Here is a 144179-nt window from a genome sequence, read left to right as displayed (position 1 = left end):
GTTCAGTTTAGGGTTTAAAACCCTAATGCTGACTAAAGGAAAATTTAGTCTAGGGTTTAAAACCCTAATGCTGACTAAATGGAAAAAGTTCAGTTTAGGGTTTAAAACCCTAATGCTGACTGGCTGGGGACAAAATTCGAGAACAACCACTGACTTCTTTTTTTTTGAATTTTCTTACTTTAGTACAAGAAATAAAAGGGAGTTTCGTGGAAACTTACCTTTCGATTGAATTCCTTATTGCCAAAATGTTTCTTGCACCCATGTACCTTCTTCTTTGGGCGACACCTGCTTCTTGCACGGTTGTCTTGGATTAAACCTGTTTGAACTTTTCAGACAAAGAACAATTGTTAGTTCGGAAATGACGGTCGGTTTGGTGACCTTGATCGTTCCCAGTTGCTTTCGTGCGTCTTTATTTCTGTTGTGAAATTCCGCCATTGATTTGATTCGAATGGCGAAACCCTTTAGACTGCTCAGGCTTGTATTTCCAGATTCTGCGATGATTTGCCTCGTAAGGCCTCCTTTTCTTTTCTCTCTTTTTGTCCCGTTTTGATTGAAGGTTATCAACGGGGATTTTATTGGAGGTATTCTTGTGGGAATTTGTACAAAAGGAAGCTTTGTGGGGGGATATTTACAAAGTGGATTCTTTGTGTGGAGTTTGTAGAATGGGGCATGCTGGGTATTTATTTCAAAACGAGTTTCCCAGGGTTTGTTGGGGTAAGTTTGTTGGGGAATATTTACAAAGGGACTCGCTGGGGATGTGCTGAGGAATTTTTTTTTTCTTTTTTTTAAATTGGGGGGACTCTGTGGGAGATTGTACAAAGAGAGACTCTGTGGGGATTTGTACAGAGGGAGACTCTGTGGGGATTTGTCCGAAGGCGGACTTGCTGGGGAAGATTTCTCTCTTTCCTCTTTACTTTAAACAACATCAGACGTGATGATTCATCAGGCTTGGGCAATCGTACTAACGAAATGAGGCGCTTTCCTTCATGAGACGGGATTCCGTGCAAACAAACCTGCCACCTGCCCTTCCCGGTGTATCCTGAACTTGGGGTTAAGACATAAAAGAGATTCGAAAAGAAACAAAGAAAGGAGAAAACAAACTTCAGGAAAGGAGTGTCCTTTTCGGGACGAGAAAGACTTATCTGAGGAAGATAACGCTGGCTTTAAATGACATGACATGCTCTTTGGACTGGGCGCCTGACCATTCCATGAACTTGTGTTTCTCTGAACCAGAACGGATCTGTGATTCCAAACCGGTGGAACGTTGTCGAGACCTTCTTGGGGTGGAGTCATTCTTTTCCGGCGAACAACGCCCTTTGCAGGTTTTCGCTGGCTGACCTCTCTCATTTCTCTTCCTGTCATCGCTTGATAGCACTCTTTGTGAGTTTTTACTAAACAAGCTCTCTCATTTTGGTTTTCCTGCTCCCGTCGCCTCGTGGTGCCCGAAGGTTTTTACCGCCGAGACTCTCTCATTTTATCTCTCTCAATTCAGAGTGTGCTGGTCTCCATTTGTGACGCTTATTGGTTCCCCACCATATTTGGTAATTGATTTGAAGGCTTGTGCTTGGTAAAGAGAGGTAGATGATACTAACTTCTCAACTGCTCGACGTGCCCCGGTTTCAATTTCAGGATGAATGGGATTTTATTGTTGGCGTGACTGAACCTCAGGGAGAGGCTGCGTACGTATCCTTTCGGAATCAAGTCAAACGTAGTTCAGGCCTCAATCAATGTTTTGTTTTGTTTTCTTTTTCTTTTTTTTTGTAGAGAGGATTGGGTAGTGTTTGGGAGTAGTGGGGGATAAAACCTTCGCCATTTTCAAATGTGTCAGGACTACTTGGAGTATGATCTAGATGTAGTATCTCTTGATTGCATCTGCATTTACTGCTGTGTCAGGGTCATTTCCTTCGATATCACCTAAATACAATGCTGCTCTCGGCAATATCTTCCTTACGATGTATGGGCCTTTCCAATTTGGGGCAAACTTTCCTTTTGCTTCTTCATGATGCGGCAGAATACGCCTTAGTACCAGCTGACCTACTTCGAAATTCCAGGGTCGGACTTTCTTGTTGTAAGCACGGGCCATCCTTCGTTGGTATAACTGTCCGTGACAAACTGCGGCCATTCGCTTTTCATCAATCAACGTCAATTGCTCCAGTCGAGCCTTAACCCACTCGCTGTCTTCAATTTCTGCTTCGACAATGATTCGAAGCGAAGGAATTTCTACCTCTTCCGGTATTACAGCCTCGGTCCCATAAACCAAAAGATAAGGAGTCGCTCCCACCAATGTGCGTACCGTAGTGCGGTACCCCAATAATGCAAAAGGTAACTGCTCATGCCACTGTCGGGAACTTTGGATCGTTTTCCTCAAAATCTTCTTGATGTTTTTGTTTGCCACTTCCACGGCACCATTGGCTTTTGGCCGATAAGGAGTGGAATTCCTATGCGTTATCTTGAATTGCTCGCATACATCTCCCATCAAGTGACTGTTCAAGTTTGCTGCGTTATCTGTAATGATAGTCGCAGGAATACCGAAGTGACAGATAAGATTTGAGTGTACAAAATCCACCACAGCTTTCTTAGTGACCGACTTGAGAGTGACAGCTTCTACCCATTTCGTGAAGTAATCGATGGCAACCAGTATAAACCTGTGTCCATTCGAAGCCTTCGGTTCGATTGGTCCAATGACGTCCATGCCCCATGCGACAAATGGTCAAGGCGCGGACATGGGATGCAACTCCATGGGAGGTGCATGAATCAAATCACCGTGCACCTGACACTGATGACACTTCCGAACGAAACTAAAGCAATCCTTTTCCATGGTCATCCAGTAATAACCTGCTCGGAGGATTTTCTTCGCTAAGACATACCCGTTCATGTGAGGTCCGCACACACCTGCGTGTACTTCGTGCATGATCTTTCTCGATTCCTCGATATCGACACATCTTAGGAGATTGAGGTCTGGGGTCCTCTTATATAACAATTCACCGCTTAGAAAGAAACCACTTGCATGTCGCCTAATGGTCCTCTTCTGATCTCCAGTAGCGTGCTCGGGGTACTCTTGTGTCTTCAGGAATTTCTTGATGTCATGGTACCAAGGCTGCGTATTTGATCCCGCCTCGATTACACTACAGTAACCGTGTCTTTCCTTGATTTGGATTTCCAAAGGATCGACGCGGGCGTTGCCCGGGTAGGGTAGCATTGAAGCCAAAGTAGCAAGTGCATCTGCCAGTTCATTGTGGCACCTCGGAATATACCTGAACTCTATTGACGTAAAGCGCTTACTGAGGTCCTCCACATGCTGTCGGTAAGGGATAAGTTTGACATCCCGAGTTTCCCATTCACCTTGGACTTGTCGGATGATCAGGTCAGAATCTCCCATAATCAGTAAGTCTTCGACATCCTGATCGATTTCCATATGCATGCCCATGATGCAAGCTTCATACTCAGCTGTATTATTTGTGCAAAAGAAACGAAGTCTAGCTGTGGCGAGATAATGCTGACCAGAAGGCGAGATCAAAATTGCCCCAATCCCTACGCCCTTGGCGTTCACGGCTCCGTCAAAGAACATCTTCCAAACGTGAGCTTCCTCCGAGATCACTTCTACGGTGTTTACTTCTTCATCTGGAAAGTAGGTATCCAATGGCTGGTATTCCTCATCGACCGGATTTTCGGCCAAATGATCTGCTAACGCCTGGGCTTTCATTGCCGTGCGAGTGACATAAACTATGTCGAATTCCGTAAGCAAGATTTGCCATTTAGACAGTCTCCCAGTAGGCATTGGTTTCTGAAATATATACTTCAAAGGATCCAACCTGCTTATGAGGAATGTAGTGTGGGCTTGGAGATAATGTCTCAGCTTTTGAGCAACCCATGTGAGAGCGCAACATGTCCTTTCCAACAGTGTGTATTTGGCCTCGTAGCCGGTGAATTTCTTGCTCAAGTAGTAGATTTCTTGCTCTTTCTTTCCGGTTACGTCGTGTTGCCCGAGGATGCAGCCGAAAGAGTTCTCCAAGACTGTTAGATACAAGAAAAGTGGCCTTCCCGGTTCTGGAGGGACCAAGACCGGGGGATTCGAAAGGTATTCTTTGACTTTATCAAAGGCTTCTTGACACTCAGTTGTCCACTTAATCGCCGCATCTTTCCTTAACAGCTTGAATATGGGCTCACACGTGCTTGTCAGCTGGGCAATAAACCGACTGATGTAGTTAAACCTGCCCAACAAACTCATCACGTCTTTCTTTGTTTTCGGGGGAGGTAGATCTCTGATAGATTTTATCTTAGTTGGATCTAGCTCGATTCCTCTCCTGCTTACGATGAAGCCCAAAAGTTTGCCCGACGAAACTCCGAAAGCGCATTTGGCTGGGTTTAGCTTCAAGTCATACTTCCTTAATCTCTCGTAGAATTTCCTCAAGTCTCGGATGTGATTATCCTGCGTCCTGGATTTGACTATCACATCGTCCACGTACACCTCTATTTCCTGATGCATCATTTCATGGAAAATGGCAGTCATGGCCCTCATGTAAGTAGCCCCCGCGTTCTTCAAACCAAACGGCATGACCCGATAGCAGTAGGTGCCCCAAGGCGTGGTGAAGGCGGTTTTCTCGGCGTCCTCTTCATCCATCAGTACCTGATGATACCCAGCATAACAATCTACAAAAGACTGTATCTCGTGCTTGGCGCAATTATCAACGAGGATGTGGATGCTGGGCAGCGGGAAATTATCTTTAGGACTTGCTCTGTTCAAATCTCGGTAATCTACACATACTCGAGTTTTCCCGTCCTTTTTTGGTACTGGGACCACATTCGCCAACCATGTTGTATATTGGACTACCCGGATCACTCCTATTTTTAGTTGCTTGGTGATCTCCTCCTTAATCTTGTCACTGACCTCAATTTTGAACTTTCGTTGCTTTTGTTGAACTGGAGGACAATCAGGATGAATCGGCAATTTATGAACCACTAGATCAACACTTAGCCCCGGCATGTCATCATACGACCAAGCAAACACGTCTTTAAATTCAAAAAGCAGTTGAATTATCGCCTCTCGCGTTTCTTTGTCCGTGTGAATGCTTATCTTGGTCTCCCGGATTTCTTCCGGGGTTCCTAAATTTACCGGTTCAGTGTCATTAAGATTTGGCTTAGGTTTATTCTCGAAATATTCCAACTCTCGATTTATCTTCCTAAAAGCCTCTTCCGCATCATTTTCTTGTTCTGGGTTCATTAATTCGCAGGTAAATAACTCATTGTGATCTGGGCGTGAAGTCCGCAAGCATGTCATATTTAAAGCCGCATTATTATGACTGAAAATAAAGATAAAAAGGAAAAATAACAAAAAATTAGAACAAAAGAAAGAATGGGAAAGCAATGATGATTTTTTTATTTTTTCTTTGGAAAGTTGGAAGACAACAATGTTTAGAACTTAGGAATTCAAGATAACAATTGAAAGGAAGAAAACGCTCAAGTTATGTCCTGGAGATAACTTGTGACACAGGAAAGGTGGCAGGACAGGTCTACCCGGACTTCCGTCTAGTCGGGAATGGCGTAGCCTCCCAGTTTTGAAGTCGGGCATTCGGCCCCATGTATAGCATCTCCGCAGTGCTTGTGCCTTCACCTGGTTGAACCATGTGGACCTCGTAGAGCATCTCTCTCATCGCCCCACATATCTCCTCGATTTCCTCAGCTGTGAAGACCTCATTATCTTCTTCTTCAACGTACCTTGGCCTGATGAAAGTTGCATATAAATCCGGCAGTGGTTGAGGTAACTTCCAACCCTCATTTTTCCTTTTCTTTGCCCACTCTTCGTCTGCCGGAGTAGGTTTGAAACCTAGTCCAAAAGGTTTCTTGATGACTGGCAAAGTAATGGGTTCTGTTATTCCCTGAAGGGTTCGTCCAAGTCCCTTCCCTGGCCTAAATCCATGCCGGATCATCTCTTTGGCCACCATGACCGAGGCGTTAGACAAGAAAGGCTGGGGGCAGGGTATTCCCTCTTCGTGCTGCTCTGTCAATACAATCTCGAAAGCCTGATAGACTGTATGTTCGCTCCCTTCTCTCGGTTCAAGATACGGGATGGATGGGTCCCGATAAATGGCATGCTCATCTTCCCCATGGACCACGATATCTCGGTCTTCGTACTCGAACTTCACCATCTGGTGAAGAGTGGAAGGCACGGCTCCTGCTGCATGGATCCAAGGTCTGCCAAGGAGAAAATTGTAGGATGTATCCATGTCGAGTACCTGGAAGGTTACTTGAAATTCGACTGGCCCTATGACCAACAACAGGTCTATTTCTCCCATGGTATCTCTTTTGATGCCGTCGAAAGCTCTTACGCAGACATTGTTGGGTCGGATTCTTCCGGTCCCAATTTCCATCCTTTGTAGCGTGGAAAGCGGGCAAATGTCAACACCTGATCCCCCATCCAACATTACCCGCTTGACATAGTAGTCCTCGCATTTAACTGTTAAATGCAAAGCCTTGTTGTGTGCTGCTCCTTCCGGGGGTAAATCATTCTTGCTGAAAGAGATTTAGTTAACGGCGAAGAATCTTTCTGTCATCCGCTCTAGTTGTTCCACCGAGGTTTCAACCGGTACATATGCTTCATTCAGGGTTTTCAGTAGGATCTTTTGATGCTCGGTCAACCTCATCAATAATGACAGCATGGATACTTGCTCAGGGTACTTGCGCAGCTGATCTATCACTTCGGTAATCCGGCATTTTCATTTGTTGGAAGAACACTTCCGCTTCTTCAACACTCACGGGCTTCTTTGGCGGGAAGCGCCTTTGTGTGGCGTTGTTCAGTTCTTGGGTATTTGAATACCTTCCAATGAAAGTATTTTCTGGAAGTTCTCCCATGACCTCTTTACCTTTGTACATCACCAAAGTCTTTTGATAATTCCACGGCACTGTGGACGGGTTGGTCATTGGCTTTTGTGGCACGCGTCCGATAACCACTGGCTCATTCAGCCGAGGTGGTTGAATCGTCCCCCGGACCACATAGGCCCCTTTCGGCACGTACATAGGTTTTGTCCTTTTGATTCCGAAGCTCTGCGTCTTCTCAGCTTGACCTCGTGGTATGTAAAGAACTCCACCCTTTGCTGGTACAACTTTCTTCTCCACCTTCTTCTCAAGCACTTTATTTATAGCTTTGGCCTCTTCCCCCTTTTCTGGTTTTTGGTTCATTTCAGGCCTCTTTCCCGTGTCGACAATGGCAATTATGGCTTTCAGAGCAGGGTCGAACTCTTTGTCTTCACAAATCATTCCGATCAGCGGCCCATTATTGTGAGCGGGCAATGGATTGTTAGTCACATTTGGGATCTCTTCGTCCCTTAGCACTATTTTCCCCTGCTCTATCAAATTTTCGACCACTCTTTTCAATGACCAGCAGTCATTTGTATCATGTCCCTCGGCCCCTGAATGATAGGCGCATCTGACTCCGGCTTTGTAAGAAGGCGATGTTGGGTTTTGCCTCGTTTGGGGGATTGGTTGCAAGAAACCCAACTGGACTAGCTTAGGGAACAAAGTAGAGTATTGTTCACCGATGGGCGTGAAAGTCCGCCGTCGAGGTGGCTCCTGGGGGCGGAAGTTATTCTGCGGGGGTTGTGGGTTATAGTGGTTGCGGTAAGGAGGCTGATTTCTGGGAGGTGTAGCTGGGCCTCGGTTGGCTTGTTGTGGTGGATGGTTATAAGGTTGGGCATTCATGACCATATAAGGTTGATGAGCATATGCCAAATTTGAGTGGGGGTAGTAGTGTTGTGGGGCTCTTTCCGGAAAATGGGGCCTGGGATGACGATACTCCCTTGCTTCCGAGGCTGCCATAGTCGTTTCTTCCTTCTTCTTCCCCCGTGTCGTTCCTCCAGACCCGCTTTGGACGGCCTGGGAGGTTGCCCTTATGGCTGCTTGACTCAGAATCCTACTCGTTTTCAACCCATTTTCCACCATCTTTCCAATCTTGATCGCTTCCGCGAATGGCTTACCCATGGCCGACATCATGTTTTGGAAATAGTCAGACTCTTGAGCCTGGAGAAAGGTAGTGACCATTTCCACTTCATCCATGGGAGGCTTCACTCTCGACGCCTGTTCAAGACACTTAATAGCATACTCTCTAATGCTTTCCGAAGGTTTCTTCTTCAAATTCGACAGAGAGTTTCGGTCTGGCGCAATGTCGATGTTATACTGGAATTGTTTTACAAAATCTCTGGCGAGATCATCCCATATATGCCATCGGGACATTTCCTGATCCATATACCATTCCGAAGCTATCCCTACTAGACTTTCCCCAAAATATGTCATTAGCAGTTCTTCTTTTCCACCGGCTCCCCGCAATTGGTTGCAGTATTTCTTAAGATGTGCAATGGGGTCACCGTGCCCATCGTATTTCTCGAACTTTGGGGTCTTGAAACCCGTTGGCAGGTGCACGTGAGGGAACATGCACAGGTCGGCGTAAAAGACGCTCTTTTGTCCGCTCAATCCTTGCATATTCTTCAGACTTTGTTCAAGGCTTCTCATTCTTTTGGCAATCTCATTTTGTTCTGCAATTCTGGGGTTCTGATCCTGCCCTGGTGCAAGCTCGCACTGAGGCGGTAGAGGATTAGTACTGGTAGCGAACCTAGTTGGTTCCATTGAGAACGATGGTGCTTGGAATGTAAAAGAGGATGAGTCAAAGCTTGGCTTGTACGTGGTAGGCTGTGCCGTAACCGGGCAAGGTGATGCAGTAAAGATGTTCATGCTTGCATCAGTGGCCGACATTCAGGGATGAGGCTCAGAAGGCGATCCAGCAGAGAAGGCTGAGGTGGCTGGGTACCCGAATGGGGTAGCAGGATAATTTATGGGGACATTAGAAGTCCCGCTTGACCTGGAGAATAATTCAGGGAATCCGGGGACGACACTTGGCGGCTCTTTTCCATTATTCCAATCGTCCAGCATTTCCAGCATGCGGAGCCGTAGAATTCTATTTTCCTCCGCAGTTGCGGATTCAGGTGTGAGGACGGCTGAAATCGAGCTTTCCTCGGAAACAGGGATTGTTTGTAATGGAATTTCTGAAGACATTTCCACACTTCCTTTTGACCTGGTGAAGTAAGTGTGAGTACTGCTTCTGGCCCTAACAACAGGTAATTGAACACTTCTCCTTGACCTCGTGAAATATGAGTGCGAGGCCAGACTTTCACCAAACCAACCGTCTTTTCAAAAACCCCTGGATATACTCAACGACAAACGCACGGTTAATTTGTAGCAAATAACAGATAGTTAATCTCACGTTGGACATGATGCACCTATACAGTTAAGTGGATTACTATATGTTTTCTACGAGAGCATGCGTCGTTCCGGCATTTTCCTTTTATTAGTTTTTTTTTATCTTTTCCTTTTCTTTCTTTCTTTTTTTTTGTTTTTCTTTTATTTATTTTTTATTTTTTTTATTTTTGCAGTAAAAGAAATGCGACCGGATCCGATGAGGATTGCCTACGTATCACGATGCCTACGTGAATCAGATCATTACGTAGTTCGAAAAACACAAATGATCGTAAAAGAAACAACCTCTTCATTGTTGAAAATGTTCTATTACAAACTACATTTTGCAAAAGAAAAAGCGAACTTTGAAAATAAACCTAGATTCAAAATAGACTAAAAATCACCCTGATGGGAAAAACGAGCAGAAGATGATAAGATACAGATTTGACCTATGAATGCATTATGGTTTTGAAAATTGGTGTCCGCGGGGCATCGTTCGGCCTCACCGCGGTCCTAGGCGTGAGATCCCTCTCAAGTTGCTCCAGCTCATGCATAGTCTGCTTGACATAACCCATTACTGCCGAGAGGACGGTAATGCTGGACATGTTCTCACATCGTAGACATCGTCTGGTGATGGCATGGGCAATGGCCTTGATCCTATCTCTGGTTTGCTTCTTCTCTACGAGTAGGCGTTTTATCTGATCGCTGCATATCTTGAAAACTTGAGCATCTTGTACATGCTGGTGCTTTAGTCGCCGTACTTCCAACTTCATCTGGGCTATTGAGTCGTACCAGTATCTGCTCTCAATTTGGAAACCCTTGGCCTGATTAGCTGCTTTGATCTCAAGTGCAGCCATCTCTCTCTTTATTTTAGCAACAGTCTTCTCGTGGTTGCCTTCCAATTGATTCAGGTATCGGCGATGCTCATCTGCTCTTGCATCCCACTGTGCCCTGAGCTCCGCTATGACGTTTTCAGATTTTTCCAAACCATCTTGCCATTCTCTGATTTCGCTTTTTAGCCCTTTTATCAGGTGCTCGTCTGATCGACGCCTTGGCTGTTTGTCCGCATCCACCCTTATCTGTTTGATCTGGGCCCTGAGCATTTCATTCTCCTGAACTAACCTGTTCCGTTCTCCCGAATTGGTAGCAGCTTGCACATTGTGCTCATATTTCAAGCCTTCTATTTGTTGCTTTAACCTGCTGATTTCGGCGCAATAGCCTCTTTCCTTTGCTAACCAATCCCACTGTCTTTGCGATGATTCGGTGAAATTCCGGATGTGGGGCCTCTTAGCTGGCCTTTTATGCTCAAGTTCCCTTCTGTACCATGCAAGGTAACCTGGCGCCGTTTCTCCTTTGGCTCGATCCCGCACGCAAGTATCTGATTTCAAATATTGACACTCACTCCAGTTTTGACGAATCTTTGCTTCTGGGAATTGTCCGTTAGGACTTATCTCAATTGCTTGAGTGCTAAGATCTTCCTCATGAGGTACTGTTTGGCATCTTCCGAACTGTCTCAAAACTCGGCAGGGTGCGTAAGGTTGAATGCTCTTAAGCCCTATTAGTAAGAAATGAGTTTTAGCTGCAGACATATATAGGATCTCATCAACAGGCAACCATCCCAACGTCCATTGTATTTGGCTGGCAGTAAGAGCTTGAAAGAACGAGGTCCATGCCAGGACTCCTTTGGGCAAACTGATCTCTTTGGTTCTCGTGTAAGATTCTTCTATGCAGGTCTTTTCCGGGGAACCATGGCTCAAAATCTCGGAATGATGGCAGAGGTGCTCGGTCATCCATAGCTGTAGGAGCAAGTTACAACCTTCGAAGAAATTTCCCCCAGCTTTACAAGCTGTAAGAGCTCAAAAGATGTCGGATACCACCATAGGCGCGAGAGTACTGTCACTTTGCGTGAGTAAAGTGCTGACGACCCCGGATATCTTCAGATCAATGTTTCCGTCTTTCCTTGGAAATACCAGAAGGCCTAGGAACATCACCATGAAAGCTACCCGTCTGTGCTTGTCCCACTTCTGACGAGCTCCTTTGCTGTACAGTTTGTTGATTGGATTATTGAATCCCCCCTCATGACCGTACCTATCATATATGAAGCATGGAGTACAAAATCCGGCTTCCAGATCCGGGTTGTGGACTGTTCTAGGTATCTTCAATGAATCTAGGAACCGATGTACCGTGACGACTCTTGGGGCGACCAAGTATTTTTCCCTCAAGGGAAGTTCAGTATTCCCGATGTATCCGGCCATTTCTTCCAAAGTTGGGGTGAGTTCAAAATCAGAGAAATGGAAAACATTGTGCGCCGGGTCCCAATAGGTAACCAAAGCTCTTATGATATCCCCCCGAGGCTGGATTTCCAATAAACCCACAAGACCTTTCAGGTATTTCTTAACCTCATTTTGTCCTTCAACACCTAGATCATTCCACCATAGCCGTAACTTGACAGGGATTTTGGTCATTATTGAAAAATGTTCATTTCGCATCGTGCTCATCCTGCACATTTATTAAGGTGATTTTAACAAAACGAACTGACTCAAAATTTTTTTTTTCTACAGAGGGGATCGAGTTTTAAACACGGCCTTTAAACACTTCGGGGGCGAAGATTTTAAGGCTGTGTGGGTCTACTGGATAAAAATGCTAAACAAGACCCAAAGGTGGCTATTTATGCAAAGTCAGCCTTCTGGCGTCCCTTTCGGGAACATTCGGCTATTTATGACAAAACAGCGTCACCCGATTTATTTACGACTTTTTTTTTTTAAAAAGTTTGAAACGCATTTTTTATTTATTTAATGATTTTGGCTATTTTAGCAAAAATGGGGTTGAACCCGACGAGGGTTGCCTACGTATCTCACATCCGGTGAGAATCAAACCGGCGTAGTTCGGGCATATCATGAATAGAGAAAATCAAATAAACCTAGAAATCAAGAATAAGTATTTTTTTTATTATTTTTGAAAAAAAGATAAAGACTAAAGAAAATATTTTTTTTAGGCAATATTTGGACTATTAGTCTGAATTTATAAAAGGGGTACTACAAAAGAAACAACACATTTTTTGAATTATGAATTTTCCATTTTTTTTACTTTTAAATAAATACCTTCTTTTTTTTTCGATTTTGGACATGAAAGAAAAAAAAAATTTGTATTTTTTTTAATAATTCAAACTAAGCAGACAAATTTTGTTTTTATTCTTTTTTTTAGGAAAAAATTCCGGCGAGGTTTTGACAATACTTGAACATTGGTTTTATTTTTCCAAAATAAGTAATTATCTCCCTACGCTGCTATTTTCCCTTTTTTAGAAACCGGTCAGCATGCGGAACCGAAGCAAATAAATGCACAAAACAAATAGGATGCAGCAGGGTGGTCTTTTTCATTTCAGGTTGCCTGTCCTAGACGGGCCCAACCCCTGTGTTGATCCCCCTAAGTCGAATGCAACATGACGCAGATAAACGTTCCTACTAGGGATCCGGCATGAAGTTTCGTTATACTAGGTTTATAACCTGGGCATTTGTTCTAGACTGTGTACCCGAGCGGACAACTCGAGTCGAGGAGGGGGCTACGTACCGGGGACCCGCGAGATCGTCCGGCTTTGTAACTTGTCCGACCTCTTTGTTATTTCAGGTATAGACACTAACAAAATAGGGAGTCTCGACCAACGAGCTTCTCCCCGGAGGTAAGGAAAGAAAGGTTTCGGCACAGTTTATATACAGTTCAGATAATATCAAAGCGGTAAAAGACAACATTTAGCACGTTATGCAAAAAACATGTAATAAATATTAGATAATAAAGCCAAATATAACAATTATTCTAAGCTCGAATTCTTGAACCCTGAACCAGTGGTTCTGGGTTTAGGTCCCCAGTAGAGTCGCCAGAGCTGTCACACCTCCTTTTTGCGCGCCCGTCCTCGAAGGGTTAAATGCGCGAGGGGAGTTTTTCCAATTTAAGTAACAATATTCGAAATGAGATTATTTATTTAATTCAGAGTCGCCACTTGGGAAAGGTTTGGCTTTTGGTGTCCCAAGTCATCGGTTTATCTTGAATCCCAAATCGAGGAAATTTTCGACTTTTCCAAATGAAGTCTGCGAACCAGAAATTCTAAGTAAGGAATTCTGTTGACCCGAGGGAAGGTGTTAGGCACCCTCGAATCCCGTGGTTCTAGCACGGTTGCTTAAATTGTTATAATGGCTAAATATCTGATTTAAATACATGTTATGACTTACGTGCTTTTATTAAGTTTAAACCGCTTTTATCATTATCACTTATTTTATAGAATTGCAACGTCGTGAAAATGCATCTCGAACCACGTCACAATCAATGCGCCCGTGATCGTCAACACATTTTGACTTCGTTGAGATTTGGATTTGGGTCACATCAATGTGCACCCGAATTTAAGAATATAATTTACTTAAACCGTGCCTAAAGAGTCTAACGCGTTATTATATGGTGGAAAGCCATGAGATTCACTAAACGGCCTAGCCTGAATTCTAAATATTATGATTATTTATTGAGGGCCCCGCAATTTGCATTTTTATTTGGCGAGGCTCGTCTCTATTTTAGAAAGGATATCCTAAAGTGGCTACATTTCTAATGCATTTGTCCTTAAAACTAAAAGAAAAGGGACATGCTAATTTAACTATATGCTTTTTCCTAATCCAGATTCTTATTAATTTCTGATTAATTATTTACAAAGTGGAGGGATGTCATAACTTGTGAAACATACTTTAATTGGACAAAGAAAATACATTCGAGATTGACCCAATGTTATACTTGCGTCCACACGTTTCTTGAATTGAATTTAACTAGACTTATTGAGGCTAAATTTAAGGGAATTAACTACTATGTCTCATTACTTGCGGGGATTCGAACGCGCTCCTATATGCTGCCTAGCGGGTTATGATAAAGGAAAACTAAAAATAAACAAGGAACATTTGTGTAAGGTGGAAATATTCTATTCTATGCATGTCATTAGTTAAACGGGAATCCAGTCAAAAAATCTATACCAATTCTCCATGCCTTCTATATACTGTACCATTACATCTTGTACTGGCAAACAACTATAAACTAAGATGCAAGAGGCTAAAACTTGATTAAGTATTATCTAACTAATCTTTCATTACTGAATCACACTAATCAATTTATACAACAGAAGTCAATATACCACAAGTATTACAAAACAGACATCTAAATTTTCTTCAAGAACTCCTTTCATTTCATGCTTTTGAACTGTTACAGTTAACACCAAAGTGGGATTTGAAATGTGTACCTGGAAACACTGAAAATGCAAAGGAGAAGAGGAAGAAGATGGGGAAATCAGCAGCAGCAGGAAACAGAATTAACAGTAGCAGCAGGACATAAAATAGCAGCAGCAACAAGGACAGAATAGCAGCAGCAACAAACACACGAAATAATTGAAGTGGGATCAAGACCACAACTGGGAATACTTAACTAGACCAAGTCTTCGAGTAAAACAACAACAATCAAGCAGACTCAGCTGGGACTTGGAAGAAATCAATGTTGCACAAACAGGTCAAGACTAGTGAAATCAAAACAGCAATCAAAAGATGTAATTTCTGATCCTGCCTGTCTGTGTCATCAAAGAGAATTCTTTTCCTGTTTTCTGTTTTCCTCACTTTAATTCTCAAAATGTTCTCTCCTCAAATCACTCTGTTCTTGTCAATGTCTGTTTCTATGTGTGTGTGTGTATATCTCTCAATGTGTATCACCCTCTCTTTCTTTCAAATTATTCCTCACCGTGTGCCTCTCTCTCTGTCTGTATGTATATATCTGTATGTATTTTCTATCAGATGTCCTCCCCCCCTTTATAAGCCTTAACACTACCCCTTTTAACAGCCTGTTTAGAATATCACCATACCCCTCCCATGTGCCTTCCATTTTCAGTTCCACTTTAGCTAATTAAGTATTAAACCCCATCATTCCCTTGGCAGGCTTAACTTTCCATTTTATTAACTAAAAGCAAACATGGGCAGCAGGATGTAGTCTGACAGCACATGCTGTCAAACTATTTAATTCAAAAGGGCCTTTATGCCCATGTTGTGCACATGCCCTCCAGTTCAGATTACCATTACAGCCTAACCTTAGATTTTTGAAATCAAATTAGCAATTATAAGTAACTAAACTCAGTTCTTAATCGATTCAGGTAAATGCTTTAACAGAAACAAGTCGATTTGTTTGTTGTTCAAACATCTGAAACTAATTGACGATACATGTCGACTCGACTATATTAGTTACAACACATACAATCGTAACCAAAAATCAGACATTTAACAGTATCGACACATGATTCGAATTATACTGACTGAGCAAAGTGGTATTCGAGGAACCAATTGCTCAGTCAACATTTGAAGCTCAATTATTGCACAACAAATACATACATACACACTTATCAGAACAAGTAGAAGAAGATACTCAATCAAACGACAAAGGTTCAGGCAAAGTGGACAGGGCATGGTTGATAAAATTCGGGGACAACCATTACACAACAAAAATAACAGCCTTTCAAACAAACATGGACTAAAGAACAAAGAAAAGAGAACAGAACTCACCTCAAATCCCGAAAAATCAAAACCTTAAACTCGGACTCGGTCAGGCCTTTTTTAAGGCTGAACGGACTTTAATCGAAGTGTTTCTCAGATGAGAAACACCTCGATTAAGGTCCATTAGACCTTAATTTCTTTGGCTCGAACAAGACACGGACCAGTGATGAGGAACCCTAAGGTTCGAAAACTAGATCCGGGATTCATGCTTTCCTTGTCAGATTCGGACCAAACCAAGTATGGTTTGGTCACGAGGGGGGTCTGGGGAGTGTCTGGTATGAATTTAGGGCAGATCGGTATAGATTAGGTTCCGACTCGAATCTTCAAATGAAGATTCGAGAAGGTGGGATAGGATTCGAGGTGTGTGGTTGATAGATTTGGGTTCAGGACGGCAAGGGGGTTCTATGGTGTTAAGGGCGAGGTCACCGGCGTTCATGCCGCCGGCTTTCATGGCGAAGGTATGCAGGGGCGGCTAGGGTTTGGAGGGTTGGGGTCTTGGTGAAGACGACCTAAAGCAGGGGGGTTTGGATTAGGGCGCGGGGTAAAGGTGGAAGGGTTTATATACGGGGTGGATGCATTGATCTCAACCGTTAGATCAATCTAGATCTACGGTCTGGATCCGAGGGCTTAAGTGGAACGGTGTCGTTTCGAAGGTAAAGGGTTTGGGTTGGTCCGGGTGGCAACGGGTCGGGTTCCTCAGTGGGTTATGGGGAATCGATCTTGACCATTGATCAATTTGAGATCAACGGCCCAGATTGACCTGGCTTAACACGACGTCGTTTGGACGCTCTGGTGTTTAGCTGGGACTGGACCGGGTAGGCCTGGTTTTTGTGCATTGTTTGTTTGGGCCAATTTTAATAAATTGGCCCAATCCGGAAGAAGAAGGGATCTTTTTATTATTTTTATTTCTTTTTCTTATTTATTTTAAAAACAAAACTAAGCAAAAATCAAATTAAAATTAAATACACACTCAATACAATTATTTGCACACACACTAAAATATTTCAAAACAGGTAAAATCAAACAAAAATAAAATCACGGACGAAGATGCCTATTTATGATTTTCTATTTAACGACCGGATTACGGTTCGAATTATGCATGACACACATATTTTTTGTATTTTGTTTTAATAAAGTAAAAATGGGCAAAAATCGTAAATAACCAACAAAGTGCCATGTAAAAATCCAAAATTTGTACAGCAGGGCCAATTATTATTATTTTTTATTTCTTTTGGAGCGATTGTCGTGCGAAACAAAAATCACGTGCTCACACTCGTCGGCGACAAACTCGGACACCCTCAACAGTAACATCAGGCAGAAACTCAAATCGGCTCAGTCGACCTCCATTTGTTTTCCGGCGGAAGAAGAAGCTAAAGGGTCCCTCGAATTTTATCAGAAACGCTCTTTTTTTTTCAGGTTCTAGGCGTTAGCTCTATCCGTTGTAGCCGATGGCAGCGTCATCACTCACCGGTGACCAATTCCGGTGAGGCAGCAGGTTCGAAAGAAGGAGCAAAAGAGTCGAAATCGGCAGTTGCTGCTGCTTTTGTGAGGAAGGTCCTCGGCTAAGGTCTAGGTTCTTTGGAATGAAGAAGCCTCGTTGGTTTTTGTCTGTCGAAGGAAGGTCCGAAAATGGCTGTTATAGAGTTGTTTTTGAAGAAGAACGACGTGAGAAAGGGGGTGGGGCCCAAGTTTGCTGCGCTACAACTTTTTGCTCTAGGGTAGCGTCCCTTCTTTTTTAGATCTTAGGGTCTGTTAGGTCTTTTTTTGTATTTCTTTCATTTTTTTCACTGATCCCCACTCCAATGTATTGCGACTGATTTTTATATGGTGTAGGGGTTAGCTTCTTTTATAGGTTTAGGTTCTAGGGTTATATTAAGGTTAAGGGATATGGGCCTAGGAATTATGGGCTTGGAAATTATGGGCTAGGTCCAAAATTAGGCCTAAAAATGATTTGCTCGAGCTTAAGTTTTATTCTTTCTCCGCGAACGAGACTAAAATACTACCTCATTTATTAATTAGTCCTAAACTATCTTTTTGGTATTTTTCAAGATTAAAAATGACTACAACACATTAATGAAACTATTTTTTTTGTAATTTTCATTTTCTTCTAACAAAATAAAATAAAAGAGTCAAAATTAATTGAAATAGCGATATTAGGCCTAAATTAAATATTTATATGCTAAAATGTAAAAAATCTTGGGGAGGGTCAAAAATCACATGTCTACAGCTGCCCCTCTTTGACTGGAAACGCGAAGAGTTTTCAGACAAAGAACGACTAGACAAGTTTTTTGACCCGACTCTTATTTGGAGACCAAAAACTAAGAGGAAGGAGAATGTTACCGAGCCCTGGTATCTGAGCTGCCTACATATCCTTGGCTATGAAGGAATCAAGCCACGTGTAGTTCAGAGGTGAGTGAGATGATGGAGTATACCAAGGTGGAGAGCCGATCGAGGTACCGTTCCGTCGAGGTTTCGGTCCGCAGTCCCGTTATGACATCCAAATCAAATTAAAAAGACTAACTAAGCCTATCAGCTACGAGTTACAAGATTCCTATCTATGAGTCTTCTGAAGCTTGATCTTGAGTCTTAGTTGGTTCTTCATGTGGACTCTGATCTGAATCTTGATGATTATTAGCTGCAGGTGTTGGTTAAATCTTCTTCAGCGTTTTTCAGATCAAGACGGGACATGCATAGCTTGTGACTTCAATTATGTCTTGAGCAGACCGCATCTTTTCTCCACTTCTGCACTTCGGATTCACTTTTTGCCTTTCTTTTTTTCTTTTCTTTCTTGTTTCTTGGATTGAGACTTCTTCTTTGGTCATCTCAAACTGTTGACTCACATTCTTGTCGCGAGCTTCTGCTACTTCTAACTTGGATTGAACTCTGAAATGACTTCCCTTATTCTCCAGGTGGGCACCCGATTTCTAAAACTTGAACTGACTTCCTTTGAAACTTGAACTGCTTTCCCTTGAAACTCGAACTGTTTTCCCTTGAAACTTGAACCGTCTTCCTTCGAAATGGCTTTTCCTTGAAACTTGAACTGTCTTCCCTTGTTCTCTAGGTGGGCGCCTGATTGCTGAACTTGACATTTCTTCCTTCGAAACTTGAACCATTTTCCTTGTTCTCCAGGTGGGCGCCTGATACTACAACAAAACAGACAACAAATGAAACTTTTCTGCCCCAGTTTGCACTAGGAAGATTTGTGAGTTGTTAGCAGAACTATAAATCACATACGCTGCTGATGAAGGATGCAATGATGAGAGTAAAATTAATGACTCGACTAGGATGTGCGTCTCCTAAAGGTGATTGAACTTGCGGAAAACTATAAACTAAGCTTGACTAAAGTAAAGACTAACCCTATTCTCCAGGCGGGGCCCTGATTTCAAGAAAACTAAACATTGATAACTTAAGAAAACTAAAAATTGACCCCTCTTTTTTCAAATTTAGACTTCCCTTTTTTTTAAATTATTATCCTAGGAGAAAATTCATCGGACTAGGTTTTCTATCTTATGAGAAAATTCATCAGACTAAGATTTCTATCCTAGGAGAAAGTTCATCAAATGTACTGTGATCGGAATAAGGCGCCGACCTACTTATAACATATATACATATATACATAAGATGTACACAAAACTCCCAACCCGGCAACTCCGAAGGACATGAAGCTTACCGATCAAGCTGAACTCAGGCAACACCTATTGAGGAGGTCTACCTTTCCATCTATTTTAATTTGCACGCATGAAATGCAGCATCACCAGAAAAGGGACGTCAGTACGAAATAATGTACCGAGTATGTAAGGAAATAAAATAACTAAAATCTGAAATTGAACTGACAATATAATATCTCAAAGTAATTGGGAGTCAAAGATAATATGAAGATATGCTTACCTGCTGATACTGACTCAACTCTCTCAATATAGTAAGTAAAATAACTATCCAGCCTTATAAAGCTCGGTATATGTAACTGCTCTACCATAGTAGGCTCGCTTATAGGGGCTCGACCGTACTAAACTCTATATCTTGACCATCTGGGTCGCTCATAGGTGCTCGACCACAGTAGGCTCGGTATATAACTTACCATCTGATCAGAGGTTGCCCAATAGGGGCTTGCCCATCGATTATAGCTCGATGGTGGTGAAAATACTGAAATACTGTATATATATATAGACTTTATGCTCTCTTGGCTAGAAGAAGACAAAACTACACTGAATATGAAGTCCCGATAAGGGATAATGCTGTAACTTATGAGACCATGATAATGTACATAAATTTAGGAATATGAACTTCTCTTTAAGTCTCGTTATCAAACACATATAGTTACTGGATCATGCCAAAATGAAGTAAAGGTTTAGCCTTAACATACCTGAGCTGATTCTCTTGACAATCCCTCCAACACACGTTTTTTACAACAAAACACGTGACGAAAAGATCGAAGTATGGAAAATCCGTATGATATTCTTGAGAAAGATTGCATCGTACTTCTTTAAAATTGCAAAATCTCACATTGCTAAGATACTAAGAATTTTCGTTTGAATTTTTGAAGACGCTTATGAGATTTTGTTGAATTGTGGAAGATGAAAATTCTCACGTTACTCATGAATATGCATCTCTCTTTATGAAGTAAAGAGATCTTTAAATGTTGTGAGCTCCATCCGTTGCCTTCAATCCGTATAGAATTGCAAATCTCTTAGAATTGAAAATGCTAACATATGTATTTTGATGACTTATGTTGGAGTCTTTATTAAAGAGACTGGCCCCACTTTAGGATGACTTCAGCCATAAGATCTTCTAATTGTGACACCATGTACATGGCTTAAGAGTCATGTTTAGCTAAAGCTTCTTGGCTGCCACGTTGGTACCTTAATCTTATCCAATAACCTTCATTAATTATTTAGTTAATCTCCCACTAAAATTAATAATTACCCACATAATTAAGAATTATCTCAAATTACTTAAAATACTATTCACTTTTAACACACTTTATGTACCCTACTATCATGGTCATGTGGTACCTTGTATGACATTAGTTCATAAATACCGGGTATTATAGCTCGGATCATATTTTATCCCAAATTGACAAACTTTGACGAAATTCACTTTCTTCGATTCGCTTACCCTCTCACATTCACGAATTTACTTATAACTTTTTTGAAATAGCATAATTCTTATAATCTCAATATAATCTCATTCCCGAACTTACGTCGATTAACTTATGACGAAACTTTAACGTACGAAAATGCAGGATGTAACATCTCATTTCCGAGCTTTCATTAATTTGTTTATGACGTACTTTCACGTACGAAAATATGGGGTGTAACACCTTCATCTTTTGGACATGAACAATCTTGACTGGTCAACACTCAGCCTCAGACAACATCGTTAGTCCGACCACCACTCTGCAGAACTTACCCTTATGTTTCGGAGGCACCTTCTTGTCACACAAAATACCGGAAGCGAGTCTTCATTCCCTCAATCCATCTCTAATACGATGTGTGACATCTTCATCAATCCCCCCATCCATCCGAATAATAGACCTGAGGTACTTAAAACTCCCTCTCCTAGGGATAACCTGCGAGTCCAGTCTCACCTCCCCTTCCCCTCCTATAGTCTCGCCACTGAACTTACACTCTAAGTATTTTATCTTGGTCCTGCTCAACTTGAAACATTTAGATTTTAGGGTCTGCCTCCATACCTCTAATTGATCGTTCACACCATCTCACGTCTCATCAATCAATGCAATATCATCTTCAAATAGCATGCACCACGGAACCTCCCTTTGGATGCGGTGCATCAGTACGTCCATCACCACAGCAAACAAAAACGGGTTGAGTGTTGACCCCTGATGCAACCCCATCATAATCGGAAAATGGTCCGAGTCCCCCCCTCCTGTCCTCACTCAAGTCTTTACTCCATCATACATGTCCTTAATCATCCTAACGTAGGTAATATGTACACCTCTAGCCTCCAAACATCTCCACAAAGCCTCCATCAGAACTTTAACGTACGCCTTTTCTAAGTCGATGAACACCATATGAAAGTCCTTCATTCTCTCCCTATATTGCTCTATCAATCTCATAACAAGTTGGATGGCTTCTGTAGTTGAACACCCCGGCATAAACACAAATTATTTCTCGAAAATAGTCACACTCCTTCTCACTCTTAGCTCTATAACTCTCTCCCAGACTTTCATAGTATGGCTAAGCAGCTTTATACCCCGATAATTATTGCAATTTTGGATATCACCCTTGTTCTTGTATACAGGAACCATCGTGCTCCACCTCCACTCTTCGGGCATCTTTTTCGTTCTAAAAATGACATTAAATAACCTAGTGAGCCACTTCAAGCCTGCCTTGCCCACACCCTTTCAAAACTCCACCGAGATTTTATCCATCCCGGTCGCTTTGCCACTGCTCATCTTACGCATAGCACCCTCAACTTCATCAACTCTAATCCGCCTACAATACTCAAAGTCACAATGAATCCCGGAGAGTTCCAAATCACCTAGTACAATGCTCCTATCCCCCTCCTCGTTCAAGAGACTATGGAAGTAGGTCTGCCATCTCTGCCGGATAAGCCCCTCATCCAACAAAACTCTACCTGCTTCGTCCTTGATGTACTTCACTTGGTCCAAGTCACGCGCCTTGGCTCATCTGAACAACCTCTTATCCCAACCTCGGCCCTCGAGTTCCTTATACAGACGACTAAAAGCTGCAGTCTTGGCCGTCGTAACTGCTAGCTTAGCTTCTTTCTTAGCCAACTTATAATGCTCCCTATTCTCCCTCTTCTCCTCCTCGTCTACACATTCCACTAGCTTTAGATACACTGCTTTCTTAGTATCCACTATTCCTTGCACCTCTCTATTCCACCACCAGTCTCCCTTGTGACCACTGTGAGCACGTGTTTTTTGCCTTGTGTGAGAATTACTCCCAAAAATTCGAAATAAAACAATTTTACTTTGTGTGCAATTTTGAGAATTTTCGTGGCATTTTTTGATAATTATTGGTATTTGTCCGTGCATGTTTATTTGTTAAATTAATAAAAAATACAAAAATATGTCGCATTTGCATTTAGGATTTGATTCTACAATTAGGAGCAATTAAGTTTGTTTTGCAAGAACAAAAATCATAAAAATAATGTACATTGTAGTTTTAGCATTTAATGTCCAAATTGTGTGATTTTATCGTAATTGATATTTAATTGTGTGTTAATTGTTATCGAGAGTTAATTAGCACTTTTATAAATTAATTTAGTTCTATAGGCTAATATAGGATTTTTAGAATTTAGTTTTAGTTAAAGAAAAATAAAAGAAGAAAAAGAAGCAATGGAAATAAGAAGAAAATCGGACTGGGCCACCTTTTAAATTAAATCAACCAGGCCCAAACCAAATAACTCCTTATCCAACCCAAAAAACCCGACCCGGTCTGCCCCATAACCCAAACAACCACCCCCTTCTTCCATTTTTCATTTTTTAACCCCTTAACCCTAAACACCCGCCCCCCTCTTCTTCTCCTTCTCCAACCAACCCCTCAAGCTCCCATGGCTGCCCTTCTCTTCACCCCTCGTCCCAAACGACCATCTGCTGTTTCTTCCTCTTCATTCGAGCAGCTGCCCCCTCCCCCTTCTCCGTCGACCACTCTTCAGTCGAGAAGCTGCCCCCTCTTCCTTCTCCGTTGACTCCATCAGTTCTCCAAACTACCACGCCTGAGCTTCATCATCAGCTGCTTCACATCTTCCTCACTTCGCCATCCTCTGTGTCACTGCCATCTTTGTTCTCAACTCCAGCCTTTTCCATTTTTATGGAGCTCTTCGAATGGAAACCTTTTCTCAGCGCCTATCAACTCTGGCAATGCATTAACATCATTGAGCATAGTTCCTACCACAATGAGCAAAGAGCCGCTGCTGCCACATTTCCAGCTCCCATGACTACCCTTCTACATCTTCTTCGTACCCATCGTCATGGCAGCTGCTGCTTCATCCATCGTCGTCCAGATGACGACATACAGCTCACGAGCAGTCGTCTTCAACACCCTTACGACCAGCAGCTCACCCAACTTCATCTCCAGTCAGTCGCAACACCAACCAGCACACACGCAAAAAAGTTTTAAGCTGAGGTTGGTTTGAGGTCTTCACCGTCCGTCGAGGTTCTGTTCGAATCCGTGTCTGTTAGTCAAGCGTCGAAACAGTGTTGCGAACGAAGTTGTGTTTCATCGGAAGTTCAATATTGTTTGACGTCGGATCGTTAGCATAAAGGTCATCCATAGTTCGTTCACGGATTTTTGTTGCTTTGTCTTTGGTTTCGCTTTAATATGTGGTTTCATTTTTGAACATTTTCGCATGATATTCCTACTGCATATTCGTTGAAATTGTATGTGTATGCTTTTTCGACGACTTTCCTACTGTTTTGAGTTCGATTGATGCTCAAGATAGTGATTGAAATCTACTCGCTTGTTCCATTAAGTTTGTTCGGATATGAATCTGACTCTGTAGTTAATTCATAAACGTTGTCGATTAGGAGTTTGTTTTGGCGAGTTTGTTTATTCAGAGTTTTTTATTAATTGGAAATTGATTAGATGAATAGTTGCTAAAGTTTGGTTAATTGACTTAGGAGGATTGGATATAGCTGATGGGGTAGAATGGTAATTTCAGTATTTTCAGGGGCATTTTCGGGATTTTGAGTCTTAAAAAATGATTAATTTGAGTGCTCCGTCCACTAAGCATTAATAATATTAAAATAATACATAGAGGGGGACAAGACATATGATGGTGGGAATTAATGCATTGTTTAATAAATAGTGGGGGACAAAACATGTGGTAGTGGGCAATAATGCATTGTTTAATATAGTGGGGGACAAAACATGCAGTAGTGGGGAACAAGGCATGCAAATATGGGGAGACTATTTCGGATTAGTTTAAGTCTTTCATGGAAAGAGTTTTGTTATAAATAGGCGGAGTTTTGAGAGAGGAAGAGGGGATTTTTTGAAGAGAGTTTGTGGCTGGTTTTTGGAGAAAGAAGAACGAGTTCTCTTTCAGTTTTTTTTTCCAGAGAGTCTAGGCTGGATTTTTAACATTTAAAAGTTCAGTAATTTGAGGAACTAGTACTGTTGCGGTTTCAATTGGTTCTTCCTGAGTTTCCTATTGGTTATTGGCTACTGTTTTATTGGTGGTTGTTGTTTAGTCTTTTACAAACTTTTGGGGCTGTTCTTTCGAGCTTGTTTGGTTTTCTTCAAATTTTTCTGAGCCTCGAATTTGGTTTGAACTGCTGCTGTTGGGTTGCTGTTGTTTTGCTGTGTTACTACTGTTGCTGACCGCTTCTTCATCTTCTTGTATTTCCGTTATCCAGGTACATGTTCTACAGCTCTCAAATTTAAAGGAAAGGAAGTAAAGAGTTGTTGGATTGGATTTCTGAAAATAACTGTTTCTTTGTGTTTAATTTAATGTATAAGCAGTAGTTCATTTGATGTTCCATAGTATGTATTGGAATGATTTTGAAATGCATAAACTGGACTGATTGAATCTATTTCTACAAACATGGAATATCAATTGTAATTAATCTTAGTTGATGATTACTAGTTATGGAATATACTGCATTTAATTCTTTTGTTCAGTAGTCACAAAACAGGTTCAAATAGTTTATGAAAATCAGCATGTTGGTTTAATAGGGTTAGTTCTGAAATTGCGAGTTCACTTGAGTAAGTAACATCATTTTAAATAACAATAAGAATAATTTTAGTAACTAATATTCTCAAATGTTAGTGATTGATGTTAGCCTGAGGTCAGTTTTTTAAAGCATTGACGCATTTTTTCGACAAGTCGTAAAAAAAATGGCTTTGTATTACACGTAGTTAGTTCTAATAGTTTAATTCATCTGATAATGTTAGTTTAAATTAATCAAAGAATAGTTAGTTTGTTTTGATATTACTGGGTGTCAACCGCGTGTTCTATTCATAATCTCAATTTTAGTGTTATTAACTAATAGAATAAAGAACGATACAATCTCCCTTGAGCAAGCTATGTTACAATTTTCCGTTTGCATTATAAACATGTAACTAATTAGGACCTTTTCTCTTTTATTTTAGAGATGAACTTAATAGAAAATGTAGTCACTTTAGGATTGTCCTTTTAAAGTAAATGAGAAGAGCCTCGACAAACAAAAATACACAAGATGCGGGGCCCTCTATATGTGTTAGTAAAATTACTTAGACTTCGGGATGGACCGTTTAGAAAATTTCACGGCCTCGCCCAAAATAATGATACGCTAGTCGCTTTAGGCGCACCTTTAATAATTTACTTTCTTAAACTTGGGTGCACATATATGTGACCCAAATCCAAATCTCAACAGAGTCGAAATGTGTCGCTAATCACGGGTACATTGATTGTGACGTGGTTCGAGATGCATTTCCATGATGTTGTAAATTCCTTAAAAAAATAATGAATGAGACGAGCCTCGACAAATAAGAATACACAAACTGCGGGCCCTCAACGAACAGTTATTTCGAATGCTTAGATTTCGAGACAGGCCGCATAGCGAACTTTACGGCTTTTCTCAAAACAACAACGCGTTAGTCTTTAGGCGCGTATTCAATAATATTATTTTCCTACACTCGGGTGCACATTTATGTGACCTAAATCCAAATCTCAACGAAGTTGGAACGTATCAAAAATTGCGGGTACATTTATGTGGCGCAATTCGAGATGCATTCTCACGACGTTGCAATTCTTTGAATAAATAATAACAAAAGCGGTAAACAGTTAAAATCTGCACATAGATTCAACATGTATTAAAAATTAGATAAATAAGCCGAATATGACAATTGAGCGACCGTACTAGAACCACGGAACTCGGGAATGCCTAAAACCTTCTCCCGGGTTAACAGAATTCCTTACTCGGATTTCTGGTTCGCGCACTGTAATTCTGAGTCAATATTTTCCTCGATTCGGGATTCAACTTGTGACTTGGGACACCATAAATCTCCCAAGTGGCGAATCTGAAATAAATAAATAAATCCCGTTTCGATTGTCCTTTAATTGGAAAAACTTCCTCTGCGCCCCTTGGTGGGGTGTAGGTGAAAAATGAGGTGTGACAGCTCTGGCGACTCTGCTGGGGACGACGAACCCAGAATCTCTGGTTCAGGGTTCAAGAATTCGAGCTTAGAATAATTGTTATTATTTGGATTTATTTATTATCTGATTTTATTACATGTTTTAGCCTAAATGTGCTAAATGCTGCTTTTACCGCTTTGATATTATCTGAACTGTGTATAAACTGTGCCGAAACCCTTCTCTTCTTACCTCCGGGGATGTTCTTTCTGGTAGAGACTCCCTATTCTGTTAGTGTCAATACCTACAATAAGAAAGAGGCCGGACAAGTTACTAAGCCGGATGGCCTTTTGGTTCCCGGTACGTAGCCCCCTCCTCGACTCGAGTTGTCCGCTCGGGTACACAGTCTAGAACAAATACCCAGGTTATGAACCTAGAATAACTCAGCTTCATGCCAGATCCCTAATAGAAACGTTTGTTTGCATCATGTGCATTTGACTTTGGAGTCTCAACACAGGGGTTGGGTCTGTCTAGGACAGGTGTACCAAAAAATAAAAATGACCATCCTGATGCATCTTACTTGCTTCTACTTGTGCATTTATTTGCTTCGGACTTGCATGCTGACCGACTTTTTAAGGAAAGCGAAATAGCAGTTAAATCGCCTGTTTTGAAAACTAGTGTCCAAATAGTGTCGAAACTCTGCCGAAGAAAAAAGAGTATTGTTTTCAAAAAAAAAGTTTGTTTTATCGGGCGAACTACGCGGGTCTGATTCTCACCGGATGTGAGGTACATAGGCAAACCTCATCGTTTCTGGCCCCCAATTTTCAAAAAAAAAAAAATTCTTTTACTTCCTTCTTTAGAAAAGTTTTTCTTTGCGACCCCAAATTTTTAAATACAAAAAAATATTTTCTTTTAGTTGCTTCTCACAATCAAAAAATACAAAAATATTTTCATTCTTCTTTCGAATACAAAAATTCGGAAATATTTTCATTCATCAAAAAATACAAAAATTCAGAAATATTTTTTTAGAAGCATTTCTTTCTTAAATTCAAAATAAAATTCCAAAATATTTTCTTTCAAAATTCCAGAAAAAATTCAAGAAAAAAAATAAATCTTTCTTCTTTAGAAGTCTTTCTTTGCAAAAATGCTAAAGAAAAATCAAAATCCAAAAAAATATTTGCTTTCTTCTTTATATGTCTTTCTTTCGAAAAGTTGAAAATCCAAAAAAAGTTGGTTTATTTACTTTATTCCTGATCTTCCCGAACTACGCAAGATCTGATTCATGTTCCCACATGATACGTAGGAAACCCACACTAGGTTCGATTACCATTAAAAAAAAGTGAGAAAAATGTAGAAATAAAAAATATTGATAATAATAAGGACCGACTAAGTCCATTCTAACATGTTTTGTTTTGAATTGTGAAGAAAGTTGAGGTGGTCGGTTTGTGGTAAGATGGAAACACAAGATCCAAGGAAAAATGATAACTGACATCGAAGCTGTTACAAGTGCTCAAGAGACTCAGGGTCAGAGGGTTCAACAAGAGTCTACTGTGCTGGAGAAAAATAGAATACTGAAACAGCAAATGACCGAAATATGTCAAGCATGGGCCAGTGGTCAAGGACAGCCTCATCATGAGTCACAATTTGCGACACAACAAGAGCAGTACCACTCTCCTGAGTACCACTCGTACTCGTTTGATCTTCCTGCAAAGATTGAGAAGTCTGCCCGAAAGATAGTACAGGAAGAAATGACCCAAAGAGTGAAAAGCTTAGAACAATGGTTGAAAAACATGCAAGGGTTGGCAGGTCCAAAGAGTGTTGCCTTCAAAGATCTATGTATGTTCCCCGATGTCCACTTGCTTCCTGGTTTCAAGACTCCCAAATTTGAAAAGTACGATGGACATGGAGATCCCATAGCCCACCTGAAAAGGTATTACAATCAACTGAGAGGTCCGGGAAGAAATGAAGAATTGTTGATGGCTTATTTTGTGAAAAGCCTTACGGGAGTAGCCTCCGAATGGTTTATGGATCAAGACACGTCTCGCTGGTATGTCTGGGATGACATGGCACAGGCCTTTGTCAAATAGTTTCAATACAACATCGACATTGCCCCAGACCGCATTTCCCTTTCAAACCTGAAGAAGAAACCAAGTGAAAGTTTCAGGGAATATGCCATTAAATGGAGAGAGCAAGCAGCTTGAGTTAAGCCACCCATGGATGACCACGAGCTAATAACTGTCTTCCTTCAAGCGCAAGAGCCAGATTACTTTCAAAACATGATGTTCGCTGTTGGCAAATCCTTCTCGGAAGCAATCAAAATGGGAGAAATGGTAGAGAATGGTCTTAAGACAGGCAAAATTATAAGTCAAGCAATTTTTAAAGCAGCAACTCAGGCTGTCCGGGTTGAGTCTGATAATTTTAGTGACAAAAATGAGAAGATTGAAGAAATCATGATGACATCAGGGTCGAGAAGAGGTCCCAAGAGAACATCTCGAAGGTATGAGCAGCCTTCTCATGTTTCCCATGACTCCCCTGAGCAGTATTATCCACCTCAGAACCCTCAATACTCTGTCACTCTACCTCAGTATGTTGTCCAGCCACCAAAACACCCAGAAGGCGAGCACGAGCATCATAACAGCCTCCACAAAATATTCAGGTGCCCTATAACCCACATCCCTGCCAAGGGTATAGAAGGGAACAAACATTGAAAGATAATTTTACACCAATAGGAGAATCCTATGCAAGCTTATTTGAGAAGTTAAAGAATCAAAACATGATTGCACCCATTCCTCCAAATCGTGTGGACCCACGTGCAAAGAGCTTTGACCCATCTAAAAGGTGTGAATACCATTCCAATGCCCAGGGGCACAATGTTGAAAGTTGTCGGGATTTGAAAAAAGAAATAGAAAGGATGATCCAGGAAAACCTGATTGTGATCCAAGGCAGTGACATCCAGAATATTGTGCAGAATCCTTTACCTGCACATCATGATGCACACTTTGTGGGGATGATGCTTGGTGACATGGAGTATGAGAATCTTCTCGGGAACTTGCTAACTGAAGTTAATGATGTTGAAATTGGAGAAGGCTCTGCTGATTCTGATGAGCAAATTTGTGGCTAAATGCCAAGCCTAGCAATTGAAAAGTCATTCCCTCCGCACTAGGAAGGAATCTTGGTAGCTTGTTTTGATGTTTTTTATTATCTAGGTTATCTCAGAGTTGTGATCCAGATTTTATTTATTTTATTGAGTCAAACCCTTCTATCCCTCCATTCTATTTGTGTGAGTCTTGTCTGTCTGTTCTGTTGCTATTTTCATTATTCGGGTTAGTTTAGGGTTGTAACTCGTATTTTAGGTTGCTGGTTTAGTTGTAAAACCCTTTCATCCTTTACTCAATAAAATACAGTTTGTCCTTTTGTGTCATTCTGTTCCTAGTTCTTTTCTCGCTAGTTCTAATGACATGACATGCATGTGGAAATTTTGGCCAGATCTTAGGAACTGATTTAATCTGAAATTAGATAACTAAAAAAAAATAATACTTTTGAGGATGAATAAAGAGTTGGAATACTTTGGAACTAAGGTCGAGTAAAATTCCCCTTCAAATCATTGTGAAGATCGGGCTTGAAGATGTTTAATCAATTGATGTTTGTTGGAAAGTTTGTCACTAAGGGATGAAAAAATATCTTGTGACCACGGCACACCAAGAAGACAGACATGTTCGTCAATGCTGTGATCGCGAAAAGATGCCATGTTTGACGTTCTTGACGTTGGGAGACCCCTTTTCTGCTACCCAAACACTTTATATACTTGGCTACCCCTTTTGAGCCTGTATTATTTTTCTTTGACTACCCTCTTTTGGAATCAAGTTTATAGTAAAAAAAATAGAGAAAGAAAAAAAAGTCCATGTCCCAAGAGTACAAACTGGGGCAATTTTCAAGTTAAAAAAAAAGAAAAGAATTGTCAAAGGTCCATGTCCTAAAAAAAATATAGAAGTTGGGGCAACATGTTTTGAAAAAAAAAGGAAAAAAAAAGATAGAAAGAAGAAAAGAAAAGAAAAAAAGGAAAAAAAAAACAGAAAGAAAAATGAGAAAATTAGTTAGGTGAGATGTTTGAACTACGTTCAACCTGATTCCTTAAAAAAGGATACGTAGGCAGCCTCACGGTTCGGTTCAACCAAACAAGAATTCAGAAAAGCAAAAAAAAAATCCAAGAAAAATCCTCAATAGCTAAAACTGGGGCAGAGATTTTTATTTCACTTGTAAAAGAGTCGGTTCCAAGAGTTGTAAGTCCATAACCCCTTATTTTGAGTCTAATTTGAGCCTTTATGCCGACCTTTTTGTCCGACCCTATCCAAAAACCTTCCAAATAAAGACCTCCGGATACACCTTCAAGAATGCCAAGAGAAGCATGCAATGAGCAACGGCGGTCACGCGACATAGAACACTGTCAGGATGCTCGCACAAGAAAAGCGAAAGAAAAAGAAAAAGAAAAAGGAAAATGAGAGAGTCTTATTAGTGAAAACCCTCACGGGCACTGTAAGGCGACAATAAGCAGAGATGAATAGATGAGAGAGACTTTTTAGTGAAAATCCCTCGGGCGCTACTAGTCGAAAGTGAGTCGTGAAGCTGATGCAAAGGATTGGCACGGATAGGCCCGACTTCAAAGATCATAAGAATGGTAAAAGAGAAGATTGGATTAGTTTGGTAGATCAGGCCGTTGAGTCCAAAATGCATGTCATGATTATTAAGGCTAGTTATTGAAAAAAAAATTCTTCCTTCTGTTCTTCCGACAGGGGCATTTCTTGTTAATATTTGTTTCTTTGCGTCATTGTGTCCTTCACCCTGAGTCAATCCTTCTCAAAACAAGCACGAAAAGATTTCAAAATCTGCTACCAGCTTTTCAGTTGTACAAAGTAAATTTGGCCAGCAAACTCAGCTGTTAATGTCAACATGCCTTGAGGATTCATACAAAGGCTCTCCCAAAAGACTTTTGTCAGCCTGCTTGGCGCAAACAAAGATAACTTGTGATTCTCTCTGACAGACAAATTGCTCAAAAAACAGGAAGTCATTCAAGATATCAGAAAAGGTCACGTAAGCAAAGATCTCCAATTGGTATAAGGCTGATTGAGCCACACCTACAAATGGTATTGGGTATAAAATAATCAGGATTGATGCAGAGCAAGAGTCTCTTGAAACCGACTTAAGCTGATTGAGCAGAAGCCAAGCTGCCCAAGACTCAAGGCCACAAACCGACCACCATTTTCAAAACTGACAAATTTTTCTTTGTATAAAACAGGAACAAAGAGGTGTAAGGAAAGTGATTCAAAAGGAAAAAAAAACAACAAAAAAAAGAGAAGAAAAAGAAAAGACGAGAAGATCCGACAAAAGGAAGTTTCTCAACTCTTTGTCTTTACTTGTCTTGCTAATTATGCAAAAAGTCTTGCCATTGATCTTCGCATTTTTTCTCCTAGGATAAAAGTCCTAGTCTGATGGATTTTCCTTCCAATATCTTAGTCTGATGAATTTTTCTCCTAAGATAACAAAAATAGACCTAGTCTGATGAATTTTTCTCCAAAGATAGAAATCTTAGTCTGATGAATCTTTCTCCTAAGATAAAAAAAAAGGGAACTTAGTCTGATGAACTTTCTTCTAGGATCAAAATCTTAGTCTGATGAATCTTTCTCCTAAGATAACAAAAAAAAAGGGAACCTAGTCTGATGAACTTTCTCCTAGGATCAAAATCTTAGTCTGATGAATTTTTCTCCTAAGATAACAAAAAAAAGGGAACCTAGTCTGATGAACTTTCTCCTAGGATCAAAATCTTAGTGTGATGAATCTTTCTCCTAAGATAACAAAAAAAGGGGAACCTAGTCTGATGAACTTTCTCCTAGGATCAAAACCTAGTCTGATGAATTTTTCTCCTAAGATAGAAGACCTAGTCTGATGAATTTTCTCCTAGGATAAATGTCTTAGTCTGATGAATCTTTCTCCTAAGATAGAAAACCTAGTCTGACAAAATTTCTCGTAGGATAATTTGAAAAAAAAGGAAGTTTGAATTTGAAAAAAGGGAGTCATTTTTTTTAGTTTTCTTAAGATTATCAATGTCTAGTTTTCCTAAAATCAGGGAGCCCCGCCTGAAGAATGGAATGACGATTTATTTTTCGAAGTTTTTGTTGTGGTCAGGAGCCTCGCCTGAAGAACGGAATGACGATTTATTTTTCGAAGTTATTGTTGAGGTCAGGAGCCCCGCCTGAAGAACGGAATGACGATTTATTTTTTGAAGTTGTTGGTTGAGGTTGGGAGCCCGCCCATATAACAGAGGAATACATTTCAGTCTTTACATTTTTTAGTTGAAGAAGTTGGGAGCCCGCCCATATAACAGAGGAATACATTTCAGTCTTTACATTTTTTAGTTGAAGAAGTTGGGAGCCCGCCCATATAACAGAGGAATATATTTCAGTCTTTACATTTTAAGTTGAAGAAGTTGGGAGCCCGCCCATTTAACAGAAGAATACATTTCAGTCTTTACATTTCCAGTTTTGAAGTTGGGAGCCCGCCCATATAACAGAGGAATACATTTCAGTCTTTACATTTCAAGTTTTGAAGTTGGGAGCCCGCCCATATAACAGAGGAATACATTTCAGTCTTTAAATTTCAAGTTTTGAAGTTGGGAGCCCGCCCATATAACAGAGGAATACATTTCAGTCATTACATTTCAAGTCTGGAAGTTGGGAGCCCGCCCATATAACAGAGGAATACATGGAAGTTTGAAGTCAGTAAAGTGGAGGGTTACAACAAAAAAAACCCAACAGAAATCAGAGGGAAGATCATAAGTCGAGCCAAAAGTAAAGAAACAGCAGAGAGGAATACAACTGAAATCCCCAGCGGGAAACAACAAAAATCCCCAGCAGAGGAAGGAAGTTGAAGATTCGAGGGAAAAATAATGCGAAGCTCACGAGAAGGAAATAAGCAGTTCGAGATCGGCAGTCAAGGGAGAATACAAGACAAATCAGAAGTAAAGAAATACCAGATAAAAAAATACAAAAATACGTCGCATTTGCATTTAGGATTTGATTCTACAATTAGGAGCAATTAAGTTTGTTTTCCAAGAACAAAAATCATAAAAATAATGTACGTTGTAGTTTTAGCATTTAATGTCCAAATTGTGTGATTTTATTGTAATGGCTATTTAATTATGTGTTAATTGTTATTGAGAGTTAATTAGCACTTTTATAAATTAATTTAGTTCTATAGGCTAATTTAGGATTTTTAGAATTTAGTTTTAGTTAAAGAAAAATAAAAGAATAAAAAGAAGCAATGGAAATAAGAAGAAAATTGGACTGGGCTACCTTTTAAATTAAATCAACCAGGCCCAAACCAAATAACCCCTTATCCAACCCAAAAAATCCGACCCGGTCCGCCCCATAACCCAAACAACCCCCCCCCCCCCTTCTTCCATTTTTCATTTTTTAACCCCTAAACCCTAAACACCTGCCCCCTCTTCTTCTCCTTCTCCAACCAACCCCTCAAGCTCCCATGGATGCCCTTCTCTTCACCCCTCGTCCCAAACGACCATCTGTTGTTTCTTCCTCTTCATTCGAGCAGCTGCCCCCTCCCCCTTCTCCGTTGACCACTCCTCAGTCGAGCAGCTGCCCCCTCTTCCTTCTTCGTCGACTCCATCAGTTCTCCAAACCACCACGCCTGAGCTTCATCATCAGCTGCTTCATATCTTTCTCACTTCGCCGTCCTCTGTGTCACTGCCATTTTTGTTCTCAACTCCAGCCTTTTCCATTTTTATGGAGCTCTTCGAATGGAAACCTTTTCTCAGCGCCTATCAACTCTGGCAATGCATTAACATCCTTGAGCATAGTTCCTGGCACAATGAGCAAAGAGCCGCTGCTGCCACATCTCCAGCTCCCATGGCTACCCTTCTGCATCTTCTTCGTACCCATCGTCATGGCTGCTGCTGCTTCATCCGTCGTCGTCCAGCTGACGACCAGCAGCTCACGACCAGTCATCTTCAACACCCTCATGACCAGCAACTCACCCAACTCCATCTCCAGTCAGTCGTAGCACCAACCAGCACACAAGCAAAACAGTTTTAAGCTGAGGTTGGTTTGAGGTCTTCACCGTCCGCCGAGGTTCCGTTCGAATCCGTGTCTATTAGTCAAGCGTCGAAACAATGTTGCGAACGAAGTTGTGTTTCATCGGAAGTTCAACATTATTTGACGTCGGATCGTTAGCATAAAGGTCAGCCATAGTTCGTTCACAGATTTTTGTTGCTTTGTCTTTGGTTTCGCTTTAATATGTGGTTTCATTTTTGAACATTTTCGCATGATATTCCTACTGCATATTCGTTAAAATTGTGTGTGTGTGCATTTTGGACGACTTTCCTACTGTTTTGTGTTCGATTGATGCTCAAGTTAGTGATTGAAATCTTCTCGCTTGTTCCGTTAAGTTTGTCCGGACATGGATCTGACTCTGTTGTTAATTCATGAACGTTGTCGATTAGGAGTTTGTTTTGGCGAATTTGTTTATTCATAGTTTTTTATTAATTGGAAATTGATTAGATTGGTTATAGCTGCTACAGTTTGGTTAATTGACTTAGGAGGATTGGATATAGCTGATGGGATAGAATGGTAATTTCAATATTTTCAGGGGCATTTTCGGGATTTTGAGTCTTAAAAAATGATTAATTTGAGTGCTCCGTGCACTAGGCATTAATAATATTAAAATAATATATAGTGGGGGACAAGATATATGTTGGTGAGAATTAATATATTTTTTAATAAATAGTGGGGGACAAGACATGTGGTAGTGGGCAATAATGCATTGTTTAATATAGTGGAGGACAAAGCATACAGTAGTGAGAAAGAAGACATGCAAATATGGGGAGAATATTTCGGATTAGTTTAAGTCTTTCAAGGAAAGAGTTTTGTTATAAATAGGCGGAGTTTTGAGAGAGGTAGAGGGGATTTTTTTAAGAGAGTTTGGGGCTGGTTTTTGGAGAAAGAAGAACGAGTTCTCTTTCAATTTTTTTTTTCAGAGAGTCTAGGCTGGATTTTTAACATTTAAAAGTTCAGTAATTTGAGGAACTAGTACTGTTGCGGTTTCAATTGGTTCTTCCTGAGTTTGCTATTGGTTGGCTGTTCTTTCGAGCTTGTTTGGTTTTCTTCAAATTTTTCTGAGCCTCGAATTTGGTTTGAACTGCTGTTGTTGGGTTGCTGTTGTTTTGCTATGTTACTACTGTTGCTGACCGTTCCTTTATCTTCTTGTATTTCCGTTATCCAGGTACATGTTCTACAACTCTCAAATTTAAAGGAAAGGAAGTAAAGAGTTGTTGGAATGGATTTCTGAAAATAACTGTTTCTTTATGTTTAATTTGATGTATAAGCAGTAGTTCATTTGATGTTCCATAGTATGTATTGGAATGATTTTGAAATGCATAAACCGGACTGATTAAATCTATTTCTACAAACATGGAATATCAATTGTAATTAATCTTAGTTGATGATTACTAGTTAAAGAATATACTGTATTTAATTCTTTTGTTCAGTAGTCACAAAACAGGTTCAAATAGTTTATGAAAATCAGCATGTTGGTTTAATAAGGTTAGTTCTGAAATTGCGAGTTCACTTGAGTAAGTAACATCATTTTAAATAACAATATGAATAATGTTAGTAACTAATATTCTCAAATGTTAGTGATTGATGTTAGCCTGAGGTCAGTTTTTTAAAGCATTGACGCATTTCTTCGACAAGTCGTAAAAAAATGGCTTTGTATTACACGTAGTTAGTTCCAATAGTTTAATTCATCTGATAATGTTAGTTTAAATTAATCAAAGAATAGTTAGTTTGTTTTGATATTACTAGGTGTCAACCTCGTGTTCTATCCATAATCTCAATTTTAGTGTTATTAACTAATAGAATAAGGAACGATACAATCTCCCTTGAGCAAGCTATGTTACAATTTTCCGTTTGTATTTGTCTTGATCTAATAAATAATAAGAGGCATGAGCTTATAAACATGTAACTAATTAGGACCTTTTCTCTTTTATTTTAGAGACGAACTTAATAGAAAATGTAGTCACTTTAGGATTGTCCTTTTAAAATAAATGAGACTAGCCTCGACAAACAAAAATATACAAGCTGCGGGGCCCTCTATATGTGTTAGTAAAATTACTTAGACTTCGGGATGGACCGTTTAGAAAATTTCACGGCCTTGCCCAAAATAATGATATGCTAGTCGCTTTAGGCGCACCTTTAATAATTTACTTTCTTAAACTCGGGTGCACATTTATGTGACCCAAATCCAAATCTCAACGGAGTCGAAATGTGTCGCTAATCACGGGTACATTGATTGTGACGTGGTTCGAGATGCATGTCTATGACGTTGTAAATTCCTTTAAAAAATAATGAATGAGACGAGCCTCGACAAATAAGAATACACAAACTGTGGGGCCCTCAACGGACAATTATTTCGAATGCTTAGATTTCGAGACAGGCCGCATAGCGAACTTTACGGCTTTTCTCAAAACAACAACGCGTTAGTCTTTAGGCGCGTATTCAATAATGTTATTTTCCTACACTCAGGTGCATATTTATGTGACCTAAATCCAAATCTCAATGAAGTTGGAACGTATCAAAAATTGCGGATACATTTATGTGGCGCAATTCGAGATGTATTTTCACGATGTTGCAATTCTCGGTAAAAATAATAATAATAAAAGCGGTACACAGTTAAAATTTGCACATAGATTCAACATGTATTAAAAATCAGATAAATAAGCCGAATATGACAGTTGAGCGACCGTGCTAGAACCACGGAACTCGGGAATGCCTAACACCTTCTCCCGAGTTAACAGAATTCCTTACTCGGATTTCTGGTTCGCGGACTGTAATATAGAGTCAATATTTTCCTCGATTCGGGATTCAACCGGTGACTTGGGACACCATAAATCTCCCAAGTGGCCACTCTGAAATAAATAAATAAATCCCTTTTCGATTGTCCTTTAATTGGAAAAACTCTCTCTGCGCCCCTTGGCGGGGTGTAGGTAAAAAAGGAGGTGTGACAACCACTAGAGTAACCTTTGAGACCCCTAATACCTCTCTCACTACTTTCCTAATGCACTGCGCAGACATGGTCCACATAGCGCTTACGTCCCCACTACTCCTCCAAGCCCCCATAGTCACCTGCTTGACCCCTACCGTCTTGCGCTTTACCTTTCGTCAAGGCTCCCCACTTTATCCTATGTTGGCTATATATATCTCCCTCTTCCTCCTCTTCCTCGTGATCTCAAGGTCCATGACCAGGAGCCTATAAAGGGTCGAGAGGTTCTCACTCGGGATGACCTTGCAATTTGTGCAAAGACCTATATCGAACTTCCTACAGAGTACATAATCAATATGAGTCTCAGCCACCGAACTCCGGAAGGTGACCAAGTACTCCCTTTTCTTCAGGAAACTCGAGTTTGCTATCACCAAATCAAATGCTCTAGCAAAGTCCAGCAGAGACGTTCCTCCTTCATTTTTATCTCCAAAACCAAAGCAACCATGCACATCATCATAACCCCAGACATCACCCTAATGTGGCTGTTGAAATCTCCTCCTATAAAAAGCTTCTCAGTATGCGGGATACCACGCACCATCTCATCTAAGTCCTCCCAGAAACGCTTCTTGACTTTCTTATTCAAACCTGCTTGGAGTGCGTACACACTGATTATGTTCAAAGTAAAACCTCCAACAACTAGCTTAATAGTCATCAGCCTGTCATTCACCCTCCTAACCTCCACCACTAGTTCACGGAGGTCGTTATCAACCAAGTTGCCTACCCAGTTCTTGCCCCCCAATTGACTTCTTCATGTATTTATTTATTCATACTGACACCTATTAATAAAACTCAAGTAGTAACTAAAGAACTAAAATACCAAAAATAATAATATTAATGAGCCACATTTTATTTAAAACAAAAATTCTAGAAGGTAATTTGATAAGAACTTTTAACTTACATAAATAAATTTAAAATAAAAATAAAGAGATTGCAGAAAACAATACAAAAGCATAAAAGCATAACGAAACGAACATTCCAAATATAATGGTAATTCGATGCTTGTTGATTCAAAAACTTGGAAAGAAATAATTTATAGTACAAAGATTTACCATTTTATATCTTTATTGAATAATTACGATTGTTTAAATTCTTTCATGTAAAAAAAGTAAATACCAAAAGAAAGATATTTCTTTAAGTAAAATTTTATTCTATTTTAAAATCCCTACATATTAGTAGTTTTCACATAATTCAAATAAGGAAAGATTTAATAATTAAATTTTTAATTGATTTTAAAGTCCTAAATATTAGGAAATTAATTAGATTACTATTGCTAAATATAAGGAAAATAATCAAATGACTATTTTGTTTAGTGTAAACTCTAGTTTAAAATGGCAAAAAAGCCAACAACATTTTGCTAAGGACTTTCGTGCTTTTAATATAGTGTAGATGAAAACCCGCGACATCCTAATTTCACGGGCTAACAGTTTGAACTTTTCCCGTCAAAACAAGTTACAAAAGGCTAGGTCTCTTTTGTAAAGTTAATAGATAATACAATTGTTTATAGATTCTTATATTCATAATATATGGTTAATCATCAAATTCAAAATCCAGTTAATCCTCATACATATAGTAATCTAATTATATAAAAGTAGTCTAATACCAAAAAATGCAGTGATCTTGTTGACCGAGAAACAAGTACTATAAGAAGGAAGCCCATTAGCCCAAGTCAAGAGTTCATGAGTAGTAGCTTTTGAAGTAAAACTTGGAAATGACAAAGTTTCTAGCTTCATTTTTCTATGTTGTCCTCTTTGTTTCGACTGCATCAGGTCCCAACTCTCTCAGATGATGATATCTTGGTTTCACTTTTTTTATTTTTTCGGTACTAACATTAGGGCTCCACTAATTCGGATTCCTCCATGGATGTCCCACATTGGGGAGGGGCGGGGGTATCGCTTTTCCTAGCCCGAAACCTTTGGTTAATAATGAAGGAGCGCTTATCACTCCACCGCTACAATCGTTGTTGGTACCTTTACATTATTATTATAATGATCACATTCTTAATTAATTATCACTACGTGTTATCTTATTTTACATTTTTTGATGAATGCAGGTGAGAGGTTTGTTCCTGTGATACATGAAGAAGGACTATGCATACTTGAAGTTGGTGTTAACATTTGCACCCCTCTTAAAGATCGATGTATGGAGCCATGCATTCGAGCAACTTCCGCTCGGGTTACCAAGGCGACCTGTGAAATACGTGTCGATCATTCTACATATTGCCAATGTATAATTGTTTGCCATGACAAACACATAAATCAAGAAAAAAACTTGAAGATTGCAGCATCACCTGCACCTTATTGATGTTTTGGATCCAAATATTCTAACTTTTCTCGATCTGATGCATAGTTGTTATTGTAAGAAAAATGATTGTGCGGTTAGATTTTCGGTCACCACCATGATTTACATGCTCTATATATAATCTACTATTTCCGAACAATTGTTAATTTGACTAAATTTGTCATGACCCAAATCTTATCCTGTCGTGATGACGCCTATCGTGATACTAGGTAAGCCAACATTTACGAATAACTCCAACACTTTTAACAAAAATGGATTTTTAAAGCAGTTTAAATAGTAACCTCTCGTAAACACGATAGAACGATCCAAACACAACGCAGAAAAACTCCCAAATCGGGATGTCACCGAGTACATGAGCATCTAAATATCACAAGTCTGGAATACACTGTCTAAGATAGTCCGAAACTAACTACAATAAAAGGAAAAATAGAGAAGGAGAAAACAAGGTCTGCGAACGCCGGGAAGCTACCTCGAAGTCTTCAAAGAGTCAACTGCGCAGAGTATTAACAACCACCGTATCCGAAAACACCTGGATTTGCACACGAAGTGCAGGGTGTAGCGTGATTACAACCAACTCAGTAAGTAAGAAGACTAAATAAAGAACTGAAGATAGTGATGAGCTAAACAATTATAGTTTAATTCCAGTTGTCTCAATAAAGAAAAGTAGGCATGCTTTCAAATCCGACAATTTAAGTCAAATCAGTTTATACATGTCAAGTTCAAGTAGAACTAGATGTAGTATCTCTTTGAAATTTTAAAGCAGTGATATATGGCAGCTAAGTGCAACAACAATGAAATCAAATGCAGCCTCTCAGAGCAACAATCACTCAATTCTCTCATTCACTCTAACCTCACAATCACTCATTCCTCACAGTCACTCATTCCTCTCAGTCGCTCAACACTCCGTACTCGGCACTCAATAGGTACCTGCACTCACTAGGGGTATGTACAGACTCCGGATGGGCTCCTTCAGCCCAAGCGCTATATCAATCCAATCATGGCATAAATCAATAAAACATGCTGTAGCGTGGAACCCGATCCCATAAATATCCCCTCAATCAGGCACTCGGCCTCACTCAGTCATCAACTTCTCCAGTCTCTCGGGCTCTCAGTAATCATGAAAATCAGCCCAAACAACAATGATATGATGTGTCAACAAGAAATAATAGAGACTCAGATATGATATGAGAGTAAAAACTGAGACTGAGTGCAAATAGAAATTAGCAGGTAATTCCACATAAAACATGGCCTATGTGGGTCCCAACAGTATCAACATATAGCCTAAACACGACTTCTAACACGATTTACAGTTAAATTTCTATAATACATGGAGAGCATATAAAAAACAACAAGTTATTAGACTTCATGTTGATACCCAATTTTTTCCAATATATTTTAATATACAAAAATATCTTCAAAATAGCATATATAAGCATGCCCAAGGATTTTGTTATTTTTCCATAATTTTAAAGGTTTTTAAATTGATTTATTTCCCCTTTTTAACAATAAAATCCTCAATAATTATTTCCAAAATTATTATTTTGATAATTCATCTATTGGATTTTTATATTTATGTCAAAATATGGGTGAATTATTTTTTACATATATTTACAATTTCATTTATTATTTTTAAAGCTAAATTGCACATAATTGCAATATTAGCCCCTTTAAGGCTTAATTATGTCTTATATTCATAAAATTGGATCATGTATTTTTAAATTGTTATTAATGTGTTATAAATCATTTTAGCCTTTTAAATTAGTTTTCAAAAATTATTTATTATTTTTATAAAATTAAAAGGGAAGAAATGGCTATTTAACTTATAGCCAAAATTGGCTTTAAAATCTAGCCCAAATCGAATCCCCAATTCCCCAGCCCAATTCGAATTCAAATTTGGCCCTAACCCAATTTTAACCCAAGACCAAATCGGATCCCTACCTACCCATTTGATTATGACTGTTGGTCATTCAGATCAACGGTCCCCTTTTCCCCTTACCATTTTTAACCCAAAACGACCCCTAACCTAATTCATTTGTTACAATCTGCCACCCTTGTATCCCCTCTCCTCTCAAACTCTCTCTGAAACCTAAAGCAAACCCTAGCCGCCGCTACCCAAACTGACCCTAATCCCCTTCTATTCTCGCCCAATCCATGGACTCCTATGGCATTTTGAGATGTATACAGATCTCCTACATCTACTGGTCGCCTGTTGCCATGATTTCATGGAAAGATCTCGAAGTGATCTAGTCCATACCTTGCTAAACTTCTATCCATGGTCTCTTTCTAGCCATCCATGGCTGTTCGAGTCAGATCCTTGACTTTTCCGGCTAGATCGGTAACTTTTAGAAGTTTTTCTCATCTTTCTGGGTTCTCCGAAACCCTAACTTTAAAGGCTTTCCGATTTTCTTTTAGATTTGTCTTAGATCTGTGTGTGTTATGAACCTCTAAAGTGTTTTTTAAAGGTTTTCTGATTTTTCAAAGCGACTTTTCGTCTTCAATGATTAGGGTTTTTCTTAACCTCTTTTAAAAGATCTCTTCTCCGATTTTCAGTGTTGTTTTATGATTTTGCTATGTTTAAACGATTTGTTTATGTTTTTATTCTACCTGGTTCATCGTGTTGAAAACCCTAAGTATCTTTGGTTTTATCCGAGGTTTTGGAACTGTTTCTGTTTGTTTTGTATGTATACTTGTTTCGATTAAGTTCTTTGTGCTTAGATCCTCTTCTTTGTTGACTAATTCAGAGTTCTTACTATTTTTAGCCCGACTATTGTTAGAACCCTAATTTCTTAAAAGGTTTTCCTCACTCATTACTGTGAGTTTAAAGGGTTCTTTACTTGTTTCTGACCTTCTTACCTGTTAGATTGGTTTTCCACTCTGGTTCTGTGTCAACCATGACTACTTGACCTGTTGATTGCCATGGTTCGAATGTGTTGTTTTACTACTGAATCCTTAGCCTACTCATGTTACTGCTGTATGTTTATCTAGTTGTTTTTTTTGCCAATATATTTGGCCTTGCATGTCTGATACTCCTGTCCATTATTTTATATTTATATGTCGAAGTGCAGAATCATGACCCCTTCTTGATTGATCTTGATTTCCTTAAGTTACAGTTTGGTTGCAATGTTTTCTTATAAACCCTTAACTTTACTCATTTATTTAAATTGATTGATTCCCTTCCTTTATTTGTTGTGATGTTTCACCCCTGTTGAATCCTTTCCCCAATTAAGTATATTCTGTACCTAGACTTAATTGTATACTATATATTCTTACTATCCCTTATATGGTCAGGAATCAATCTTCCTCAAATTGATTTCCTTTCCTTAATTATCCATGTTAGTATCCGTTAAGCAGTAATTCCTTGATTAAAGGGAAGTACTTGTATTAATGGGATTCTGATTGTGATTATTTCCATATTTGTGTTAAACCTTTACTTGTTACCTTATTGTCTACTCATTTTAAAAGCTATAAATACCCTACCCTCTCTTCTCTAAACACATGAACAACTGAGTGCAAAAAGACACACTTACACATTCAAACTCTCTTTCTTTCTCTACTACTTGTGCTACTGCCTTGTCTAGCCGGCTGAAAGCCAAGGCTAGACTTTAGAACTCTGATTGCTTTACCTTTTTTGCATTTTGCTCCTTCAACTGGTATGTTCCCGAGTTTAAATTCTGAAACTCAAACCTATCTGTTCCTTTGTTGTCAATCACTGTCTCTTTTTGCACTGACTTAATGGCTCATGTTGTTGCCCTTTTGTTTACTTCTTTAATCAACATGCTTAACTTTCTGCCCTCTTTTGTTCAAATGTAATTAACATGTTTACTTGTTCCTATTTGTGTCCCTCAATTAGCATGTCTTCTAATGTACTTGAGTAATGACTAATTATGTGTTTCTGTTTGGGTCCTCTATGTTCTGAACTTATTCTGTGTGTGTTGTTGTTGCTCCTACCCCATTTCCCTTTCAAAAAACTATTTTGTTAGGCCATTCTTCTGCTGTTTTACAAACTTACTTCAGACATGTTGTTTCTAAAACTATTTTCCAACTCAACTCTTATGAGTCTATGTCCAGCACTCTCACATGCACTCTTAGATCATTAGGTTCTGCCCCTCTTGTATGAGCCTTGCTTTGGGACACTTGAGCTCCCTCTGAACCTGGACACACAAGGGCTGGCCCTTCCACACTGCACTTACTCTTGGTTATGCAATCTGGGTGTGAGCACTGCCCGGGATCCCTTGAGGTCCTTAGAGAACTCTGACATACCCAGATATGAGAAAGGCTTTGGAACAATATTTACTTTTGAGGTGGTTTATTATATAACTCAGAGAGGAAGTCAGGATCAGGCTTCCTATGGTTGTAACTTCTTATTTTTTCATTTTTATGTAATTCAATCCATTGGTCTGTAATAATTTGTAAACAAGTATTGGGATGGTTAGTGAAAAGGGATGGGGAAATATGCATGCGATAGTTAAAGGGTAGAACACATGTTATTAGGTTTATATTCCAAGTTGTGCAATAGAAATCATGTTTAGGATTCATGCAATGCATTAGAAATCATGTTCTTAGGATTCATGTTTCCTGCTCCAGCATCTCATTCATTAATCCATGCTTTGTGTCCAACACTTAAAAATCCTGCTTCTAGGACGGACAAATAAAAAACTGTTACTCATGAAGTTGTTTCTTAATATTTCTGCAACTCTTTTGTATATTTAGAAATCATGGATTAGGAACTCTGCTATCTGCATGTGCATATTAGATATCATGTTCTAGGATCCTGTTTGCATTTTGTTTAAAACGCCTAGTTAGTTACTGATTCATGAAAAAGGTAGTAAGGTCATAGTTTTCACACTGCGAAGTTTCTGAATAACTGGTGATAACCTCTGCAACTAGAACAGTATGTTTTAAGTAATAATAAGCTCCAAACTGTCTTAGCAATTCTGAATAACTACTGAATACTGCTAACGCCTAGGCAAGCCTTAGGTAATTACTTAAATAAAACTGGAACCGCCTTTGTTTAATTATCGATTGTAACAACCAGTAGGCATGCCTGATTCAGACTTCTTTTCTGAGTCATGTGATAAATCTTGTTCTGACTTAAACACCCTTCTTTAGGATTCTAAATTCAGACCTTAATTTTGTATAAGCCGTGCTGTCTATGTGCACTGTTTGCGGAGGTATAACTGAGCCTTCTATTTGCTTATATGTTTCCCCTAATTGCAGTCTTATATGTTTTTGTATATCGTTTTAGCATTTTTGCCTTTAAACCTGAGGGTCTACATAGAACCTCTTTTTTTATAGGAATAGGAGTCCAAAATTCCTCCGGGATTGATAGGAAGGGACGGGTAACAATATGCAATAATGGTCGAGACCAACCCTCACTTTAATTACTTTTACGGGGTGGGAAGGGTAGATATGGATATGATGACCAGTGCTAATACCATGTGTATCCCCTCTTTTTAGGAGTGTCATACTGGGTATTGCATTGATGTGATCCATATTATAAACAAACATATGACCCCCTTTACACTCATAAGCATGCTTAGACTATAACTCTTTTTCCAAAACCTTGCTTTTATTAATACTTTTTCAAATGCTTGTGTAATTAAACTTAAATCCCTTATTACTTGAGCCTTACTTGTTTATTTGCTAATTGCACAAATTCACAAAAACTGTCTGGCCGAGAACCACACTAGTGGATCCTGAGAGGTGCATAACACCTTTCCCTTAGGATAATTTCAAGCCCTTACCCTATCTCGGGTTATCAAACATAGTTGTAGTTGAACCTTATAGGTGCCCTAACGCACCTTAAAATCATTAGGTGGCGACTCTTCAAATACCCAACTTCCAAAAGGAAATGAGTCATTACACCCCCAGGAATGTCGAAACCCGGACTCCTCTCCGCGGAGGGAAAAACGGGGGCGCGACAGCATGGCGACTCTGCTCAGAATTTTTAGGCTTTTACCATTTCAGATTGTTCTTGTGAATTTATACTTCCTTATGTGCAATTATTTGTTTAATTTCTTTAAGCGTTTGATTTCTTCTTCAAAATCAAAACTGATATATCTTGCTTGTTTCCTTCCTTTACTGCTGTATTTATCGCTTTCTTAATGTGCAAATACATGTCAACATGCTTTTAATTATTGCATAATCATGCTCAACATCATACTCCACTCGTGCCAAACAAATACTCTAGCAACGGTTGATGAGTGGTTGCGCTCTTCCTATATCATTACCCCTAAATTCGGAAAGGCATATTTTGCGGTAAAAATAGTCGATCAGCGGTGCAGTCGATAGTTCCGTGCCTTCCCCCTTGAGTTGTCCGCTCAAGGGCACCAGTCTAAAACCCCATAGAAACCTTACTCTGTTTAAATTGCGCATGCATCATGGTCAAACCTAGCCGAGTCAGTTATGTTATCCACATAATGATCCTTTAAGATAGCCTTGTCCAAAGGTCCACTAGGTTTCCCTAAACCCAAATGGACATCATCAAGTTTTGTGCATTTATTTAAAGAACTAAATGCTGCATGCTAATTGTTGATATTAAATAGTCGAGTCTGGTGGGGGTATGGTCTTAACCCTTTTGTTTTGCAGAAAATGAAGAACGAGGTCCCCAACTCCAATATGGTTAGCATACCCTCACTCTTGCTAGACTGGTGGAGGAATCTTCCGTCAAATGACCAAATCAATGAAAGGAAAGAGAGGGCCACTAAATCCAGCAAAAAGCTGGAATATTTGGAATACAACTTGTTGGAATTAGAAGGAAAGGTGAGGAAGAGAGTCGCCGATTGCCAGAACGCTGAGAGAAATGAAGGAGAACATTTGGCGAAGGCATTTTTACTGGTGAACCTACGCGAACTAGAGGATTTGATCAACGAGAACATTCAATTGAGGAAGGTCCTTTTGGGACCAAATAGATAGGAATTTACTTTTTCGCTTTATGAATGTAATAAGGCCAATGGCCATTAGTAACTTTTATTTCTTGTTTATTTAGTGTCGTTTTGGGATTCGCCTATCTTTATTAGTAAAATGAGGCATTTAGCATCTTAAGTTCTCCAAATCAATTTGTCGCTAGGCTTACCTCGGGCACAATGAGGTTCCCAAATTAGGACACACTTTACATTCCCGCACTATGTGTTTAAATATTGCAATACTTTTATGATCCTCACTGACTTAATTACCTTTTTTTTATTTTGTTTTATTTCTTTATTCCCCTATCCAAAGGTTAGTTCGTGCACTCTGGCATCGTCATCTTACTTTACAAGATCCAGGGGCCCTCCACCCAGTCCTGTTAAAAGCAAGAACAAAGGCAAGATAGAATATTTGAACGACATCAGAAAGGAGAACCCAACTGAACGGGTTGAGGCCACTGTTGGCCATGGTATTCGGGTTCCTAGCAAGAATGTGTCATAACTTGAGCAAAAACTGTTGAAATTCCAAGAAGAGCTCGACCAGGTTCGGAATTTGACAAACCTGTCGTTTTCCCTCAGCACCCCAGATATTAACTTTCCCAACACTCAAAACCATATACCTCCTTAAAATATCCCAAAACAACAGAATTATCCCATGCCTCATCATCATGCTGCTCCACCAAAGAACTAATGCAACACCTGCCATACCCCAAACAACACTTTTCTACTCATCCCAGAACCTCAAAACTCCACAAACGACCATTTCCACACCCATACACCAGGCCACCATATCACTCCTATCTACGTGGAGACCATGCCACACTCCACCTAACCTATATCATGCACATCTGAGTCTGATGAAAAGGATTTGCTTATCAGGAACTTGGTCGAGGAACTTAAGAAATTGACCAGCCGGATTCAGGGCGTCGAGGGAAGCAAAGGAATTGAGGGCCTGAACTACGAGGACCTTTGCATACAGCCTAATGTCGAACTACCTGAGGGGTACAAAACTCCTAAGTTCAAAATGTTTGATGGTATGGCTGATACAAGGGTCCATTTGAGGACATATTGCGACAAGCTGGTTGGAGTATTAAAGGATGAAAGGATCCGCATGAAGCTGTTCATGAGGAATTTGAAGGGAGATGCATTATGTTGGTACATCAGCCAAGATCCCAGGAAATGGCCAAGCTGGATAGGCATGACGTTAGACTTCATAGACAGATTCATGTTTAATACAGAGAATGCACCAGACGTGTTCTATATCCAAAACTTGAAGAAGAAGTCCTAGGAAATGTTTTGCGAGTATGCTACTCACTGGAGGTCCGAAGCTGCTAAGGTCAGACCTGCCTTAGAAGAGGAGAAAATGAACAAGTTCTTCGTCCGGGCTCAGGACCCACAGTACTATGAGTGGTTGATGATGATTGAGAACCACAAGTTCTCCGACATTATCAAATTAGGTGAAAAAATTGAAGAAGGCATCAAAAGTGGTATGGTTACAAACTTCGAGGCCTTGCAAGCTACAAATAAGGTCTTACAGTCCGGTGGTGTGTCCAAGAAAAGGGATGTAGGGGCCGTGATGGTTGCACAAAGGACCAAATCTCCTCTCAAATACCAAACATATCCAACACCTCCACTCACATACCAGCCAACCCCAAATTACCAAGCACCCTCACCCTCATACCAAGCTCTGCCACCAACTTATCAGTTATCTCCACCTCCTACATATCAACCTACTTAACCCAGATACTCCCAACCCGCTCATGTCTACCAAACTTACAATGCTCAACCATCCCATTATCAATCACCCCCTGCACGCCAAAACTTCCCTAGACCTCGACCAAATTTTGATCGCAGACCTCCAAAACAATATACAACGATCACTGCACCCATTGACCAGCTGTATGAGAGACTCAAAGCTGCTGGTTATGTCACCCCCATCCCTGTTGCAACCCCTGAGAATCCTTTTCAGTGGGTTAACCCAAACAAATCCTGTGCATACCACTCTGGCATGAAAGGGCACACCATCAATAAGTGTCGTTCTTTGAAAGACAAGATACAGTCTTTGATTGATAACAAGATCATTGTGGAAAAAGAACCCGCTCCAAATGTCCGCAACAACCCTCTGCCAGACCATAAGGGTGGAGGTATCCACATGATTGAAATAGAAGATGACTGGGATCCCGAGGGGTCAATTGGGTTGATCATAGAAGGGGATGACCCAAAGAAACCAACAATTACTCTCAATCCAATCATAGTCCAGATTCAACCATCTGAGGATGTTGAGGTGAATATGTCTGTACCACTTGAGTTTGAAGCAACATCATCCACAAAGACACCAGCACCAATTGAGGTTAAATTCGTGTCTCTAGCAAATGCACCCGCACCATTTGAGGTTGCAGTTTTGCCACCCAAGGCACATGTTCTGTTCGGAGTAAGGATAGCCATGCTGATCCCAGTGGCAATGTCAACCATGACACCATTCTATACAAATGCTATACCCTGAGACTATACAGCCGAGGCGAGAAGGAAAGGTAGTGGCAGGGTTGAAGAAACCGTTGCAGCACAGGGTATGACAAGAACTGGTAGAGTCTATACCCCTGAACATCTAGCTGAATCAAGCAAGCAAGCCTCCAATCAGCCACCCCTCATTGAGACAGGTCCGAACGACCTTTGGAGGAAGATACAGTCCAAGGAATATTCGGTCATCAACCAGTTAAACAAGACACCAATACAAATCTCCATTCTTTCTTTGATGCAAAATTCTGAGGCACACAAGAATGCTCTGTTAAAGGTGCTAAGTTAGGCATACGTACCAAGTAACATCACTGGCGGAGAAATGGCTAACATGGTATGACAAATGCTAGAAAGCCATAAGATCACTTTTCATGAGGACGAACTGCCACCTGAAGGGTTAGGGCACAACAAAGCACTGCACATCACCGTGCAATGCAAAGATTATTTCATCACCAGAATTCTGATCGATGGAGGTTCTAGCCTCAACATTTGTCTGCTGGTAACGCTCAAGAAGTTGGGTAAAGGACTGCATGTGATAAAAGACAGAGCAATCAATGTGAAATCCTTCGATGGTTCTCATAGGTCCACCATTGGTGAGATTATTCTATGCTTGCAGATGGGACCAACATGGTTCGAGGTCGATTTCCAGGTGATAGATGTGCCAGCATCTTACAATTTGTTACTTGGACGGCCATGGATTCATGCTGCTGGGGCCATAGCATCAACGCTGCATCAGATAGTAAAGTTTGACTGGAATCACCAGGAGGTGATCATTCACAGCGATGGCAGCAACCCAATATACAGTCGCCAGACCATTTTGGCGATAGAGGGAAGAAGGAAACTATGTAGGGAGACTTACCACCACATTGAGCGGGTCAATGCTATCGACAAAGACAAATGGCGGGATATCAAAATCGAGAGCATACTGAATTGGAGTGGGTACGAACCTGGCAAAGGGCTCGGCAAGAACCTCCAAGGAATCGATAAGCCCATAAAACTCAAGAAACATGGCACTACCTTCGGTTTGGGATATGATTACACCTGGAAAGAATTCAACAACTGGTCGCCACCATGGCGCGGTCCTTACTATCCACTAGAGCAGCCAATCCTGCATCTGGAGCAGACTTTCCTACAGGCTGACATTGTTTATGGGTCAGGTGAAGAAAAAGCACTTGCAGCAGTAAAGAACTTGTTCCTAGAAGACAATGATATGGATTGTTGTGTTGTTCTCGAGGAGGAGGGGGAGGAAGGCCCTTCCATACAGGCTGTGAGCAAAAGGGCATATCTCAAGAATTGGACCATCAGGACAACCAAAGCCCGACGTGACTCGGGGTAGCAAGGCTAAAACAAGCATTATTCATTGTTTTTACTAAATGATTTTCTTTTTGCATTTTCAATTCCTGCTATAAGATCTTCAATGTTTAAAACAATTATTCAACTTATCAAAAGAATTTTGATTTTTCTTATGAATTAATATTTATTGCTGTCGTTTTCTTTCCTTACTTTACCAATACAACATTACTCTTACTTATCTTGATGAACCAATGACTGTGACATGCAATGAGACAATGCAACAAACGGACATTGATTTAGAGGAAGATGACATACCTGACGAGATTGTTAAAGAAGTTGAAAAATTTGAGAACAAACCTAAGTCCAACCTGGATAAGACTGAAATTGTCAACCTGGGAGATGCAGAAAACGTTAAGGAAACACGAATCGACATTCATCTATCGCCATCAGAGAAGAAAGAATATACAGAATTTCTAAAGGACTATGAGGACATATTCGCCTGGTCGTTTGATGACATGACTGTTCTAAGTACATCCATGTAGCTCACAAACTGCCTACCGATCCAATGTGTCCACCGGTAAAGCAAAAGCTCAGAAAGTTCAAGCCTGATATGAGTTTTAAAATCAAAGAATAAGTCAACAAACAGATCAAAGCTAAGGTTCTCAGGGTAGTAGAATACCCGACGTGGTTGGCCAACATTGTGCCAGTGCCGAAGAAGGATGGGAAGGTCAGAATCTGTGTCGAATACCAGGATCTCAACCGTGCCAGTCCGAAAGATGACTTCCCTTTTCCATATATACACATCTTGATTGACAATTGCGCCAAGCATGAGCTATAGTCGGTTGTGGATTTCTTTGATGGTTATCATCAGATCTGGATGGATGAGGAAAATGTTGAGAAAACGGCTTTCATTACGCCGTGTGGAGTGTACTATTACAAGATAACTCCATTCAGCCTAAAGAATGTAGGGGCCACCTACATGAGGGCTATGACTACCATTTTCTATGATATGATACACAAGGAGATAGAGGTATACGTGGATGATGTTATTATCAAATCAAAGAAGGCCACTGACCATATGGAAGATTTGAGGAAGTTCTTCAATAGACTGCGGAAATACAACCTGAAACTAAACCCCGCAAAGAGCGCATTTGGGGTTCCTGCTGGGAAATTCCTTGGGTTTATTGTAAGCCGTCGGGGAATAGAACTGGATCCATCAAAAGTCAAAGCCATTCAAGAACTACCACCGCCAAAGAACATGAAGGATGTGATGAGTTTCTTGGTAAGGCTTAACTACATCAGCCGGTTCATAGCACAGTCCATAGTTATCTGTGAGCCAATCTTTAAGATGTTGAAGAAGGACACCACTACCAAGTGGACTGATGACTGCCAAAAGGCCTTCGACAGAATCAAGGAGTACCTGTCAACACCACTAGTCTTAGTCCCGCCCGAGCCAGGTAGACCCTTACTACTCTACCTTATAATGTTAGATGGAGCTTTCGGCTGCGTTCTGGGGCAGCATGATGAAACAGGGAGGGAGGAACAAGCCATTTATTATCTCAGTAAGAAGTTTACCCCGTACGAGGCCCATTATTCTCTATTGGAATGCACCTGTTGTGCTTTGACTTGGGTAGCTCAGAAGCTGAGACATTACTTCTGTGCCTATACTAAATATCTCATATCGAGGATGAATCCTTTGAAGTACATCTTTCAGAAGCCCATGCCCACTGGCAAGCTGGCCAAGTGGCAAATCCTACTAAGTGAGTTCGACATTGTCTACGTAACTTAGAAAGTGGTCAAAGGACAAGCACTGGCAGATCACCTTGCTGAGAATCTCATGGATGGAGAATACAAACCCTAGAAAACGTATTTTCCTGATGAAGAGGTATCATTCATATGAGAAGACATTGCAGAATCCTATGACGGTTGGAGAATGTTCTTCGATGGAGAAGCAAACTTCAAAGGAGTTGGTATAGGAGTAGTCCTAGTATTAGAAACCGGTCAGCATTATCCGTTGTCTGCCAAGCTCAGGTTCCCCTGCACCAACAATATGACCGAATATGAAGCCTGCATCTTAGGGCTCAAAATGGCCATTGACATAAACGTTCAAGAGCTGTTAGTGATTAGGGATTCAGACTTGCTTGTACATCAGGTACGAGGAGAATGGACAACCAAGAACTCCAAGATACTCTCATATCTGCATCATGTACAGGAATTGAGAAAGAGGTTCATGAAGACGGAATTCCAGCATGTTCCCAGAGTCCAGAATGAGTTCGCCGATGCATTGGATACCCTATCATCTATGATACATCATTCAGACATGAATTTCATTGATCCCATTCCGGTGAAAATCCATAATCAGCCAGCTTACTGTGCCCATGTTAAAGACGAAGCAGACGGAAAGCCTTGGTTTCAAGATATCAAGGAATACTTGGCAAAATGAGAGTACCCGAAGCTTGCGAATCCTACTCAGAAACGCCCACTTTGGAGATTTTCCAACAACTTCTTTCATAGCGGAGGAACCTTGTATAGGAGGAATCTTGATTTGGGACTATTAAGATGTGTCGACACGAAGGAAACATCCAGGATACTAGAGGAAGTTCATGCTGGGACCTGCGGTCCACATATGAACGATTTTGTCTTAGCAAAGAAGATACTCTGGGCTGGTTACTTTTGGATGACTATGGAAACGGACTACATACAGTATGTCCGGAAATGCCACCATTGTCAGATACATGCAGACATGATAAAGCTACCTCCAAGCGAGCTTAACACAACAAGCTCACCATGGCCGTTCGCCGCCTGGGGAATGGACGTTATTGGACCAATCGAGCCTGCTGCCTCCAACGGACACAGGTTTATCCTGGTAGCCATACTATTTCACCAAATGGGTCGAAGCAACATCTTACAAAGAGGTAATTAAGAAAGTCGTGACAAACTTTGTCCGCGACCGCATTGTTTGTCGATTCAGAATTCCAAAGTCAATCATTACTGACAATGGCTCCAACCTCAACAGCGACCTAATGAAAGCTATGTGTGAAACTTTCAAGATCAGACACAAGAATTCGATAGCCTACATGTCTCAAATGAATAAAGCTGTAGAAGTCGCCAACAAGAATATCAAGAAGATATTGAGGAAAATGATAGAAAAACATAAACAGTGGCACAAGAAGTTATCATTTACTCTATTGGAGTATCGCATCACAGTCCGCACATCAACCGGGGCAACCCCCTATATGCTAGTTTATTGTACAGAGGCTGTCATTCTCGCTGAAGTAGAAATACCTTCCCTAAGGATCATACAAGAAGCTGAGCTCGACGACGCAGAGTGGGTAAAAAGTCGTTATGAGCAACTAGCCCTTATATATGGAAAGAGAATGAATGTAGTCTGCCATGGTCAACTCTATCATAATAGAATGTCCAGAGCCTTCAACAAAAGAGTCAAGCCAAGACAGTTCACACCGGGGCAGTTGGTGTTAAAGAAAATTTTCCGCATCAAGATGAAGCCAAAAGGAAATTCTCTCCCAACTGGCAGGGTCCATACATGGTTCACCGGGTTTTGACAGGAGGAGCCCTCATACTTGCAGAAATGGACGGAGAAGTCTGGCCAAAACCGATCAATTCAGATGCAGTCAAACGCTAGTATGTGTAATCTTTATGCTTTCCTTATATGATGTAAATTGAACTATGCCTGACCTGATTCCCGTTTAAGAGGGGATACATAGGCAACCATATGGGTTAGGTCACAATTTAATAAAATTTTCCCCCCCCCCCCCCCCCCCCGCAATTGGAAACTGGGGCAGAATTTTGAGGAGGACCCTCAAAATTTCTAAGTAATTTGAGCCGATCACCGCACAAGAAACAGTAAGAAACGTCAACCCATCAAACTGGGGCAGAATTTTGAGGGTGACCCTCAAAATTCCATAGCTGGAGAGGTTGCAATGTCCCGAACCACGTCGCAATCGTTGGTTTATCTAATCATTATTTTGAATTATACACTTATGTCATATCTTTACATAATCATGCATGTTCATTATTGAAATTTCTTTGTTTAGCAATGCCACCCCAATGATACAGACGGTATCACCGGATCGAAGCCGAACAAGTCAAGCAAAGCCAGCGGGGATACAAGCTAACCTCCCCCCTTACAAAACTCACGATTTTTCTTTGGATGTAGGCGCTAGGATTGTGAAATCATTAAACATACTGTACGCCCATGGAACAAACGATGTTCAAGAGTACGACTCTCTGAACTGTTGCACTTTCCAACATTTGTTATCAGCACACACAAGTAATGCTCCGTAGTCACAAATGCTCCCAGTAATCACAATGTCGCAATATGCTATCAGCTAAGAATACTCTACTATCATTCGTTATTTTATTTTCTTGCATAAGTCTACTATTCTGCCTTCCGAGACTAAACGCTGTCTCCATCTGCATCTGCATTGCATAAGGCTACCATTCTGCCTTCCGAGGTTATGCTCTACCTCCATCTGCATTCGTATTGCATAAGGCTACCATTCTGCCTTTCGAGGTTAAGCTCTACTTCCATCTACATTCGCATTGCATAAGGCTGTCATTATGCCTTTCGAGACTAAACGCTGTCTCCACTTGCATTCTTGCATAAGGCTACCATTCGGCCTTCCGAGACTAAACGTTGTCTCCATCTGCATTCTTGCATAAGGCTACTATTTTGCCTTCCAATTTGCATAAGTCTATCATTCTACCTTCCGAGGTTAAGCTCTACCTCTCTCCGTATTCGCATCTTTGCGTAAGGCTGTCATTCTGTCTTCCGAGGCAAGGCTTTGCCTCCAATTTTCTTCGGAACTAAGCATTATCTCAAGCACTATTTGTCTCGCTTTTCTTACGGGCTAAGCTTTGCCCTTCAAATCGCACGACTAAGCTCTATCTTTTCCATACTACTGCATCTTTCATGGGCTGAAATATCGCCAACTCATCCAAAGGCGTCATCGTTCGGAGGCACCATCTTCATAGCCCGAGAACACCATGTCATGGCATGAGGATCTCTTTTGATCTCTTGCATAATCATTATTCAAAGGCGTCATGGTTTGGAGGCACTATACTTAGAGCTCGAGAACATCATTTTATGGTGAATCCTTTATAATATGCTTCATGGCCCAGGACATCATGGTCTAAGGACGTCATCCTCATCGTTCAAAGACAACATTCACGGTCCAACAGGAATTTGCATCATGTTTAAATTTACGCACAATATACGCTTGTATTGCTTCTAGATGCAGGTAAACCGGCGAGCAACGGCCATCCCGATAGGAGCAATCCCGCTCCAGTAACCGCAGCCTTATAAAACCTAACCATTCCTGTAAATCGTCCACTCACCCGGCCCTAGGAATTGCGTTTGTTCTTGAAATATCTTCATCGGCATACTTCACAGGTGAATCCTAAACTACATACGGCCTGATTCCTGTAAAACCAGGGATATGTAGGTAACTTAGAAGCTAGGGTGCATCCTAAACTTCGTCAAACCATTTCGCTCGGTCAAAATTGGCCATCATTTCTTTACCCGGAAACTCTTTCATTCTTCCCGGGTAAAGAGGGGTATCTGTTGATACCTAATTTTTTCCTATATATTTTAATATACAAAAATATCTTCAAAATAGCATATATATGCATATATAAGCATTCCCAAGGATTTTATTATTTTTTTTATAATTTTAAAGGTTTTTAAATTGATTTATTTCCCCCTTTTATCCATAAAATCCCCAATAATTATTTCCAAAATTACTATTTTGATAATTCATCTATTGGATTTTTATATTTATGCCAAAATATGGCTAAAGTAGTTTTTCATATTTTTACAATTTCATTTAGTATTTTTAAAGCTAAATTGCACATAATTGCAATATTAGCCTTTTTAAGGATTAATTATGTCTTATATTCATAAAATTGGGTCCTGTATTTTTAAATTGTTATTTATGTGTTATAAATCATTTTAGCCTTTTCAATTAGCTTTCAGAAATTATTTATTATTTTTTTAAAATTAAAGGGGAAGAAATGGCTATTTAACATATAGCCAAAATTGGCTTTAAAATCTAGCCCAAATCGAATCCCCAATTCCCCAGCCCAATTCGAATTCAAATTCGGCCCTAACCCAATTTTAACCCAAGACCAAACCGGATCCCTACCTACCCATTTGATCATGACTGTTGGTCATTCAGATCAACGGTTCCCTTTTCCCCTTACCATTTTTAACCCAGAACGACCCCTAACCTAATTCATTTGTTACAATCTGCCACCCTTGAATCCCCTCTCCTCTCAAACTCTCTTAGAAACCTAAAGCCAACCCTAGCCGCCTCCACCCAAGCTAACCCTATATCGGTCTTCTACATCTATTGGTGACCTATTTTTGTGATTTCATGGAAATATCTCGAAGAGATCTAGTCTATACCTTGCTCAACTTCTATCCATGGTATCTTTTCGGCCATCCATGGCTGTTCGAGTCAGATCATTGACTTTTTCCGACTAGATCGGTAACTTTTTGAAGTCTTTCTCATCTTTCTAGGTTCTTCGAGACCCTAACTTTAAAGGCTTTCCGATTTTCTTTTAGATCTGTCTTAGATCTATGTGTGTTATGAACCTCTTAAGTGTTTTACTTAAAGTTTTTCCGATTTTTTGAAGCGACTTTTCGTCTTCAACGATTAGGGTTTTTTAACCTCTTTTAACAGATCTCTTCTCCAATTTTTAGTGTTGTTTTATGATTTTTCTATGTTTACACGATTTGTTTATGTTTTTCTTCTACCTGGTTCATCGTGTTGAAAACCCTAAGTATCATTGGTTTTATTCGAGGTTTTGGAACCGTTTCTGTTTATTTTGTATGTATACTTATTTCGATTAAGTTCTTTGTAGTTAGATCCTCTTCTTTGTTGACTGATTCAGAGTTCTTACCATGTTTAACTCGACTATTGTTAGAACCCTAATTTCTTAAAAGGTTTTCCTCACTCATTACTTGTTTCTGACCTTCTTACCTGTTAGATTGGTTTTCCACTCTGGTTCTGTATGTCAGCCATGACTACTTGACCTGTTGATTGCCATGTTTCGAATGTGTTTTTTTACTACTGAATCCTTAGCCTACTCTTGTCACTGCTGTATGTTTATCTAGTTGCTTCTTTTGCCAATATGTTTGGCCTTGCATGTCTGATATTCCTGTTGACTGATCTTGATTTCCTTAAGTTAAGGTTTGGTTGCAAGGTTTTCTTATAAACCCTTAATTTTACTCATTTGTTTAGATTGATTGATTCCTTTCCTTTATTTGCTGTAATGTTTTACCCCTGCTGAATCCTTTCCCCAATTAACTATATTCTGTACCTAGACTCAATTGTATACTCTATATTCTTACTATCCCTTATATGGTTAGAAATCAATCTTCCTCAAATTGATTTCCTTTCCTTAATTATCCCTGTTAGTATCCGTTAAGCAGTAATTCCTTGATTAAATGGAAGTACTTGTATTAATGGGATTCTGATTGTGATTATTTCCATATTTGTGTTAAACCTTTACGTGTTACCTTATTTTCTACTCATTTTAAAATATATAAATACCCTACCCTCTCTTCTCTAAACACACGAACAATTAAGTGTAAAAACACACACTTACACATTCAAACTCTCTTTATTTCTCTACTACTTGTGCTACTGCCTTGTCTAGCCGGCTGAAAGCCAAGGCTAGACTTTAAAACTCTGATTGGTTTACTCTTTTGCATTTTTCTCCTTCAACTGGTATGTTCCCTAGTTTAAATTCTGAAACTCAAACCTATGTGTTCCTTTGTTGTCAATCACTGTCTCTTTCTACACTGACTTAATGGCTCATGCTGTTGCCCTTTTGTTTACTGCTTTACTCAACATGCTTAACTTTCTGCCCTCTTTTGTTCAAATGTAATTAGCATGTTTACTTGTTCCTGTTTGTGTCCCTCAATTAGCATGTCTTCTAATGTACTTGAGTCATGACAAATTATGTGTTTCTGTTTGGGTACTCTATGTCCCCAGCCCTTACTCCCCTGTTCGTAACTGCTGAAGCATGTAATTTTCTCTGAACTTATTCTGTGTGTGTTGTTGTTGCTCCTACCCCATTTCCCTTTAAAAAAATTGTTTTGTTAGACCATTCTTCTGGTGTTTTACAAACTTACTTTAGACCTGTTATTTCAAAAACTATTTTCCAACTCAACTCTTGTGAGTCTATGTCCAACACTCTCACATGCACTCTTAGATCATTAGGTCTACCCCTCTTGTGTGAGCCTTGCTTTGGGACCCTTGAGCTCCCTCTGAACATGGACACAAAAGGGCTGGCCCTTCTACACTACACTTACTCTTGGTTATGCAATCTGGGTGTGAGCACTGCCCGGGATCCCTTGAGGTCCTTAGGGAACTCTGACATACCCAGATATGAGAAAGTCTTTGGAACAATATTGGCTTTTGAGGTGGTTTATTACATAACTCAGAGAGGAAGTCAGGATCAGGCTTCCTATGGTTGTAACTTCTTATTTTTGCATTTTTTCTTATGTAATTCAATCCCTTGGTCTGTAATAATTTGTAAACAAGTATTGGGGTGGTTATTGAAAAGGGATGGGGAAATATGCATGCTATAGTTAATGGGTAGAAAACATTTATTAGGTTTATATTCCAAGTTGTGCAATAGAAATCATGTTAAGGATTCATGCAATGCATTAGAAATCATGTTCTTAGGATTCATGTTTCCTACTTCAGCATCTCATTAATTAATCTATGCTTCATGTCCAACACTTAGAAATCCTACTTCTAGGACGAACAAATAAAAAACTGTTACTCACGAAGTCGTTTCTTAATAATTCTGCAACTTTTTCGTATATTTAGAAATCATGCCTTAGGAACTTTGTCATCTGCATGTGCATATTAGATATCATTTTCTAGGATTCTGTTTGCATTTTATTTAAAACGCCTAGTTAGTTACTGATTCATGAAAAAGGTAGTAAGGTCATAGTTTTCGCACTGCGAAATTTCAAAATAACTGGTAATAACCTCTTCAACTAGAACAATATGTTTTAGGTAATAATAAGCTCCAAACTGTCTTAGCAATTCTGAATAACTACTGGATACTGCTTACGCATTGGGAAGCCTTAGGTAATTATTTAAATAAAACTGGAACCGCATTTATTTAATTATCGACTGTCACAACCAGCAGGCAGGCCTGATTCAGACTTCTTTTCTGAGTCATGTTATAAATCTAGTTCTGACTTAAACACCCTGCTTTAGAATTCTAAATTCAGACCTTAATTGTGTATAAATCGTGTTGTCTATGTGCACTGTTTGCGGATGTATAACTGAGCCTTCTATTTGCTTATATGTTTTCCCTAATTGCAGTCTTATATGTTTTTGTATGTCGCTTTAGCATTTTTTCCTTTAAACCTGAGGGTCTGCCTAGAACCTCCTTCTTATAGGAATAGGAGTCCTACATTCCTCCGAGACTGATAGGAAGGAACGAGTAATAGCATGCAATAGTGATCGAGACCAACCCTCACTTTAATTACCTTCACGGGGTGGGAAGGGTATATATGGATATGATAACCGGTGCGCTAATACCACGTGTATCCCCTCTTTTTAGGAGTGTCATACCGGGTATTGCATTGATGTGATCCATATTGCAAACAAACCTAGGACCCCCTTTACACTCATAAGCATGCTTAGACTATAATTCTTTTTCCAAAACCTTGCTTTTATTAATCCTTTTTCAAATGCTTGTGTATTTAATCTTAAATCCCCTATTACTTGAGCCTTACTTGTTTATTTGCTAATTGCAAAAATTAACAATAACTGTCTGGTCGGGAACCACACTAGTGGATCCTGAGGGGTGCCTTACACCTTTCCCTTAAGATAATTTCAATCCCTTACCCTATCTCTGGTTATCAAACATAGTTGTAGTTGAACCCCCATAGGTTGCCCTAATGCACCTTAAAATCGTTAGGTGGCGACTCTTCAAATACCCAACTTCCAAAAGGAAATGAGTTATTACACCCCCACGAATGTCGAAACCCGAACTCCTTTTTGCGGAGGGAAAAACGGGGGCGCGACACTTCATAGTTCTATGGAATGGACCAAGTAACAATTGCTATGGTGAACGCCCACACGCCCATCACCTAGTGAGTCACCTCCAAACAAATCACAAAATACATATTACGGGGTTTCATACCCTTAGAACTAGATTTAGAACTGTTACTTACTTCAATCCGAGCCAATCTCTACTCCAACACACCTTTGCCTCGTGAATCGGCCTCCAAAAGCCTTTAATCCAAACATAAACAATACAATACAATCAACACGGGTTAAAGGAATTTAATTCCACAAAAAATATATGAAATTATAAATCAAAAATCTGAAATCGGCTCTTAGATGGCCCCCGGGCCCACATCTTAAAATCCAACAAAAGACACAAAACCTGAAATCCCATTCAACTACGAGTCTAACCATATGTCACACCTCCTTTACTACACCCCCGGAAGAGTGTATAAGGGAGTTTTTCCAATTAAAGGACAATCGAAACGGAATTATATTTATTAAAAGATTCAGAGTCACCACTTGGGATAATTATGGTGTCCCAAGTCACCGGTTTCAAATCCCGAATCGAGAAAAAATTGACTCTGTATTATAGTCCGCGAACACAGAAATCCGAGTAAGGAATTCTATTAACCCGGGAGAAGGTGTTAGGCATTCTCGAGTTCCGTGGTTCTAGAACGGTCGCTCAACTATTGTATTTGGCTTAATTATCTGATTTTAAATAATTATGAACCTATGTTCAATTTTAGAATTTAACCGCTTTTAATCAATTTTAAAAGAAGATTGAACGTCATTTAAAACACGTCTTTGGATCACGCCACAGGAAAAGCACCCGCGATCCTAAACATATTTTATTCAACGTTTTAATATTTTGATTTGAGTCACATGAAATGCACACCCGAGTTTAGGAGGGTAATATTATTAAAATACGCGCCTAAGCACTACGTGCTTTTAACTTTGCGAGGGCCATGGAAATTTTCTAGATGGCACGCCTCGAGTTCTAAGGATTTTAAAAGAAATGAGTAAATGAGGGCTGCACATTTGGGATTTCAATTGGCATGGCATGCCCCAATTATTCTATTAAAGGTATTTCTAAATTAGTCTTAATGTCCATAAATTATAACTCGTCTAATATGACTTGCCTCAAATTTATTTTTAGGATGTAGTTGATTAAGAAAGAAAGAAAAAGAAGGAAAAAAACTAAGAGACTCTAATTGATTGTTCGAATCGGCTAAAAGGAAAATTACTATCACGCCAAAAACCAACCAAACGAAGAACTGCATTTTTGAAAAAAACGAAACAAGTCCAAAAGGCAAAACAGTCTATTTGCAAACACATTCGGCTTGGGCTCAAATGAGCCCAATCCTTGATAGAAGAACAGGCGTCCATGACATGGCACATACACCTGAAGTGGACTTTTAACAACTGGGCCAGCAATAAGCCCAATCTTCAGAACTAAATAATCATTCAGATTCAATTAAATTGCCCAACCAACTAAGATGAAACAAACACAGAATTAAACTGACAGTTACTTCTGAATGTTAACTGACTAACGAGCTAATCATCCGGAAATTTTAATATTCACACTTATACATACTCACAAATGAATCAGATGGAACATTCATTAGCTAAGTCAGCTGTAAGCCCAACTCTCAAAACCTAATTGAGGGTGCCAAACCAATTAGAATGCAAACTCTGCAAAACTATGTGAAACCTGTCATTTGATTAACAACTTTTTTTTTATTTCTACCTTTTAACAACTCGAACCCAAATTGACTGAATGAGCATTTGGGATTTCAAATACTAATTCTGAGTTTAAACGTGATGTTACAATAGTAAGATCACGTGCTCACAGTTTCAAATACTAAGTCTAACTACTCATTCAAATAACAAGTTGTTCCCCAAGCTTTCATGATAATTTCAAGCTAAATACAATAGTAAAAAGGTCACTCATCCAAACTAGAATTCAATTTAGGCGATATAACACATCAAATAAAAAAAACAAATCAAGAGTAATATGAAACAGTTGACAAAAACTGATGCTATGCTTTTAACTGTTGCTTTGCATTTCACTCTTCAAGTTAAACTTCACAAGCAATAGAGGTTCAGTAGCATGTACCTGGATGTAGAAGAAACAAAAGAAAAGGATAAAGGATCAGCAGCTACAGAGCAACAATCAACAACAATTTTTAACCAATTTCAAACCCAGAAATTGAATAAAACAGCCCAAAAAGTAGTTTTGAATGCACAGTCTAACCAGCAGACCTCTAAACCAATCTCAATGACCAAGTCTCAGACCATTTCTAAGTTCAAATAATCAGGTAATCGATTCAGAAAGAAGAGGATTTCAGATTTCAAAACTAAAGCCCAATGAAACAGTGTTTTCTACGAAAAATCTTTCAGCTGTTTTAGTTGTTTTCCGGATTTTTCCAGAATTTTTTCCCCAGAATCTCACTTGAACATCAAGTAAAGATGCCCTTATAGACTAGGTCTTTAGGGAAGCAGAGAGTGGGTTCAGTTTTGCACTTGAACCCTTTTTGAATTTTCATTTTTGCTCTCATGTCCTCAGTTTTAAAATCAGTATTTCATATAAATCCCAATCCCAGCTTCTAGGAAGCTTCCCTATTCAGTTACAAGAGATTCCCCCACCTAAATTTCCTATACTAACCCTTAGACCCTCTATTTTTACTTTGGAAACCAAATGGGTCATATTGACCCAACAACTCAAATAGACATAGGCTCAGATCCGACCCCAAAATCCAAACAACCCCTTGAGGTGAGGTCTAAACTGGCCTCAAAGCCCAAGCAGCAAAGACAATTCAAATCAAATCAGTATTTCATAGCAGGCAAAAGAAAACACTCAAACAATTTCCAAAACCCAAAACCTAAACTAAGTGACTGACTAATTAACAAAATAGGCAGGGATTCAAAATGACCTAATTAAATTAAACTATGAGACTAAATCAAAATATGTAATGAGAAGTTTAAGCATGGAACTAATAAAAACTAAACAGACCACAAACTTCAGATTTTGAAAAAGAAAGCTGAAAAGCCAACGGAACAGATACGAACACAAAATCAATCTAGAGGGAAACTAGGATCAAAACCTTGCTCGAATTTCAATCAAAGTGAAAAAAACTATAGAAAGGGAGAATAAAAGAAGAGGAACAAAAGGTTAAACTCGGATAGAAAAAAAAAAGGGAAGAAAACTTATCCTAGTAAACCCGAAATTGCACTGGACATCTTGATTTAAACGGAACTGATGCTAATCACTTTTTCTTCGTCAAGAACAAATGAGCAGCATCAATTCGCGTTAAATCAGACTTCAAACTCGAACAAGTCGGAAGCCTATGGTCATGCATGCCAACAGATTCGACGGAAATTGACTTCAGGCTTTTTACGGTTCGAACTCAGATTTGAAATTCGAAGAGTTCTGGGGTAATTTGAGGGGATTTGTTTGGAGATTTAGGATGGGGAGGGGGATAGGATTCAAGGGTGTGATTTTGGCGAGGATTGGTGGTGGCCCCGCCACCAGTAGCGGTGGGATTTCAGGGCGGCGTTAGGGTTTAGGGCTGTTTTCTGACAAGGGTAGTGAGCAGAGGGGAGTTCTGAGGATGGGGGGGTAAGGGTATTCAGACACTTAAATACGTATGAGGCTTCAGTTCTGAGCCGTTTGATCAAGGGGAGATCAACGGCTCAGATTGCGTAGTCCAAAACGACGTCGTTTGGGTTTTGAGTGGGACTGACCGGGTTTTGGCTGGTCTAGGCCTGGGTTAAATGAGTATTGTGGGCTGGAAAATCAAATTTGGCCAAAAAATCTGATCTCATTTTTTTTTTTGTTTTTCAATTTTCCCGTTAACTTATTTTAAATAAAATTAAAATTAAAAATAAAACATAAAATAATTCCTAATCAAATTATTAATTCTAAATAATAATTATCACCATTAATTGAATACCAAATTAACGAAAAGCTACCAAAATTCGGAACTAAAATTAAAAATGCAAAAATACGTTACTTTTTTGTGATTTTTTCCATTTTTATAAAACAATTAAATTAATAATTAATTTTTAAGAAAATGCAAAGTTAAACTCTAAATGCAAATGCAACATATTTTGCATTTTTCATTAACTAAAATGCACACACAAAATGCAAACAAATAACAGAACATGTTACGAAAATCCACAAAATTGCGAATACTGAATGAAATTATTTTGTTTTGAATTTATGGGAGTAATTTATAAAGGGCAAAGATAAAGTAATTCATAGCTGCCCCTCTTTGCTCGAAAACACGAAGAGTTTTCGGGCAAAGATAAAGTGAGCGGATACGAGCGATTTTTGCCTGTTCGAATACTCTGTGAGAAGCATTTTTTGAAAGATTTGACCGCACCCTACTTCCGAGGTTGCCTACATATCCTTCGCTATAAAGGAATCAGGTCCGTGTAGTTCGGGAATGTCTGGTAGCTGGGACTACCATGAGGCTATGATTTCACTGCTGCTACTACTGCTACTGCTTATTGAAACCCCTTATTACACCATGTCATAATAAAAAGAAGCTAGGCTAGACTATGATCTATGCATTACAAAAATCCTATCTATCTCTTCAACTTGCTCTTGTGGTTCTTGTTGCCTTGTTGACTTATATTCTCCTGATGAAATCCATTTGTTACTGCCTTGAATTGTAATCTGAGATGTTTTCCCTTTCTCCAGGGGGATGCCTGACTGCTAGACTTGAATGTATTCCCTGCTCTCCAGGCGGGCTCCTGATTTCAAAATGTGAATATATTCCCATGCTATCCAGGCGGGCTCCTGACTTCAAAACGTGAATGTATTCCCATGTTATCCAGGCGGGCTCCTGACTTCAACTTGAAAGTATTCCCTGCTCTTTAAGCGGGATACTGATTTCAAAATGTGAGTATATTCCCATGCTATCCAGGCGGGCTCCTGACATCGAAACGTGTATGTATTCCCATGTTATCCAGGTGGGCTCCTGACTTCAACTTGAAAGTATTCCCTGCTCTTCAAGCGGGCTCCTGATTTCAAAATGTGAGTATATTCCCATGCTATCCAGGCGGGCTCCTGACTTCGAAACGTGAATGTATTCCCATTGTGAGCACGTGATTTTTGCCTTAACGAAAACTACTCCAAAAATAAATCAAAAATAAAATAAATTTCTCGTACTGTGTAATTTTTGAATTTTTGCGTGGTGTTAAATACTTGTTTTATGTCCGTAAATGTTTACTTTGTCATAATGAAATGAAAAATAAAATAAAATACATATTGCATGCATATAGGATTTAATTATGCATTTTTAGAATTAATTAAAAAATAAAATCACAAAAAATATGCATTCGTCCTATTTTTGAATATGTTACTGTGTGATTAATGTTTTGACTATGTGTTAATAGTTGTTATGAAGTAATTAATATTTTTATGTAAGGTTAAAAATTGTTTTATAATTTTATTAGGATTTTTTTATTAATAATAAAATCAGAAAATAAAATAAAATAGAATGGAAAATTGGACCTGGATTTTAAAATCCAGGCCCAAATCGAATTACCCTTCCACAGCCCAGTTCCAATACTCCCAGGTACCGGTCCAATTCAGCTACGCCAAACGACGTCGTTTGGTGACCATTCATCAAGGGCCGTTAGATTAGATCAATTCAACGGCTGAGATACACTACCCTCACCCGTAACCAGTAACCCGACCCTTTGACCCGATCCAGCCTGACCCCGACCTTTAACCAAACGACGATGTTTGGTTAAGTGAATTGATCTCAACCGTGAATCTTAATTGATCCAACGGATGAGATCAATTCATCCCACTCGTATATAAATCCAATCCACACCCCAGCCCCCCAGACCAAACACCCCACCCTTCGGCCCTGTTCATCATCTCCTTCAAGAGACCAGATGAACTCCACCTTTCACCACCGTGCACCGCCTACCGGAAATCGCCTCACGGCGGTTCCGGTAGTCCAAACCACCCCACCTTAACACCCTCGACTCCTCTCAACCTCCCCATTCCAAATCCATAACCCATATACCTCGAATCAGGCCCCAATGTCTCGAATCTTCGATTGAAGGTTGGCCTGAAAAACCAACTTTCTCCGATGACCTCCAAAATAACACCAGAGCTTCCCCTGTCCATCCTCATCACGGATCTGTTAGTAGCATGGTTCGAATCTTCATAGAACTGCTCGAATCTTCATTTGAAGATTCGAGTGAAACCTAACCATACTCAGATTCCTTCCAAATTAACACCAAGTGACCTCTAGACCTCCCTCGTGCCTAGAATACCATTGGTTTGCTTCGAATCTTCCTAGAAGTGTTCGGATTTATGATCCAAAATCTGAAACCCTAAGAATTTTCCAATCTTGGAATTTTTTCCGATTCGAGTGAAGGATTGAGGTCTAAGAGACTTTAATCGAGGTATTCTCAACTGAGAATGCTTCGAATAAAGTCTGTTCAACCTCAAAAATGTTCGAATCCAAGTTGAGTCTGTGTCTGAATAAATTTGAAGATTCAGAGGTATTTTTCTATTTTTCTTTTGTGTATTCTACGTGTATTGTTGTCTGTGCTAATAGCTTTTTAATTTTTCATATTTTGTTTTGATCAATTCTGTCATTTCTGTCTCCTACCTATCTACATGATCCGAATGTGAATTGTTTCTTTTGGTTGTGATTGTTTACAATGTGTGTAATCGACTCGATTAGGTTCGTCGATTAGTTATATTATGAATTTTCATTTCTGAAAATGCTGACTGAAACAGTCTGCTTCTATTGTTTCAGACTAATTATTGACAAATGTTGTAAATAGTCAATTGATTAATACTCGTCAATTAAATCATGTTTGTTTGTGAATCAGTGAATTCAAATGTATGATGTATATGTTGTTGTCTGAACAGGGCATTGTCAGTATATTGACAATGCTCCTGTATTTGTTTGCTTTTAATTCAGTTTTAAATTTCAGTTGAAATAATCCTTCATGTTCTGTATAACGTTAAGGTTGTTTTATTCAGTATTCAGTTGAGAATCCCCTGTTTAAATTCAGTTCTTGTCAATCAGTTATTAGAAATGTAATATACTGTCTCAAAATCATAGGATTGGTTATAGCTGTAAATCAGAAGGATAATTAAGTTTATACAGATTATAGAATCTGTTTTACAGTGGGTTCTGATTTTTCAAGTAATAACAGTAGGTTTTCCGGGGGTATTTGAGGAATGAAACAGTAGGGTAATGTAATAATAAGAGTGTGCTTATAATGGAATGATAGTGGCTATAATTTAAATGGGATAATGGGAAACAAAGGGTAATGGGCTGCTGAAAAACAAGATAAATAGCACTTAGTTTTAAAATATTCAAAAGTAGTTTTAATGGAAAACTTTCTGATTTTTAAAAGATAAAAGGGTGCAACCAGCCCTGTATAAATACAGGAGCTGGACAGACCTTAGGGAGAAGAATTTTTAAGACAGAATTTTTAAGAGAGTTTTTAAGGAGTTTTTTTTAGAAAACTTGAATACAGTTTCAGACAGAAGGAGAGTTTTAATCAGTTTTCAGAGGGAGGGAAATCAGTTTTCAGAAGAAGATTAGTTTGAGAGAATTTAGGAGAGGAAGAAGAAACAGAAAGGGAACAAAAATAACAGTCATACACACACACAGATATACAACAGCAGAAAAAAAATCAGAAAAAATGGGAATTTGAAACTGAAAAGAAATTGAAATCTGAAATATTGTTTCTTCTGTTGAATCTATTCAACCTTACTTGGTTCCACTGATTCAGTTAACATCTGAAGTGTCTTTTAAAAAATAACTATACTGTGCATCTGTTTTCTTCGGATCTTATTATTGTTTAAATCTGTGGGAATACTGGTATTTTGGCTGAATTTGTTACTGCTGCTACTGCTGAAATTCATTCCTTCCACCTTCATTTTCAGGTACATGTCTTTTAAATTTTAAGTTGGAAAGAGATTCAACATGACTCATCAATGAAGTTTGAATTGAAATTCTGTTTTTTATTTGTCCAAGTTCATCAATTTAAATTTCATTTTTATTTTATGTTAGTTAATTAGTAGTGAATTCAATTTGATAGCTATGAGCTAATTGTCTTACTTTGAAAGTTCGTATAAAGATTTGTAATAATATTAGCTCATTATCTCATTAGTTTAATCATATTAAATTGTCGAAGTAGGGAATATGGTATGAATGTTGGTCATTATTTAAATTTTGTTGTTGGTTAAGTAAGAAGTGATGTAGAAGTGCCAAGAAAACTACAGTAGTGATATTTATTGTTAAATAAGGTTAAGATGGTGTTGTTGGTATATTTTTAATAAGATAATAGATGTGTGTATAAAAGTTGGCGAAAGGTGATATGATGTAGCTTATTACAATGTTAAAACGTTATGAATGTTTACGATATACAGTTAAGTTGCATGTAAGGTAATTTTATTGAATTAACTTGTATAATAATTCAGCCATTATAACTCGATGCTTATCTACCTTCATAAGACAAATTGATCAAATAATTAGTGCCTATTAGATTAAAAGCGAGTATATGAGAATGAAAAGAGATGTACAAGCATAAATTGCCACGCTTTACATCAATGATAATTAGAAATAAAATTTGCATTAAGTAAATAATGAAAATTCTCGGAAAATATTTCCTTCCTTTATGAATCATTTATTTTCAGTTTCATATGCAATTTATTCTTTGGCATATATATATGTGTCATATTTGTTTAAAAATAGTATTAATCATATTTTTATTATGTTCTTTGAATTTGAATAGTTGGAATGAATATAACTTATATTCGGAAATCATAATCGACGAACAACCTTTAATAGATTGCGAATTCTTTTCAAAGAATTTATAGGCCTCTAAATAGGAGTTTCTCATGATTTTCATATAAAAGAAATACATGAATATAATAAACAAATTGTGGAAAATTCCTAAACTATTACGAATATTTTGCGCGATTAGGGATGCGTTCGCGTACCCTGATTATATTTTTTTTTTTAAAAAATTCGGATTATGCGTACGCGCAATTTCGAACGGATATTTAATAAAAAGGATTTTTTCAAAGGCGTTAAATCAATTTCATAAAAACCCGAGATGTACGGTTCACTATTCAAGAAAAACAAATATTCTTGATTCGACACAATTTCGAAAAAACGATTGTTTAAAAGTTATCGTGTACACGTACGCGTGACACAATTCCGCATTTGTAAAATTTAAAACACGAATATACGTACGCGTAATTCGATTCAAAGAAGGGTCCTCAATAAGCGGTAGTAAAAACATGTAATATCAATGTATTTAATAAAATCAAGATAATTAAGCCAATAATAAAAACAGTTAAGCGACCGTGCTAGAACCACGGAATTCGAAAATGCCTAACACCTTCTTCCGGATTAACAGAATTCCTTACTCAGGATTTCTGGTTCGCAGAATAATAAACAGAGTCATATTCTCTCGATTCAGGGATTATAATTGGTGACTTGGGACGCCTTAAAATTCCCAGGTGGCGACTCTAAAACAGATAAACAAATCCCGTTTCGACTGTCCTTCAATTGGAGAAAACTCCCCACGCGCCCAGCGGGCGCGGCAAAAAGGAGGTGCGACAGCTCTGGCGACTCTGCTGGGGATAAAACTGTCAAACTGTAACCCAGAATCTCTGGTTCAGGGTTTAAAGAATTCGAGCTTAAAATATCTGTGTTAATTGGTTTTATTTACTATGATATTTTCAACTGTTTATATGCTAATATGCTAAATGTTGTTGTTTACCGCTTTAATATTATTTGAATTGTGAATATATACAACTGCTACGAAACCCCCTTCTTTCTGAGTCTTCTAAATTTATGGTGTACACGTGCGCGTGACCCACCTTTCTGTTAGAGTCGTACCAAATAAGACGGAGTTGGGACAAGTAACTAGGCCGGGCAGACTTTCGTGCTCCCGGTACGTTGCCCCCGCTTCGGCTCAAACTGTCCGTTTGGGTAAGCCAGGTTTAGAACAATCAACCTAAGGTTTTACACTTAGAATAACTCAGCCATGTACAGGATCCCTAGTAGGAACGAATATTTGCATCATATGCATTTGGCCTTGGAGACTCAACACAGGGGTTGGGTCTGTCTAGGACAGGTGAACCAAAAAATTAAAAGACCATCATGATGCATCCTACTTGTTATTTGTGCATTCATTCGCCTCGAACATGCTTGTTGACCAGCTTAAATAAAATCTTGGTAAGAAGAAAGGAATAAAATGGGTTGCTTTAAAAAATTTCGAAAAAAATATAGTTTTAAATTTTGAAATAAAGATATTTAATAAATAAAAGAAAAAATTTCGAAAATGATTTTTAGTATAAATTTTTCCAAAATAAATTTTGACTTTATTAAAATTAAATTTCAGATACAAAATGAGCACTACACAAAGCCCCTCATCCACAAGTACGGAGGAATTTCTATGTCAGCTTCAAATGTGGTGGTATGATTTAGGCGAAGACGGTCAAAAATGGGTCGTCAAGCATTTGGGAAATCTCACGGACATTATGAAAGTTGAGCCTCGGGATGATCTGATTACGACATTAGTAACTTTCTGGGATCCTGTTCACAATGTTTTTCGTTTCTCTGACTTCGAGCTTACTCCTACATTAGAGGAGATAGCTGGCTATGTTGGTTTTGACAGAAGTTTAAGAAATCAAAGCTTGATATTCACAAAGGCTCCTTCAATACATCGATTCTTCGGTCTTCTGAACATCAGCAGTCAAATCAGGAAAAGCAATGTCATCAATGGATGTTGTTCCTTCAATTTTTTGTATTCCAGGTTTGGAAAGTCAGATGGGTTCGAAATTCATGAGAAAGGCCTTACTAATAAGCAAAACAAAGACACTTGGCAGATGCATCGTCGATTTGCTTTCATGGTAGTTTTTCTAGGAGTCATGGTCTTCCCAAATAAAGAGCGAACAATTGATATTCGCACCGCAAAAGTTGTGCAAATCCTCACCACTAAAGAAAATCACACCCTTGTCCCCATCATTTTATCAGATATTTATCGGGCTTTGACTTTATGCAAATCAGGAGCGAAAGTCTTCGAAGGATGCAAAATTTTGTTGCAAATGTGGGTGATTGAACATCTCCAACAACAGCCCAAGATCATACAGTATGGGTCAAACAAAGCTAATTGCATCGAGAGCTATGAGGAAAGAACAAAAAATTATCGAGCTCCAGAAGGGATAGAAGCATGGGTATCTCGTCTAAAGGCTTTAACGGCAAATCAAATTGAATGGACTCTGGGATGGCTCCCGATGAGAGAAGTAATACATATGTCAACCTCAAATAGTTATCTACTACTATTGGGATTGAGAAGCATTCAACCGTATGCACCACTAAGGGTCCTAAGGCAACTAGGGAGATATCAAATAGTTCCTGATGAGGAAGATTTGAGTATGCAAGTAATCGAATTACACCCAGAAGCCACTATTCCCGAAGCTCTACTTCAGCAGATGTGGAATAGGTGCCGATACTTGAAAAGTGATACTCAAGTCCTAGACGCTACCAAAGGTGAGATAAATCCTGGATATGCAAGGTGGTTCGAAAAACGGTCTCGCATGGATGATGTACCAGAACCAGAGCTAAAAAGGCCAACAAAAAGACCCCATGTTCAAAACTTCAATGATAGAATCCAAGAGCGGTTGATCTGGGGAGAAAAAGAAAAAGGGTACAAAGCAACTATCCATGCCCTAAAAGAAAATCTAAGAAGCCTCAGTTTAGAGAAAGATTTGCAAGAACAAGAAGCCGAAGGCGAGAAAAAGAGTCTAGCTTGTGAGAATGAAAATCTTCATGCTCGATTCCAGAAAATGAAAAGAATCTCTGAAACGCCAAAGAGGAGCTGGAAGGATCAAAAAACCATCGCCAATCTCTTCGAAAAAATGCAAGATTATGATTCCATTCTTGCGGAAAACGAAAGGGCATTGAGCAAAGCAAAAGAAAGGATCCAACAATTAAACGAAGAAGCCAGATCTAACAAGGAACGCCAAGATAGGCAATCCTAAAAAGACAAGGCTCAATTCAAGAAGGAAAAAGACTATTGGATGCGATCAGAAGACCAGCTTCGTGCACAACTAGAAGAGGCTAGAAGATGCAATAGAGAATATCAACAAGCAGACCTCGACAGAGAAAGATCGCAAGAAAGATTAGAGCAGGCCAGACTCCAAGCTCTATTAGAATCAACTTTAGATCGTGAAAACCGTGTCAGAGATATAGCCACCACTCGTCAGCAGCAATTGCAAGACCAAGACCAACATCTCCAAGGTTTCAGGGCACAAATCCACGACCTGGCAGTCTTCACATCTCAAAGTTATGTAAACTGCCAAGGAATGGATTATGAAAGGTTTACAGAGCATGCGCCCACTTTTGCTCGTCATCTAGCAATGGAGTTAGAAAGGATGTATCGTACGCTGGGAGGCCATCCAGGTCAAGCCCACATTGAGCAGATGATCCAATATTAGAGAACAAAAGTGGAAAGTGGGGCATGTTGTGAGATGTTATGAATTGTATCTTTTACTTTGATTTAAGTGTGTGTGTTTCAAGCTATTTTCTTAAAGTTTTCAAATGTAATTCCATCTTTGTGTAATAAATAAACGTGATTGACTTTGGTCCGAACTACGCAAGGTCTGATTCATGTGAGGTATGATACGTAGGCAATCTCTAAGATTCGACCACCACAATAAAAGATATATATAATGAATAACAATAAAAATTTCAAGAAAGCTGGGACGACACAAGCAACCGAGCGAATGCATAATAGAAAGGGATTATTTGTCTAGGAGCATTGCATCTCAACGTGTGATTATATACGTGTTAAACTCTTAAAACTAACAAGTTTGTTCATTTTCAGAATTCAACCAGTTAGTTTCTCTAAAGAGTATGCTGGCATATTATCACTATCACACAAGATCAAAAGGACCAATACCCGAAAGTATGTCTATCCCAGATGTTGACACAGGTATGGAGATAGAATAGATGGATGTCGAGAAAATGAAAGAAGAGATGCTTAAGCTCAAGCAGCAAATGGCTGAAATGTACCAAGCTTGGTCTACAGGACAGTTACCCCCATCTTACCCAAATAACCCTACTCCATCAATGATCCAAACTCAGGATAATATCACCACTGAATTATCCCCAAGTTTCCCCATTTATCAGCACTACCGAGGCACCACCTCTTAGACACCACAGTCTCCACCTCCAAAACCAGTTCCGTACCTTCCTCCACCTATGACTCCTGTTTTCGTAGCACCTCCCCCTGCTACATTTCACAAATCTCCTAGTGAGCCTACATTTCAGGCCCAAGGCAACCAATATTACCCCCCGGAGACCACCTTCAAAGACTCCGAAATCAATGCAACTGCTCCTCGGTTTGATCTCCCAACCGAAATTGATAAGCCAGCCAAAAATGCTGAACAAGAAGAGATGTTCAGGAAGGTCAAAAGTCTAGAACAGTCGTTCCGAGACATGCGGGGATTAGGTGGGCAAGTCAGTGTAGCATACAAATATTTATGCTTATTCCCTAATGTACAATTGCCAGTTGGCTTCAAGATGCCCAAATTTGACCTATACAGCGGGCACGGCGACCCAGTAGCCCACTTAAGGGGTTTCTGTAGCAAGATGCGAGGAGCTGGGGGAAAAGATGAATTATTGATGGCTTACTTCAGTCAAAGTCTAAGCGGATCAGCTTTGGAGTGGTATACACGCCAGGACCATGGAAGATGGTACACCTGGGATGACCTGGCACAGGCATTCGCATACCATTTCCAATACAATCTGGAAATCATCCCAGATCGATTATCTTTGACCAAATTTGAGAAGAAACACAATGAAAGTTTCAGAGAGTACGGTTTTCGGTGGAGAGAACAGGCAGCAAGAGTGGATCCTCCTATGAAGGAGAGCGAAATGGTAGACTACTTCCTCCAAGCCTTGGAACCAACTTATTATGCCCACTTGGTTTCAGCGGTTGGAAAATCATTCAACGAGGTAGTGAAGATGGGAGGTATGGTGGAAGAAGGCCTCAAGACAAATAAAATCATGAGCTATTCAGCAATTAAGGCAACTACTCAAGCTATTCAAGGCGGGGTAGGAGGAATCGGAAGAAAGAAGAGGGATGAAGCAGCCGTAGTTGATTTAGGAATTTGGCCGGGACCCAGAGGTTCACCGCTTTACTATAATCAACAACGACCTCGCCCATCAGCTTACCGCCATGATTCATCCCAAAACTACTATCACCCTTCAGAGCCTCATTTTTCCATTAACCATGCTCAAGCATACAATCAGCCGCCTGTTCACACCAATTGGCGTGCTCCTGTCACATCAAATACTTACCCACGAGCCTATCCCGGACCAAGTTTCAGGCCTAGGCCAGCATTCAGGGGGGAAAGGGAACATAAAAAGAAAACTTACACTCCATTGGGAGAGTCTTACACTAGTCTGTTCCACAGGCTGAGACAGTTAGACATGCTGAGACCAATACAATCCAAACTACCCAATCCTCTACCAAAGAATCTGGATTACACCATTAGCTGTGAATATTGCTCCGGTGCACCAGGCCATGATACGGAGAAATGTTGGCATTTGAAAAATGAAATACAAGAGCTAATTGATACTAATAAAATCGAGGTTCAAACCCCCGAAGCTCCAAATATCAATAGAAATCCGATGCCAGCCCATCAAGAGGCTAATATGATAGAAATCATACAAGCTGATGGGAAGTCAAAGAAGCCGTCACAAACTGTCATGATGATCAAGTCTCATGAAACCAAGCCAGATAAGCAGTTAACAGAGGAGAAGCCGGTATCTAAGCAGAACAAAAATGGTGATGAACCGTCTATAATAGTCAATGAGGCATCATCGAGCAAAGTTGCCATAAAACAAGAAAGGCCGAAAGTGATAGTACCAGGGGTTGCTAACAAACCCATTGTATTCGTGGAAGGAGCACGTACATATCAGGTTATTATTGCACCTGTAATCCAGCTGCCGATCATCAACAACAAAGCCATCCCATGGAACTATGAACGGGTGACTGTAATGTACAAAGGCAAAGAAATCAAGGAAGAAGTGTGTGAGGTGCAAGGCTTGACTCGTTCGGGAAGATGTTTTACTCCCGAAGAGTTAAGAAAAACTAAAAACAATCCAACGCCAACAAAGAAAGCTGTGACGGAGGAAGAGGCGGAGGAGTTTTTAAGAAAAATGAAACTCCATGATTATTCTGTTGTGGATCAATTAAAGAAGACCCCCGCTCAAATTTCATTGTTGTCATTACTGATCCATTCAGAGGAACACCGTCTGGCGTTGATGAAAATCCTGAATGAAGCTCATGTTCCTGAAAAGATCTCTGTAAATCATTTGGGCAAAATAGCCAACAGAATCTTTGAGACAAACAGAATTACATTTGCTGATGATGAATTACCTGTGGAAGGTACCGAGCACAACAGAGCTCTTTACCTCACCGTGAAATGTGAAAACTCCGTAGTAACCCGGGTATTGGTTGATAATGGGTCCAGTGCAAACATATGCCCTCTCTCCACTTTAAACAAATTAAAAATTAAAGAGGAGAGGATCCAGAAGAATAGTATCTGCGTACGAGGATTTGACGGTGGAAGCAGAGATTCATTTGGCGACATAGTGTTGGAACTAACTATAGGGCCAGTTGAATTCACAATGGAATTCCAAGTGTTGGACATATCTGTTTCTTACAACTTGTTATTGGGTCGACCATGGATCCATGCTGCTAAAGCAGTCCCGTCAACACTACATCAGGCTGTCAAGTTTGAATGGGATCATCAAGAAGTAGTCGTGTATGGAGAAGAAAGTTTAAATGCTCACAACAGTACCATTGTACCGGTCGAGGGAACAGAAAATGACAAGGGACCATGGGTATACCAAGTGACAAACATAGTGTCGATAGAGAAAATTCCAGAGGGGAAATACCTTCCAAATCCAAAGATATCCTCTGCATCAGTCATAGTAGCTTATGAAATGTTAAAGAATGGCTTTATACCCGGCAAAGGTCTGGGCTTATCTTTGCAAGGAATTATACAACCAGTATCTCTCCCCGAGAACTGGGGAACATTCGGTTTGGGGTTCATACCCACTGCCAATGACGTGATAAGGTCTAGGAAGCTGAAACGCCAAGCATGGGTTCTTCCAAAACCAGTCCCACATCTGTCAAAGTCTTTTGTCAAGACCGGTGCTAAAAATCGCCCGATAACAACAATTCCTAAATACCAGGTCAATCCTGAAGAGGAATTAATTGAAATATTCGAGAAATTGTTTAGTGATGTGAATATGTTGGAAAGCGGAGAAGGGTGTAGCAATGCAGTAGTTCAATTCGTTGGGCCAGAAACAAAGCTCAGTAATTGGAAAGCCACTCCTCTCCCAATTCGAAAGGAGTCTTGGTAGTTTATTTTGATTTTCTTTCAGTTTGTTTGGGTTATTTCAAGGTTGTAATCCCAAAATTTATCTTACAGTTGGTTTGAAGTGTGCAAAACCTTGTTATCTTTCATCATCCAATAAAAAGCAGTTTCCTTTTTATTATCATTCCTAATAGCTTTCTTTTCTTTTTCTTCTTTTCTGTACAGTTCCTTTTACGCTGGCTCTAGTGATATGGCATGCATGAGGAATTCTCAGCCCAGTCTTAAAAATCAATCTGGTTCCGAAATATTAATTCAAGAAATATATTGTGATTATGAATCAGAATATGATGAAGATGAGGTTTTTGAAGAGATTAGTAAAGAGTTAATTCACTTTGAGGAAAAAATCAAACCTAACTTGAGTGACACCGAGGACGTCAATATAGGGGACACGAGTAATGTCAGGGAAACTAAAATAAGTGTCCATCTCGAACCAAAGATCCGAGATAAGTTAATTAAAGCACTCATAGAATTCAAAGATGTTTTTGCATGGTCGTATGACGACATGCCGGGCTTGAGCACTGATTTAATGGTCCACAAATTGCCCACCGATCCAACGGTGCCTCCTGTCAAGCAGAAGCTGAGAAAATTCAAGCCTGACATGAGTATGAGAATTAAGGAAGAAATCACCAAACAATTGGAAGCAAAGGTCATTCGAGTTACTCGATATCCTGTTTGGTTGGCTAATGTCGTTCCTGTGCCAAAGAAAGACGGCAAAATTAGAGTATGCGTCGACTATCGCAATCTCAACAAAGCAAGTCCAAAGGATAATTTCCCATTACCCAATATCCATATTTTGATCGACAATTGTGCCAAGCATGATATAGGGTCTTTCGTGGATTGTTATGCCGGGTATCATCAAATTCTAATGGATGAAGAAGATGCAGAAAAGACGGCATTCATCACACCATGGGGAACTTATTGCTATCGGGTAATGCCATTCGGTTTAAAGAACGCCGGGGCAACCTATATGAGAGCAATGACCACAGTGTTTCATGATATGATACACAAGGAAATTGAGGTGTACGTGGATGATGTGATCATAAAATCAAAGCATCAGGCCGACCACGTTGGGGATTTGAGGAAGTTCTTCTTAAGACTTCGCAGGTACAACCTCAAGCTTAACCCTGCCAAATGCGCATTTGGAGTTCCATCCGGAAAGTTGCTGGGATTCATAGTCAGTCGACGAGGCATCGAGCTAGATCCATCAAAGATCAAAGCCATCCAAGAACTGCCACCTCCAAAAAACAAAACTGAAGTAATGAGTTTGTTGGGGAGGTTAAATTATATCAGCAGGTTTATTGCTCAGCTCACGACAACCTGTGAGCCAATTTTCAAATTGTTAAAAAAGGATGCTGCGGTCAAATGGACCGATGAGTGTCAAGAAGCGTTCGACAAAATAAAAGGGTACTTGTCAAACCCACCCGTGTTGGTCCCGCCAGAGCCAGGAAGACCTTTGATTCTTTACTTGACGGTTTTGGAAAATTCATTTGGTTGTGTATTGGGGCAGCATGATCTCACTGGCAGAAAAGAACAGGCCATCTACTACCTTAGCAAGAAGTTCACAGCTTATGAGGCCAAGTATACTCATCTGGAAAAGACATGTTGCGCCCTAACATGGGTAGCTCAAAAATTGAAACACTATTTGTCATCCTACACTACCTACCTCATTTCTCGGTTGGATCCATTGAAATACATTTTTCAAAAGCCTATGCCAACGGGAAGACTTGCAAAGTGGAAGATATTGCTCACGGAATTCGACATCATCTATGTGACTCGAACTGCAATGAAGGCTCAAGCACTGGCCGATCACTTAGCCGAAAACCCGGTCGATGAGGAATATGAGCCGTTGAAGACTTATTTTCCTGATGAAGAAACAATGCATATCGATGAGGTGAAACAAATTGAAAAGCCTGGCTGGAAACTTTTCTTTGATGGAGCCGCTAACATGAAAGGAGTCGGAATAGGAGCTGTAATCATTTCTGAAACAGGGAATCACTATCCTGTTACGGCTCAATTGCGATTTTATTGCACCAATAATATGGCTGAATATGAAGCTTGCATTTTGGGGTTAAGACTAGCTGCAGACATGGGTATCCGAGAAATCTTAGTCATGGGAGATTCGGATCTTTTGGTACATCAAATTCAAGGAGAATGGGAAACCCGAGACTTGAAGCTCATCCCATACCGACAATGTCTACATGATCTTTGTCAACGGTTTCAATCAGTGGAATTCCAACATATTCCAAGAATCCATAATGAAGTTGCCGATGCATTGGCTACCCTGGCATCAATATTGCACCATCCGGATAAAGCTTATGTAGATCCGATACATATTCAAGTCCACGATCAACACGCTTATTGCAATATGGTTGAAGAAGAATTTGATGGTGAACCATGGTTCCACGACATCAAGGAGTATATCAGAATGGGGATATATCCCGCACAAGCCACGGGAGATCAAAAGAGGACCATTAGGCGGTTAGCAAATGGATTCTTCTTAAGCGGAGGAGTTTTGTATAAAAGAACACCAGATCTTGGATTATTAAGATGCATAGATGCCAGACAAGCTACAGCTGTCATGTCTGAAGTACATTTAGGAGTCTGCGGACCCCACATGAGTGGATATGTATTGGCAAAGAAAATCCTCCGAGCCGGTTACTATTGGCTTACCATGGAGCGAGATTGTATCAGTTTTGTGCGCAAGTGTCATCAATGCCAAATACACGGAGATTTGATTCATTCTCCACCATCCGAGTTGCACACAATGTCGGCGCCATGGCCCTTCGTTGCCTGGGGCATGGATGTGATTGGACCAATTGAGCCGGCAGCATCCAATGGGCACATGTTCATTCTGGTAGCTATTGATTATTTTACCAAATGGGTTGAGGCCAAGACATTCAAATCAGTGACCAAGAAAGCTGTGGTCGATTTTGTCCACTCAAATATCATATGTCGATTCGGAATCCCGAAGGTGATCATCACAGATAACGGTGCTAATCTTAACAGCAACTTAATGAAGGAAGTATGTCAACAGTTTAAGATTACACATCGCAATTCTACCCCATATCGGCCCAAGGCGAATGGAGCAGTAGAAGCAGCCAACAAAAACATAAAGAAGATACTTCGGAAAATGATAGAAGGTTCAAAACAATGGCATGAAAAATTACCATTTGCGTTATTGGGATACCGCACTACTGTTCGCACTTCAGTAGGAGCAACTCCCTATTTGTTGGTATATGGCACTGAAGCAGTAATTCCTGCAGAAGTTGAGATTCCTTCCCTTCGGATCATTGCCGAAGCAAAGATTGATGATGATGAATGGGTCAAAACCCGTCTGGAACAGTTAAACTTGATTGATGAAAAACGATTGACCGCAGTATGCCATGGTCAATTATATCAAAGAAGAATAGAAAGAGCATACAACAAAAAGGTGCGTCCTCGGAAGTTTGAAGTAGGTCAGCATGTCCTGAAATGTATTCTTCCACATCAGGTTGAAGCAAAGGGCAAATTTGCCCCGAATTGGCAAGGACCATTTATTGTGACCAAAGTATTATCGAATGGTGCACTATGTTTAACAGACATTGAAGGCAAATGCATAGATATGGCAATCAATTCTGACGCGGTAAAGAGATATTATGCATAACTTTTTGAGTGTTTGTATTTAGCATTATTTCAAAGATTGGAATGACAAAGGCAATTTATTCTGCTATCCAAACACTATACCATTTGTTTCCCCTTTGAGCCATACTTGTTTCTTTCCTACCCTCTCTTGGAAAAAAAAAATCACTATCATCGGGTGAACTACGTTTGACCTGATTCCTCAAAGAAGGATACGTAGGCGCTTCACGGCTCGGTCATAGGGTGCACAATATACATAAAATGAGCAAAAAAAAAAAAAAATCAAGCGACCCCAATCAAGGAACTGGGGCAAGAATTGTATTGGGAATAAGAAAAAATTCCAAGAGTCGTAATTTTAAACACATACCAAAATTGTTTAAGCTTTTCCATTTCTAACCCCATACCAGAAAGACCTTTCGACCAATCTTAGAAAAATGCTAAGTCAAGCAAATGAAGATGGTTCATAACATTCTGGTACAAAACAAGGAAAGAAAGTAAAGATGAGAGAGTCTTGTAGGTGAAAACCCACACGGGCACCATAAGGCGACGAAAAGTGGAGAGAAAAGTAAAGATGAGAGAGTCTTGTAGGTGAAAACCCACACGGGCACCATAAGGCGACGAAAGTTGAGAGAAAAGTGAAAATGAGAGAGTCTTATTGGTGAAAACCTTTGTAGGCACCATAAGGCGAAAAGGAAGTGAGAAATGAACAAATGAGGAAGGTTTATCGGTGAAAACTCTTTGAGACGTTACAAGCCCAACAGGCCTGTGAAATGAAAAATGAAGTTGGATTATGGAAATTTTGGGGGAAAACGAAAATAAGGCAATTGAGAGGAGATTGATTAAAAGACTGGGTTGATTAATCCGAAATGCATACCCTGATCATTGGTGCCAGTAACTCCAATCAGATAAGTTTTCATTCTTGCTCCAACAGTCATCCAAAATTGGATTTTTCTTTTTTTTTTCTATAATTGTCGAAATCAACGTGTTTCGTCACTAATAATCTTATTTTTCTAAAAGCTTTGAAATAAGTTTTATTCCAAACAAATAAGAAGGAATGTCAAGGTATACTACCAAGATTCAAGGTTACATGATGCAAAATACGGCCACAAAAAGTGGAAGATAAAGAATATGGGTGTAAGAAAGGTGAAATCAAAAGTGGATCAGCAAAGTCAGAAGGGACATATGACTACAGTTAAAAGGGTTTGAAGGAAAACATACAGAGGGGAATCCTATAGTCAAGGATCAATTACAAGGACAAAACAGTCTTTTCAACCATTCCAAGACAATAAAGAGAGACGAAAAGAAGCCTCACCATCGGCAAGAATACCCCAGTTAACCACCCTGCTTTAAACTAACGAAGTTTTCTTTGATTTAAAACAGGGGCAAATACAACATTTGTGTCAGGAAATACCTGGTAAAGAAAAGAAGAAGTCAGGCGTCCACCTGGAGAATGAGGATGAGAAAAGAAGAAGTCAGGCGTCCACCTGGAGAATGAGGATGAGAAAAGAAGAAGTCAGGCGTCCACCTGGAGAATGAGGACAGAGAATTAAAGAAGTCAGGCATCCACCTGGAGAATGAGGATGAGAATTAAAGAAGTCAGGCGTCCACCTGGAGAATGAGGATAAAGAAATTGAAGAAGTCAGGCGTCCACCTGGAGAATGAGGATGAAGAAATTGAAGAAGTCAGGCGTCCACCTGGAGAATGAGGACAGAGAATTAAAGAAGTCAGGCGTCCACCTGGAGAATGAGGATAGAGAATTAAAGAAGTCAGGCGTCCACCTGGAGAATGAGGATGAGAAGTCATGCGTCCACCTGGAGAATGAGGACAAAGAATTGAAGAAGTCAGGCGTCCACCTGGAGAATGAGGATGAAGAAAAGAAGAAGTCAGGCGTCCACCTGGAGAATGAGGACAGAGAATTAAAGAAGTCAGGCGTCCACCTGGAGAATGAGGATAGAGAATTAAAGAAGTCAGGCGTCCACCTGGAGAATGAGGACAGAGAATTAAAGAAGTCAGGCGTCCACCTGGAGAATGAGGATGAAGAAATTGAAGAAGTCAGGCGTCCACCTGGAGAATGAGGACAAAGAATTGAAGAAATCAGGCGTCCACCTGGAGAATGAGGATGAGAAAAGAAGAAGTCAGGCGTCCACCTGGAGAATAAGAATGAGAATTAAAGAAGTCAGGCGTCCACCTGGAGAATGAGGATGAGAATTGAAGAAGTCAGGCGTCCACCTGGAGAATGAGGATGAGAATTAAAAAAGTCAGGCGTCCACCTGGAGAATGAGGATGAAAAATTAGAAAAGTCAGGCGTCCACCTGGAGAATGAGGAAGAAGAAAGAAAAAAAGCAGTCAAGGCACCCACCTAAAGAACGAGGGAATGAAATCGAAATGTTGAAATCAAAAGCCCGCTCATATGAAAAAGGAGAACACTTAGAATCAATAAAGCAGAGGAGTCCAACAGAATCCCCAGCAAGAAACAACAAGAGTCCCAAAAGAAAATTCGGGACATAATGAAAAAGAATACAGAATAAGCCAAATGCCCAAGAGTCACCAAGATATCAAGACAACAAGAAACACAAGGGCATGATCTAGATAAGATTTTTATAATTCATGTACCATAATCTAGTTTAATTTTGTATTTCCTTTAAAGTAAGGTGTAATAAAGAGGTCAGCAAGCAGTAAAAACAGCACGAAGCAGCAGTAACATCACAGTCCCACGGTAGTCCCAGCTACCCAAAAATTCCCGAACTACACTGACCTGATTCCTTTATAGCCAAGGATATGTAGGAAACCTTTGAAGCAGAGGTTCGGTCAAGTCTTTCTAAAAATGCTTCTCACGGAGTATTCGAACGGGCAAAAATCGCTCGTATCCGCTCACTTTATCTTTTCACGAAAACTCTTCGAGTTTCCGCACAAAGAGGGGCAGCTGTGAGCACGTGATTTTTGCCTTAACGAAAACTACTCCAAAAATAAATCAAAAATAAAATAAATTTCTCGTACTGTGTAATTTTTGAATTTTTGCGTGGTGTTAAATACTTGTTTTATGTCCGTAAATGTTTACTTTGTCATAATGAAATGAAAAATAAAATAAAATACATATTGCATGCATATAGGATTTAATTATGCATTTTTAGAATTAATTAAAAAATAAAATCACAAAAAATATGCATTCGTCCTATTTTTGAATATGTTACTGTGTGATTAATGTTTTGACTATGTGTTAAATAGTTGTTATGAAGTAATTAATATTTTTATGTAAGGTTAAAAATTATTTTATAATTTTATTAGGATTTTTTTTTATTAATAATAAAATCAGAAAATAAAATAAAATAGAATGGAAAATTGGACCTGGATTTTAAAATCCAGGCCCAAATCGAATTACCCTTCCACAGCCCAGTTCCAATACTCCCAGGTACCGGTCCAATTCAGCTACGCCAAACGACGTCGTTTGGTGACCATTCATCAAGGGCCGTTAGATTAGATCAATTCAACGGCTGAGATACACTACCCTCACCCGTAACCAGTAACCCGACCCTTTGACCCGATCCAGCCTGACCCCGACCTTTAACCAAACGACGACGTTTGGTTAAGTGAATTGATCTCAACCGTGAATCTTAATTGATCCAACGGATGAGATCAATCCACCCCACTCGTATATAAATCCAATCCACACTCCAGCCCCCCAGACCAAACACCCCACCCTTCGGCCCTGTTCATCGTCTCCTTCAAGAGACCAGATGAACTCCACCTTTCACCACCGTGCACCGCCTACCGAAAATCGCCTCACGGCGGTTCCGGTAGTCCAAACCACCCCACCTTAACACCCTCGACTCCTCTCAACCTCCCCATTCCAAATCCATAACCCATATACCTCGAATCAGGCCCCAATGTCTCGAATCTTCGATTGAAGGTTGGCCTGAAAAACCAACTTTCTCCGATGACCTCCAAAATAACACCAGAGCTTCCCCTGTCCATCCTCATCACGGATCTGTTAGTAGCATGGTTCGAATCTTCATAGAACTGCTCGAATCTTCATTTGAAGATTCGAGTGAAACCTAACCATACTCAGATTCCTTCCAAATTAACACCAAGTGACCTCTAGACCTCCCTCGTGCCTATAATACCATTGGTTTGCTTCGAATCTGCCTAGAAGTGTTCGGATTTAAGATCCAAAATCTGAAACCCTAAGAATTTTCCAATCTTGGAATTTTTTCCGATTCGAGTGAAGGATTGAGGTCTAAGAGACTTTAATCGAGGTATTCTCAACTGAGAATGCTTCGAATAAAGTCTGTTCAACCTCAAAAATGTTCGAATCCAAGTTGAGTCTGTGTCTGAATAAATTTGAAGATTCAGAGGTATTTTTTTATTTTTCTTTTGTGTATTCTACGTGTATTGTTGTCTGTGCTAATAGCTTTTTAATTTTTCATATTTTGTTTTGATCAATTCTGTCATTTCTGTCTCCTACCTATCTACATGATCCGAATGTGAATTGTTTCTTTTGGTTGTGATTGTTTACAATGTGTGTAATCGACTCGATTAAGTTCGTCGATTAGTTATATTATGAATTTTCATTTCTGAAAATGCTGACTGAAACAGTCTGCTTCTATTGTTTCAGACTAATTATTGACAAATATTGTAGATAATCATTTTTAATTAATACTCGTCAATTAAATCATGTTTGTTTGTGAATCAGTGAATTCAAATGTATGCTGTATATGTTGTTTTCTGAACAGGGCATTGTCAGTATATTGACAATGCTCCTGTATTTGTTTGCTTTTAATTCAGTTTTGAATTTCAGTTGAAATAATCCTGCATGTTCTGTATAATGTTAAGGTTGTTTTATTCAGTATTCAGTTGAGAATCCCCTGTTTAAATTCAGTTCTTGTCAATCAGTTATTAGAAATGTAATATACTGTCTCAAAATCATAGGATTGGTTATAGCTGTAAATCAGAAGGATAATTAAGTTTATACAGATTATAGAATCTGTTTTACAGTGGGTTCTGATTTTTCAAGTAATAACAGTAGGTTTTCCGGGGGTATTTGAGGAATGAAACAGTAGGGTAATGTAATAATAATAGTGTGCTTATAATGGAATGATAGTGGCTATAATTTAAATGGGATAATGGGAAACAAAGGGTAATGGGCTGCTGAAAAACAGGATAAATACCACTTAGTTTTAAAATATTCAAAAGTAGTTTTAATGGAAAAACTTTCTGATTTTTAAAAGATAAAAGGGTGCAACCAGCCCTGTATAAATACAGGAGCTGGACAGACCTTAGGGAGAAGAATTTTTAAGACAGAATTTTTAAGAGAGTTTTTAAGGAGTTTTTTTTAGAAAACTTGAATACAGTTTCAGACAGAAGGAGAGTTTTAATCAGTTTTCAGAGGGAGGGAAATCAGTTTTCAGAAGAAGATTAGTTTGAGAGAATTTAGGAGAGGAAGAAGAAACAGAAAGGGAACAAAAATAACAGTCATACATACACACAGATATACAACAGCAGAAAAAAAATCAGAAAAAATGGGAATTTGAAACTGAAAAGAAATTGAAATCTGAAATATTGTTTCTTCTGTTGAATCTATTCAACCTTACTTGGTTCCACTGATTCAGTTAACATCTGAAGTGTCTTTTAAAAAATAACTATACTGTGCATCTGTTTTCTTCGGATCTTATTATTGTTTAAATCTGTGGGAATACTGGTATTTTGGCTGAATTTGTTACTGCTGCTACTGCTGAAATTCATTCCTTCCACCTTCATTTTCAGGTACATGTCTTTTAAATTTTAAGTTGGAAAGAGATTCAACATGACTCATCAATGAAGTTTGAATTGAAATTCTGTTTTCTATTTGTCCAAGTTCATCAATTTAAATTTCATTTTTATTTTATGTTAGTTAATTAGTAGTGAATTCAATTTGATAGCTATGAGCTAATTGTCTTACTTTGAAAGTTCGTATAAATATTTGTAATAATATTAGCTCATTATCTCATTAGTTTAATCATATTAAATTGTCGAAGTAGGGAATATGGTATGAATGTTGGTCATTATTTAAATTTTGTTGTTGGTTAAGTAAGAAGTGATGTAGAAGTGCCAAGAAAACTACAGTAGTGATATTTATTGTTAAATAAGGTTAAGATGGTGTTGTTGGTATATTTTTAATAAGATAATAGATGTGTGTATAAAAGTTGGCGAAAGGTGATATGATGTAGCTTATTACAATGTTAAAACGTTATGAATGTTTACGATATACAGTTAAGTTGCATGTAAGGTAATTTTATTGAATTAACTTGTATAATAATTCAGCCATTATAACTCGATGCCTATCTACCTTCATAAGACAAATTGATCAAATAATTAGGCCTATTAGATTAAAAGCGAGTATATGAGAATGAAAAGAGATGTACAAGCATAAATTGCCACGCTTTACATCAATGATAATTAGAAATAAAATTTGCATTAAGTAAATAATGAAAATTCTCGGAAAATATTTCCTTCCTTTATGAATCATTTATTTTCAGTTTCATATGCAATTTATTCTTTGGCATATATATATGTGTCATATTTGTTTAAAAATAGTATTAATCATATTTTTATTATGTTCTTTGAATTTGAATAGTTGGAATGAATATAACTTATATTCGGAAATCATAATCGACGAACAACCTTTAATAGATTGCGAATTCTTTTCAAAGAATTTATAGGCCTCTAAATAGGAGTTTCTCATGATTTTCATATAAAAGAAATACATGAATATAATAAACAAATTGTGGAAAATCCCTAAACTATTACGAATATTTTGCGCGATTAGGGATGCGTTCGCGTACCCTGATTATATTTTTTTTAAAAAAAATTCGGATTATGCGTACGCGCAATTTCGAACGGATATTTAATAAAAAGGATTTTTTCAAAGGCGTTAAATCAATTTCATAAAAACCAGAGATGTACGATTCACTATTCAAGAAAAACAAATATTCTTGATTCGACACAATTTCGAAAAAACGATTGTTTAAAAGTTATCGTGTACACGTACGCGTGACACAATTCCGCATTTGTAAAATTTAAAACACGTATACGTACGCGTAATTCGATTCAAAGAAGGGTCCTTAATCACAATAAGTAAAAGCGGTAGAAAAATCACGTAACAAAAAGTATTTAATAAAATCAAGATAATTAAGCCAATAATAAAAACAGTTAAGCGACCGTGCTAGAACCACGGAATTCGGAAATGCCTAACACCTTCTTCCGGATTAACAGAATTCCTTACTCAGGATTTCTGGTTCGCAGAATAATAAACAGAGTCATATTCTCCTCGATTCAGGGATTATAATTGGTGACTTGGGATGCCTTAAAATTCCCAGGTGGCGACTCTAAAACAGATAAACAAATCCCATTTCGACTGTCCTTCAATTGGAGAAAACTCCCCACGCGCCCCGCGGGCGCGGCAAAAAGGAGGTGTGACACCCATGTTATCTAGGCGGGCTCCTGACTTCAACTTGAAAGTATTCCATGCTCTTCAGACGGGCTCTTGACTTCAACTTGAAACGTATTCCCTGCTCTCCAGGCGGGCTCCTGACTTCAAAAAAATAAAACAAAGAAAATTTCCTGCCCCAGTTTGGTAACTGGGCACATATGTGATTATTAAACTGAACAATGTAACAAAATATTCGTGAGAATTTGAAAGCTACATCCCATTATCCAGGTGGGTCCTGACAACTCTTAATTAAAGATAGTTATAAATCTAAGTTATATCTTCTAAAGGTGTGACTTACACTAAATATTGTTATCTAAGAGGGTCTTAAAGCTACATCCCATTATCCAGGAGGGTCCTGAAAATCAAAGGTCAAATTTATCTTAAGAGTGACAACTTTTATGGCTGAATTATACTACCCTACAACAGAATTTACGCTAAATGTTGTTATCTAATCGAAATCTTAAAGCTAAGTCCCATTATTCAGGAGGGTCCTGAAAACTCCTAATTGAATCCTATCTCGAACATGAAAACTTTTAAGCCAACTTATATTCCTTTAGGATGTATTTATGCTAGATTATGCTATTTTTGAACATTTAAACTAGGTCCCATTTTCCAGGAGGGTCCTGAAAATCAAAGATCAAACCTGTTTAGTGACTGCCTTTCTCCACGGAGGGTTTTTCCGAAACAACCGAAATTTCCTGCCCCTGTTTTAATCAAATAAAAATCTTGTCAGTTTAAAATGTGGTGGTTGGTTGATGGTATTCTTTACTGAAGGTCTCTTCGCTGCATTGTTTTGTTTTGACTGGCTTCCCCGAAATGGACCTGAACCGCTTGACTTTCCGATTGACTTTCAAAACCCTATGACGCTGAATGACTCGAGTGTTCTATATTTGAACTGTTATTTCACATCTCTGACCCCTTTAACGGAACCTCTACATCTCCCATGAAATTACCAAATTATTTTGCCGATGGAACTCTTGTTGGCACTTTACCCCACTTTACATCATGCTATCTTTGGTATGCTCTGGCCGCACTGTGCTTTGCAATCTTGAAGTTGGTAGTGAGCTTTGAAATTCGTTCTTGTTTGCTTAAACAGAACTGACATTGGGAACATCTTAGAGAAATAAACCCGAAAGAAATGAAATGCAATGACTTTCAGAGTTAAGGATAAGAAAATCCAAAATTGGGAGACTATCTGAAGAGGAAAAAGAAAAGAGACTTATTTGAGCGGAGCAACTGGTACCAATGATCATGTCATGCATTTCGAATTAATCGGCCCAATCCGCCCCACCAATCAACTTTCAATTGCCATACTTTGCTGCCCCGAAATTTCCATAACCTGATTTCTTCACCCAAATCCTGACCTTGTTCATCCTGCGGTGCCTTGAAAGATTTTCACCAGCAGACCTCTTTCATTCGTTCATCTCTCAACTCGCTTTCGCCTTACGGTGCCCGTGAGGGTTTTCACCAATAAGACTCTCTCATTTTTTATTCCTCTCAACTCCCGTCGCCTTATGGTTCCCGTGAGGGTTTTCAACAATAAGACTCTCTCATTTTTTATTCTTTCCCTATTTGGACCAAAGTGTTGCCCTTGATATGAATCACCTCTACCTGCTCGACTTGGCATTTCTCGAAGACTGATCGGAAGGTCTTTCTTTGGACCGTAATGTGACTTTTGGATGGGATTAGCAAGAAAGGGTATAAAAGGCTGAAAATAATTCACATGGGTTTAAAATTACAACTTTCGGAATTAGATTTCTTACAACAACCACAACTTCTGCCCCAGTTTCTTGCTTGGGGACTTTTGGATTTTTATTTTGATGAGACCGAACCGTGAGGCTGCCTACGTATCCTTAAAAGGAATCAGGTCGAACGTAGTTCATGTCATAGAGATTACTTTGTTGTTGTGATTTTCTTTTTCTCTTTCTTTTCTTTCTCTTTTTTCTTTCTTTTTCTCTTTTTGCTGCTTTTCTTCTTTCTTTCTTTTTCTTTTCATTCTTTTTTTTTCTCTTTCTTTTTTTCTTTTTCTTTCTTTCTTTCCTTCTTTTTTTTGATTTTCATTTTTCTTCTCTTCCTTTTTGTTTTTTTCTTTTCTTGTTTTCCTTTACTTATCTTTCACGTTTGTGTTCCTGATCTTTGCTACTGATTCCGAAAGAGGGGTATGAAAGAAAATAAATAAGGCTCAAGAGGGGTGACAAGGGATAAAGTGTTTAGATAGCAGAACAAAATGCCTTCTTCATTCCAATATTTAAGTCATGCCAAATACAAACAAGTACAATCAAACAAAGAAATCATACATAGTATTTCTTGACTGCATCAGAATTGATAGCCATCTCCACACATTTGCCTTCTACATCTGTCAAATACAATGTACCATTGGACAACACTCTAGTCACAACGAATGGCCCCTGCCAATTTGGGGCGAACTTTCCTTTTGCTTCAACCTGATGAGGAAGAATGCATTTCAATACTAACTGACCCACTTCAAACTTCTGTGGCCGCACCTTCTTATTGTGTGCTCTTGCCATTCACTGTTGATACAACTGGTCATGGCACACTGCTGCCAGTCTTTTTTCATCGATCAAACTTAATTGCTCCAGACGGGTTTTGACGCACTCATCATCATCGATCTCAGCCTCTGCGACAATTCGAAGGGACAAAATTTCCACTTCTGCGGGTATCACTACTTCTGTGCCATACACCAACAAATAAGGAGTCAACCCTACTGAAGTACAGGCAGTAGTGCGATAACCGAGCAATGCAAATGGCAACTTATCATGCCACTGCCTAGAACCTTCCACTATTTTTCGAAGTATCTTCTTTATATTCTTGTTGGCCGCCTCAACTGCTCCGTTTGCCTTAGGGCGGTACGGGGTAGAATTGCGATGTGTAATCTTGAACTGCTGACATACCTCTTTCATTAGATGACTATTGAGATTAGCCCCATTGTCTGTAATGATCAACTTCGGTATCCCAAACCGGCAAATGATATTTGAATGCACAAAATCAACCACCACCTTCTTGGTTATAGCCTTGAATGTTTTAGCCTCTACCCACTTGGTAAAATAATCGATGGCCACCAGAATAAACCTGTGCCCGTTGGATGTTGCTGGCTCGATTGGTCCAATGACATCCATTCCCCAAGCAACAAAAGGCCATGGTGAAGACATTGTATGTAATTCAGATGGTGGAGAATGAATCAAATCTCCATACACTTGGCACTGATGGCATTTTCGCACGAAACTGATACAATCTCGCTCCATAGTGAGCCAATAATAACCTGCCCGGAGAATCTTCTTTGCCAGCACATACCCACTTATGTGCGGTCCACAAACCCCGGAGTGTACCTCAGTCATGATAGCCGTGGCCTGTCTAACATTTATGCATCTTAGCAATCCCAGATCTGGAGTTCTTTTGTACAATACGCCTTCACTGAAGAAAAATCCACTTGCCAATCGTCGAATTGTTCTTTTCTGATCGCGTGTGGCCTGTATCGGATATACCCCCATCCTAATGTATTCTTTAATATCATGGAACCATGGCTCCCCATCAAGTTTTTCTTCCACCATATTACATTAAGCATGCTGATCACAGACCTGAATCTGCAAAAGGTCCATATAAGCCTTATCTGGACGATGTAACATTGACGCCATAGTATCCAAAGCATCGGAAACTTCATTATGGATCCTTGGGAAATGTCTGAATTCTATTGACTGAAACCGTCGACAAAGATCCTGCAAAAATTGTCTATAAGGTATGAGTTTCAGATCCCGTGTTTCCCATTCTTCCTAAATCTGGTGCACCAGAAGGTCTGCATCACCCAAGACCAAGACTTCTTGGACACCCATATCCACCGCTAACCTCAAACCCAGAATGCATGCCTCGTACTCAGCCATATTGTTGGTACAGTAAAAATGAAGCTGAGCCGTAATAGGGTAGTGCTGCCCTGTTTTACAAATAAGTACCGCTCCTATCCCTACGCCCTTCATGTTTGCAGCCCCATCAAAGAAAAGTTTCATTTCCGGCTTCTCAACTTGTTCCAACTCATCAATGTGCATCCTCTCTTCATTGGGGAAATAAGTTTTCAAAGGTTCATAATCTTCATCAACCGGATTCTCGGCCAAATGGTCCGCCAAGGCCTGTGCTTTCATTGCAGTTCGAGTCATACAGACGATGTCAAATTCTGTGAGCAAGATTTTCCACTTTGCGAGCCTCCCTGTGGGCATAGGCTTCTGAAAGATATACTTTAACGAATCCAAACGAGAGATGAGGTAAGTAGTGTAAGATGACAAATAGTGCTTCAACTTCTGTGCCACCCAAGTGAGGGAGCAACTGGTTCTCTCAATATGAGTGTACTTAACCTCGTAAGTTGTGAACTTCATGCTGATACAATAAATGACCTGCTCCTTCCTGCCGGTAATGTCATGTTGTCCCAACACACATCCAAATGAATTGTCCAAGACTGTCAAATACAGAATCAAAGGTCTCCCTGGTTCTGATGGGACCAACACAGGTGGGTTTGACAAGTACCCCTTTATCTTATCAAATGCTTCCTGACATTCATCTGTCTACTTGACTGCAACATCTTTCTTTAATAATTTGAAGATATGCTCACAAGTTGTTGTGAGCTGAGCAATAAACCAGCTGATGTAATTCAATCTTTCCAATAGACTCATCACCTCAGTCTTGTTCTTTGGAGGTGGTAATTCTTGGATGACTTTGATTTTTGACGGGTCAAGTTCAATACCTCAGCGGCTAACTATGAATCCCAACAACTTTCCAGAAGGAACACCAAACGCGCATTTTGCAGGATTAAGCTTGAGATTGTACCTGCGAAGCCTTTGGAAGAACTTTTTCAGATCTTTGACATGGTCAGACTGCTTTCAAGATTTTACAATCACATCAATCACGTAAACCTCGATCTCCCTGTGTATCATGTCGTGGAATATGGTTGTCATTGCCCTCATGTAGGTTGCCCCGGCATTTTTCAAACCAAATGGCATGACCTGATAGCAGTACGTTCCCCTTGGCATGATGAATGCTATCTTTTCTGCCTCTTCTTCATCCATTAAAATCTGGTGGTAGCCCGCATAAAAATCCACAAAAGAACCAATCTCATGTTTGGCAAAATTATCGATCAATATATGGATGTTCGGAAATGGAAAGTTATCCTTAGGACTCGCCTTGTTGAGGTCTCGATAATCAACACACACCCTGGTCTTGCCGTCCTTCTTTGGCACATGCACTACATTGGCTAACCAAGTGGGATACCAAGTGACTCGAATGACCTTGGCCTCAAACTGTTTGGTGACCTCTTCCTTGATTTTCACACTCATATCAGTTTTAAATTTCCTCAGCTTCTGCTTGACAGGGGGGAATGCCGGATCAGTGGGCAATTTGTGAACTACCAAACCAGTGCTTAGACCTGGCATGTCATCATAGGACTATTCAAAAACATCTTTACACTCGAACAATATTTTAATTATCTCCTCTCTGAGTTGTGGTTCAAGATGGACACTTATTTTAGTTTCCCGGACATTATCTTGATCCCCTAAATTGATTTCTTCTGTATCACTCAGGTTAGGCATGGGTTTTTATTCAAAATGGCTTAATTCTTTACTAATCTCTTCAAAGGCTTCGTCCTCGTCATATTCCGATTCAACATCACACTCTATTTCTTGAATACTATTTCAGGATTAGATTAGCTTTTAAGACTGGGCTGGAGATTCTGCATGCATGTCATATCATTGAAGCCAACATAAAAAGAACTGTACAAGGAAAAAGGAAAGCAAAAATAGAACTATCAGGAAGAAAGGAAAAGAGAAATTGCATTTCATTGAAATTAAAGACAACGGGGTTTATACATCCAAACGGACGAAACATAGAATCTGAATTACAACCCTGGAATAATCCAGATAAATTGAAAGAAAATCAAAGCGAACTACCAAAACTCCCTCCTGGTGGGGAGAGGAGTAGCTTCCCAATTGTTAATCTTTGCACCGGGCCTAACAAACTGCACATCTGCCTTGCTAGAACCCTCTCCAGCTTCCAACACGTTCACATCGCCGAATATCCTCTTAAACCTTTCCATCAAATATTCATCCACATCAACCACCGAAATGGGAACCGACATCAATGGGCGCTTTCTGGTACCAGGTCTGACAAATGATCGAGAAAAACGCAGGACTGGCTTTGGAAGGGCCCATGCTCTCTGTTTTATTTTTCTGGCTCTTCAAATGTCTGCGACTGTGGGCTTGAACACTAGACCAAATGTATCCAAGTTCTTAGTAAGAGAAACCGGCTGTACAATACCTTGCAAAGATGTGCCCAAACCTTTGCCCGGTATAAAACCATTTTTCAACATTCAACGGCTACCATGACTGATGCAGCAACCACCCTTGGAGTCGGCACGCACTTCCCTTCAGGAACTTTCTCTACCGCTACCGTGTCAAAAACCTGATAGACCCACGACCCCTTATCGTCTTCAAACTCTATGAATGGAACAATGACATCACTTGGAACACACAAATTGTCTTTGCCATGCACAACAATTTCCTGTCTATCCCATTCAAACTTAACCATTTGATGTAGAGTGGACGGGACCACTTTGGCAGCATGAATCCAGGGTCGACCTAACAACAGATTGTAAGAAATAGCCATATCGAGCACCTGGAATTCCATAGTAAATTCAACCGTCCCTATTGTGAGCTCGAGCACTATGTCCCCGACTGAATCTTTCCCTCCACCATCGAATCCCCAAACGCAGATACTGTTCTTGTGAATTCTTTCATCATCCACCTTCAACTTGTTCAGAGTGGAAAGAGGGAAAATATTTGCGCTGGAACCATTGTCAACTAATACCCAAGTAACCACGAAATCTTCATATTTCACCGTCAGATAAAGGGCTCTATTGTGCTCAGTACCCTCCATGGGCAACTCATCATCAGAAAAAGTGACTCGGTTTACCTCAAATATCTTGTTGGCTATCTTTTCCAAATGGTTTACTGAGATTTTGTCAGGAACGTAGGCCTTGTTCAAGATCTTCATCAAAGCCCGACAATGCTCGTCGGAATGGATCAATAATGACAGGAGCGAGATCTGAGCCGGTGTCTTTCTTAACTGTTCCACAATGGAATAGTCCTGTACTTTCATCTTTCTCAGAAATTCCTCTGCCTCTTCCTCGGTCATCGCTTTCTTCACGAACACTGGATTATCTTTTGAGGTATTAGCTTTTCTCAACTCTTCGGGGGCAAAGCATCTCCCCGATCGAGTCAAACCATGAGTCTCACACACTTCTTCTTTAACCTCTTTCCCCTTGTAAGTCACTATCACTCATTCATAATTCTATAGGACTGCCTTGCTGTTGACTATAGGTAATTGAGTTACCGGTTTGATAACGATAGGATCTATGGGGGCACCCTTCACAATTACCACAAGCTTGTTCGTCACTCCTGACACAACCACTTTTGCTCTTTGATGTTTCCCTGCAACATCACTTGAGGACTCCTTCTTGACATCCACAGATGATTCGTTATTTTCCCCGTTCAACTTGATCATAGACTTCTCACTTGTTGACTTTTCAAATGGCTTGGCTTCAATAGCCCGAATCATCATGACGGTTTGTGAAGGCTTCTTAGGCTCCCCTCCCTTATGCACTATCTCAATCATATTAGTCTCATGATGGGCCGACAACGGGTTCTGGTTGATGTTGGGTACCTCCGGGGCTTGGACCTCAATCCGATTAGTATCAATGAGCTCTTGAATAGCTATTTTCAATTTACAGTATTTCTTTGTGTCGTGACCCAGGGTCCCTGAACAATACTCACAACTCACCGAGCAGTCAAGATTTTTGGGAGGGGGATTCGACAGTTTAACCTCGATCGGATTCAACATAACAAACTGTCTCAGTCGATGGAATAGACTAGCATATGATTCTCCCAAAGGAGTGAAGGTCTTCTATTTCTGCGACCTCTCATTCTTAAAGTCTTGATTTGGCCGAAAACCTGTCCTAGGGGGATTTCTGTAGGCTTTCGAGGGTGGATGTGCATTTTGTGGAGCTAGGTATGGACTTTGTTGAGCCGGGCATGCCATTATGCGTGAGCGGTAGTTTGGGTATAGGTTTGTGCGTGATGGACAAAAAATTGGGGATCGAGCGCTGGGTAGTAGTGTTGTGGTGGACTATATGGAGTGTGGGGGTAAGTTTGATGGTAGGGTCGAGGCGGGTTGTAGTAACATGGAATGTTCCTGGATCCAACCCAAGCTCCCGACTCAATTGTAGCAACATCCTCTTTCTTCTTCTTCTTCCCGAGTACACCTCCAATACCGTTTTGAATGGCCTGGGTGGTCGCCTTGATTGCTGAATAACTCATGATCTTGTTGGACTTGAGTCCTTCCTTAACCATGCCTCCCCTTTTTACAACTTCATTAAAGGACTTACCTACTGCTGACACCAAGTAACCAAAATAAGTGGGTTCCAAAGCCTGCAAGAAATAATTAACCATATCACTTTCTTTCATCAAAGGGTCAACCCTCGCTGATTGCTCTCTCCAACTGAATCCATATTCCCGGAAGCTCTCATCGGGCTTCTTCTCAATCTTTGTCAACAACAGACGGTCTGGGATAATTTCGAGGTTGTACTGAAAATGGCAGGCAAAGGCTTGGGCCAAATCGTCCCATGTGTACCACCTGTTGTGATCTTGTCTGGTATACCATTCTAAGGCCGATCCAATCATACTTTGGCTGAAATATGCCATCAGCAATTCATCTCTTCCACCTGCTCCTCTCATCTTGCTACAAAATCCTCTTAAGTGTGCTACTAGGTCACCATGCCCATCGTACAGATCAAACTTGGGAATTTTGAACCCTGCTAGCAACTGAACATCTGGGAACAGACATAAATCCTTATAGGACACACTTACTTGACCTCCCAACCCCCTCATATCTCGGAACGACTATTCTATGCTTTTGAGCTTTCTGATCATCTCTTCATGCTCGGGATTTTTGGGTGGCTTCTTGGTCTCTGCCGGGAGATCAAGATGAGGGGTGCAAGAATATGGTTCTGGAACTTTGAAGGTGGGTTCAGGGGGATAGTACTGGTTGTCGTGAGTTTGGAATAGAGGTTCACTGGAATATCGGTGTAATGTAGCAGGTGGAGGTGCCACAAAAACATGTGTAATTGGTGGGGGAGGGTATGGGACTTGTTTGGGTAGTGGAGCTTGATAAGTATGGGAAGTGGTGCCATGGCATTGTTGGTAGAGGGGAAAGGCTGGAGATAAGTTCACAGTGGGATGCTCCAGAGGTTGGGCTGATAGTAGGATATAAGTAGGGTTGGCGGGATAAACCGGTGGTGGACGCCTCTTGGCCCAGGCTTGGTACATTTCAGCCATCTGCTGCTTTAACTTATACATCTCTTCCCTCATTGCATTAACATCTAGTTCTTCCACCTCTTTTGACGGGTCAACAATACTTGCCTCCGGTTTTTGGTTGGCTATATTCAACCTGTCTTTTGATCGGGTGTTGTATGAGTAGGTTGCCAGAATGACAATTAACTAACCACCTGCTTGGACTCAATACATCAAACAACAACCTTGTTAGCGGTTAGGCTTTAACAGATTGGTAACCTCACATTGGGGAAGAATGCACCTAAACAGTTAACCGTCTCTATTATGTATTTGATCAGTTGCATGCGTCATCCCGGCCTTTTCTTACTTGCAAACTTTTCCCCTTTTTCTTTCTTTTTCGTTTCCTTCCTTTCACTCTTGCCTCTGTTCTCTCTTTGTTTTTATTCTCTCTTGATTTCTTATTTTCTCTCTTTTCTTTCTTGTTTTTCCGCTCTTTTCTTTTCTTTACTCTCTTGTTTTTCCTCTTATTTTCTCTCTCTCTTTTTTATTTGGTTACAGTCGAATCCTATGGAGATTGCCTACGTATCATGACCCCGCATGAATCAGACCAAGCGTAGTTCTTGGAGATAAGTGCAAAATAAAACATTTTTTTTGGGATTTTCAGTTTTCATAAAAAAAACAAATGCTTCCATTACAAAACTCAAAACTAAAAAATTCCAAAAGACTAACAGATTTCGATGCAAAGATGAAATACAGACTTTGAAAATAGACTATCATACTCCAACAAAGAAAATACAGACTTGACAACAATTTGACGGACTCTAGCAGAAAGAAAATACAAACTCCACATGAGTGGCAAATGCTAATAAAAAAGGAAATACAGACTCAAACGGAAAAATCATGAATACATCAATGCTCCTGGTGCCCGCGGGACTTCATTCGGTCTCGCCGTGGGCTTATATGCAAGCTCTCTTTGAAGTCGATCCAAGTCATTCATTATCTGTTTAACAAATGTCATTGCTGCTGCAAAAAAGGTAGTGCGAGTCATATCTTCACAAATCTGGCACTTCATAACGATGTAGTCGGCGATGCTTCTAATTCTCTCTCTTATGGCGCCTTTTTCTTGTAACAAACGCCCAATCTGCTGGGCCCTAGCTTCCAAAGTTTGCTCAGCCGCATGATTTTGCTCCTGAAGTGGTTGCAAATCTATTTCTAATTGTGCCAATGTTGTATAACAATGTTTCCTTTCAACCTTGAAGTCTTTTGCCTATTTGATCATTTTGTTTTCCGTGGCGATGACCCTTTTCTTTAACCTTGCGTCCTCATCGTCATACCTTTCTTTCAACTGCTTAACCAGGTGTGCTCATTCATCTACGCTTTTAGCCAATTGCTTTCGAGCTTTGGCTAGTTCGCTTTCTGCTTTGCTCAAATCAAAACTATAGTCATTTACTTTCTACCTTAGGTTAGCTATGAGTTTTTCATCTTTGTCACTTCGAGCTGGATTTTCTGCAGTTGTTTTCATTTTCTGAATTTGGGCTCGAAAGGCCTCATTTTCTTTGGCTAGCTTTTTCTTTTCTCCTTCATCCGCTGCTACTTGCAAGCTATTCTCGAATTGAAGTTCTCTGACTTGCTTTTCCAGTTTTCTTATGGTAGCCCTGTACTCGTTTTCTTTGGTCAGCCAGTCCCATTACACTTGTCCTCCGTCGGTGAATTGTTGGACATGGGGTTTTTTTGCGGGCCTTTCGAGCTCATGTTGAACTCGGGATCTTTTACCATACCATGAAGTATAATTAGGCTCTACCGTGCCTCTAGATAGATCTCGCACTTGAGTGTTAGGCCCTAAGAATCTGCATTGATGCCAAACTTGACGCACTTTTTCTTCTAGGAAGGCAGCTTTTGGCTCTAACTCAATGACTTGCCGACTCAAATCTTCATTGTGTGGGATGGTCTGGTATCGGCCTAACTGATGTAGGACTCTGTACGGAGCATAAGGCTGGATACTCCGAAGATCCATCAACAGCAAAAAACACACCTCACCCGACATATAGATTACTTCGTCGACCGAGAGCCAACCGAATGTCCATTAGATCTTATTTGCGGTCAAAGATCTCAAATGAGCATGCCATGCTTCTGTACCATCCGGGAACTCATAACCCTCTACCCGATTTTCTTGTTTTTCGATGCATTCAAGGCCAGTCATACCACAATTCAAGTATCTGGGACGGTGGCAAAGGTGTTCCTCCATCCATAGTTGTAACAACATATTGCACCCTTCAAAGAACTTCCCTCCTTCTCGACAATGGGTCAGTGCTCATTAAATTTTTGCCAAGATCAGCGGCACTATAGTCCCATTTGCCTTTTTCATCATAAAATCGAATATCCCTACAAGTCCCAACTCTATGTTCTCGTCTTTTCTAGGGCAAACCAAAATACGCAGGAACGCTGCTATGAAAGCTAATCCTCTCCGAGCTTCCCACTTGTCTTGGTTTCATGCGTGAGTAAGATCGGTATCTGGTGTTTCAAAGCCACGAGGATTCCGTAACGTCGATACAGAAAGTAGAAAGTACAGAACCCTTTGGCCAAATTTCCGTCTCAGATGTCACGACTAATGCTTAACAAGTCCAAAAATTTATGAGGGGTTACTGTTCTCAGTGCCACCGGGTATTGACATCTAAGATTCCCTTCGAAATCGGCATAGCCTGCTATCTCCTCTAGTGTAGGAGTTAACTCGAAGTCAGCAAAGTGAAATACATTATGTGCTGGGTCCCAGAATGGTATCAAGGCCTCAATCACGTCTTTTCTTGGCTTAACCTTCAAGAGCCCGATAAGACCACCCAATGCTTTTGTCACAACCTTTCTGCTATCTTCTCCTAAATTCTACCACCACATATGTAGCTCCAAAGGGATCTCTTCACGGACTAAGAAAGTTTCATTTTGAATTGTGCTCATCCTCCACATTTATTAAGGTGCTTTTAATTAAAAAGAAACTATGACTCGTTTTGACTCAAGAAAATGACCATCTTATTTCCAAAATCTCCACACAAATATCCGGCTTTCCCAATACGGCCTTTCAGCACTTCGAAAATGAAGATTTTAAGGTTGTGTCGGCTAACCAGCCAAAACCTTTAAAAGTGACTAAAAGTGGTTGTTCTTGCAAAAACAGCCTTCCGGTACCCTTTTTAGGGACATTCGCTTATTTCTGATAAGAATGAGATCACCCTAATTATTTTTGAATTAAAGAAAATTTTTTGGGCTTTTGGGATATTTTTGCAAAAAGGAAATTGGACCCAATGTGGGTTGCCTACGTATCTCACACCCTGTGAGAATCAAGCTGGCGTAGTTCGGGTGAATAAAACAAACTATTTTTGAAAAACAAGACTATTTTTTTTAATTATTTCATTGGCAAATAAAACTATTTTTTGAAAACAAAAACTTTTTTTCTCTTTTTTTTTTCTCAAAAATTCGGCAGAGTTTCGACACTATTTGGACATTGTTTTTTTTCAGAACAGGCGATTAACTCGCATACTACTATTTTTATTTCCTCAAATTTTTCCAATATTCATAAGCCGGTCAGCATGCAAGTCCGACGCAAATAAATGCACAAATAGCAAATAGGATGCATCAAGATGGTCTTTTTGTTTCGGGTGCACCTGTCCTAGACAGACCCAACCCCCCATGTTGAGTTTCCAAAGTCAAAATGCACATGATACAAACAAACGTTCCTACTAGGGTTCCGACGTGAGGTATTGTTATACTAGGTTTAAACCTGGGTTTATTTGTTCTAGACCTGGCTTACCCGAGCGGACAGCTCGAGCCGGGGGGGGATAGTGTACCGGGAATACATAAGCTTCACCGGCTTTGCAACTTGTCCGAACCTCGTTCTAAATTTGGAATATGACTCTAACAAAAAAGAAGTGACACGAAGTGCACACTTCTTCATAATTTAGAAGACTCAGAGAGAAGAGAGGTTTTGCAATAATTTATATACAGCTCGCGGAGCAGTAAAAGCAATCAATTAGCACATTAGGCCCAAATCATGTAACAAAATCACATAATGGATAAAGCCAACTATAACAATTATTCTAAGCTCAAATTCTTGAACCCCGAACCAGATATTCTGGGTTCGTTCCCCAGCAGAGTCGTCACAGCTGTCACACCTCATGTTACTACACCCCCGAAAGGGTGTATAAGGGAGTTTTTCGAATTAAAGGACAATCGAAACGGGATTATATTTATTAAAAGATTTAGAGTCGCCACTTGGGATAATTATGGTGTCCCAAGTTACCGGTTTCAAATCTCGAATCGAGGAAAGATTGACTCTGTATTATAGTCCGCGAACACAGAAATCCGAGTAAAGAATTCTATTAACCCGGGAGAAGGTGTTAGGCATTCCCGAGTTCCGTGGTTCTAGCACGGTCGCTCAACTGTTGTATTTGGCTTAATTATCTGATTTTAAACAATTATGAACCTATGTTCAATTTTAACTTTTAACCGCTTTTAATCAATTTTAAAAGAAGATTGAACGTCGTTTAAAACACGTCTTTGGATCGCGCCACATGAAATGTACCCGCGATCCTAAACATATTTTATTCAACATTTTAAGATTTTGATTTGGGTCACATGAAATGTACACCCGAGTTTAGGAGGGTAATATTATTAAAATATGCGTCTAAGCACTACGCCCTTTTAACTTTGCGAGGGCCATGGAAATTTGCTAGATGGCACGCCTCGAGTTCTAAGGATTTTAAAAGAAATGAGAAAATGAGGGCTGCGCATTTTGGATTTCAATTGGCATGGCATGCCCCAATTATTCTATTAAAGGTATTTCTAAATTAGTCTTAATGTCCATAAATTATAACTCGTCTAATATGACTTGCCTAAAATTTATTTTTAGGATCTAGTTGATTAAGCAAGAAAGAAAAAGAAGGAAAAAAAACTAAGAGACTCTAATTAATTGTTCGAATTGACTAAAAGGAAAATTGCTAGCACGCCAAAAACCAACCAAACAAAGAACTACATTTTTGAAAAAAAACGAAACAAGTCCAAAAGGCGAAGCAATCTATTTTCAAACACATTCGGCTTGGGCTCAAATGAGCCCAATCCTTGATAGAAGAACAGACGTCCATGACATGGCACATACACCTGAAGTGGACTATTAACAACTGGGCCAGCAATAAGCCCAATCTTCAGAACTAAACAATCATGCAGATTCAATTAAATTGCCCAACCAACTAAGATGAAACAAACACAGAATTAAACTGACAGTTACTTCTTAATGTTAACTGACTAACGAGCTAATCATCCGGCAATTTTAATATTCACACTTATACATACTCACAAATGAATCAGATGGAACATTCATTAGCTAAGTCAGCTGTAAGCCCAACTCTCAAAACCAATTGAGGGTGCCAAACCAACTAGAATGCAAACTCTGCAAAACTATATGAAACTTGCCATTTGATTAACAACTTTTTTTTACTTCTGCCTTTTAACAACTCGAACCCAAATCGACTGACTGAGCATTTGGAATTTCAAATAATAATTCTGATTTTAAATGTGATCTTACAATAGTAAGGTCACGTGCTCATAGTTAGAAATATGAAACAATCGACAAAAACTTATGCTATGCTTTTAACTTCTGCTTTTCATTTCACTCTTCAAGTTAAACTTCACAAGCAATAGAGGTTCAGTAGCATGTACCTGGATGTAGAAGAAACAAAAGAAAAGGATAAAGGATCAGCAGCTACAGAGCAACAGTCAACAACAATTTTTAACCAATTTCAAACCCAGAAATTGAATAAAACAGCCCAGAAAGCAGTTTTGAATGCACAGTCTAACCAGCAGACCTCTAAACCAATCTCAATGACCAAGTCTCAGACCATTTCTAAGTTCAAATAATCAGGTAATCGATTCAGAAAGAAGAGGATTTCAGATTTCAAAACTAAAGCCCAATGAAACAGTGTTTTCTATGAAAAATCTTTCAGCTGTTTTAGTTGTTTTCCGGATTTTTCCTCAATTATTTTCCCAGAATCTCACTTGAACCCTTTTTGAATTTTCATTTTTGCTCTCATGTCCTCAGTTTTAAAATTAGTATTTCATATAAGTCCCAATACCAACTTCTAGGAAGCTTGCCTATTCAGTTACAAGAGATTCCCCCACCTAAATTTCCTATACTAACCCTTAGACCCTCTGTTTTTACTTTGGGAACCAAATGGGTCATATTGACCCAATAGCTCAAACAGACATGGGATCAGATCCGACCCCATAACCCAAACAACCCCTTGGGGTGAGGTCTAAACTGGCCTCAAAGCCCAAGCAGCAAAGACAACCCAAACCAAATCAGTATTTCATAGCAGACAAAAGAAAACACTCAAACAATTTCCAAAACTCAAAACCTAAACTAAGTGACTGACTAATTAACAAAATAGGCAGGGATTCAAAATAACCTAATTAAATTAAACTATGAGACTAAAACAAAATACGAAATGAGAAGTTTAAGCATGGCACTAATAAAAACTAAATAGACCACAAACTTTAGATTTTGAAAAAGAAAGCTGAAAAGCCAACGGAACAGATACGAACACAAAATCAATCTAGAGGGAAACTAGGTTCAAAACCTTGCTCGAATTTCAATCAAAGTAAAAAAAACTAAAGAAAGGGAGAAGAAAAGAAGAGGAAAAAAAGGTGAAACTCGGATAGAAAAGAAAAAGGGAAGAAAACTTACCCTAGTAAACTCAAAATGGCACTGGACATCTTGATTTAAATGGAACTGATGCTAATCACTTGTTCTTCGTCAAGAACAAATGAGCAACATCAATTCACGTTGAATCAGACTTCAAACTCGAACAAATCGGAAGCCTATGGTCATGCATGCCAACATATTCGACGAAAAATGACTTCGGGCTTTTTAGGGTTCGAACTCAGATTTGAAATTCGAAGAATTCTGGGGTGATTTGAGGGGATTTTCTTGGAGATTTAGGACTGGGAGGTGGATAGGATTCAAAGGTGTGATTTTGGCGAGGATTGGTGGTGGCGCTGCCACCAGTAGCGGTGGTATTTCAGGGCGGCGTTAGGGTTCGGGGGTATTTTCTGACGAGGGTGGTGAGCAGAGGGGAGTTCTAAGGGGGGGGGGGGGGGTAAGATTACCTCGGACACTTAAATACGTATGAGGCTTCGGTTCTGAGCTGTTTGATCAAGGGGAGTTCAACGACTCAGATTGCGTAGTCCAAAACGGCATCGTTTGGGTTTTGAGTGGGACTGACCGGGTTTTGGCTGGTCTGGGCCTGGGTTAAATTGGTATTTTGGGCTGGAAAATCAAATTTGGTCCAAAACTCTAGTCTCATTTTTTGTTTTTCTTCTTTCTTTTTTTTTCAATTTTCCCTTTAACTTCTTTTAAATAAAATTAAAATTAAAAATAAAACCTAAATTAATTCCTAATCAAATTATTAATTCTAACTAATAATTACCACCATTAATTGAATAACAATTAACGAAAAGCTACCAAAATTCGGAACTAAAATTAAAAATGCAAAAATACGTTACCTTTTTTGTGAGTTTTTCCATTTTTATAAAACAATTAAATTAATAATTAATTTTTAAGAAAATGCAAAGTTAAACTCTAAATGCAAATGCAACATATTTTGTATTTTTCATTAACTAAAATGCACACACAAAATGCAAACAAATAACAGAACATGTCACGTAAATCCAAAAAATTGCGAATACTGAAAGAAATTATTTTGTTTTGAATTTATGGGAGTAATTCATATAGGGCAAAAATCACGTGCTCACACCATACTAAATTCATTAAAATCCAATACTAAATCGCCACTCAAATTACTAAAATCAACTCTCCAAATCCCTAGCCTCAAACCCCCAAATTACACCTAAAAAATACACAAACTAGATGGGAAAGTTAATGGGGAAACAAGATTATTGATCAAAATCGAGCACAAGGGACTTACCTCAAGAATATTTTCAAAAACCCTCTCAAAAATCGCCTTAAACCAAGCTTGGAATGTCCAAAATGAAGAAAATTCGTGAACCCTTGCTTTTATATGTTCTACCCAGCCTTTTCGCTTCTGCAGTCATTTAGCCGCTTCTCCGACACTACTTTTGCGGCCAACCTTCTGCATCTGCGGAAGTCTCTAACGTCGACCAACCGCTTCTGTGGGTGCGCGTCTGCGCAAAGCATCCGCTTCTGCGGACAAGCCTCTCCAAACTCACTTCCGCTTCAGCGATCCCCACACGCAGGTGCGAGTCCACACCTGCGGAAATTTCTTCCATACCTGCAAAAATTCCCTAGATCAAGCCAACCTTGCTTATGTGTCACTCCAGCCGCACCTTCGGCACCGCCAACCCCTCATAGGTGCGATCACACCAGAAGACTCCCAGTTCAACAATGCATTAAGTCCCATTTTTGATCCATTAATCATCCAAAATCATTACGAGGACCTCGAGACCTCAACCACATATACCAACCAGTCCTATAACACAATACGAACTTAGTCGAACCCTCAAATCACCTCAAACAACATCAAAAACACAAATCGCACATTGATTCAAGCCTAATGAACTTTGAAACTTCCAATTTCTACAATCAATACTGAAACCTATCAAATCACGTCTAATTGACCCCAAATTTTGTACACAAGTCACAAATGACACCACGTACCTACTCTAACTTTCAGAATCCTAATCCTACCCCGATATCAAAAAGTCCACTCCCGGTCAAGCTTCACAAAAATCCAACTTTCACTATTTCAAGCCTAATGCAAGTATGGACCTCCAAATCACAATCCGGACACGCTTCTAAGTCCAGAATCACCCAACGGAGCTAAAGGAACCATCAAAATTCCATTTCGGAGTCGTTTACATATAAATCAATATCTAATTAACCATTTCAACTTAAGCTTTCTATTATGAGACTAAGTGTCTCAATTTATTCCGAAATCTTTCTAGACCAGAACCGACTAACCCAGTAAGTCATATAATAGCTATGAAGCAAAAAAGGAGCAGTAAATAGGGGAACGAGGCTACAACTCTTAGAATGACTGGCCAAGTCGTTGCATTCTTCCCCTCTTAAACTAACGTTCGTCCTTGAACAAGTCTACAAACATACATGGAGTCTCAAATAGGCATGGATATATGCTCCAAATTTCCCACCCGGTCTCCCAAATAGCCTCTTCAATGGGCTAACCTCTTCACTGCACCTTCACTGAAGCTATGTTCTTTGACCTCAACTTTCGAACCTGCCGATCCAAAATGGCCATCGGCTCCACATCATAAGTCAAATCGCCATCCAACTGAACCGTGTTAAAATCCAAAACATGAGACGGATCGCCGATATACTTTCGGAGCATAGAAACATGAAATACTAGATGCACACTCGACAAAATAGGTTGCAAGGCAAGCTTATAAGCCACCTCTCCAATCCTCTGAAGTATCTCAAATGGCCCAATATACCGAGGGCTCAACTTTCCCTTCTTCTCGAACCTCATAACACACTTCATAGGTGATACCTTGAGCAGAACCTTCTCCCCAACCATATAAGCAACATCACAAACCTTCCTGTCGGCATAATTCTTTTGTCTAGACTGCGCCGTGAGAAGCAGATCCTGAATTAATTTAACCTTATCCAAAGAATCCTAAACCAAGTCAGTACCCAATATCTTAGCGTCACCCGGCTCAAACCAACCCACCGGAGATCTACACCACCTCCCATATAAAGCCTTATACGGAGCCATCTGAATGCCCGACTAGTAACTATTATTGTAGGCAAACTCTACGAGCGGTAGAAACTGATCACATGAATCCCTAAAATCAATAACATAAGCACGTAGCATATCCTACAATATCTGAATAGTGCACTCAGACTGTTCATCCATCTGAGGGTGAAATACTATACTCAACTCAACCCGGGTGCCCAATTCTCGCTGCATGGCTCTCCAAAACAGCGATGTAAACTGCGTTCCTTGATCTGAAATGATGGACACTAGCACCCCATGAAGGCGAACAATCTTTTAGATATGAATCTCAGCCAACCGCTCCGAAGAAAAAGTAGTGCCAACTAGAATAAAGTGTGCAGACTTGGTCAGCCGATCCACTATCACCCAAATAGAGTCGAACTTCCTCGAAGTCTGCGGGAGCCCAACTATGAAATCCATGGTAATCCGCTCCCATTTCCACTCTGGAATCTCTATCATCTGAAGCAATCCACTTGGTCTCCGATGCTCGTATTTTACCTGCTGACAGTTAAGGTACCGAGTTAAAAACCCCACTATATCCTTCTTACCCCACTATATCCTTCTTCATCCTCCTCCACCAATAGTGTTTCCTCAAGTCTTGATACATCTTCGTGGCACCCGGATGAATGGAATACCTTGAACTGTGGTCCTCCCTAAGAATCGACTCACGTAGCCCATCTACATTGGGCACACATATTCAGCCTTGCATCCTCAACACCCCATCATCTCCAATAGTCTCATCTCTGGCATCACCATGCTGAACCTTATCCTTTAGGACGTGCAAATGAGAATCATCATACTGGCACTCTCTAATGCATTCAAATAAGGAATACCGAGAATCCACACAAGCTAGAACCTGACTGAGCTCTAAAATACCTAATATCACGAACTAGTTGGCCGAGGCCTGAACATCAACTGCAAGAGGTCTCTTACCAACAAGAACGAATTCAAGGATACCCATACACATTTCCTTCCTACTCATGGCATCGGCCACTGCATTGGCCTTCCCCAAGTGATACGGAATAGTAATATCATAGTCCTTTAGAAGCTCCAACCATCTCCACTGCCTCAAATTTAGATCCTTCTATTTGAACCAGTGTTGGAGGCTCCGATGATCCGTAAATACCTTACAAGACACACCATAGAGATAGTGCCTCCAAATCTTCAATGCATGAACAATGGCAGCCAACTCTAGATCATGAATATGGTAGTTCTTCTCATGAGGCTTCAACTGACGCGAAGCATAAGCAATCACTATGCCCCCGTGTGTCAAGACACACCCAATACCAATCGGAGAAGCATCACAATACACTTTATAACTGGAGCTGTGGTCAAGGCATTCTTGGGCTTTTGAAAGCTCTCCTCACACTCATCTGACAACCTGAAATGAGCACCCTTTTGGGTCAATTTGGTCAAAGGCGATACAATAGACGAGAAATCCTATACGAAGCAACGATAATAACCAACAAACCCTAGAAAACTCCAAATCTCCGTAGCTGATGACGGTCTGGGCCAACTCTGAACCGTCTCTATCTTCTTTGGATCCACTCGAATCCCCTCACTAGACACCACGTGCCCCAACAATGCCACTAAACTAAGCCAAAACTCACACTTGGAGAACTTGTCATAAAACTTCTCTTCCCTTAACCGTTGTAACACCATCCTCAAAAGCTGGGCATGCTCCTCCTAGCAATGAGAGTACACCACGATATCATCAATAAATACTATGACAAACGAGTCAAGATAAAGATGAAACACACTGTTCATCAGATGCATGAACATTGTTGGGGCAATGGTTAGCTCAATAGACATCACAAATAACTCATAATAACCATAACAAGTCCTGAATAATGTATTTAGAATGTCCGAGTCCCGAATCTTCAACTGGTGATACCTTGACCTCTAATCAATCTTAGAAGACACCTTTGCTCCCTGAAGCTGGTCAAATAAATCAACAATACGCGACAAAGGATACTTGCTCTTGATTGTGACTTTGTTCAACTGCCTAAATCAATGCACATCCGCATGGTACCATCCCTGTTCTTCACAAACAAAACTGGTGCACCCCAAGGCGACATACTAGGCCTAATCTTGTAAAGGAGTTCATGAAGCTGCTCCTTTAATTCTTTCAACTCCCCTAGTTCCAAACGGTACAGAGGAATAGAAATAGGCTAAGTTCTCGGCACCAAGTCAATATCCCTGTCGGGCGGTATGTCCGACAAGTCTGTAGGAAACATATTCAGAAAATCTCACACCACTGGACTGAATCAATAGTACGGGTATTAGCACCAACATTCCTCACAAAGACCAAATAGGATAAACGATCCTTCCCAACAATCCGCCGGACCTTCAAGTATGAAATCCCTCTGCTAGGAACATAGTCTAGATAACCTCTCCAATCAATCCTTGGCAATACCGAAATCACCAATGTCACGATCTTAGCGTGACAATTGAGGACATCATGACATGGAGACAACCAATCCATACCCAAGATCACGTCGAAATCAACCATGCTAAGCAATAAGAGATCTCTTCTACTCTCCAAACCTTCAATGGTCACTACACACTACTGATATACATGGTCCACAATAATAGTATCGCCTACCAACGTAGATACATGAACAGATGAAACTAGGGACTTACGGGGCATATCCAGATAATGAGCAAAATACGAGGATACATACGAATAATTGGAACAAGGTCAAATAATAGGGAGGCATCCCTGTAGAAAACTGAGACAATACCTGTGATCACTATATTTGAAGCAACAACATCTGGTCTGGCAGGAATAGCATAGAATCGGGCCTGACCGCCACCTAATCGGACTCCCTCTCTAGGGAAACCTCTAGCTGACTAGGCCCCACGCCGAGCTGGATGAGCATGTGGTGTATTAGCTGGTGCAGAAGTCGTAGTCTGACTCCTCTACTGCACTGGACCTCTCGGATGACAAGGACATTGAAAGGAGCCTCAAGCACCGGGATAATTGGTAGAAGGTCCTGACATAGATGAGCCCTCAACCAAAGGAGCACGAGACGAACTCTGTACTAGAAGGGCATTAAGAGATGACTACCCCTAATGAGCACTGAATAAAGCATGGTTGGACGATGCACCATGATGAACTGGACGAGCTATCTAAGCGTGTCTGAAAGGACGACCCCTACCATTGTAGAACTGACCCTAGAAGGAACACCACTGAAGCCTCCCGATCCACGAGGCCTCTTGGCCTGCCTCTCACCTTTTTCCTAACTACGAACCATCTTTATCTACCAAGCAATATCGACAACCTCATCAAAAGTAGCACCAGATACCCTCTTCCTAGTCATAAGCAACCGCAACTGATATGTGAGGCCATTGATGAAACCTCCTGATCCTCTCCCTATTAGTGGGAACCAACCAAATTGCATGATGGGCAAACTCAGAAACCTCATCTCGTACTGCAACACCAACATACCATCCTGACAAAGCTGCTCAAATTGTCTATATATCTCCTCTCTATGAGACTGCGGCACGGACTTTTTAAGAAGAGAACGGAGAACTCCTACCATGAAAGTGGTGCTGCACCGACCGGCCTGCATCCTCATAAGCCTTCTCACCATCTGAAGGCAGCCCTAGTGAACTGAAAATTAGCGAACGAGACCCCACTGGTTTCTAAAATACCTATTGTACGAAGAATCCTCTAACATTTGTCCAAGAAACCCTGGGCATCCTCCGACTCTACCCCACTAAAAGATGGAGGCTGGAGCCTCCCGGACCTGTCCAATATCCTCTGCTCAACATCAATCATAACAGGGACCAAACGGGCCTGAGCAGCTACAAACGAGTGGGCTGGTAGTGCCCCCGGTAACTAAAGTCCCTGCATCACCTGATCTGGTGTGCGGCCGACGCGAGTCTGAGTATCTCCCCCGACTTGAGAAGTGGCTTCTACGGCTAGAACAGAGACCGCCTAAGCAGGACTAGTGCACACGGCCAGAACAGAGACCGCCTGAGCAAGACTGGAATACACTGTCTAAGATAGTCTGAAACTAAATGCAACAAAAGGAAAGATAGGGAAGGAGAAACAAGGTCTGCGAATGTCGGGGAGCTACCTCAAAGTCTCCAAAGGGTCTACTACGTAGAGTATCAACACCCACCATGTTCGGAAACACTTGGATATGCACACAAAGTGCAGGGTATGGCGGGAATACAACCAACTCAGTAAGTAATAAGACTAAATAAAGAACTGAAGATAGTGACGAGCTACATAGTTATAGTTCAATTTTAGTAGTCTCAGCAAAGGAAAGTAGGCATGCTTTCAAGTCCAGCAATTTAAGTCAAATCAGTTTATACGTGTCAAGTTCAAGTAATACCGAATATAATAACTCTCAGAAAATTCAAACCAGTAATATATGGCAGCTAAGTGCAACAACAATGAAATCAAATGCAGCTTCTTAGAGCAACAGTCACTCAGTCCTTCCATTCACTCCAACCTTAAAATCACTCAATCCTCTCAGTCACTCATTCCTCTCAGTCGATCGGCACTCGACACTCGTACTTATTAGGTACCTGCAATCACTGGGGTGTGTAGACTCCGGAGGGGCTCCTTTAGCCCAAGCATTATATCAAGCCAATCATGGCATAAAAAATAAAACATGTTGTGACGTGCAACGGGATCCCATGCATATCCTCACAATTAGGACCTCGACCTCACACAGTCATCAACCTCTCCATTATCTCGAGCTCTCAGTAATCATGATAATTAGCCCAAACAGCAATAATATGATGTATCAACAAGGAATAATAGAGACTGAGATATGACATGCAAGTAAAATTGAGATTGAGTGAAAATAGCAATTAGAAGGTATTTCCACTTATAACATGGCCTCTGTGTGTCCCAACAGTACCAACACATAGCCCAAACATGCTTTCTAACATGATTTACAGTTAAATTCCTATAACATATGGAGAGCATATAACTAACAGAAAGTTATTAGACTTCACAGTTCCATGGAATGGACCAAGCCACAATTCCTACAGTGCACGCCACACGTATGTCACCTAGCATGTGCGTCACCTCCAAACCAATGGAAAAACACATATTACGGGGTTTCATATCCTCAATACCATATTTAGAACTGTTATGTACTTCAATCCGAGACAATATCTACTCCAACACACCTTTGCCTCGCGAATCGACCTAAAAATCCTTGAATCTAACCACAAACAATACAATATAATCAACACGGGCTAAAGGAATCAATTCCACACAAAAATACAAGATTATAAATAAAAATTTGAAATGGGCTCCAAGCTGGCCCCCAGACCCACGTCTTAAAATCCAACAAAAGTCACAAAACATGAAAGCCCATTCAACCACGAGTATAACCATACCAAATTCATCAAAATTCGACACGAAATCGCCACTCAAATCCCCAAAATCAACTCTCCAAATCCTTAGCCTGAAACCCCCAAATTACACCTCAAAAATGCACAAACTAGGTGGTAAAACCAATAGGGAAACAAGATTATTGATCAAAAATGAGCACAAGGGACTTACCTCAAGAGTCTCCTCAAGAACCCTCTCAAAAACCACCTTAGACCTAGGTTGGAATGTCCAAAATGAAGAAAAATAACGAACCTTTGCTTTTATATGTTCTGCCCAGCCTTTTCACTTTTGCGGTCATTTTGCTGCTTCTACGACACTACTTTTGCAGCCAACCTTCTGCATCTGTGAAAGTATTTAATGTTGAACAAATGCTTTTGCAGTCTCAAATCCCACTTCTGCGGGTGCGCATCTACGTAAAACGTCCGCTTCTGCGGACCAGCCTTTCCAAACTCACTTTCGCTTTTGCGATCCCCACATGCAGGTGCGAGTCCGCACCTGTAGAAATTTCTTCCGCACCTGCAAAAATTCCCCAGCGCAAGCCAACCTCTCTTCTGTATCACTCCAGCCGCACTAGCGGCACCTCCAACCCCTCGCAGGTGTGATCACACCAGAGGACTCCCAGTTCAGCAGTGAATTAATTCCCAAAATCAACCCGAGGGACTCAAGACCTCAACCAAATATACCAACCAGTCCTATAACACAATACGAACTTATTCGAACCCTCAAATCACCTAAAATAACATCAAAACATGAATCGCACATAGATTCAAGCCTAATGAACTTTGAAACTTCCAATTTCTAAAACCGATACCGAAACCTATCAAATCATGTCTGATTGACCCCAGCTTTTACACATAAGTCAGAAATGACACCACAAACCTACTTCAACTTCTAGAATACCAATTCGACCCCCATCCCAGTCAAGTGTCACAAAAATCCAACTTTACTATTTTAAGCCTAATTCAGGTACAGACCTCCAAATCACAATCAGAACATGCTTCTATGTCCAGAATCACCCAACGGATCTAATGGAACAATCAAAACTCCATTTTGGAGTCATTTATTGATCGAGACCAACCCTGCACTACTATTGAGTAGCAAGAGAGGTCAAAGCAGCTTTTACCTGAGTAAGGTCGGGATCGATTTCCACAGGGAGCTAGATATTGGAGTTGAGTGTCAATCTAGATGAGAGTTGTGTATTTGCTCTTAATTGCACTTCTACATATTTTTAGTTTGACTTATAATTCTAATTTTATAAAACTACAATGCTCAATTAAACTAAATAAAGCTAAGGTTTAAACTATTGCGAGTTGTTCAAATGATTAAAAGGCACTAGGGTAGTGACTTTTGCCTAGGTGGTCAATTGATGGATTCTTGAGTCTAAAGCTAGATTGTCACATTTGGGGAGTATGATATAACCATTGCACGATTCTACTCACATACCTCTCGGTAGTTCGAGTGATTTTGCCTGAATTGACTTTCTCAAGACCAATTGGGTATGCAAATTTGCACAAGCAATCAAGGTTCAAGTCGAGTATTACTATCTCTATGTTTAACCCTTTAATTGGGGCTATTAATTTCTTGAGTTCACCCCAATTTCTTGTTGGACTACTTTCATGGACTTAGGCTCTCTTTCTCAAGAAGAGCCAAAGTCTACTAGGCATAAACTAGTGTTTGCAACCACTAATTGACAATTAAAACCCTAAATTAGCCCAAATATCAAACACCCATAAAAAATCAAGTATCAAAATGCAAGACCCATCAATTACCCACACTAGGGTTGAGCCACAACAATACCTGATGGGTCTAGCTACTCATAATTTGAGAAGAAAACAAAGGAATAGATGAAGAAAAACCCATAATAATTAATTGTTAAATTAAACTTGAAGATTCAATGTTGAAATCAAGCTAAAATTACTCAAAATAGGTAAAAGGAACGAAGTCACGAGCGCATCTCTTAGTATAAAACTATCTGATGAACTAAAAATGGGAAATGAATCTATTTATACTAGGCTGACAATCTTGGATAAAAATACCCCTGCGGGGCTAGTGCAGACCGCACAAAATCGAGTGCGGCCGCACTAAGGCTCTGGACTTGAATAATTAGCTCTCTGAACTCAGGTAATGCAGACCGCATGAAATCGAGTATGGCCGCGGTGGCTTCTATTGTGGTCCGCATTGCCTGTTGTCCTGAACAACAACCTCTCTGAACTTCACTTATGCGGACCGCACAGAATGGTGTGCGTCCACACTGGCCCTATTTGACTGAGCTTTGTGTTGTCTTGGTACTTGTGCAAGTTTCACTCTTTTTTGAGCTGGTTTTTGACACCTTGTCACCTTGTTGATCAAACCTGCAATCAAGTACAACTTGTGAGCCTTTGGAACTATTTTGTACGCAAATATAATCAAAAGTTGAGTAAGAAGGAGTGTAGAATGCATCATATTCCCTAGTTATCATTTATACATAAGTCAACTTTCGATCAACCATTTCACCTTAAGCTTTATATTATGAGACTAAGTATCTCAATTCATTCTGAAATGCTTCCGAGCCCGAACACTAATACGGTAAGTCATATAACAACTATGAAGCACAAAAGCAGCAGTAAATAGGGGAACGAGGCCACAACTCTCGAAACGACCAGCCAGGTCGTTACAAAATTCCATTCGTTGGTGAAGAAAATCAAAGAAAACCCTAGAACAATCTAAGAGAGAAGAAATATTCGGCCAGTATCTAGAATAATGACCTGACTTGACTTTTTTATTCCAACAATAATATCTATATGCATTTTACAAAATGAGAAAATACAAAATGTATGCTGGAATTAACAATACAATGTATTGGGCTAATGGATTATTCTACTAATAGGCATGTGCTACTGGACCCGTCTGGCTTCAACTTCTGTTGAGCCTCAATGTTAATACCCTCTCAAGCTTGAGGGTGAAAGCACACCAAGCTTGCAATGAATCTATAATGATGTTGTCCAGGTAAGGCTTTAGTCATGATATCTGCTAGCTGGGGAGAATTAGAAACAAAATGCAAGGAAATCATGCTAGAGTGCAAACATTCACGCACATAGTGTCATGACCCAATTCCCACTATAGGTCGTGTTGGCGCCCAACGTCACTGTTAGGCGGCCAATAGTGAACTACCAAATTAATTATTCCTTTTATTATTTTTGAAATCGTGAATTTTTTTTAGATAAAGAAATTAATTCATTAAAATAATGAATACTTACAATTTAAATAGTATAGATAATAAAAGTGTGTAAATTCTATGCAAAACCACAAATAAATTTTAGAACATCCCAAAACCTAGTGTCACAAGTGCTTAAGCGTCTACCAAAGAGTGCAATAGTAATACAATATCTGTCTGAAATATAAAATAGACACGATAAAGTAAATAAGATGGAGACCCTATGGGATGCGGTGTGTAGCTTAGAAAGCAACTTACCATAAAGTTTCCTCAGCAGTTGCACCTACGCGCCAAGATGGCCACCAAATGAACCTGTCAGATCCTCCACATTGTGCAAAAGTGTAGCATGAGTACGTAATTCAACGCGTACCCAATAAGTATCTAGTCTAACATTAGAAAAGTAGTGATGAGGGATCGACATCGACACTTACTAGTGGTCTAATAAATCAATATGATAAGTCATAATAGATATGAAGCACAATAATAGTAGTGAGATAAATACTGTAACTAACATAATCCCCCAAAAATTTCTTTTAATAATATATCTCTATCAAATCTCATGTGCCATCTCAACAGATCTGAAATATCAAGTGCAATCTCAAACAGATAAGGAATACCATATAAAATGTCAGGCCTCAATAGAAGGGGGATCTTATGAATATCAAGACTGTTAGCGGTATAAAACACGATTATGCCGAGGTCTTACGGCCCAATCCAGAGTGGTGTGTCCACTGTCGAGGGTCACCAGGCGCGAACAAGAGATGCATCTCAATATACTGTCCAGGCGTTCGGCCCGATCCACAAGAAATGAAGAAATTTATCAAATTATGAGCCACGTATTTGCAACATATGCACATGATAAAGTAACCATGATTTTTACCGCTATCAAATATATCGCTAAGAAAATCAAGGTGATAAGCTCTATCTAATATATACCAGAAGCAATTCAATTATAAATTCAAGTTAAGCTAGAAAATTGAGTTCGAATAATTCAAATATTATATGATAAAGTCTTAAGTCTACCACATGCTTCAGCTATGTGCGGACTCTCGTCACCTCGTACATACGTAGCACACACAACTAGTATCACATAACAATTTAATAGCTACAGGGTAGTTTCACCCTCACAAGGTTAGACACGAGACTTACTTGCAACGAAGTTCCATAGCCGGCTCCAACGCCTCTCTAACACCTCAAACAAATACATCTATCCGAAACTAGTCAAACAACATGCAAACCAATAAAAATATACTCCCATAAAATAAAATTCAACCAAGTCAAACCTCGGGCCCATGTGCCCGATTTCTAAAAGATTTTGAAGATAAATATTACCCATAATACCATGAACTCAAATATATAATTTATTCCTAATTCCATGTCCCATTTCGTGGTCAAAATCAAAAAATACTGTTTCTAGGTTTTCTTCCAAAAATTCCCTAAATTTCTATCAAATTTCCATGTTAAAGTTCATATTAATCCATGTATTTAACTCGAAACAAGAAGGAATAACTTACCTTATGATATATGGAAAAAACGATCTTCAAGAATCACCCAAATAGCCCCACATGAGCTCCAAGAACTTAAAAGTGATGAAATTAGCTCAAAATCCCGATATTAGATATTTAATACACCTGCCAGGCCTCCTTCTTCGCGATCGCGATCACTACGTATGCGATCGTGATTAACAAAAGTTCCAACATCGTTTCCTTGATGACGTCCACAACACACCTCAATAAGAGATATGATACGGTCGTACACAATAATAATTACCCAACTATGAGTCAAGGTTGAATCCACTGGGAGTTATGAGGGGTGTTAGGAGTATATATTCGAAGCAAGCAAATGGGTTATATAAGATTGTACTTCCACAACAGAGTTTTGTTTTCTACTTCTACTGTTACTCTAATGAATGCAAGCTAACGGAAATAGATTATAGATAAATGATTTTGATGTTTTTCCAAATAGGTTAAAGGCCTAGGGTTGTGACCATAACCTAGGTGTTTGCCTAATGGGATAAAGACGTTAATACTTGTTGATTGGTGTATATTATAGCTTTCAACTATACATTACACACTCAATACCTCTCGGTTAGAGAGTGATTTTTTCCAATTTGGCTTTCTTAAATCTAAATGGGTATCAATCAAAACAGCTGATAAGAGCTCAAGTCGAGTTATTACTACCTTTAGGTTGAACCCTTTAGTTAGGTTAATCAGTATCTCATTAACCTAATTCCTTGTAAGCTAAGTTATCCTAGACTAGGTCCCTCTTTCTCAAGTAGAGACTAAGTCAAATAGGCATGAATTAGTGTTTGCAACCACTAATTCTAAAATTGAAGCATGAACTAAACTAAATAAACAACACCCAATCATAAACAAGCACTAAATTAGATACCCATAAGGTTTATACACTAGGGTTGGGTCACAACCCTAGTAATAATCTAGCTACTCATAATAGAAGTTACAGAAAATAAAAAAGAAAAGCTAATTAAACTCATAATGGAAGATTAAAATGATGAAATCTAATGTTAAAATACCCAAATAAGCTAAAACTTCCTAAAATAGTAAAGAGAAACGGCTTCAATAGCTTTGGATGTTCAAACTTGACATAATTTTGTGAACTCGTCTGTTTATACAGGGCCAAAAATCACGGACAAAAATGATCCTCAAATGGTTCTGTGGCCATACAATTCCATGTGCGGTCTGCAGATTTCTTCAGCTAGCAAGAGGGTAAGTTTTGCGGCCGCACATTTCTGGACTGCGGCCACGAGGTAATCTTTTGCGGCATCACAATTCTTGTACGGTCCGCACTTCACAAGGACTTCGGGACTTGGTCTTTTTTGTATATTCTCTGAACTTTGAATCTGTTAGTGAAAGCCCATTTCTACGACCGCACAATTCATGTGTAGTCCGTACATTGCTGAAATTCTATGATTCTGCGGTCACAGATGGAATTCTGTGATTCTGCGGCCGTAGAATTCCTTCTACGGACTGCACATCTATACTTTTACATCATTTATTGCCTTGTGCTAAGGAAGGCTCCTTTTTGAGTGAGAATTCATCATGGGAAACCAAACTTCTAACATTCCTGCAATTTGCATGATTCTATTAGTTTTGGGAACACAATTCGATACTTTCGAACTAAGTCAAGAGCAAAAAGGTGCTAATAAGCAGTCAAAATCCCCACTTATCATTCCTTCATCGTGATCACAGCCAAAACCTCGCGATCACAATGTACAAATTTTCTTTCCTCATCACAGACACCCTTAGGTATAATAGCCATAACATTTTTTTACAAAATTTCAAATGACAAATGATTTAATTTTCTAAAAACTACATTCAAAGGGACACAACTTTCGTTTTTTGATCATCCCTAAATTCCTAATAGATTGCAAGATATTAACTCCCAAAGTCAAACCACTGACGGCAAAAATTCCTTCTACATGATCGCGAACTTGCTTCCCCCATCACGATTTACAAGGCCTAGAACTTTGCTATTCACGATCATGGCCCTTTCTTTGATTTTGCAAAGAAGGATGCACCAGATATCAGAAATAGCAGCTCAAGCATGGGGAAATGACCCACAGCCCATCCGAAACACACCCGAGGTCCTCGAGACCCCATCCATTCATACCAACCATTCCCAAAACATGATGGAATCTCGCTCGAGACCTCGAATCACACCAAACAATATGGACGCAGAAGCGGGGTCTTGCACACGAGAGAAAAGGAGCTCCCACCCACGATGTTGGAGAAGCGAAACATTGTTCCGCAGGTACGAGGGGTGGCTGGTTACTTGTCACGACCCAATTTAGGATCGTGACCGGCGCTTAGGAGCAAGTTCTCCCAAGTAAGCCTCATCGGTATTTTATAGAAAATCGGACAGAGTTTCCCCTGTTTTTGGACTATCCCAGAAAAGTTTCCTGTCTCAAATCAGCAACCAAATATCCTAATAGCAATTCAATTGTCAACGACTTTATCAATTAACCAAAATAAATATCTACCTTTAATAGTCCACCCATTAACAACTAGAAATACTACTTTTATCTCCAAATTTGATAAGAATGGGCTATACTCAACATAAGTCTATAATAACGAAGAAATACTCAAGACACTAAAAGAATGACCATGGAGTGACTCTAAGAGTTCAAATAAAAGAGTATAACAATAAATAAAATCTCCGCCCACGCGAACAAGTGCGAGGCTCACCAAAAACGATCAACCTGTGTGCTCTAATCAACAAAATCCTCGCCTGCGTCAACTACTGTCTCTGTAAAAAAAATTAGCGGGGAATGAGTGGCTAGCTTAGTGAGTAATAACACTTAACCACAACCATTTTAATTTTGGGACAAGTCAGAAAACATGCTAGTATATCAAACAGAAAACAACATAAAAATGCCCTTTCAGAAACTATAAATAATTTTCAGTCTCATCATGTTTTTCTTGTAGTATAATATAAATACAATTCAGTAATAAGCGCAGTAATCACTGTATAATATCAATATTCACATTTGAGAGGTTTTAATGAACGGATCATGTAATCGGTATAACTGTGGACTTCTTCGCAAGAAGTCAAATATAATGGTAGTCCCTACTCGAGGGAAAATCGGTAATGGTATGCTAGTTCTACCTTCCCACTAGCGAGGGCTATATTTGTACTCTGTAATTGGTAAATACAAGGTGCACCAGGTCTAACAAACCCTCCATTAGCTACGGGATCCTTCAAAGTGTACTCCCATTTATACTTGTCTTTGTAATTCGTATATACTCATAGGAAATATTTTAAAATAATATAGGGCATTTCGGTTCTTATCAAATCATGAAATTTCATTTCAATAACAGTAAATTCAAGTAACGGTAACACATATCTAGTAACGATAAAAATATTTAGGTTAGTCAATAACTATCTCAAGTAAATTGTTCGGTACTATATCAAGTAAAGGACTTGTCCCATATACAATTTCAAAGCATCGATAACACATTTATTTTAAAAATCATATATAAACCATGCAGGTTATCAAAACACAAATTGTGGAAAGATTACTACTCACAGTACTCGTACCGAAATACCAAATACTTCACCTCGAGCAAATCGTGCAACTTGCTCCAATCAATCTATAATTACATAATATCGATCTCATGTTAATTGCCTCATTTAGGCTAAATCCATCACTAATTTAGAATACCCAATCATCTGGGTTCATGTTTGAGTCTTTGTTTGTGGATTTATATTTAATCATAGATCTAGTCCATAACTCTATCAATTTCAAACTATTTAGTATAATTTATTCCTCTAAAATTAGACTTATCTATGCTTAAACCAAACCTTTATAGCCTTATTGTTTCCATCGTAAGTGTATATTTTTTTTATAAGAGAAAGTTGATATTGAATTCTTTTATACTATATAAAATTGCATAGATGCAGTGAAATAATTTAACAGATGAGAAGAAGAAGGTTAACCTCTTGAGTCGAAGGAGAACTTTAATACTTTCAAGTCAAGCCCCAATTATTCTTAAAGCCTTTGTCCAGCTTTGTTCTTCTTCCTCTCTTTTCTTCTCTTCTCTTTCTTCCCTTCTCTATTTCTATTTTTTTTTCTCATTTTCTTGAAGCAAAATGCTTCGTACCTTTTCCCCTTGCCCTTTTTCAATTTGGCAGATTTTTCTAACCCTTGTGACTTTTGTCACGTTGATGGGCTAAACCCACTTGTATTCTTTATTTTATTTTTTTGGTTTCTTTTATTTAGTTTCATTGTTTGTTTTTTTTTTTGTAATAGTTTTTTATTATTATTATGCTAATGACCAATACACCCTTATAAAAAATATAGGCTATTACATCCTCCCCACCTTATGAAATTCGGTCACCGAATTTAACTCAAGTACGTACCTGTAGACTGAAACAAATGGGGATACTTCGCTTTCATATCTTTTTCTAGTTCCCAAGTAGCTTCTTCAACGGTATGGTTTCTCCATAAAACATTAACGAACACAATTTCTTTTAACCGTAAATTTCTTACTTGTCTATCAACAATTACCATCGGCTCTTCCTCGTAAGACAACTTCTCATCAAGTGGTATAGTTGGTGCTTCAAGCACCTGTGATGATTCTGACATATATTTTCTTAGCATTGAGACGTGAAACACTGGATGAATAAAGGAAAACTCAGGAGGAAGTGCCAAACGATAAGCCACCGATCCCTCTCGGTCTAGTATCTCATGCGGTCATATAAACCTGGGGCTTAAATTGCCGCTTTTCCCAAACTGCATCACACCTTTCATAGGGGAGACTCATAGGAACACTTTTTCCCCAATTGTGAACACTAAATCTTTTCTTCTCTTATCAACATAAGACTTTTGTCTACTTTGAGCTGCAAGCAATCTCTGTCTCATCAACTGGACCTTGTCCATAGCTTCTTGTACTAGGTCGGGTCCCAATAAGTTAGTCTCACCAGTTTCAAACCATCCGATAGGAGAATGACATCTTCTACCATACAATGCTTCGTACGGTGTCATTTGAATACTGGAATGGAAGCTGTTGTTGTAAGCAAATTCAGCTAATGGTAGATAAGTGTCCCAACTACCTCCAAACTCAAGAATGCAATCTCTCAACATATCTTTCAAGATCTGAATAGTACGTTCAGACTACCCGTCTGTCTGTGGATGAAATGCAGTACTAAGATCTACTCGTATACCCAATGCTTCTTCAAAAGATTTCCAAAAGCGTGAAGTGAACTGTGATCCTCTATCAAATATGATGGATACTGGAACTCCGCAATGTCGGACAATTTTGTTCATAAATATCTGTGCATACCTCACTCCACCATATGTAGTCTTCACTAGCAAAAAGTGTGCTGATTTTGTTAGTCGATCTATAATTACCCACACTGAATCATAACCTCTAAGAGTTAGTGGTAGACCGGTGACAAAATCCATAGTAATTCTTTTCCATTTCCACTCTGGTATCTCAATTTGTTGTAACAGTCCTGCAGGTCACTGATGCTCAGCCTTGACCTGCTGACAAGTCAAACAACTAGAAACAAAGTTAGCAACATCTTTATTTATTCCTTCCTACGAATAAAATTGCTCCAGGTCATGGTACATTTTTATGGATCCAGGATGTATGGTGTATTTAGAGTTGTGGGCTTCTTCAAGAATAGCATGTCTCAACCCATCTACGTCTACTACACATAACCTGTCATACATTAGAAGAACACCATCACTTTCAACAATCATATCCTTACTTTTACCAGCTAAGGCCTCACATCTATATTTGCATAATCAATCATCCCCATATTGGGTGGCCTTAATGGGCTCAACTAATGAAGGCTTAGCCTGAGCACAAGCCAATAATGCCTCTAAATTTCCGACAAAAACTCGAATACCTGTATCTTCTAGTCTCTGAATATCTTTGGCAAAAAGTCTCTTTGCATGAGCTATGTGTGCCAGACTCCCTATAGATTTTTTGCTCAATGCATCAGCCACCACATTGGATTTTCCAGGATGATACAAAATAGAACAATCATAGTCTTTGAGTAGTTCCATCCAACAACGTTGTCAAAGATTCAGATCTCTTTGCTGAAAGATAAACTTCAGAATTTTATGGTCACTATAAATCTCACAAGTTTCGCTATATAGATAATTCATCCAAATTTTTAGAGCAAATACCACTGCATCCATCTCCAAATCATGTGTAAGATAGTTTTGCTCGTGCTTTTTCAATTGTCTCAAAGCATAAGCTATAACACGACCATTTTGCATGAGAACACATCCTAATCCCACCCTCGAGGCGTCACAGAATACTATAAATCCTCCAGAACCTGATGGTAAGACTAATATTGGTGCAGTTGTCAAACATGTTGTGAGCTTTTGAAATCTTTGCTCATATTCCTCCTCCACTGAAACTTTGCATTTTTCTGTGTTAACTTGGTCAGTGGCGCTTCTATTCTGGAGAAATTCTGCACAAAATTCTTGTAATAGCTTGCTAAGCCTAAAAAGCTGTGAATCTCTGTATGAGAAGTAGGTCTGGGCCATTTCTGCACAGCTTCGGTCTTCTTATGATCTACCATAATTCCATCTTTGGACACAACATGTCCCAGAAATGCTACCGAGTCTAGCCAGAATTCACACTTCGAGAACTTAGCATAAAGCTGATGTTCTCGCAATGTCTGCCAACAAAGTCCTGAGATGATTCTCGTGTTCTCCTTGGCTACAAGAATATATCATGATATCATCAATAAATACTATTACAAATCTATCCAAAAATGGCTTGAACACCCTATTCATTAAATCCATGAATGCCGCTGGAGCATTAGTCAGTCCGAAAGGCATCACTAAAAACTCATAGTGCCCGTATTGAGTTCTGAAAGTAGTCTTAGAAATATCTTCGTCTTTGATTCTAAGTTGATGATAACCAGAACGGAGGTCAATCTTTGAAAAGTGGGCAGCTCCTTGTAACCGATCAAGCATGTCATCTATACAAGGCAAAGGATATTTATTGCGTATTGTTATCTTGTTTAACTTCCTGTAGTCAATGCACATTCTCAGGGATCCGTCTTTCTTCTTTACAAAGAGTACTGGTGCACTCCATGGTGATACACTAGGTCTAATAAAACCCTTATCTAACAAATCCTATAACTGTTGCTTTAGCTCCCTCAACTCTACAGGTGCCATTCGATATGGGGGTATCGATATGGGTTGTGTGTCAGGTAGCAAATCAATACCAAAGTCTATTTCTTGTATTGGAGTCAATCCTGGTAAATCCTCAGGAAATACATCAGAAGATTCTCTCACTACTGGTAAATTTTCTATACTAATTGTTTCCTTTCTTGTATCATTTACAATAGCTAAGAGACCCAAGCAACCTTTCTTTAGAAGTCGTTGGGCTTTCATAAAAGATACAACTTTACAAATCTCTAGAACCTGACTCCCTCTTAAAATAAAACTGGATTCATTTAGTATCTCAAACTTAACAATCTTTGTATGACAATTGACTATAGCATAACAAGAAGATAACCAATCCATTCCCATCAGCATGTCAAAGTCAATCATATCAAGTACAAAAAGGTCAACCAGAGTATCTCTACTCTCAACCCAAATCTGACAAACACGATACATGTATTCAACTAATAGAGACTCTCCAATAGGAGTAGCAAGTAGAAAAGGATCATTCAATAGCTCAGCCTATCTACTAAATCTCAAAGCAAAGTACGAGGACACATAGGAGTGAGTAGATCCTGGATCAATCAGCGCAAGTGCATCAAATGAATAGACAGAAAGAATACTTGTAACCACTGCATTCGAGGCCTGTGCATCCTGTCTAGCAAATGCAAAAACTCTCGTCTGACCTCTACCAACATTCCCTTATCCTTGATTCACTGTAGCACAGTCTCTAGCACCTCGACCTCTATTTCCTGTACCTATAGCACATGAAGTATTACGAGTAGCCTGAGTTGGTGCAGCTGACTAAATAGAAGCCTGGTTGAAATTTCTCGGAGGTTGAGGGCAATCCCTCAAGTGATGTCCCAACTGGCCACACCAAAAGCACTCTCCAGTTAGAAAACGACATTGGCCCTAATGTGATCTACCACAGGTCTGGCCGACTGAAGTAGTGGCATATATCTGCCTAGAATTACGATGTCCAGAAGATGATGGTCCCCTATTACCTTGTCTATAATGTGGTCTGCATGTGGACTGTGAAGACATGTGTGTCCCTGTCTGAGAACCCTGTTGTTGTTGTTGTCCCTGATTTCCTGCTCTTCTATTTTCACTAAAACCGCCACTGAAAGTCCCTCCTGTCTTGGCCTTCTTACGTAAATCACTAGATGCATGCTCGTCACGTCCCTTGTTTTCAATCTTTCTAGCAAGGTCGACTACATCAGAGTAGGATAAAGTCTTCATCTGTGGGGCTACTTTAGTGTATAGACGACCAACCAATCCATCAACAAACCTCTGAACTCGAGCTTTTTCCGTAGGCACTAAGTAAGGAGCATATATAGCCAACTTACAAAACTTAGTGTTATATGTTGACACATCCATATCTGGAGTCTGAACCAATCTCTCAAAGTCTCTAGCATAATTTGGCATCAGGCTGGCAGGAAGGAAATGATTCTTGAACAACTTAGTAAACTCGTCCCATGTCAGTGGTGCTACTCCTGCTGGCCTTCCTAGCAATACAGTTTCATACCATGTGTTGTCCATATCCTCTAGTTTGTATGCTGCGAGCTCCACGACTCTCTCAATAGAACATCCTAGAGCACGTAATGCCTTGAATGTCCCATCCAAGAAACTTTGAGGATCTGCTGAATTATCGGAACCTGTGAATATTGGTGATATCAATTTCAGGAACTCTTGTAGGAATACTTCCTTATTCCCAAAAGTCTAAGTATGTGCAGGTGCTTGTGTCTGTAAAGTAGCCTGAGGAGCTGAACTTCCACCTTGAGCAGGCACCAATGCCTCCAACACATTCAATAACCTTTGGCGTGCCTCCTTTTTCTCACAAAATCGGGTTTGTGACATTTGGGAAGACAACTCGTACCCTTTTGGGAATTGGGTTTGAATTGAAGAGTTGCCACCTAATGATTAAAGTACATTAGGACACTAAGAAGAGTTTGATTTAGAAAACCAGAGATTGGGTAAGGGCTAGAAATTATCCCGAGGGGAAAGTGTTAGGCACCCCTCAGGATCCACTAGTGTGGTTCCCTGCCATGCAACAATTATGACTTTAAGTACCAAGTAGGAAAATAGAAGTTTCAAATATAAGGGGATTTTCACGTAATGGTTGCAAATAGATTAAAGTTTAAAGAAAACAAAAGGAAGATAAATTTTTGAAGAAAACAGCTTGAAGATTCTGAAAAATAAACAAGTAAAGGGAGAGGCGGTCTTAGGTTCACAAATAATATGGATCACCCCACACAACATCCGGTAATCACTTCTCAAAGAGGGGCTACATGAGATGTTATCGTATGGTCATCATATCCATATCTACCCTTTCCCACCCCGTTAAGGTATTAAAATGCGGAATGGTTTCGTTATTTATTGCATGCTAGTACCCGCCCCAACCTTATTAGTCCCGGAGGCATTTGTGACTACTAGTCCTAAAGGGAAGGGAGATTTGGGCTTTTATGGTTTCAAAAGGATAAAATTCTAAGGCGACAAACAAAACACAGAAACTAGATATGGGAAAACACATAACAGTTAAAAGGCTAAAACAGGCCTCCTCACTTAAAGACAGATTGTTTAGCATGTCTTGAATGTACTGGTTATGGTCTGATTAAGCTTAAAAGGAGCGTGATGCAGACTAATTTATAACATATTTCAGATAAGAAATCTGAATCAGACTTGTCTGCTGGTTGGAATTTAACGAAGTCTGATTCTATTCATCTTATGGCTTGCCTAGGTGAAACCTATAGGCATGATATCTAATAATGCAGGAGAAATACACTGATTTCAGAAGAAGAATTATTGATCACAGGAATAGGAGTTCTTCAAGTGTTTAAGCGGTTGTTACTGATTTTAAACTTATAGGCGAGTGGTCGAATGAGATTGGTTGATTACTCCTATAGGCATGATTTCTAAGCGTTATTGATCTTAATCTTTACAGAAGTGCAGGAGTCCTATAGGCATGGTGTCTAAAATACTGATTGTTATTTAAACCTATATATATACATTTGCCTAGTGATATATACGCATGCAGAGAGCTTTTTTACCAGATTTACGCATAAAGAAAAGGTAGGATTTCAGCTTCTCAGGAAGCCCTATAGACATGCTCTCTATATGATAGGCAGAAATGCAGAATCCATTAGACATGTTCTCTATATGATAGGCAGAAATGCAGAACCTATAGACATGTTCTCTATATGAGATGCAGAAGATATATACATGTTCTCTATATGATAGGCAGAAATGCAGAACCAATAGACATGGTCTCTATATGATATCTATGCGGTACTTATTGGCAAGATTCCTAAGATGCAGAAAGTGCAGAAAAAATGGTTTCTACGCATGAAATGTAGAAGTGAGAGCAGGATATGATTGCAGAAGTAAATGCCTATGATAATGATATCTACCCTTATATATACATGAGTGACCCTCCCCTTTTCACTAAAAACCTCATAAGTTATTGCAAATTATTACAGCCAGAATGAATAAAGAAAAGTAAAATAAAATACATCAGAAACCTAAAAATCCCAACCAAGGAGAGCCTGATTCAGACTTTTGTCTGAAACATGAAGTAAACCAACTCCAAAGATCAAATTCCAAAGCCTTTCTCTTACTTGGGATGTGTCAGAGTTCCCTAAGAGTCTCAAGTGGACTCCGGGTAGTGCTTACACCCAAATATATTGCAGGATTGAATCATAATGCAGTGTGGAAGGGCCAGCCCTCACATGTAGAAGTTCAAAGGGAACTCCAGGTCCCAAAGCAAGGCTCATAGGAGGGGGCAGAACTTAGAATCTAAGAGAGAGTGCAAGTGCACAGAGGAGATTTTGGTGAAGGCCAAGACAGGCTGGTGGTCATACCCAGTAATTAGGATTGTTGGCACACCCCAACTGGCCTGTTAGCCACATTGTTTGGGAGTTAGGATCCATTGAAGGATCAAGTCCAGACATGAGCAACAATTTGGATGCTACCATGCCTGAACTTTGACTCAAACACATAGAAGGGAATAAGGGTATGGGGTAATTCACAACAACAACAGATGCAAAGAGAATAGCATATTCAATACTAAACATAAATATCAAAGTAGACAAGATTGTAGAAGCAGTAAAGCAAACACATAGGGATGAGGTTGGAAACTAAATAGAACATACCAGTTTTAGGGAAACAAGAAAAGAAAAAAGCAGCAATCTTGTAAACCCAAATTGTAAGCAAACAAACAGACGATCTCGGAAGAGAGGGGAGTGTTGAATTGAGAGTGTAAGAGTATTGAAACTGAAGGTGTTCAGTAAGTGATGTCTCTTTTGAAAGTGCAGAAGGGTCATGCCCTTTATAGAGCAGAAAACAAGTTGGAATAGGTAAGAAAATAGTTTTGTAATCAATTACATAAGGTCTCCCTTTGATTAAGGGATTCTGATTTCAGACGGGAAAAATAATTAAGGAAAGGGGTTAATCAAACACTTCTCCAAAGAAGTCAAAGAGGGGTAAATACATAAAGGTCTATTTAAGGACAAGGTTTGATAGCACACGGTTTGTGCAAATAAGGAAAGGAAATTAGTTGTCAGTCAAGAAATCAAAATCGTAAGCTTTGTACGAGTGAACCAAGCCAGGAAAGGTGAGGAAAGGTTTTACTTAAAGAAAATCAGTAACAATCAATCAACCTAAAAAAGATTCTGAATCCAATCATAAGTTGGAAAGCCTTTTGAAGAAAGGTTCAACACACATATAAAAGCATATAGACATGCTTAAACAAGAAAGAATTGTCATGCTAATCAGAAGAGTCTAGTATAGAAGAGTTCAGAGTCATAAACAAAAAGGTTCAAATCCAGTTCATAGACTCAAAATGAGTCTGAGAGAGTCAAGGGTTCAAAGTAGAACCCTAGTCCAAACGGCAAATCAACCTCGTCAAAACCCCCAAAATCTAGGGTTTCAAATTCGAATTAGATACAGAGACGAGAGGCCAAGTAATTGAAACAGGCTCAGAGATCTCTTTCAGAGACTCATGAAAAAACAAATAGATAAAATAGCAGGTTCGAAGCAAATAGAATATAGAAACTGATTTGAAGCATAGTGAGGATAGAAGGAACAAGTTTTAAGAAAAGCTTGGAACTTAAAAAAGTCCAGAAGAGAAAAGAGGTAGTATAACACTTAAGAAAACAGTAGAAGAACATGTTTAAAGAGAACTCAAACAAGGTCCAGAAGAAGGCAAAATAAAGAACTAAAAATCATAGTAGAAAATACAGTAGAGGAAAACAGGGGTATCGGAAAAGCCTAGAAAAAGAACACATAAGATATATATGTGAAAGCATGACACAGAAACACAGTAGAAGAAAGAACGGAGCACAGTAGAAGGACAAGCATGATAAAAGCAAACATAAGAACATAGGAGAAGAACATGCGAGGTAGAAAAAAAAACATAGGAACATATCATACATAGATACACACAAAGAAAAGAAGAAGAAGAGTCAAAAACATTTCGCAACTTTTCAGAAACCCTAAACTGGAGAGAAGTAATTTTTGAAAGAAAAATTAGGGAAAATGTTTTAAAACTCGAGTAGAGCACAGCTATGTCACAGATTTAAGATAGCAATTAGAGGAAACCTCAAATAGCTAGGGTCTCAGAGGAACCCTAGAATGAGAAAGGCTTGGAAAAGGTCCGATCTTGAGTCAGATGAGTCAGAACCAGGCTCGAAATGTTTTGGATATGTCGGAGCAATGTCGGAGAGGCCATGGACCCTTGAATCAGCGAAGATCTGAACGGACCTCATCGAGGTCAGACCTAAAAACTTTGAACACCAAACGTTTAAGAGTGGAGGGTGGTGAGTACAGTCCATTCATGGCCTGAGAAGCCATGGATTCCGGTGAGATGACGTTTGAAAATGGTAGAAGAGAACTAGGGTTTTAGGAACCTTGGAGAAAATTTTGAAAGAGGAGAGTGTTTGAAGGCGGCTGAGAGAAGAGAATGAGGTAGGGTTAGGGGTATGGGCAGATTAAAAAAGGAAAGGGGAAATCATGGCCGTTAATCGAAATGATCAACGGCCTGGATTAAAAGGGAGACGGGCGGGCAGGTTAAACGGGTTAAGGGTTGGGTTAAATTGGATTGGGCTGGTCCGACTTTTGAGTTAGAAATTGGGTCAATTTTAGGCTAAATTGAAATTTGAAAGGGGCTACAATTGAAATGAAATGAGGCCAAAATTTAAATGGCCAGTTTTCCCTTTTTATTTTATAAAAATAGTAAAAAATAATTTTGAAAGCAAATTAAAGGTACTTGATCATTTAATAATATATAAATATTAATTAAAAAATGTTGGAACCAATTGTATAATTATAAAACGCTATTAAATCTTAAAGTAGGCTAAAATTGCAATTATATGCAATTTAGCTTTTAAAATATCGAATTAATTTGTAAAAAAATATATAAAAATTACCTCCACTATTTTGGTATAAATATGGGAATAAAATAAACTATTCACCAAAATCGATGATTTTGGGAATAATTATTGATTTTGGACAATAAATTGATTAAAAAAATCTTTAAAAATTGAGAAAACACTAAAACACTTGGGCATGTTTATATATGCATATATATGCTATTTTGAAAGTATATGCATGTAAAAATACATAGGGAAAAATTGGGTATCAACAGCTGCCCCTCTTTACCCGGGAAGGATGAAAGAGTTGTCGGGTAAAGATATGATGGCCAATTTGACTGAACGAAATGGTTTGAATAATTTGACCGTGCTCTGGTTTCTGAGCTACCTACATATCCCTGGTCTTACAGGAATTAGGCCATATGTAGTTCAGGGTCCATTGGCGGAATATGTTGATGGGGTTTTACAATAACAAACGCGATATTCAGATTGGGAAGGATAGTTAAGGTCTAATAAGGTCTGCGGGAATTTTAGCAGGATTGCTCCTGCTGAGACAGCTATTGCTAGCCGGTTTACCTATAAATGAACAATGCAAACATATATGGTGCAAAATTTAAACGTGATGCAAGCTCCCGTTGGACCATGAATGTTGTTTTTAGACGGTTAGGATGACGTCCTCAGACCATGACATCCTGGGCCATGAAGCGTATAATAAAGGATTCGCAGGCTATGAAATGATGTTCTCGGGCTATGAGAATGATGCCTCCGAACCATGATGCCTTTGAATAATGATATGCAAGAGATAAGAATGGGGTCCTCAGGCCATGGCATGGCGTTCTCGAGCAATGAAAATGGTGCCTCTGAACAATGACGCCTTTGGACAATTTGGCAATCTTTCAGCCCATGAGATGTGAAAGGTGGCGATATTTCAGCCATGTAGGAATGTAAATAAGGCGACGATATTTCAGCCAAATGCGAGGTAAATAAGTGGCGATATTTCGGCTGATGCAGATGTAAATAAAAGTGGTGATCTTTCAGCCAAATGCAAGGTAAATAAGTGGCGATATATGGCTGATGCAGAGTAAATAAAGGTGGCGATATTTCAGATATGCAAGAATGTAAATAAAGGTGGCGATATTTCAGCCAATGCAAGATAGAGGTAGAGCTTAACCTCGGAAGGCAGAATGGTAGCCTTATGCAATGCAAGAAATGCAAATGGAGGCAGAGCTTAGTCTCGGAAGGCAGAATGGTAGCCATATGCAATGTAGAGAATGCAGATGGAGACAGAGCTTAGTCTCGGAAGGCAGAATGGTAGCCTTATGCAATGCATAGAATGCAGATGGAGACAGAGCTTAGTCTCGGAAGGCAGAATGGTAGCCTTATACAATGCAGATAATGCAAATGGAGACAGAGCTTAGTCTCGGAAAGCAGAATAGTAGCCTTATGCAATGGAGAGAATACAGATGGAGGTAGAGCTTAACCTCGGAAGGCAGAATAGTAGCCTTATGCAGGAAATAAAAATGGCAACAGAGTTTTCTTAGCTGATAGTGGGTTGTGGTATCGTGATTGCTGGGGATATTATGCCTGCTGGGGACACCGTTGTGTGCGGACAGCAGCTATGAGCAAGTGCAATGGTTTGTAGAGTTGGATTCCTAAACTTTGTGAGTGAGCGTATAGTATATTTGATGATTTTTCAACTCAAGTGCATGCATCCAAAGAAAAAGTTGTGAGTTTGTAAAAAGGGAGGTTAGTTCGTGTCCCCGCTGGCTTTGCATGACCTGCTCGGCTTTGATCTGGTGATATTGTATGTATCATCGGGGTAGCATTGCTAAACAAGGCATAAACATGCATGATTTAGTAAAAGCATAACATAAGTGCATAATTAAGAATAATTTAGATGAACTGATGACTGCGACGTAGTTTAAGACATTGCAACTTCTCTTGCTTCGGAATTTTGAGGGTCCTCCTCAAATTCTGCCCCAGTTTATGGGGCTGCTGCTTCTGACGGCTACTTGCGGCGAATGGCTGAAATCATTTCAGAATTTTGAGGTTCTCAAAATTCTGCCCCAGTTTCCAATTGCGGGGGAAATGAAAATTTTATTGAATTGTGACCGAACCCATAGGGCTGCCTACGTATCCCCTCTTAAATGGGAATCAGGTCAGGCGTAGTTCAAATTTCATCATATAAGGAAAGCATAAAGATTACACATAGTATCGTTTGACTGCATCTGAATTGATCGGCTTTGACTAAACTTCTCCGTCCATTTCTGCAAGCATGAGGGCTCCTCATGTCAGAACCCGGTGAACCATGTACGGACCCTGCCAGTTGGGAGAGAATTTCCCTTTGGCTTCATCTTGATGCAGAAAAATTTTCTTTAACACCAGCTGCCCCAGTGTAAATTGTCTCGGCTTGACTCTTTTGTTGAAGGCTCTGGACATTCTATTCTAATAGAGCTGACCATGGCAAACTGCATTCATTCTCTTTTCGTCTATAAGAGCTAGTTGCTCGTAACGACTCTTCACCCATTTTGCGTCGTTGATCTCTGCTTCTTGTATGATCCTCAAGGAAGGAATTTCTACCTCGGCAGAAATGACCGCCTTTGTACCATAAACCAACATATAGGGAGTCACCCCGGTTGATGTGCGGACTGTGGTGCGATACCCCAATAAAGCAAATGGTAACTTCTCGTGCCACTTCTTATGCTTCTCTATCATTTTCCTTAGTATTTTCTTGATATTCTTATTGGTGGCTTCTACGGATTTGTTCATCTGAGGTCTGTAGGCTGTAGAATTCTTGTGTTTGATCCTGAAGGTTTCACACATGGCTTTCATCAAATCACTGTTGAGATTGGAACCATTATCAGTAATGATTGATTCTGGAATTCCGAACCGACAAACGATACGGTCGCGGACAAAGTCTATCACAACTTTCTTAGTTACTGCCTTGTACGATGCTGCTTCAACCCATTTGGTGAAATAATCAATTGCCACTAAGACGAACCTATGCCCATTTGATGTGGCAGGTTCGATTGGTCCAATAACATCCATTCCCCAAGCGGTGAATGGCCATGGCGAACTTGTTGCATTAAGCTCATTTGGAGGCACCTTTATCATGTCTGCATGTATCTGACAGCGATGGCACCTTCAGACATACTGGATGTAGTCCGTTTCCTTAGTCATCCAAAAATAACCAACCCGGAGTATCTTCTTGGCTATGACAAAACCGTTCATATGGGGACTGCAGGCCCCAACATGGATCTCTTCTAGTAGCCTAGATGTTTCCCTTGCATTGACACACCTTAATAATCCCAAGTCAGGAGTCCTCCTATACAGGATTCCTCCATTGTGAAAGAAATTGTTGGATAACCTCTGAAGCTTGTGCTTTTGAATAGCGTTTGCGAGTTCTGGGTATTCTCCTTTTTCCAAATATTCCTTGATATCATGAAACCAAGGCTTTTTGTCTGCTTCTTCTTCGACATGAACACAGTAAGCGGGCTGATCATGGATCTTTACCGAAATAGGATCAATGAAATTCTTGTCTGGATGTTGTATCATGGATGATAGGGTAGCCAGTGCATTGGCGAATTCATTCTGGACCCTGGGAACATGCTGGATTTCTGTCTTTGTGAACCTCTTCCTCAACCCCTATACATGATGTAAATACGGGAGTATCTTGGAGTTCTTAGTCACCCATTCTTCTTGGACCTGATGTATAAGAAAATCGAAATCCCCGATCACTAGCAATTCCTGAATGTTCATGTCAATGGCCATCTTGAGCCCCTAGATACAGGCTTCGTACTCGGCCATGTTGTTAGTGCACGGGAATCTGAGTTTGGCGGACACCGCGTAATGTTGACCGATTTTTGATACTAGGACTGCTCCTATGCCAACTCTTTTGAAATTTGCTGTTTCATCAAAAAACATTCTCCAACCATTATAGGATTCTGCAATGTCTTCTCCTATGAACGACAGCTCTTTGTCAGGAAAATACGTCATTAAGGGTTTGTATTCTCTGTCTACGGGATTCTCGGCAAGATGATCTGCCAAAGCTTGTCCCTTGATTGCTTTCTGAGTCACATAAATAATGTCAAATTCACTTAACAGAATCTGCCACTTGGCCAGCTTGCCAGTGGGCATGGGCTTTTGAAAGATGTACTTCACGGATCCATTCTTGATATGAGGTATGTAGTGTATGCACAGAAATAGTGCCTCAGCTTCTGGGCTACAACAGGTGCGTTCCAACAGAGACTATCGGGCCTCGTACGGGGTGAACTTCTTGCTGAGATAATAGATGGCCTGCTCCTTCCTCCCTGTTCCATCGTGCTACCCCAGAACACAACCGAACGCTACATCCAATACTGCAAGGTAGAGCAATAGGGGTCTACTTGGCTCAGGCGGGACCAAAACTGGTGGTGTTGACAGGTACTCATTGATTCTGTCGAAGGCCCTTTGGCAGTCATCAGTCCATTTGGTAGCGGCGTCCCTCTTCAATATCTTAAAGATTGGCTCACAAATGATAGTAGATTAAGCTATGAACCAGCTAATGTAGTTGAGTCTCCCTAGGAAACTCATCAGGTCATTCTTGTTCTTTGGCGATGGCAATTCTTGAATAGCTTTGACCTTTGACGGATCCAGTTCTATTCCTCGGCGACTTACAATGAACCCAAGTAGCTTTCCGGCAGGAACCCCGAATGAACCGTTGGCAGGATTTAGTTTCAGGTTGTATCTTCTCAGTTTTTTGAAGAATTTCCTCAAATCTCCCATGTGGTCAGTGGCTTTCTTAGACTTGATGATTACATCATCTACATATACTTCGATCTTTTTGTGTATCATATCAAGGAAAATGGTAGTCATGGCCCTCATGTAGGTGGCCCCAGTATTCTTTAACCCAAATGGCATTATCTTGTAACTATACATTCCCCACGGCGTAATGAAGGCCGTTTTCTTAGCATCTTCTTCATCCATCCAGATCTGATGATACCAGCAAAGCAATCAACAAATGACTGCAACTCATGCTTGGCATAGTTGTCAATTAGAATGTGTATGTTTGGCAAGGGGAAGTCGTCTTTGGGAGTAGACCGGTTGAGGTTTCGGTAGTTGACACAGACTCTGACCTTCCCATCCTTCTTGGGTACTGGCACGATATTGGCTAACTATGTTGGATACTCTACTACTCTGAGAACCTTAGCTTTGACTTGCTTGGTGACTTCTTCCTTGATTTTCAAACTCATGTCAGGCTTGAACTTCATGAGCTTCTGCTTTACCGGTGGGCATGTCAGATCAGTTGGTAGCTTGTGCGCCACAATAGATGTACTCAAACCAGTCATGTCATCATATGACCAGGCGAATATGTCCTCATATTCCTTCAGAAATTCTGTGTATTCTTCCTTTTCTGACGGTGACAAATGAACGTTGATCCGAGTTTCTTTGATATTTTCTGCATCTCCCAGGTTAACAATCTCGGTCTTGTCCAGGTTGGACTTAAGTCTATTCTCAAAATCCTCAACCTCTTTAACAACCTCTTTTGGTATATCATCTTCCTCTGAGTCCGTTTGTTGTGTTGTCTTGTTGCATGTCACAGTCATTGGTTCATCAATATAAGTAATAGTAATACTGTAAATAAAGTAAATAAGAGTAAGATCCATAAGAAAAATCGAAATGCTTTGAAAAATTCCATAACTGTTTTGAACATTGAAGATCTTATTGCGAAATTTTAAAAGGCAAAAGGAAAGTCAACTAGTAAAAATGAAAGATAGTGCATGATGCTTGTTCAGCGTTGCTACCCCGAGGCTTTCCGGGCTCTGATGGTTCTGATGGTCCAGTTATTGAGGCATGCTCCTCTGCTCACTGCCTGTGTGGAAGGGCCTTCCTCCCCCTCCTCCTCGAAAATAACACAACAATCCATATCATTGTCTTCCAGGAACATATTCCTTACTACTGCAAGTGTTTCCTTTTCTTCTGACCCATAGATAACGTCGGCTGGCTGGAAAGTCTGTTCCAAATGGGTATTGGTTTCTCCAGCGGATAGTAAGGACCGCGCCATGGAGGCGACCAGTTGTTGAATTCCTCCCAAGTGTACTCATATCCTAGACCAAATGTGGTGTCATGTTTCTTTAGTTTGATAGGCTTAGCGATTCCTTGTAGGTTCTTTCCAAGTCCCTTGCCAGGTTCGTATCCACTCCAGTTCAATATGCTTTCAATTTTATTATACCACCATTTGTACTTGTCGACAGCGTTGACTCGATCGATGTGGTGATATGTCTCCCCACCTATCTTCCTTCTTCCTCCGATTGTTGGGATGGTCTGGTGACTGTATATGGGGTTGCTACCGTCGTTGTCAATGATCACTTCTTGGTGGTTCCACTCAAATTTCACCGCCTGATGTAGTGTTGACGCTACGGCCCCAGCGGCATGAATCCATGGCCATCCCAACAGTAAATTGTAAGATGTTGGCACGTCTATTACTTGAAACTCAACATCGAACCAAGTAGGCCCCATCTGTAAACACAGGCTAATCTCCCCAATAGTGGACCTTTGGGGATCGTCGAAGGCTTTGACGTTGATGGCCCCATCCTTGATCTCGTGCAGGCTCTTTCTCAATGTCCTGAGAGTTACCAATGGACATGTTGAGGCTGGACCCTCCGTCAATCAGGATTCTAGTGATGAAATAATCCTCTTACTACACAGTGATGTGCAACGCTTTGTTGTGACTCAACCCTTCTGGTGGCAGCTCATCTTCATGAAAAGTGATCTTGTGACTCTCCAATACCTGCCCTACCATGTTTTCCATTTCTCCTTCGGTGATGTTGCTTGGTACATATGCCTCGCTCAGCACCTTTAACAAGGCATTCTTATGTGCATCGGAACTTTGTAGCAAAGCTAGGATAGAGATTTGTGCCGGCGTTTTGTTCAGTTGATCGATGACTAAATTCTCATTGGCTTGTATCTTCCTCCAGAGGTCGTCGGGCCCAGTTTCAGTGATGGTTGGCCGTCTAGAGGCCTGCTTACTCGACTCAGCTAAATGCTCTGGAGTATAAACCCTGTCGGTCCTTATCATACCCTGTGCCGCAACTGCTTCTCCGAACTTGGTTTTACCTTTCCTTCTTGCCTCGGCTGCGTAATCCCATGGTATGGCTTTTGTGTTGAACGACATTATCGTTGTCATTGCTATTGGAATGGGCACCCTTGATTTAGAAGGTAACACAACAACCTCAAATGGCGCAGGTGCCTTCGGGGACCCAAGCTCCACCTCAATTGATGTTGGCGCCTTTGCAGAAGCAGGTGCTTTGAACTCAAGTGGTATGGACATATTCACCTCGGCTTCCCCGGAAGGCTGAATCTGGGCCACAATCGAGTTAAGGGTGACTGTTGGTTTCTTTGGATCGTCACCTTCTACAATCAACCCGATCGATCCCTTGGGGTCCCAATCATCTTCTATCTCAATCATGTGAACGCCTCCACACTTGTGGTCTGGTAGAGGGTTGTTGCAGACATTTGGAGTAGGTTCATTTGCCACGATGATCTTGTTGTCAATCAAAGCTTGGATCTTATCCTTTAGAGAGTGGAACTCATCAATGGTATGCCCTTTCATGCCAGAATGGTATGCACAGATTTTTTTGGGTTGACCCATTGGGAGGGGTTTTCGGGGGTTATGGCAGGGATAGTGGTGACATAACCAACAGCTTTGAGCCTTTCGTACAGCTGGTCAATAGGTTCAGCAATGGCGGTAAACTGTTTGGAAGGTTTGCGGTCGAAATTTGGTCGGGGTGTAGGAAAGTTTTGGCGAGTGGGAGGTGATTGATAGTGAGAGGGTTGAGTATTGTAGGTTTGGTAGACATGTGCGGGTTGGGAATATCTGGGTGAAGTAGGCTGATATGTGGGAGGTCGAGGTGATTAGTAAGTAGGTGGTGGAATTTGGTAAGAGGGAGATGGTGCTTGGTAGTTTGGAGTAGGTTGATATGTGAGTGGAGGCATCGGGTAGGTTTGGTATTTGATAGGGAATTTGGTTCTCTGTGCAACTGTTACGGCACTCACGTCCCTTTTCTTGGACGTGCCACCAGACTGTAGAGCCTTGTTTGTAGCCTGCAAAGCCTCAAAGTTTATGACCATACCACTTTTGATGCCTTCCTCGATCCTCTCACCTAACTTGATGATGACGGAAAATTTCTAGCTTTCAATCAGCATCAACCTTTCATAGTACTGCGGGTCTTGAGCTCGGACGAAAAACTTGTTCATTTGTTCCTCTTCTAAAACCGGTCTGACCTTAGCAGCTTCTGATCTCCAATGAGTATCGTACTCGCGGAAAGTCTCTGTAGGTTTCTTCTTTAGGTTCTGGATGTAGAAAACATCTGGCACATTCTCTGTGTTGAACCTGAACCTGTCCATGAAATCGGATGCCATACTTACCCAATTCGACCACTTCTTTAGGTCTTGGCTAATGTACCAAGACAGAGCATCTCCTTTCAGACTTCTCATAAAAAGCTTCATGTGAATATTTTCGTCCTTCCCTACTCCGACCAGCTTGTTGCAGTATGTCCTCAAATGGACTCTGGGATCCCTTGAGCCATCAAACATCTCGAACTTGGGAGGTTTGTACCCCTTGGGCAGTTCGACATCTGGTTGTATGCAAAGGTCTTCGTAGTTCAATCCCTCGATCCCCTTACTTCCTTCAACACCCTGAACTCGACCAGTCAACTTCTTGAGTTTTGCGGCCAGGTTCCTGATAAGAGAGTCTTTGTCATCAGACTCAGGTGTGCTTGAGACGGGTTGAATGGAGTGTGATATGGTTTCCACATAGATGGGGGTGTTTTGGTAAGTGTGGAGATGATCATTTGTGGAGTTCACCGATTTTGGGATGAGCAGTGGAGTATTGTTGGAAGTGTGGCAAGTGTTGCACTGATAATGGGGGTGGGATGGTTTTGTGGTTTCGGGATCTTTTGTGGAGGTGTGGGGTTTTGAGTGTTAGGAAAGTTGACATTTGGGGTGGTGAGGGAAAGCGACAAGCTTGCCAAATTTCGGACCTGATCAAGTTCCTCCTGAAATTTCAGCAGTTTCTACTCGAGCTGGGACGCACTTTCTTTAGAGACATGAGTACCTTGAGTGAGTTCTACCCGTTCAACCGAGTTTTACTTTCTGATGTTGCTCAAATCTTCCATTTTCCCCTTGTCCTTGTTTCTGATGGGACTAGGAGGAGGAGTGGGTGGAGGGTCGTTGGATCTTATGAAGTATGATGATGATGCCAGAGTGCACGAACTAACCTTTGGGGAGGGGAATAAAACAAAAGTAAAAACAAAAGGTAACAAGTTATTGCGGATTATGAGGAAAAGATGTTGCGATGTTTAAACAAATAATGCGAGAATATAAATCGTGTCCTAATTTGGGACCTTGTTGTGCCCGAGGTAGGCCTAGCGACAGGTTGATTTGGAGAACTTATAATGCTAAATGCCTCATTTTATTGATATAGATAAGACGATTCCCAAAACGACACTAAATAATAGGAAATAAAATGTCACTAGTGGCCATGGACCTTATTACATTCATAAAACGAAAAGTAAAGACTCCTATCTACTTGGTCCCAGAAGGACCTTCCCCAGACTCGACATTTTTGGCTCCATCGAACAGCTTCACCAGCTCGCGAAGTCCCAGCAGCAAGTAGGCTCTAGCTAGGTGTGGATCCTTGCTTTCTTCATTGGAAACAATATCATCCCCAAGAAATAGAGCATGAAGACAAAGACCCTTCGGTGAAATGCCCCAACGATGTAAGGGCAAACTCATCCGGATAAGTACGGTAGGATTTGCTGTGACCGTACCTTTCGTACAAATAATCAAAGGGAATGTAAGACTCCTTCAAACATGTCAAGTCTGGATTCTTCTTTAAGCCCATCATTTTGAGGAAACCTCTACCCTTGCGATTTTCCGGCATTAACAAACCCGGGGTCTCCCATGGTATACCAGTCATTCCTCCTATTTACTCTAGCAGGGGTGTCATCTCAATCTCTCCAAATCCAAACACAGATCTGTCACAATCGCAGAACAGAGTAGCAGCTTCTATGATTTTGTTGTTGGGTTGGACCTCTAGGAGTGAAGGAAAATTTCCTAGGTATTTCCGGACAAGAGTCTAATCACTGGAGTGAAGATCCTCCCACCAACTTAGCAACCTTGGGTGGATGTTTGTGACCATTCTGAATCTGGGGACTTCGTGCCTCATGTTTCTACAAGACAAAAGGGTTAGACCCTTAACCCCACCAGACTCGACTGTTAAATACCAATAATTGGCATAAAAGCATTTAGTTCTCCAAATAAATGCACAAAACGTGATAGTGTCGTTTGGGTTTTTGGGAAACCCAGTGGACTTTGGATAAGGCCATCTTAAAAAGTCATTATGCGGACAACATAACTGACTCGGCTAGGTTTGACCATGATGCATGCACAATTAAACAGAGTAAAGTTTCTATGGGGATTTTAGACTGGTACCCTTGAGCGGACAACTCAAGAGGGAAAGGCACGGAACCATCGACTACACCGTTGATCGACTGGTTTTATCGCAAATACGCCTTTGTTGAATTTAAAGGGTGATAATATCGGAAGAGTGCAACCACTCATTATAAGCGTTGCTATGGTATTTGTTTGGCACGAGTGGAATATGATGTTGAATATGCAGTTACAATAACTAAACAAGTTGTCATATATTTGCATGTTATTAAAGTAATAATTATAGTAATTGCTCATAATTACAACAATATTAAAGGAAAGCGGTAAAAGAAATCATTAAGAGAAATAAAGAAAAGAAACAAAGAGCCAAGTCAGTTTTCGAAGTAAGAGAGGGAAATAAATAAAGACATTAAAGACATTTAAAGAGGCATAGAGTCACAAATAGCATGAAATGGTAAAAGCCTTAGATAAATCTCCAGCAGAGTCGCCACGCTGTCGCGCCCCCTTTTTCTCGCGAAATCGGGTTTGTGACATTTGGGAACACAACTCGTTCTCTTTCGGGAATTGGGTTTGAATTGAAGAGTTGCTACATAATGATTAAAGGGCATTAGGACACTAAGAAGGGTTTGATTTAGAAAACCAAAGATTGGGTAAGGGCTAGAAATTATCCCGAGGGGAAGGTGTTAGGCACCCCTCAGGATCCACTAGTGTGGTTCTCGGCCATGCTACAATTGTGACTTTAAGTACCAAGTAGGCAAATAGAAGTTTCAAATATAAGGGGGTTTTCACATAATGGTTGAAAATATATTAAAGTTTAAAGAAAACAAAAGGAAGCTGAATTTTTGAAGAAAACAGTTTGAAGATTCTGAAAAATAAACAAGTAAAGGGAGAGGGGGGGTCCTAGGTTCACAAACAATATGGATCACCCCACACAACATCCGGTAATCACTCCTCAAAGAGGGGCTACACGAGATGTTATCGTGTGGTCATTATATCCATATCTACCCTTTCCCACCCCGTTAAGGTATTAAAATGCAGAATGGTTTCGTTACTTATTGCATGCTAGTACCCGCCCCAACCTTATTAGTCCCGGAGGCATTAGGGACTACTAGTCCTAAAGGGAAGGTAGATTTGGGCTTTTATGGTTTCAAAAGGATAAAATTCTAAGGCGACAAACAAAACACAGAAAGCAGATACGGGAAAACACATAACAGTTAAAAGGCTCAAACAGGCCTCCTCACTTAAAGATAAATTGTTAAGCATGTCTTGCATGTACTGGTTATGGTCTGATTAAGCTTAAAAGGAGTGTGAGGCAGATTGATTTATTACATATTTCAGATAAGAAATCCGAATTAGACCTGCCTGCTGGTTGGAATTTAACGAAGTCTGATTCTATTCATCTTATGGCTTGCTTAGGTGACACCTATAGGCATGATATCTAATAATGCAGGAGAAATACACTGATTTCAGAAGAAGAATTAATGATCGCAGGAATAGGAGTTCTGCAATTGTTTAAGCGGTTGTTACTAATTTTAAACTTATAAGCGAGTGGTCGATTCAGATTGGTTGATTACTCCTATAGGCATGCTTTCTAAGTGTTATTGATCTTAATCTTACAGAAGTGCAGGAGTCCTATAGGCATGGTGTCTAAAATACTGATTGTTATTTAAACCTATATATATATATATATATACATTTTCCTAGTGATATATACGCATGCAGAATTCAGGAAGCCCTATAGACATGCTCTCTATATGATAGGTAGAAATGCAGAATCCTATAGACATGTTCTCTGTATGATAGGCGGAAATGCAGAACCTATAGACATGTTCTCTATATGAGATGCAGAAGATATATACATGTTCTCTATGTGATAGGCAGAAATGTAGAACCTATAGACATGTTCTCTATATGATATTTATGCAGTACTTATAGGCAAGATTCCTAAGATGCAGAAAGTGTAGAAAAAATGGTTTCTACGCATGAAATGCTGAAGTGAGAGCAGGATACGATTGCAGAAGTAAATGCCTATGATCATGATATCTACCCTTATGCATACATGAGTGACCCTCCCCTTTTAACTAAAAACCCCAAAAGTTATTACAAATTATTACAGCCCAGAATGAATAAAGAAAAGTAAAATAAAATTACATTAGAAAACTAAAAATCCCAACCAAGGAGAGCCTGATTCAGACTTCTATCTGAAGCATGAAGTAAACCAACTCCAAAGATCAGATTCCAAAGCGTTTCTCTTACTTGGGATGTGTCAGAGTTCCCTAAGAGTCTCAAGTGGACTCCAGGCAGTGCTTACAACCAAATATATTATAGGATTGAATCATAGTGCAGTGTGGAAGTGCCAACCCTCAAATGTCCAAGTTCAAAGGGAACTCCAGGTCCCAAAGGAAGGCTCATAGGAGGGGGTAGAACGTAGAATCTAAGAGATAGTACAAGTGCATAGAGGGGATTTTGGGGAAGGCCAAGACAGGCTGGTGGTCATACCCAGTAATTAGGAGTGTTGGCACACCCCAACTGACCTGTTAGCCATATTATTTG

This window comes from Nicotiana tabacum, chromosome 20, assembly GCF_000715075.1.
Source record: "Nicotiana tabacum cultivar K326 chromosome 20, ASM71507v2, whole genome shotgun sequence".
In the NCBI taxonomy this organism is placed as follows: Eukaryota; Viridiplantae; Streptophyta; class Magnoliopsida; order Solanales; family Solanaceae; genus Nicotiana; species Nicotiana tabacum.
The sequence above is the reverse complement of the archived record's forward strand: the minus strand, read 5'-3'. Positions refer to the sequence as shown.